General features: G+C 47.3%; 2 long non-coding RNA genes across 4 annotated transcripts; both read right to left on the bottom strand.

Annotated features, from left to right (window-relative positions):
• Positions 1-3,574: 3,574 nt before the first annotated feature.
• LOC115458382 lies at positions 3,575-70,831 on the bottom strand. 3 transcript variants are annotated; one of them, XR_003940048.1, is made up of 5 exons: positions 70,687-70,831; positions 67,827-67,869; positions 26,726-26,768; positions 9,138-9,212; positions 3,575-3,885 (listed from the first exon to the last, which is right to left on the bottom strand). It is a non-coding gene; the product is annotated as an uncharacterized LOC115458382 (long non-coding RNA). The 3 variants fall into 3 exon arrangements; XR_003940046.1 differs by lacking the exon at positions 9,138-9,212; XR_003940047.1 differs by lacking the exons at positions 3,575-3,885; positions 9,138-9,212 and adding an exon at positions 14,336-14,346.
• Positions 70,832-77,413: 6,582 nt separating this feature from the next.
• On the bottom strand, positions 77,414-91,536 carry LOC115458383. The gene is made up of 3 exons (XR_003940049.1): positions 91,387-91,536; positions 87,864-87,869; positions 77,414-77,425 (listed from the first exon to the last, which is right to left on the bottom strand). It is a non-coding gene; the product is annotated as an uncharacterized LOC115458383 (long non-coding RNA).
• Positions 91,537-144,179: the final 52,643 nt, after the last annotated feature.

A 144,179-nucleotide genomic window follows, 5' to 3' on the forward strand; every position in this document is an offset into this window, starting at 1 on the left:
GGCAAGGGCTCTTCAGCTTGGAGAAAAGATAGCTGAGGGGAGATATGATAGAGGTCTATAAAATAATGAGTGAAATGGAACAGTTAGATGTGACTTGCTTGTCTACTGTTTCCAAAAATACTAGGACTAGGGACCATGCAATGAAGCTATTAAGTAGTAAATTTGAAAACGAATCAGAGAAAATATTTCTTCACTCAGCATGTAATTAAACTCTGGAATATAGCAGGGTTTGAAAAAGTTTTGGATAATTTCCTGAAATAAAAGTCCATAAGCCATTATTAAGATAGACTTGGGAAAATCCATTATCTTGCCCGTGAACTGGATTGGCCATTATTGGAATCAGGATACTGGGCTTGATGGACCTTTGGTGTACCCTGATATGATAATGCTTATATTCTTATTTTCTAACCTCAATGATTTATTGTACTTATGCTTCCTGTAAAACCTGCTTTCTTTTTTTTTTGTTTTTTTTTCATTAAAGATTCATTGAAAGAGCCACTCCTTTACCAAATAAAGATCAGTTACAGAAAGCAATGAAAGTTCGGGGCTTTCCAGCTTACACAATTGCTGGTTGGGTTACCCAAAAACAACAATATTGTTTTCATTTAGTATACAATGCAGTATGGTGTCCTGAAATTATTTCTGGGACACATTATGATGATCACACAAAAGGAGTCAAGGCATTTTTAGTTGGTGTTTTCCCAGAAGTGGTAGACCTAATACAGCATATGTTTTGTTTGTGAAGAATTGTTGATATAGATAGAATAAAAGCAGACATTGTAATTTTGATTGATGCATAAAAATTAATTGACATCATTACATGGTAAAACATTGTTTCCTCCATTAAGAACAATAATCATTTTGTTTTTGTTTGATACATTTTTTCTACAACCAGTTTTTGTTTTTTTATTCTTCACACACATGCAGCTTGGCAGTTCTGTAATGTAATACCCAGGGTGCTTTGCAGCAAACAATCCATGATGGCTTGGTTCTGGTATCACATACTGTAGGTTGGTCAGGCAGTAGCCCTATAGGAGAAAATATGAAACATTTTCAAAATAATTCATTTACTCAGATACATGACTTTTGAAAATTGAGGGTAGATATAGAAGCCTGAATAAAGGGGTGCCTAAATTTACACTGATTATTTTCAAGGATTGGAGCACATTCTTTTTAGTTTCAAATCTTTTTGTTAAACTTGGAAAAGGTTCCTTCAAAAATGCTTATTTACGTCAAAGGACTGCCAACTTCCACCCTTAAACTAAACAAGAAGCATGTTAATCCATGTGACTATATATTCTCAAACAACAAAGGACCTGGACACTGAAGACCCTCTGTATCCACTGTATAAAATTCCATATCCACTGTTCCCTCCTTACCCTCCCCCCCACCCCCCAAGTCAAGCAGCATGTGACAAAGGCTCAATCAGCTCATCCTTATAAGCCAAGGTTATTTACAATCAAACTACAGGCCCATTCTGAGAGATAATGTATATAAGGGCCTCAAACTAATATGACTTTTTTCCTGTGCTTAAAAGTTAATATAGAATCTTGCAACTCCCACAAGAGAAGAGAATAGAGGTTATTAAGCCAGTGCCAAAAAGAGGGCAGTATTGCTATGGACTAATATTGCAAGATAGTTTTAAGTCCTACTTTACTAATCTTCTGAAAAACTCAATACTCAGCCCTTCTCACCCCCATTCTACTAGGTTCCCCCACAGCCAATCCTAATGGAAAAAACACTATATTATACCCCTGGAGTGCCTCCGCATATTGGGCTATACAGTTCTCATACTGTTTAATTTTATCTCAATTCCATAATGAGTGTATAAAAGTGTTGTTCTCCACACTTCACATTCCCAGAAAAGTGGGCTTGGACTTGAGTAAAGTAGTCTCATAACAAGATCGGAAAGTGACAGTCCTGCAAGTAAGCACTATTCACTGTTTGGGAAATGGTCTGGTCAAACTGAATAAAGTGTCTTTTACAAAGCATTGTTACCGAATCCTAAATTGAGACTACTGCCGGCCCAACGCAGCCGCCGGTGGTAGTTCCACCCCGAGTGTGCACCCTTTCTGGGGGAAAAAGAAACTCCTGGAAATGGGTGGCGGTAAGGGCTTCCCGCTGCATGGCCACATGGTAAGAGTTCTGTTACCGCATGGCCATGTTTGTCTGGGGGCTTTTTACCCCCTGCAGTAAAAAGGGCCCTCGCATGCGAGAAAAACAGCTCCCGCAGCTAGCGCAGGACCCTTTTTTCCCACAGCTTGATAAAAGGACCCCATAATAAGTCAAACAATTCCAAATAGTTGTTTAGTCACCAGGCCCTCTATTATTTTGACAGAGTTCAATCTAGCAATCCTCATTCTCACTGCTGGGCAGTTCAGTTTTGGAGACTCATAGCTATGTGCTGTGAGTGGATACCAGCAGCTGAGCTAGCCTGTGCAGTGGTTAAATTGAAGTGGTGGGAGGGGGTGTTTAAGTTTAGGATAGAATCAGGTAAGGGAGAGTGGGGATAGGTGATGTATTTAACTTTCAGGTTCCTGATTGGATGTTAGGGTTGCTAAGGAAAAGGGATTAGAATGTTGGGGGATTTTGGCAGGCAGTAAATGTTTTGTGTGGGAGGAAGGTGGTGCATGAGAGCGGTTGGGAGTTTTGAGGCGGTCAGTTCGACTGTTAATCTGGTCGTGAGCCCTTGAGCCCAGGCCGAGGCCTAGTATAGGGTTTTGGCCAAGGCCTAGGGTAGACTAAACAGGTCCTACGCACTACCCCACCTAAGTCCAAAATTCTAGATTTATATGACAAAAATTCTTTCCTCCTTTTTTGCGTGCTCCTTGCAATGTCAGGAAAAACCTGAATCTTACCCCCTAGAAAAGGATCGTTCAAGTGACGAAAATAAGATCGAAATATGTTATTTTTATTTGGTTCTAGAGCAAAGGTAACTATCGACGTTGTTCTTTCAGTTATGAGCTTGAGAGAGTTCTCCAGGAATTCTGTTAAATTTTAAGATTAGGCTTATCTTGAGTTTGACCTTTGGAACACTTTATCCCTGATAAATATTGGGCCCTCGTTATGGGCGGAAAGTCCTCCACTGGGATCTCCAATATTTCTCTGAAATATTTCTTAAGCATGTCCACTGCTAGCCCCTTTTACTTCACCTTTATCTGCCTTCATCTTTCTCTGTTTCTTTGTTTTCTATGTTAATATGAATGATATACGTGTTTATCCAGGAAAAGGGTCTGATTATTCCTCCTCCAGTGTGGATACAAGTATATAGGCTGGTCACAATGAGCACATTTTTATTTTTATTAAGTCAACAGACCACCTTTTGTTAGAAACACTAAGAAAAAGAAGGCAGAAACATGTAATGCGGAGGAGAGAAAATATGCACAAAAATTTCACTTTCAAATCTCTGTGAATACTTTCAGTCAGTCATGTTCTTTGTAGTAACTGTCATGCAGGTGCAAAATACACAGGTAATTTTGTACCTGGGAACACTAACCCAGTAATCAATAAGTACACAATTTCCCTTTCATGTGGATGCAACAAAAAAGGTATGAAGACAGAAAATATAACTCTGGAGAATGCAATATTTTTTATTCATGTGCCAGGTACAATGGCATTAAGTAACACTACAACAGTTCAGTTTTTTGTTTACTAACTCTGGTTCCTTGTTTTTCAGGGAGTCATACAAAGCATGGTATGTGTTATTGCTCTTGCGACGTAGAATATCAAAAAATCGAGCATTTTGATCGGTGCCTTTTCTGCTCATGATGTCTATCTTCTCACTTTCTGTCAGATGGCCTTTGGTGTACAGGTGTTCTACATGGTCCTGAGTTCTGCGCATCTGTCTTTCCAGGTTGTTTATTTTCTGTTCGATTAAGTTTTTTGCTAAAAAAAAAAATGGAAGTAAGAAGACAAATTTAGTACAGATTCTTCCATGGTGTTTAATCGATGTTTTAGGAATGGACCTAGCAGAATGCAGGTCTTTTGCCCCCCTCCCCCCCCCCAAAAAAAAAAAAATCCCCTCTTTTATACTGTAGAATGACTTCTATAAGTTGGTAACTCTATCTCTTATATGCGTGAGCTCTCTTTATTGCTAAAATATAGTACCAGATTGAGTTTAATTGTCAGAATTAAAATATGTAGCAGAATTATTGATTGTGCTGGATCAGATACAAATATATACCAATATAAAAAAAATGCAGCTTATTGAGACAGAAGCAGAGAAACTAGATAGTGCTGGGGAGGAGTCGACTGTCTTGGTACATGTGGGTACCAATGACGTAGGAAAATGCGGGAGAGAGGTTCTGGAAGCCAAATTTAGGCTCTTAGGTAGAAAGCTCAAATCCAGATCCTCTAGGGTAGCATTTTCTGAACTGCTACCTTTTCCACGTGCAGGGCCCAAGAGACAGGCAGAGCTCCAGAATCTCAATGCGTGGATGAGACAATGGTGCAGGGAGGAGGGTTTTAGATTTGTTAGGAACTGGGCAACATTTTGGGGAAGGGGGAGCCTATTCCGAAAGGATGGGCTCCACCTTAACCAGGGTGGGACCAGGCTGCTGGCGTCGGCTTTTAAAAAGGAGATAGAGCAGCTTTTAAACTAGAAATGGGAGAAAGGCATTGGTTCGAGATAAGGTGTCTTGCAAAGATACCTCACAAACAGGGAAGATAGGGTTTCTGGATAGTGAGGTTGCGCAACAGACTGTGGTAGGCCAGGTGCCCTTAAATACAACTAAAGATCAGACAAAAGATGGCAAATCAGTAGTGTCCAGTACTAAGTATCATGCAAATAGGAACAACAAACATACTTTGAAATGTCTATATGTAAATGCTAGGAGTCTAAGAAATAAGAAGGGAGAGTTTTATATTGCACTAAATGAAAAATTGGATATAATAGGCATTACTGAGACCTGGTGGAAGGAGAAGGGATACTGTCATACCGGGGTACAAAATATATCTTAGTGATAGGGTGGACCGGACTGGTGGAGGGGTAGCATTGTATATGAACGAGAGCCTTGACTCAGATAGATTACAAATTCAGCAGGACACAAATCACACCCTTGAATCATTGTGGTTTGAAATTCCATGTATAAAAGGGAAAAGGACGGTGATAGGAGTGTACTACCATCCACCTCGCCAGGATGAGCGGGTAGACGCAGAAATGATAAAAGAAATCAGAGACGCGAACAAAATGGGCAATATGATAATAATGGGTGACTTCAATTATCCAAATATAGACTGGGTAAATGTAACATCGGGACACGCTAGAGAGGTGTACAATTCCTTGATGAAATCAATGACAGCTTTATGGAGCAACTGGTGCAGGAACGCATGATCTGGTGAGGGGCGTTATGGTACTAGGGCCGCTTGATAACAGTGATGATAATATGATCAGTTTAGATATCAACCTTGAAGTACCGTATTTTTCGGACTATAAGACGCACCGGACCATAAGGCGCACCTAGGTTTTAGAGGAGGGAAATAGGAAAAAAAATTTTTCCTTTTTCCCTCCTCTAAAACCTAGGTGCTCCGGTGCGTCTTGTCCGAATCCCTCCCTCCGAGTTTGGGATCGCCGTCAGGGTTACCTCCTCCCCCCCCCCCCCCCCCCCCGGCCCTGTCACCACTTCTCCCCTTACTCACGCGATCTTCCCTGGTGGTCTAGTGACGTCGGGGCAGGAAAGAGCTCCCTCTTTCCTGCCCAGCACGCTGCTCTACATCCTCCTGTATGCATTGCTGCTTGACGGTCTCGGCGAGATTCAAAATGGCCGCCGAGAATTGAAGTCTCGGCGGCCATTTTGAATCTCGCCGAGACCATCAGGCTGCATACAGGAGGATGGAGAGCAGCGCGCTGGGCAGGAAAGAGGGGGCTCTTTCCTGCCCCGACATCACTAGACCACCAGGGAAGATCGCGTGAGTAGGGAGAAGTGGTGACAGGGCCGGGGGGAGGAGGTAACCCTGTCGGTGATCCCGAACTCAGAGGGCGGGCGGCCTGCCAGCCAGCCAGCCAAATCTACCTTCGGACTATAACACGCACCCCCCATTTTCCTCCCAAATTTGGGGGGAAAAAAGTGCGTCGTATAGTCCGAAAAATACGGTAACTATACACAGGAAGTCAAATACATTAGCGTTTAACTTTAAAAAAGGAGACTATGATAAAATGAGAAGAACAGTGGAAAAAAAACTTAGGGGGGCAACTGAGAGGGTAAAAACTGTACAACAGGCATGGATGCTGTTCAAAGATACCATCCTGGTGGCTCAGGCCAAACATATTCCACAAATTAGAAAAGAAAGACGGAACTCCAAAAGACAGCCGGCCTGGTTGAAAAGTGAGGTGAAGGAAGCTATTAGGGCTAAAAGAAATGCCTTCAGAAAATGGAAGAAGGAACCGTCTGAAAATAACAAGAAGCAGCATAAGGAGTGTCAGAGCAAATGCAAGGCACAGATAAAGAAGGCCAAGAGGGATTACGAAAAAAGATAGCATTAGAGGCAAAAAAGCATAGTAAAAGATTTTTTCGGTATATTAAAAGCAGGAAGCCGGCAAAAGAATCGGTTGGGCCGCTGGATGACCGAGGGGTAAAAGGGGCGATCAAGGAAGACGAAGTAGCGGAGAGATTGAATGAATTCTTTGGTTCGGTCTTCACCAAGGAAGATTTGGGTGGGATACGGGTGTCGGAAATGATATTTCAAGCGGACAAGTCGGAGGAACTTACTTCACGGTAAACCTGGAGGATGTAATGGGGCAGTTCAGCAAACTGAAGAGTAGCAAATCTCCTGGACCGAATGGTATTCATCCTAGAGTACTGATAGAACTGAAAAATGAGCTTGCGGAGCTACTGCTAGAGATATGCAATTTATCCTTAAAATCGAGCGTGTTACCGGTAGATTGGAGGGTGGCCAATGTAATGCCCATTTTTAAAAAAGGTTCCAGGGGACATCCGGGAAATTATAGACTGGTAGCACGGCTTGTGTGTGGGGAAATCTTGCCTGACCAATTTACTTCAGTTCTTTGAAGGAGTAAACAAACATGTGGACAAAGGGCAGCTGGTTGATATTGTGTATCTGGATTTTCAAAAGGCGTTTGACAAGGTACCTCATGAAAGGCTACAGAGGAAATTGGAGGGTCATGGGATAGGAGGAAAAGTCCTATTGTGGATTAAAAACTGGTTGAAGGATAGGAAACAGAGAGTGGGGTTAAATGGGCAGTATTCACAATGGAGAAGGGTAGTTAGTGTCTTGTCTTGGAAAGGAGGTGAACCCTTAGGTCCCGTAAGGCCCCGAAGGACCTCAAAGGACAGCAGTGCAACCCCAAGTCTTCACCCGCGGCAGCCGCCGTTCACCAAGGGTTGAGCCCCCAGCTGCAGGCGGCCAACGGGACTTCTGGAACCGCGGGGTTGACGGGCTGACTCAGCACTGGAATCGGGAGCAGAGGGAGCAGGACAGAGGAATCCAGAAACAGGCAGTAGGTCAAAATAGGCGGCTAACAGAGAAGTCCAAAACAGGCAGCAGGTCAGGGCAGGCAGCAATCAGGGTAGTCCGGAAACAGTCCAAAGGTCAAACCAGGAAAACAAGGGAACGCTCAGAGAACTGAAGCACAAGAAGACTGGCCTCGGGAACAGAACCTGAAGCAATGTTCTGTCTCAGGCCCGCTCCTAAAATACTGTTGGTATTCAACCGCCCAGCCCCAACCAACATGGCCGGCCAATCAGAACCCGGTTGCTGACGAAATCCTTCTGGTTGGTCCCACCCGACCTCCCAGGTGGGACTACAGCGCCAGCCTCCCAACTCCTCTGAGGCGGAGCTTCGGGTTCCCACGCCCGAAAGTGGAGGAGACGCCGGCCATCGCATCTCGGCGCCATTCTCCCCGTTGGCGCAAGTACAGACCTCATAGCCGGCGATCGAGGCCCCGGAAGCCGCAATTGCCAGCCTACGGCCTCGGCGGCCATCGCCGCGGCGAGCCCCGGCTCTCCGCCGCGACCTCAAGAAGGCCGGCCTTCGCCGCAATGGGTACCGGCTACCGCCTCCCGCAGAGGGGCAGCCGGAGGGAGCGACGGATGTGACAGTTAGTGGGGTTCCTCAGGGGTCTGTGCTAGGACTGCTGCTTTTTAATATATTTATAAATGATTGGCAGATGACGTTTAATGTGAGCAAGTGCAAGGTGATGCATGTTGGGAAAAAGAACCCGAATTATAGCTACGTCGTGCAAGGTTCCACGTTAGGAGTTACGGACCAAGAAAGGGATCTGGGTGTCCTCGTCGATAATACACTGAAACCTTCTGCTCAGTATGCTGCTGCTGCTCAGAAAGCGAATAGAATGTTGGGTATTAGGAAAGGTATGGAAAACAGGTGTGAGGATGTTATAATGCCGTTATATCGCTCCATGGTGCGACCGCACCTTGAGTACTTTGTTCAATTCTGGTCGCCGCATCTCAAGAAAGATATAGTGGAATTGGAAAAGGTGCAGCGAAGGACGACTAAAATGATAGCGGGGATGGGACGACTACCCTATGAAGAAAGACTAAGGAGGCTAGGGCTTTTCAGCTAGGAGAAGAGACGGCTGAGGGGAGACATGATAGAGGTATATAAAATAACGAGTGGAGTGGAACAGGTGGATATGAAGCGTCTGTTCATGCTTTCCAAAAATACTAGGACTAGGGGGCATGCGATGAAACTACAGTGTTTACTAGTCCTAAAACAAATCGGAGAAAATGTTTCTTCACCAAACGCGTAATTAAACTCTGGCATTCGTTGCCAGAAAACGTGGTGAAGGCGGTTAGCTTGGCAGAGTTTAAAAAGGGGTTAGACGGTTTCCTAAATGACAAGTCCATAAACCGCTACTGAATGGACTTGGGAAAAATCCACAATTCCAGGAATAACATGTATAGAATGTTTGTACGTTTGGGAAGCTTACCAGGTGCCCTTGGCCTAGATTGGCCGTTGTGGACAGGATACTGGGCTCGATGGACCCTTGGTCTTTTCCCAGTGTGGCATTACTTATGTAACTAATCTGAATTCCAAGTCCCTCTTTCCCCCCTCCCCCTGGGAAACTTCTGATAACAAAAGACTATTCAGAACTGCTTCAGAGAAACTTCCTCTCCCTCCCACCTAAGACACTGATAACAAAAGCTTGGCTGGGTGGGTACCTGAAGGCTCATCAAGACATCTCCGAAGAATAAAAGTTCAAAAACACCAACAGACAGGAGAGGTGTGACCTACACCTATTAAAGACAAAAGGAAGCATAAACAGAAGGCCAGGCCATTTGCTGGCTACCTCAGACAACAAGACGCCAGCAGAATGTGCAGAAAGAAGGCTTTTTAGCATATGATGTAATCATGTTCCTCTATGAGCTACTTTACCCAAGACTCAATGTAAGACCATGAGCCTTTGCAAATTACCCACAACTCAGTGGACCCTAAGACAATAATGCTTTGCAATTACCCAGGACCCAGTGCAACCAGGAAGCAACTGACCAGGACATGCGATCATGTTTCCCTGTAAACTAAGAGTATAAAAAGCCAGGAGCATGCTCCTTTTGGACAGACTTTCTTCTCTTCTGCTGCTCTTCTCTTCTCTTCCCTCCTCCCCCACCAATGGATGCTGTAAGAATTCCTGCACTCCTGTGATCTTCTGTAACAGAGACTTGTAAGTTGTTCTTATGATTTAAACCTGCTATCTTGTTTAAGCTTATTTCTCCTATAAGGATTCTAAAGCTATTACCCCTTGCTTGTAACTATTACATTACCTGTATTATAAATAAACCCCTTTTGAAGCTAAAATCTGTTCTGAGCACATGTTTTTAAATCTCGCAGTGCAGGTTAATGTAATTCAATAGAGATAATATTTAATTCCCTTTATTCTTGCAATTGTAAATCTTATTACCTTATAGGTAATTGGTGGAGAATAAAAATCAAAAAATATATATATCTTAAAACTTATAAATAAAGCGCATGTTCTTAAAAACTAGAAATATTACCACATGCTCTGAATAATTCCCCCTGTTCTTAAATATCATATTAAGAACTGTGAACAATTCTTGTAACAGTTTAATTTTCGAAAGTGATCGCCGGCAATCTTCCGACACAAATTGGGAGATCACCGGCCAAATCGGTATTATCGAAAGCCGATTTTGGCCGGCCCCAACTGCTTTTTCGTCATGGTGCCGGCCAACCTTCAAGGGGGCATGTTGGTAGGGTAGTGAAGGCGGGGCAGGGGCAGGGGTACGAGATGGCCGTCTTCGCCTTATAATGGAAAAAAAGTGGCCGGTTCGAACGAGCATTTCGCCGGCTGGACTTGGTCCATCTATTTTTAGGACCAAATCTCAAAAAAGTGCCCAATTGACCAGATGACCACCAGAGGGAAGCGGGGATCACCTCCCCTTACTCCCCCAGTGGTCACCAACCCCAAAATATAATAAAACATTTTTTTGCCAGCCTGAAATGTCATACCCAGCTCCATGACAGCAGTATGCAGGTCCCTGGAGCAGTATTTAGTGTGTGCAGTGCGGGTCACATGATGACGCGCTGAAGAACAGATGCGTTCGATGAGAGCTCCTAGGCCCCTACAGCCTTAAAAGCAGCTGCAAACATCAATTCTGAACGTTATACGATATAGGAAAATCGACGAGGGAACATAGTAAAGGAGCTGCGAGCAATTCTAACCTCGATGGCAGCCAAATCAGCACGGAGGCAAGGAGACAAACTAAAGGTGTCGGAAACATCTAAAATGGCGGACTCAGAGAACGGAGGCCCCAGTTCAGTGAGTTCCGCATGGGTGGCAGAGATTGTCACTGAAGTCATTCAGGCCTTGAACCAGATTCTGGATCAAAAGTTCCAGGGGATTACTGCTGAAACGCTCGATGGAAAAATGGAGGCTATTATACAGTGTCATGTCAGCATATCTCAGATCTGGAGGACCGGGTACAACAGATGACTGCTGGCAAAAGTCACTGACCTGGAAAACAAGCTAGATGATATCAAGAACAGATCGCGCAGGGGAAACCATCGCTTGGTGGGATTACTGTAAAACATCTCGGACAGTGAACTGCGGACCTTTTTAGAGGAATGGCTTACCACCACGTTACAATTACAATCGTTGGCGTGCCCTCTCCGAATTGAACGGGCGCATAGAATGGGACCGAGGCGCCAAGGTGAAGCCAGACCGCGGGTAGTCATTTAAACTATTAAATTATGCCCATAAAATGGAGATATTAAGAGCGATCCGGGCAAAAGGTCCCTTAAAATATGAAGCTAAAACAATTCTCTGCTTTCAAGATTTCTCCTCCAGAGTCTCCTCACTCAGAAGAGCCTACTCACAAATATGTTCCACCTTGCATCAAAAACAGGTGCAGTTCGCGTTATTATACCCAGCGCGTCTCAAGATTTTCTCAGGCGGGAAATCATCCTTGTTTGATACACCAGAGGCAGCTCGGGACTTTTTAAATTTATAAATGCCACTATAATAAAATCCTATGCAGCGTGAGGATAGCGAGGCTGAAGAAACTGGAACTTAGAATCCTGAACTTTGGATTACCCCCTTTGTGTGAACAGAGCGGGCCACTCACTCCGGACTTAATAATCATTCAACGACACGAGACAAGGATTTGGGAAAGACTTGATAATTGAGTTAAATCTGTGGAGGCCGGCTGGACTCTCTGAGACCCTCGGAGGATAGCGGGAGATGACTAAGAGATCTATCCCCCACCTTAAATCACCCTAAGTTATACTCTGAAGAGGTGAATCCGAAGACTTGATTTTATTAGACAGCATAACAAGCATGGCTGCTTAACTCTTTGACATCTCGACCGTATATATGGCTGCAGGTTTGCCTAAAGACTTAATATGAGAGAATGTTATGTACATAAGGGATGAATAATCATACTGCAATAATGGGTGGGGGAAAGCAACGCGGAAGAACTAACAGATAGTCATAAGGGCTAAATGCATATGTGGATTTAATATGCTGTAAAACGGGGTTCTTAGAGTGAACAATAAGGTTTAGGCACATGTCTCCTGAGAAGTATGTCCTGATGGGGGGGAGGGGGAGTGATGTTAACATGGATGATGTGGAAGTAAGTATTAAGTGGGGCAGGAAGGTATAAGATAAGACACTTAGGGTTTAAAGGTGGATAGATTTTGATTAACATGTTCGCAGAAAGATTCTATAATCCAACGCACATGAGAGGGATAGGAAGAGAAAAATAATATAACGGAATGTAACAGGATGGTTGTTTAGGGGGAAGGGAGAGGAGACTCTCCTCGGGGGACCTAGTAGGAATGGCTGGCATGAATAATTCATGGTTAGGCAAACCTCGTGAGAGGTTATATAGAAATATAGGGGATATGGAAGAAAGAGGGGGGAAGAGGGCAGAGGGGACATGGGAAGGTGGGAGGGAAGGGGAGCAAGAAGGGAAGGGTTAGGGAAGATTCGGCTCTGTGCGGTCTGGAGGGGGGAGGCGCTGTGGTGGCTCTCGTGGAAGTGGCTGCAAAAACTTTGGAAACCACTCATGTTGAGGCTCGAGAAAATGGGGAGGAGTTGGAGGCTGGGCTGGCTCTTCCTATTCAAAGGAAATTTAAATCCTTGATTGAGAAAGACCCTAAGGGGGAGGGATGAGGCCATTGAGATACATCTCTTGGAATGTGTGTGTCGGGGGGGGGGTAACCTCCCTGATTAAGCGCCAAAAAATCATGCAGCTTTTAAATCGGCAAGCAGCGGATGTAGTATTTTTACAGGAGACACACTTGTCTTCGACAGAACACGCTAAATTCAAAAAATGGTGGGTAGGACACCTATTAGAAGCACCAGCACAGAATCGAAAGGCTGGAGTGATGATACTTTTTAGGAAGACAGTGGAAATACAGATCCAGGGTTGTTGGCGGGCAGAGGATGGTAGGTTTATTCTAGCCAAAGTAGTGATAAATAAACAGGAGTTCTTGCTAGCAAACATATCTGCCCCTAATGTTTATGATCAGGCCTTCTTTAGATCGCTGGTTCACAATATTGCCCAACATGAAGGTGCCCAAGTCATTATGGGAGGAGACTTCAATGGGGTTCATAATCCTAGCTTAGATACATCGAGAGGACAGAGGGCCGAGAAAAGATCGGGCTTAAAGGAAATCCCAATGCTTTGTGAGACCCTAGATCTAATTGACGTGTGGAGGATGCACTCGAATGAAAAGGAATATACACACATTTCCAGAGCACACACTTCCCAATCACGAATTGATTACTGGCTTTTATCTAAGAGCCTCTTTTCCAGGGTGCAGGATGCAGGAATAGGACCATATGGGGTCTCGGACCATGCCTATATATGGTGGACCTTGAAGGTCCCAGCAGGAGAGGGTAAAAGGCTTAACTGGCAATTCCCCCTGGCCCTGGTCCATGATAATTGCTTTCGAGAACATATAGCGCGTCAATGGGCACAGTTCCAGCTACATAACGCTGTTTACCAAGAGGATCCGATTTTGTTTTGGGAAATAGCAAAAGCGGTTTTACAGGGGGTGATTATAGCTTACTCAAGTCACAAGCAGAAGATGAGAGACAAGGAAATCCTACGCTTGGGTCAACAAATCTACTACTATTTAACATTTCTAAAGCGCTACCAGGGTTAGGTAGCGCTGTACAATTTAACAAAGAAGGACAGTCCCTGCTCAAAGGAGCTTACAATCTAAAGGAAAATCGGAAAAGCTCGTAGGCAGTGGGGTAATAAGCAGACTCTGCAAAATAAAGAACATCTATTAGTGCTCCAGGCTTCCCTTAACACCCTATTACATGAACGAGCAGTAAAATCTATACAATATTATAAATATCAACTCTACTTACATGGTAATAAACAGGGGAGGATGCTGGTTAACTTGGTGAACCGGAAAATGGGGAAGCAGAAAATACTACAGATCAGGACTACGGGGGAGGGGGGGGGAACCTAGTTAGATCAGATGAGGAAATAGTAGAAACTTTCCGACAATATTATGGAGCATTATATGCTATGTCACCGGAGGGTGAACTAGATAGTCATATGTATTTGGAGGAGAGGAACCTTCCAAGTTTAACCGATTCACAACGATCTAGATTAAACTATCAGATTACGGAAGAACAGGTATCCAGAGTCATAAAACAAGGGGCCTCACTTAAAGCACCAGGCCCTGATGGGTTTCGCTATAAATTTTATAAAATTTTGGAACAACCGGTGGTGCCGGCCCTGACAGCTTTATTCAATAAATTTGAAGAGACCGAGAACCTGTCAGATTCCTTAAAAGAGGTCCGGGTAGTGGTACTGTTGAAGCCGGGCCGAGATCCGGAAAAGACATCGTCCTACAGACCAATATCATTGCTGAATGTAGAGGCTAAGTTGTTTGCTAAGTTGTTGGCTAACAGACTGGTGGTGATCCTGCCTTCCCTTATTGAAGAAAGCCGAGCTGGCTTTGTTAGGGGACGAACAATTGCTAAAAACGTGCGGAAAATCTTAGCCTCGATGGATTGGGTGTAGAGACATGAAACTCCTTCCCTGCTCATCAGTTTCGATGCGGAGAAGGCGTTCGATAGAGTGAACTGGGACTTCATGTTTGCACCTCTAGAGAAATATGGCTTTGGGGGATTATGGATTACAGTGGTACGAGCATTGTATGCGGCGCCACGGGCAAAAATCTGGGTGACCGGGGTCCTGTCAGAATCTATAAATATTCAGAGGGGGACGCGACAGGGGTGTCCGCTCTCACCCTTACTATTTGTCTTAAGTATAGACCCCTTGATATGGAAAATTCTCTCAACTCCAGATATTGGAGGAGTGGAAATGGGGGAACATGGCTTTAAAGTCTCGGCCTTCGCGGACGATCTCTTGGTACACCTGACTAACCCCCAGGAATCCCTTCCAAACTTTTTTTTTTGTTACATTTGTACCCCGCACTTTCCCACTCTTGGCAGGCTCAATGCGGCTTACATATTATATACAGGTACTTATTTGTACCTGGGGCAATGGAGGGTTAAGTGACTTGCCCAGAGTCACAAGGAGCCGCCTGTGCCTAAAGTGGGAATCAAACTCAGTTCCTCAGTTCCCCAGGACCAGAGTCCACCACCCTAACCACTAGGCCACTCCTCCACTCCTGGACAGCATTGCAGAATTTGGAGATTTTTCAGGGTTCAAACTAAACTTAGATAAATTGCTAGCGTTGCCGACCAGCCCGATGGTGCGTAGACATTGGGAGGGACAGTTCCCCTTGCGGTGGGCGACACGTCAATTTCGATATTTAGGTGATATTTAGGTGTTAAACTCCCATACAAAACGTTCCTGATACGAGAACTAAATGTGGCCCACTTGTTGGACCAGACGGGACAGACGCTATCACAGTGGGCATTCCTACCCGTATCATTACTTGGCCGAATACAATTATTTAATATGATTTTATTTCCCAAATGGCTATATATATTACAAACCTTGCCGATTCAGCTTCTTAAGAAAGAAATTAAAGCCTTATATAGTTTTATTATCCAAGTTTTGTTGGCAAGGGAAGAAACCAAGAACCCAATTAAAAAACTTATTAGGCTCATGGAGCCAAGGGGGGACTAGGGGTGCCGGACATGCAAGGCTACAATTGGGCATGCTTATTAAGGCATCTGGGGGATTGGGTCCTGGATAAACAAAGATACACTCCTCGGAAATTAGAGCAGGCAACATATGGTAAATGGAATGTTTTTTTCGTTAATACACTGCCCTATGGGTAAAATTCCTGAGGAAATATGCGATAACCATCTCTTGAAGTCGATTCGGGCATCGTGGAACTTTTTGATCCCATTGCTAGGAGGGAATCTGCGGCAATCGGATCATATATCACTAGTGGGGAGCCCGGAGTTTGCCCCGGGTAATGATAATAGTAGTTTCCGATGATGGGAGAGTAAGGGGATCTGTTATATCCAAGATCTGTTAGACACAGAAGGGAGGATGTGGTCATGGGAGACAATGTTGGCATCTGGGAAGGTAGAGACACGGGACCTATTCACCTATTGGCAAATACAACACTATATCCAAAGCTTGAATATAGTGGACCGACGGTTCCCCCTCAGACAGAAAATACTCGAGTTTTTTTAGCCTATTCAGGATAGGGGGATATTGATATCAACATTAAAACTAGCATTAGATAAAATACAGAGGAAACCAGGGAAAGAGATACTACAACTGCAGTGGAGCCGAGATTTGGGACTACTGGCCGCCTCCATAGGTTTGGTTAAACTAATAGGGCGTATACCATCAGGGTTGGTTAGCGCAGAACTTCAGGAATGTAATTTTAAAGTACTACATAGAGCATATTTCTCACAGGAATGCCTCTTTAAGGTAGGAGGGATTAGCTCTCCAATCTGCACGAAATGTAAGAGGGAGATAAACTCATTCATGCATGCGTTTTGGGAATGTGTGCAAATCCAAGCATTTTGGAAAAAAGTGGCCCTCTATTTGGAACATCTGGGGGGGCGACCGGTGAGGCTATCCCCAACAGGATTTCTATTAGACTGATTTGAGGACTTTGGGCTACAAGATAAACATTTTAAATTGCTGATTCAGAAAGCAGGGATGTTGGGCAAGAGAGTAGTGTTGGGGGTGTGGACCAGCGATCAAGCTCCCATCATATTGGCAATGGAGGAATAGATTTCATAAGCTGATGCTATTGGAACTCCAGTATGCCCGCTCGACGTTCAAGTGGAAAAAATTATTTCTTTTAACCTGGGATAAGTATATTCAATCCTTGTCCCATAGAGCCCGCAGTCTGGTATTGAACTCGACATCTTGAAGAGAACTATAGAGAGCAGCAAAGAAAAAAAGGAGCTGGAAAAAGTAGAGACTGGGGTGGTTGGGCACCTCGCGGCCTTGGATGGCACAGAGTCGAATCTTGGGGGGGAGAACGACGAAGGAATAGGAGAGGAAGGGAGGGTAGAAGATAAACGGAGCAATGGGGAAGAACAACAGGTTACTAAAAACTGGGCACGCAGAGCATTACTACTTACACTCAGTTGGGTGGATTACAATCCTGGGGGGGGGGGGGGGGAATAGGGTATGATGGGGAATAAAATGTTCAAAGGTTGATGTTCAGCTGGTTTCCGTGCTCATGTTTGACAATCAAGATTTGTACTAAACGCATGACAAAAAATCTGTTGTGTACTTATCTACAATTTCATCAATAAAAATGTAGAAACATAAAGGTATACAGTGGTGGAAATAAGTATTTGATCCCTTGCTGATTTTGTAAGTTTGCCCACTGACAAAGACATGAGCAGCCCATAATTGAAGGGTAGGTTATTGGTAACAGTGAGAGATAGCACATCACAAATTAAATCCGGAAAATCACATTGTGGAAAGTATATGAATTTATTTGCATTCTGCAGAGGGAAATAAGTATTTAATCCCTCTGGCAAACAAGACCTAATACTTGGTGGCAAAACCCTTGTTGGCAAGCACAGCGGTCAGACGTCTTCTGTAGTTGATGATGAGGTTTGCACACGTCAGGAGGAATTTTGGTCCACTCCTCTTTGCAGATCATCTCTAAATCATTAAGAGTTCTGGGCTGTCGCTTGGCAACTCGCAGCTTCAGCTCCCTCCATAAGTTTTCAATGGGATTAAGGTCTGGTGACTGGCTAGGCCACTCCATGACCCTAATGTGCTTCTTCCTGAGCCACTCCTTTGTTGCCTTGGCTGTATGTTTTGGGTCATTGTCGTGCTGGAAGACCCAGCCACGACCCATTTTTAAGGCCCTGGCGGAGGGAAGGAGGTTGTCACTCAGAATTGTACGGTACATGGCCCCATCCATTCTCCCATTGATGCGGTGAAGTAGTCCTGTGCCCTTAGCAGAGAAACACCCCCAAAACATAACATTTCCACCTCCATGCTTGACAGTGGGGACGGTGTTCTTTGGGTCATAGGCAGCATTTCTCTTCCTCCAAACACGGCGAGTTGAGTTCATGCCAAAGAGCTCAATTTTTGTCTCATCTGACCACAGCACCTTCTCCCAATCACTCTCGGCATCATCCAGGTGTTCACTGGCAAACTTCAGACGGGCCGTCACATGTGCCTTCCGGAGCAGGGGGACCTTGCGGGCACTGCAGGATTGCAATCCGTTATGTCTTAATGTGTTACCAATGGTTTTCGTGGTGACAGTGGTCCCAGCTGCCTTGAGATCATTGACAAGTTCCCCCCTTGTAGTTGTAGGCTGATTTCTAACCTTCCTCATGATCAAGGATACCCCACGAGGTGAGATTTTGCGTGGAGCCCCAGATCTTTGTCGATTGACAGTCATTTTGTACTTCTTCCATTTTCTTACTATGGCACCAACAGTTGTCTCCTTCTCGCCCAGCGTCTTACTGATGGTTTTGTAGCCCATTCCAGCCTTGTGCAGGTGTATGATCTTGTCCCTGACATCCTTAGACAGCTCCTTGCTCTTGGCCATTTTGTAGAGGTTAGAGTCTGACTGATTCACTGAGTCTGTGGACAGGTGTCTTTCATACAGGTGACCATTGCCGACAGCTGTCTGTCATGCAGGTAACGAGTTGATTTGGAGCATCTACCTGGTCTGTAGGGGCCAGATCTCTTACTGGTTGGTGGGGGATCAAATACTTATTTCCCTCTGCAGAATGCAAATAAATTCATATACTTTCCACAATGTGATTTTCCGGATTTAATTTGTGATGTGCTATCTCTCACTGTTACCAATAACCTACCCTTCAATTATGGGCTGCTCATGTCTTTGTCAGTGGGCAAACTTACAAAATCAGCAAGGGATCAAATACTTATTTCCACCACTGTAGAGGTGGGAGGGAGAAAATGTAAACTCTTGATGACACAGCAGAAGACTTGTATCGAGGTGTATACAACTGAGAAATTACTCAAATGTTGCTAACAGAAATGTTAAGTCTTTGTTTATTCTGTTGATCATCAATAAAAATTGTTGAAACATAGTGGGTGCAGTGCACTTCAGGCAGGTGGACCCAGGCCCATCCCCCCTACCTGTTACAGTTGTGGTGATAAATATTGAGCCCTCCAAAAAACCCCAAAACCCACTGTGCCCACATCTAGGTGCCCCCCTTCACCACTTAGGGCTATGGTAATGATGTAGAGTTGTGGCAAGTGGGTTTTGGGGGGGGAATTGGGGGGGCTCAGCGCACAAGGTGAAGGAGCTATACTCGTGGCATCTATTTTTGGTGTTTTTTTAAATATTTAGAAATGCCCCTTAGGGTGCCCGGTTGGTGTCCTGGCATGTCAGGGGGACCAGTGCACTAGAAATGCTGGCTTCTCCCATGACCAAATGGCTTGCATTTTGCCAGGTTTGAGATGACCGGGCCCGGTTTCCATTATGGCTGGAAAACGAAGCTGGCCATCTCATGTAAACCCGGCGATCGATTTAGCCGGCCCCAACTGTATTTTGAAAATACGGTTTGCTCCGCCCCTTTGCGGAGCCAACCCCGAAGATGGCCAGCCGTTGATTTGGCCAGCGCCATTCGATTATGCCCCTCTATGCCACCTTTAATAGCAAATATATCAAGGCAGTTTACCTTTCCTCCTTCTGTAACTTTCATTGTGTGGCTTGTAAAAAGTCTCATGACTACATTCTCAAACATAAACTGTGACTTCTATGGAACAGGAAACTGGTAAACAAGCAGATCATCTTGTGCAACATATTATGTAGTAAAAATAAATACTATCCGCCTTATAATTGAAAGTGATGGGCGCCCATATTTCGACCCAAATCGGGAGATGGGCGTCTTTCTCCCGTGGGCGCCCAAATCGGTATAATGGAAAGCCGATTTTGGGTGTCTTCAACTCCACTCCACTCCCCTTTACACATGGAATTTTCAATCTATAGAGATTCCAAGATGTGTTTTGTTTTCTGCAGAATTTTCAATCTATTTAATTCAAGGCCCTCCTTAACATACAATGCTACCTCTCCACCAATTCAATCCACCCTATCACTACAATATAATTTGTTTGTTGTTCCTATTTACATCTTGCTCAGTAGTTGAAAGTGTTAATTTGCAATCTTTTGTCTGATTTTTATTTAAGGACACCTGATCTACTATGGTCTCTTTTGCAACCTCGCTATTAAGATACCCTTTCTTCCCTGTTTTGGTGATATCTTTGAAAGATACCTTCTGAATCATGTGTTTTCGAATGACTGTCGGCCTTCCCCCAGGTTCTGGTCTAAAATTTGCTCTATCTCCTTTTTAAATGCCGATGCCAGAAGCCTGGTCCCACCCTTGTTAAGGTGGAGCCCATCATTCCAGAATAGGCTGCCCCTTCCACAGAATGTTGCCCAGTTCCTTACAAATCTAAAACCATCGCCTCATCCTCACATTGAGACTCAAGCTCTGCCTGTCTCTTGGGCCCTGCGCTTGGAACAGGTAGCACTTCGGAAAATGCTACCCTAGAGGTTTTAGATTTGAACTTTCTACCTAGGAGCCTACATTTGGCTTCCAGAACCTGTCTCCCACATTTTCCTATTTCATTGATACCCACATGTACCGAGACAGCGGCTCCTCCCCAGCACTATCTAAAATCCTATCTAGATAAGGCATGAGATCCACCACCTTCACACCAGGCAGGCAAGTGACCAGGTGATCCTCACGTCTACCAGTCACCCAGCTATCTACATGCCTAATAATCAAATTGCCAACTACAACAGCCGTCCTAACTCTTCCCTTCTGGGCAGTGGCTCTTGGAGACACTTCCTCGGTGCGAGAGGATATTGCATCCCCTGGTGTGCTGGTCCTGTCTCCAGGATTACTTCTATCTGCACCAGGGCGATACTGTCCTTTTAGAAGGCCTTCTTCCTCCAAGGCAGCACAGGGGCTGCCAGATTGGAGGTGGGACTTCTCTACAATGTCCCTGTAGGCCTCCTCTATGTAGTTCTCCCTCAGCTCCTCCAAGTCTGCTACTCTAGCCTCAAGAGAACGGACTCGTTCTCTGACAGCTAGGAGCTCTTTGCATCGAGCACACATATGACCTCTCACCAACTGGGAGATAATCATACATGTGACTCTCAGTGCAAAAGACTGGATAGCACCCCTCTTGCTCCTGGACTACTGTCTGCATCTTAGTATTATAGAGCTGTTTATTTAAAACTTCTTAAGGTACTAGGGATATCAGCTGAATATAAAGAGCCTTAAGATTTGTGTAATTTGTATTTTATTTAGTGTTTGCTTCTCAGAAACTAGTTAAATGTAATTAAAACTTGAATGAAAATGCCCTTTTGTCCTAATTAGAATATAACTGAAGAGCTGAGCTAGGGGTGGGTGGGAGTCGAGAATAGTGGGTGAGAATGACGCCTGAACTAGGCCCTACTGTGCCTTCTATAGGCTATCTGTTACTTCTGTGGCAGAAAATTCAAGTTTTAAAACTATGCTGAAAAAGGTATGGGGACTAGCTAATAAACTCAGCTTTTTTTTTAAATTCTATGTTTATCATTATCCTACAGTTCCTCTTTTAAACCCAATCTTTAAGTTACCAAGCACAGAATAAAATAATGTCATTTACCTGTAGAAAAATCTGATGCCGTGGTAAACAAACCTTGTTGTTTCAGTTTGACATATCTGCAGCTTTCGATGCCATTGATCACTACCAAATGTTATGTAAACTTAGCACTTTGGGCATGGGAGATAATGTGCTGAAATGGTTTTCAGAATTTTTGAAGAAAAGGACATAATGAGGCATATTTTCAAAGCACTTAGCCTCCCAAAGTTCCATAGAAACCTATGGAACTTAGCCTCCCAAAGTGCTTTGAAAATATGCCTCATTGTGTTACGGGTCAAATATCAGTTTCACCAACATGAAGGCTTGTTGTGGAGTTCCACTGGGTTCTTCTCTTTCGCCTTTGCTATTTTTCACGCCATCTCTGAGCCTTTCCTCTGACACAACTTCCAAGGTCCTGTCAACAGGAAGTTGTATCAGAGGGAAGGCTCAGGCTGATGCAAGCAGGTGAAATGTGCTGCCGGCAAAGAACTAAAGGATTTAAAGCTACCAGGGGGGTCAGGGGGTTAGAGTTAAATGACCCCCTCGATCTCCTGGTGGGAGAGATGCTGTGTGTCTTTAGCTGGCGAGGCTTGGGGATCCTTGCCAGCCACATCACTGCTGTGCTGCTGCTGGGTAGGTCTGTGCCCACCTGGGCCCACCCACAGCTACACTACTGGGATATACAGTGGGGGAAATAAGTATTTGATCCCTTGCTGATTTTGTAAGTGTGCCCACTGACAAAGACATGAGCAGCCCATAATTGAAGGGTAGGTTATTGGTAACAGTGAGAGATAGCACATCACAAATTAAATCCGGAAAATCACATTGTGGAAAGTATATGAATTTATTTGCATTCTGCAGAGGGAAATAAGTATTTGATCCCCCACCAACCAGTAAGAGATCTGGCCCCTACAGACCAGGTAGATGCTCCAAATCAACTCGTTACCTGCATGACAGACAGCTGTCGGCAATGGTCACCTATATGAAAGACACCTGTCCACAGACTCAGTGAATCAGTCAGACTCTAACCTCTACAAAATGGCCAAGAGCAAGGAGCTGTCTAAGGATGTCAGGGACAAGATCATACACCTGCACAAGGCTGGAATGGGCTACAAAACCATCAGTAAGACGCTGGGCGAGAAGGAGACAACTGTTGGTGCCATAGTAAGAAAATGGAAGAAGTACAAAATGACTGTCAATCGACAAAGATCTGGGGCTCCACGCAAAATCTCACCTCGTGGGGTATCCTTGATCATGAGGAAAGTTAGAAATCAGCCTACAACTAAAAGGGGGGAACTTGTCAATGATCTCAAGGCAGCTGGGACCACTGTCACCACGAAAACCATTGGTAACACATTACGACATAACGGATTGCAATCCTGCAGTGCCCACAAGGTCCCCCTGCTCCGGAAGGCACATGTGACGGCCCGTCTGAAGTTTGCCAGTGAATACCTGGATGATGCCGAGAGTGATTGGGAGAAGGTGCTGTGGTCAGATGAGACAAAAATTGAGCTCTTTGGCATGAACTCAACTCGCCGTGTTTGGAGGAAGAGAAATGCTGCCTATGACCCAAAGAACACCGTCCCCACTGTCAAGCATGGAGGTGGAAATGTTATGTTTTGGGGGTGTTTCTCTGCTAAGGGCACAGGACTACTTCACCGCATCAATGGGAGAATGGATGGGGCCATGTACCGTACAATTCTGAGTGACAACCTCCTTCCCTCCGCCAGGGCCTTAAAAATGGGTCGTGGCTGGGTCTTCCAGCACGACAATGACCCAAAACATACAGCCAAGGCAACAAAGGAGTGGCTCAGGAAGAAGCACATTAGGGTCATGGAGTGGCCTAGCCAGTCACCAGACCTTAATCCCATTGAAAACTTATGGAGGGAGCTGAAGCTGCGAGTTGCCAAGCGACAGCCCAGAACTCTTAATGATCTAGAGATGATCTGCAAAGAGGAGTGGACCAAAATTCCTCCTGACATGTGTGCAAACCTCATCATCAACTACAGAAGACATCTGACCGCTGTGCTTGCCAACAAGGGTTTTGCCACCAAGTATTAGGTCTTGTTTGCCAGAGGGATCAAATACTTATTTCCCTCTGCAGAATGCAAATAAATTCATATACTTTCCACAATGTGATTTTCCGGATTTAATTTGTGATGTGCTATCTCTCACTGTTACCAATAACCTACCCTTCAATTATGGGCTGCTCATGTCTTTGTCAGTGGGCACACTTACAAAATCAGCAAGGGATCAAATACTTATTTCCCCCACTGTATACAACTTACAGTATTCTGTAAGTTATGTGTGTAAGCGGGAGCCCTACCTTTGTTATACTCATGCTTTGCCCATATGTACACCCATTACAGAATAGCACTTAGATGCCCTGCTTTCACTCTTGAGTAAGTGTACACACACATGTAAGTGCTAGTGTTCTAGGGGAAAGACAAAGAAGAGGAAACTGCAGTCTGCAAATAATGCCAAGTAGTCCACAAGAAGCAGAATACATGTCCTATATTGATGGAGAACTTTATTCCCCAGTTACCTCGCAGCCACAAATCGACAACTTCTCTCAGAGGCTTCCCATAATGACTGTGGATTCATCTCCCGCTGCAGTGTCTGGAGGTGGAGATCGAGTGCTGCTTGGGAGTGAGGTATCTCCTAGCCCATTTGGAATCCTCTCTCCCCAAGAGGGGCTGCCCCCATTTGGAGTGGACTCCAATGGGTGCAATGGCAGAATTGTCTTCCAGAGGAGGCTCTTTGGAGAGCCAGAATGTTCCAGCTGCTACCAAGGTCCTTGTGGATACATCAGCAAGAAGCCTTGTGTTGGTCGACCCCCAGCAACAACAATAGGCTACCTTGAGTAGAATGGTGTCTGCAGCTCCAGGAGCCTCAGGGAGTGTGATTGGAACTTCAGAGACAGTGGCCGTAATAACTGGTTCTATGCCTTTACAAGGTATTTGGTCTATGCTTTTGATAATGGACATTTTGATTTATAAATGTTCAATGGATTTAAGTTCTTTGGTAACTACGGTATCAGAATTGGCAAATAAGCAAGGAACTATTGAGAGAGATCACCTGCAGAGAATTGAGACTTTAGAGAGCGACACTAAAGAAGTGAAGTCATTATAAATGGTCTTGTTCCATGTGGAAACTCAAAAGAGTAAAACCTTTCTTCCCAAGGGCCATTTTTCGAAACCTGGTACAGTCAATGGTACTAAGCCAACTGGATTACTGCATCACACTTTACGCTGGCTTTAAAGAACAAATTATCAAGAAACTTCAAACTGCCCAAAATACCGCAGCCAGACTTATATTTGGAAGGACAAAATATGAAAGCGCAAAACCCCTAAGAGAGAAATTATACTGGCTCCCACTTAAAGAACGGATTGCATTAAAAATCTGCACGATTATGCATAAAATCATTCACGGAGAAGCCCCGTCTTACATGCTTGACCTCGTGGACCTCCCACCCAGAAATGCCAAAAGATCCGCCCAAACTTTCCTCAATCTACATTTCCCCAGCTGCAAAGGATTAAAATACAAAATAACACATGCGTCCAGCTTTTCCTACACGAGCATGCAGATGTGGAATGCTCTTCCAAATCACTTGAAAACAATTAATGAAATAACAAACTTTTGCAAATCGTTGAAAACCTATCTCTTCACCAAAGCCTATCACGAGAATCCATAACTAACTACAACACATCTCCACTCCTCCCTTACTAAGATTGTCTTTTTTCGGTAATTGCTTGATTAGATTGAATTGTTAGCCATGTTATTATTGATATCTTTGTAACATCAAATGTATCTCTGTACCATGAAATGGTGATGCCATGACAGGTTTTGTAAGCCACATTGAACCTGCAAACAGGTGGGAAAATGTGGGATACAAGTGCAATAAATAAATAAGATTATTTTACATATAAAGCTGGAACAGATGTAAAATTATTCCAGGCGTTTGAACATGAGGGTGTTAAACTTTCCTAACTCTTTAGGTCAATCTCCCTTGGAAACATGGAAGAAATACCTTCCAGAGGTTTTAAATATACCTATATCTAATGTGCCACCTTTTATTAAGGTATGTGGTCTCCCAAAAAGATGTAATCCAGAACTTCAAAGTAATGAGGCTTTGGACATGTCAGCAATTTTAGAATCATCAAATGAAGAGGTCCAAGCGAGATCAACATTATTGGTCTGTAGTGTGTTTGAGCAAGACTTGATTTTGCTTATTCACCTTTACTTTTAAAAATCCAATACTCTTTATGCGACAGAGAATATGGATTTACCCTGATGTTTCCTGGATGACACAAGAATGGCAAAAATGATTTTGTTCAATGAGACAAGAGACTTTGGCCTTAGAGGCCAAGTTTTTTTCATAGGTACCCAAGCAAATGTTTAAATTATTACATAGAGATTAAGAGCTCTGTTTACTAAGGTGCACTAGCATTTTTAGCGCATGCACAAAATTAGCGCATGCTAACTGTTTAGGTGCCCATAGGAATATTGTGAGCACCTACACAGTGCGCTTTAATGGTTAACGCACGCTAAAAGCACTAATGCGCCTCTAACATGGCTTAGTAAACGGGGCCCTAAGTATCTTTTCTTTGTCCCAGACCAATTACAGTCTTTTCTTGATTTTAAAAAAGTGTCTGTATCATCTGTCACAACTGTACTGACTTTCTATTCTGTAACATAGTAATAGGGAAGGATTCTGCATTATGCTAGTACTTAGTTCCTTTTCTTTGTCCCCTCTTTGACTAACTCCACTGTTCTAGTCTCTGCCCCTTATTTTTTTGTGGTCTAATTTGAGGAACTAATTATTTTATTACTTCTATGTTAATGTTTTTCCCTATATGTTTATTTTTGGTCATCCCCTTTATCAAAATTTTTTGTAACAAGTGGATACTTGCAATTACTTCAAAATTTCAATAAATATTTTTAAGAAATCTAAACCAGGATGAAACGCCATTCAGGATGAAAATTTCACCAAGAGAAAAACGTTGTCCATAGTATCAAATGGAACTGTCAAGATCAACAGGGATAGAATGGTTTTACCCCATTGTTGTAGTTCTCATTTCTCTAAGCAGAACAGAATTACAAGCCCCATAGATGCCACAGAGTAAAATGAAGACTGGACCAGGCTCACTAATATACAGTTATTAAATCAATCCTCCTTTTGTGACTCTGTAAACAGATATAAGAGATTAGCAATGGGAAAGCATTGACCCACAAGCCTCACAGTGCAGTACCTTCTTCAGGAGACATCTTTCCTCTCAGACTTGAGAAAAAACCCTGCAAATAGCAAGAAGAGTGAGTTGTGCATTATTGTATTTAACTTTTATCCACTAATTCATATTAGAATAGCAATCAAACAGTTTTATACTAAAACTAGTAAAAAAGGCCCGTTTCTGACACAAATGAAACGGGCGCTAGCAAGGTTTTCCTCGGAGTGTGTATGTTTGGGAGAGTGTATGTGAGAGTGACTGTTTGAGAGTCAGAGTGAAAGTGTGAGTGTGTGAGAGAGAGAGTGAGTCTCTCCCTGAGCCCTGCCCTCCCAATCCATGGCCATCCATGTTTCTCTGTCACCTGGCCCCTCCATTCATCACTATCCAGCAATTGCCCTCTCTCCCTTAGGCCTGCCCTGCAATCCATATCCATCCATGCCCATCTGTCCCCTCTATTCATCCCTATCCAGCAATTTCCCTCTCTCCCTGAGTCCTGCCCTCCCAATCCATGCCCATCCATGCTCCTCTGTCCCCTGCCCCCTCCATTCATCCATTTCCAGCAATTCCCCTCTCTCCATGGGCACTGCCCCCTCCATTCATCCCTATCCAGCATTTCCCCTCTCTGCCTGAGGCCTGCCCTGCAATCCATATCCATCCATGCCCATCTGTCCCCTCCATTCATCCCTATCCAGCAAGTCCCCTCTCCCTGAGTCCTGCCCTTCCAATCCATGCCCATCCATGCTCCTCTGTCACCTGGCCCCTCCATTCATCCCTATCCAGCAATTGCCCTCTCTGCCTGAGGCCTGCCCTGCAATCCATATCCATCCATGCCCATCTGTCCCCTCTATTCATCCCTATCCAGCAATTTCCCTCTCTCCCTGAGTCCTGCCCTGCAATCCATATCCATCCATGCCCATCTGTCCCCTCTATTCATCCCTATCCAGCAATTTCCCTCTCTCCCTGAGTCCTGCCCTCCCAATCCATGCCCATCCATGCTCCTCTGTCCCTTGCCCCCTCCATTCATCCCTTTTCAGCAATTTCCCTCTTTCCCTGAGCCCTGCCCTCCCAATCCATGCCCATCCATGCTCCTCTGTCCCCTGCCGCCTCCATTCATCCTTTTCCAGCAAGTCCCCTCTCTCCCTTCCATGGCCCCCCCTCGCATCCATGCTCCTCTCTCTCCCATGTCCCAGCCTGGCCCGCCCTCTCCCCCCCCCTTCGCATCCATGCCCCCCCCCATTCGCATCCATGCATCCCTTTTTTGTTTTTTTTATTCTTTTTAACTTTACCTCCGTGGCGTTTCCGGCAGCGAAGCGTCAGGGAAGAAGGCGGCGCTCCCGACGTCTAGCTTTCCCTTTGCTGTGTTCCGCCTTTTTTTGAAGGCGGAACACAGCGAAGGGAAGGCTAGACGTCGGGAGCGCCGCCTCCTTCCCTGACGCTTCGTTTCCTGATTTGTTTGTTTAGACGCGAGGGCGGGGCAGAGACGGCTGGGTGGCTTCACACCACGAACGCCACGAACCCTACAGCCAGGGACTCAGGGAGTGACGTCAGATGGCTTCAGAACGTTGTCCTCATTAGAACGTTCACGGTGCGTTTTATTATATTAGATGTTCTGCCCTTCAACTCAGACAAATTGGGAGCCAGTGTGTCATTAAAAGCTTGTTCACAAAAGTATTTTTGCTATGGTTATTTAAATCATAGCAAAAATAAGTCGTTTGCACAGCCAAGCTTTGTACAAGAAGGTGGGGGAATTGTTAGTAGTTCGGCTTCTTGAGATGCTAATGTCTGATAAACACTATCCCCCGGATTCTATGTAGTGTGACTAGAGATTAGCGCCGAAATCCAAGCATATTCTATAACAATGTGCACAACTTAATTGGCTTAAGCTAATCTGCATTGATGAAAGCTCTTAAGAAGCAATAATGAGCACTAATTGGCAATAATTACAATTTATGTGCACAACTCGCTAACCATATTCTGTAACGCAGTGCACCTAACTTGTAACGCGTGCAGGCAAAAAGGGGCATAGTTATGGGCGGGGAAATGAGCATTTCATGGGTGTTCTGAAATTTACTCACATAATTATAGAATTATGTGCATCTAAATCTACGTGCTGGCATTTACACCAAGTTTTCATTAGTGTAAATGGAGGTGCATAATTTTAGGTGCTGGGATATCAACTAAGTGTATTCTATATACCGCGCCTAAATCCAGGCACTGCTTATAGAATACACTTAGTCGGAAGTGTTTTCTGCGTGGATTTTTTTAGGTGCCATGTATAGAATCTCCCCCTCTGCTAGGAAATAAGCCAAAAGTATACCACTAACTAGGGGTGTAGCCATGGACGGGCCCAGGCCCACTCACTTTCCCCCCAGGCCCGGCCAGCCAACATGCTTGTACCAAGGGCGGGGCGGTCCGCACTAGCTCCTTCTCCAGCACCCAGCCTTAAAAACAAAATCGGCGAATCGCCTCGCGTCTGCTCTGCACTGCTGTACAGCAAGCAAATTGCCTAGTTGCATCGGCCTTTCCTTCACTGTGTCCCTCCCTCTGATGCAACTTCCTATTTCCGCGAGGGCGGGACACAGTGAAGGAAAGGCAGACGTGACGAGGCAATTTGCTTGCTATACAGCAGAGCAGACGCGAGGCGCTTTCTCCAAATTTTTTTTTTTTTTTTAAATGGCTGGGTGCTAGAGAAGAGGGTCATCTGACAGTTGAAGGAGCTGGTATGCAGGTGGGGACTGGGTCGGGGAGGGGGGCTCAGATGGGAGAAGGGGACTGGGTGTGGGTGGGGTGGGCTCAGATGGGAGAAGGGGCCTGGAGCTGGAACTGGGGTCTGAGAAGGGGGCAGAATGGGGCCATGCCTGGGGCAGGTGGGAGAATGGGTCTGGGGCTGAAAAGGGGGGCCTAATGCAAGGCATGTGGATGAAGGGAACCCCATGAAAAGGAGGGTAGGTGGGATAAGGGGGCTAGTACTAGAATTGGGGGCTGAAAAGGGGCAGGGGCTGAAACTGTGCGGACTGGGGGCTGAGAAGTGGATGGGGCTGAAGCTCGGGACTGGTGGGAGAAAAGTACTGGGGTTGAAACTGGGGACTGGGGGCTGAAAAGGGGACAGGGAGAAGTGGCTGGGGGCTGACGCTCCCACCCGGACTGGTGGGAGAAAAGGGCTGGGGCTGAAACTGGGGACTGGTGGGATAGTGGGGCTGAAACTGGGGACTGAAAAGGAGAGGCAGATGGGAGATGTGGGCTAGGGCTGGAATTAGGGGCAGGTGGGATAATGGGGCTGGAACTGGGAGCTGAAAAGAAGGGGCAGCGAGAGGGAGGGCAGACCCTGGATAGATGGGAGAGAGAGGGCAAAAGGTGGATTGAAGGGGCAGAGAGAAAGGGCAGACACTGGATGGCAGAGAGCGAGCGAAGACAGATGCTGGATGGAAGGAAGACGGTGAAAAGAAGATGAGGAAAGCAGAAACCAGAAACAACAAACTGTAAATAAAATATATATTTTTATTTTTTTGCTTTAGGATAAAGTAGTATTGTTAATAAATATTTATAAATGAACTTGTAAATAAGGTAATCTTTTTATTGGACTAATTTTAATAAATTTTGACTAACTTTCGGAGAACAAAACCCCCTTCCTCAGGTCAGGATATGATACTGTTTGCTTCTTGTACACTTTCCTAAGCTTTTCACTTTGTAATTTTTATTTAATTCTCTGTAAGCTACATTGCGCCTGCATGAGTGGGAAAATGTGGGGTACAAGTAACCCATAAATAAATAAATACTGTAACAGCACTATACTGTATTGACCTGAGGACGGAGGTTTTGGCCTATGAAAGCTAAATGTATTAGTCCAATAAAATGGTATTTTATTTTCTATATTTGTTTTATTTCTATTTGTTAACTTGTAAAGTGGTGATTGGTATTTGTTAGTTTTTTTCAAATTTACATCTGCTGTCTTTATATTTTGCACAGTACTAGGAGACATTTTCTGTTTCTGTGGCGTTGCATTGTATGCAGAGTCTGGCATCTTGGGGGTTCAGTTTAATTTTTGTCTAAATAGAAAGTTTATGATTGCTTATTCTATAGTGGATTAGGGTGTGTCTGTGTTTGTGAAAAAGACATGGCTTTCAGTTGGCATTGACTGTGCAGGATCGATGATCTGTACTATTCTGTCTGGTTTCGTTTTAGAATAGGTGAATTGATGTTCTAGTGCTCACTGTAGTGTTTAAGATGCTTTCCTTTTCCTTGAGTGACTTGTAGAAATGACTGCTTATGGTATGCTAAAATTGCTCTATAGGTCCTGAGTGTTTTGTATTCTCAGTATGCCTGGTACTGGATTTTGGAGGGGGGTGTTAAAAAATGGCCGGGCCGGGTGTCAACTACCATGGGTAAGCCACTGCTTTGATTGCTGTCGCTGCCTATTCTTCCGCGGCTGATGCCAAACTATGGGGGAGGGGGAAGGGCAGGGTTGATGCCAGTCTACAGTTCTAGGCTAGAGATTTTGGGACAGTCCTGCATTTCTGACCACCCCATTGTTATGGGACTTGCAGCACTGATTTCCATGGGCAGAATCAGGCACTGCAAATCCCACACTGATTTGGGTTATAAAGTTTAAATCAGGACTGCACAAAATCTCAAGCCTGGAACTGGGTAATTTGCCATCTCTGTGATTTCTAATTTTTTGTATTTTATTCTGCAGTTTGTAAGGGGTGGTCTGTTCTGCATGTGACCGACGTAAAAGATTCTGTGTGCATGTAGTTCGTGTGGGGATCTATATGAGTCTGACTTTTCTGGCTTTTTAAATGGGAATGTCAGTTTCAGAATTTACCTGTTTTATGAATACAGCTTAATCAGGCATTTGTTACAAAGCAAAGTTTGAAGGATATGTACCATTGACATGTTTGCCTTATAGCAGTCATATTTGGTCAAGTTTAAGATATGGGATAAAATCACTATATTTAAAAATGTCGGTGTTCTAACCAGATATGTGGTTTATGTTAATGCAGGAGAGCTGTTGCACAGACTGTTTACTTAGAAATCCATCATCAAATGCACTCTAAGGCATTATTAAGGAGTATCCCAAGCAACACTACTCACACCTAGTGCCCACCCATATCAGCTCTGGGCCCACCCAAAATGTCAGGTCTGGCTACACCACTGCCACTAACATTTCCACCATCTTGCTATGCAAGAACTGATCATACAAAAGACTCAGTCTGCTTTATAGTTGCCCTTCTTTTGTGGAATACATTATCCAAGTATTTATGATTAGAAACAACTTTTCAAAGGTACAAAGCTGGATGTGCTACCCACATTTATGTTTAATCATTTTTATTGTCAACAAATGCTGCATAGTACATCACAGGCGTGAAATAAAACTTACAACTTAGATCAGCCATGTTGAATTTTCCATTAACAAATAGCTTTGCAACCCCAATCCCTGAACTGAGTAACTCCCCCCCCCCCCCCACTTGTGAGTCATTCAAATGTTCAATATATAACTTCTCGCTCGTGAGGGCATAGTCAGCCACAAAGGTTCCCACAGTTTGCGGAACTCCTCTCCTTCAGTGCTGTCCAGTACCCGCACCCTACATCTATCAAGCTTCATTTGCTGTATCATCAGAGCACGCCAGCATGACAGAGGAGGTCTCAACTCCGACTGCCAGGTTTTCAGAATTGTGAAAATCCCAAATAGTATCGCCCACTGCACATATCTCTTAAACCCTGGTGGTGGCATCTCTGTAAATTTATAGGTATAAAATAGAATCAGAGGGTCGCACACTAGAGAGCACCCCCATTGTGTGTGTAAGGAGTGAAGGACATCCCCCCAGAATTGCTGTACCAGTGGGCACAGCCAGAACATATGTCCCAGCGTGGCTGATCCACTCCCACACCTGGTACAGGTCCCATCACAAGATTCAGTTATATGAGCTACTCTCTTTGGTGCCAAATATGTCCTCATGAAGAATCTATATAGCTTCTCACACTGCGGGACTGACAGGTGATGCAGATACATTTTCCTTATGAATTTCTTACAATTATCCGGTGTAAGTGTGCAACCCAAGTCCTCTGACCAACTTCTAGCCAACCGCATATAATCTATTTCTTGGGTAGTGTCTTTAAGCTGTTGGAGATGAAACCGCAGGGGGACAGTTACCTGTGCCCCAAGAGAATAATTCTCAGTGAGTATATCTACTACATCTTCTGTGAGGTCAGACCACAAGAGGGAGGACACACAATGTTTTAATTGTGTGTATGCAAAGTAGTGTGTGCCAGGGATGCCAAACTCTGCTGTTAGAGCAGCAAGTGTTTTAAGCTGCCCCTCTTCATTAACTACTTGGGACAAATAAACGACACCTCTGTTCCTCCACTGGCCAAAGGCACTAGCACCCAGCCCTGGAGGAAACTCTGGATTATTGCAAATAGAAAGCAGAGGTGTAACTTTGGCGTTGAAATTATGTCTCCTACACACCCACCTCCAGGTAGCTCTAAGCGAGTGCAATAAGGGATGTCGGTGATATGCTAAGGGTGGTAAGCGGTAACCTGTGTGCAGGAGATAACTAAAGTGTGTCCCGGGGAAAATTGACGTCTCAGCCACAGTATTGGAAAACTTCGCTGTTCCCCGAAACCAATCGTTGACGTGCCGCATTGCGCATGCTATCGAGAGGTTCCTTAAACTCAAGAGCCCCATCCCGCCCTGTTCTTTTGGCGTGAGGATCACTGACAAAGGTAGTCTGGGACGTTTACCCCGCCAGAAAAAATTTTGTGTTAGCCTATTTAAAACCCGTTCCTCTTTCCCTTTCAGAAACAGTGGAAGCTGTTGAAAAAGGTAAAGCCACCTCGGGGCCATAAGCATGTTAAAGAGTGCGATCCGCCCCCATAGAGAGAGTGGAAGGGCCTGCCACAGCGTCAATTTGAGTTTCATGCTTTCCATCATTGGGCCGATATTGAGTTTATATAGTGTCGACAGTTCCTGTGGAATTAATATTCCCAGATATTTTAGTTTTGTATCTGCCCAACATAGCGGAAAGCTCCCCTGCCAAGTATGTTGCAACCCAGCGTCTAAGGCAAGTGCGCATGACTTCTGAAGGTTCAGCGAAAACCCCGAACGAGCCCCGTATCGCCCCACAACTTCCAGGACGTGTCGCAAAGACACCTGGGGCTCTCTCAGGACCAGCAGAATGTCATCCGCATAAGCCAACATTTTCACCTCTTCACCAGCAATGTTCACCCCCTTAATTTCTCCTGCACCATTCAGAGACCGTATCAAGGGCTCCAAGGAAAGATCAAATAAGAGGGGCGACAGGGGACACCCCTGTCTTGTTCCCCTACGAACCGGAAACCAATCAGATCTCCCCCCATTTGCTACTATTTGTGCTCCTAGCCCTTCATATAGTGCTCTTATAGGACGAATAAATCCCTCTGGAAACTCCATCCACTCTAACACTCTGAACAGATAACTCCAATCCACATGGTCAAATGCCTTCGCTGCATCTAGGCTAACTAACATACCAGGTTCTTTTTGACCAGTGCATTGGGCCATGGCTAAGAGAATTCTCTGCACGTGTAAAACAGAATGACGCTTGGGGATGAACCCCACCTGTGCTGGACTTATGAGGTCCGAGATATTCGCTGCTAATCTATTAGCCAGGATCTTTGCTAAAAGTTTGACGTCTACATTGATAAGAGAGATGGGGCGGTAGGAGTCGGGGTCCTCCGACGGTTTGCCCTGTTTAAGTAATAGTGTGATCAGAGCTGTGTTTTCGTGCTGTGGGAGCGTCCCATCATCTATCACCGCCTGGTAGTAATCCATTAAAGGTGAGACAATGGACAACTGTAGTGTTTTGTAAAATTCCCCAGAGAATCCATCTATCCCCGGGGCCGATCCCAACTTGAGGCTGCGAATAGCGTTTTGGAGCTGTTTTAGCTGTAGGGGCAGTTCCAAGGCATCACGGGTTCCCTCGTCTAACCGTGGCATCCCCAAAGTGGACAGGAACCTGTCCACCTCCTCCACGGAGGGCGGGCCGGCTGATGTATACAAGTTTCTAAAGTGTTTCTGTAATAGACTCAGTAACTCATTGGTTCTATTGTGCATATTCCCTCGCGGGTCCTTCAGTGCAGTGATAGTACGATTTCCAGACAGGGGACTAACCATCTTGGCCAACAGACCTCCCTGCCTGCTCCCATATTTATGTAATCTAAATTTCTGGTGTGTGATGTTCTTTTGTGTTTGTTCTTGTATTAAAGAATTTATGGTAGCTTGCAGCGCTTTGTAGTTATCTCTATGTGTCTGTGAGGGGGAGGTTATAAGCTTGCACTTGGCATTGCTCAATTGCGCTGTCAGATTAATGATACTCGCGGCCACTTTTTTCTTTCTGGCCGCCATGTAAGAGATAACCTCTCCCCTCATAACTGCCTTTGCAGTACACCAATATAAGACTGGGTCCATTCTGTGTTGCTGATTGTGGGAAGAGAACTCCTCCCATTTTTTCTGTAGGAAACTGGTAAAATCTATGTCTTTCGCTAAATATCCAGGAAATCTCCAATGTTTTGTTGTGTGGTTCCCCCCACCTATTTCTAGAGTAATCTTCATCGGAGAATGGTCTGAGATTATAATTTGTTCTATGGAGGCTTCTATGGCACATGGGAATAAAGATGCCGATAGACAAATGTACTCTAAGCGTGCCCAAGTCCCATGTGCACAGGATCTATGTGTAAAATCTTTGCTCTCCGGGTGTAGAGCTCTCCATGTGTCTATTAACCCAAGCGAGGTCGTGAAAGAAGACAGTATATCCTGCCCCTTTCTGTTATCTGCCCTCATGTTCCTCCTCCCTGTACAATCCACCTCGTTGTCCATAATTGCATTCATATCTCCTGCAAGAATTATCTCCTTATCTTGAAACGGGAGGAGGGCCCGCATCAATTCAGGAAAAAAGTCTGGTGTTTGGGGAGTGGGAGCGTACACTGTGACAGCAAGTACAGTTCTTTTCCCTGAATATTCAGCCTGACCATCAAATAGCGCCCCTCATCATCTTTTAACAAAATTTCTGATGAATACACTAAATGTTTACGATATAAGATTGCAACCCCCCCTCTTCTTCGACCTGAGGATACATAATCTACCTGACCCACCCACATTTTCTTAAGCTTTTCGTGCTCTTCAGCAGACAATCTGGTCTCTTGAAGACAAGCTATGTCTGCATTAAGTCGCTTTAAATGTGTTAGGACCGAGAGTCACGTGACGCTATGAGGAAGGGTGGTCGCAAGTGAGCGACGCTCTGGCCCTTATCCTAAACCTCCGAGAATCGCACTGAATTTCGGCCCCGAAAAAAGTGTGTAACGAGCCTGGAGCAAAGGCAGCACGCAGGGGTAATAGCCTCAACAAAAGAAAACGGCTCCGATGGCGACAAAATCGACACAGAAGGAAAAACTCAGAGGCAAATCGGCGGAATCCAAGATGGCGGCATCCCCGGACCCCGCAGGATCAGTCTCATTGGCCTAGGTGGCAGAGATCACCGCAGAAATGTTGACGGTTCTGGAAGAGATGCTGGAGAGGCGATTAACACCTATAAGTACCAAGCTGGAACAGCTGCAAACGCGGATGGAAGATCTGACACGCGAGTGTGTGGCCTTCTAAACGAGGATGAGCGAGGTGGAAGACAGAATGACGGACGTGGAAGAGACACAAAAGACGATGCAAAAGAAAATGGAGTTGGTGGAACAAAAACTGGAGGACCTAGAGAACAGGTCCAGACGGAACAACCTGAGGCTGGTGTGGGGTTCCCTGAAAGCGTGAGAGACCAGGACTTAACTGTGGAGGTTGAACGCTAGCTTGCAAAAGCTGTTGCATTTCCGGCGGAGATCGGAACAGTAAGGGTGGAAAGAGCCCATAGAATAGGACCCCGCAAGACTCATATGGACAAACCCCGAGTGGTTATCATGCGGATTCTCAACTTTGTCCACAAGCAATTCATATTGAAGCACTCCCGTGTGGACAAGCAACTGTCATATGACAACAAGTGTATCCTGTGCTTCCAGGACTATTCAGCTGGAGTGGCGGGGCGCAGACGGGCTTTCTCGCCAATATGTACAAAACTCTTTGAGTGGAAAATCAGATTTGCTTTAATATATCCTGCTACCTTAAAGATCACTCATAAGGGAACAGACTACTCTTTTGAAGCAGTGGCGGAGGCGCGGAGGTTTGTCTCACAGTTGGAGGAAGAGCAGGCAACCGGCTCGGGCTGAGAGGAGACACTTGGAGAGGGCGATTGAAGCCCGGAATCTCTATTTTGGCTGCAAAAGGCAGCAACCAGAGAATATTAGAGACAAGTAATCACGGGGACTTTGTATGGGCCTTAGGGGTTGGAGAGATGGAGGTTGGGACATGGACATAATTTACCTCCCTCTATCCCCCACTACTCAGGGGGAGGGGTGGGAATTGTGTAGAAAGTTTAAAGTTTTTAGGATATAGTTTGAATGGGTTCTGTTAATAAAAGTTGGAAGTTCTGTTAAATTCAAAAGAGAAGGGGTTGGTGAGTGGGGACGGGGCTTGTTAAGCTGGATGTAGGAGGGGGAGGATGAGGGGGCGTCCAGGCGTGACAGTTTCCATACTGGGAACAGAGGTCAAGGGGAGGCAGGGTTGGGAAGGGGGGGAGGGGAAGGGGAGGGGCAGGTAATAGGAACGGTATGTGTGACGGTATGTTATAACAGATAAGGGTGACCAGATCTTATTTGAAAGACAAAGAAATGTAAATGCAGAATTAAAACCAGAGAGGTGCTGGCTGGGAGGCCTCTCTGGAGGTGGAGTTTACGGAAACAAAACTGTTGTTATCTTGGATGGGTGGAGCTCATGGTAAAGCTGGTATCTTGGAATGTCGGGGGCATTAGTTCCCCGATAAAAAGATCTAAAATATTACAACAGCTGCAGAGATATAAAGTTGATGTGGCGCTGCTGCAAGAGACGCATCTTTCACAAGCAGAACACGCGAAACTTAAAACATGGTGGGTAGGAGATTGCATAGCGGCAGCGGCTATAGGAAAGAAAGGAGGGGTGGCAGCCGCCATTCATCCAATATTCATAGACCCGGGAGGTAGGTTTGTGTTAATTGAATTGGAACTGCAGGGCCAAAAAATTATACTGTGTAATATCTATGCACCCAATCAATACGACAAAAAGTTTTATACTAGTGTGATTAACCAACTACTAAATTGCACAGGGGCCCATTTGGTTGTGGGGGGTGATTTTAATACGGTTTGGGATCCACAACTAGATAGTTCACAGGGGATGCGTAGAGATATGGGGGCATCTGACAGGGGATTGCGCCGTATGGGGAGCTTGCTAGACCTGGTTGACGTATGGCGAGTTCTCCATCCTACAGAGAGAGATTATACACACTTATCAAGAGCCCACTCCACACAAGCGAGGATTGACTATGTGCTGGTGTCTACAGGATTGTTTAGCAAGGTTCTTAAAGCAGAGATAGGGACCTATACAATATCGGATCATGCTTGGGTACTCAAGGAATGGTCCACGAGCTCTCAGGTGGGGGGCAGAGGCTGTTGGAGGTTCCCGATGGAGCTATATAGAGACATACGCTTTAAAGAGAAAATTGTGGGTTGTTGGCGGGATTATGCAAATTTAAATGGGGGGCATGTAAGTGACCCAATTCTGTATTGGGACGCTGCGAAGGCGGTACTTAGGGGAGAAGTCATCAGTTATTCACATTTTGTAAGGGTGGCTCGTAATAGAGAAATTTTGAGACTGTGTGCGCAAATTTGCAAAGCCCGTAAACAGTTTGGTCAGACACATAGTATGGCTCATAGAACGCGTTTAATGGAATTGTAAGTGGCATTAAACGAGCATTTGCACCAGAGGGCAGCTAAATCCCAAGCCTACTATAAATACCAATTATATTTACATGGTAACAAGATGGGCCGCTTGTTGGCTCGATTGGCAAAGCACAGAGGGGGAGGAGGAAGGGTGCTCCAGTTGAAGGATAGTCAGGGGAATGTAGTGCGGAAAGATGAGGATATATGTAGGGTCTTTCAAAGGTTCTATAGCCGGCTATATGATAAACTACAGGAACAAGGGCTGCCGGGACATCTTTATTTAGAAAATCTTAACCTGCCAACTTTGAGGCAGATTGACCTGGAAAAGTTGAATAGGCCAATACAGGAAGAAGAGGTGGCATTGGTGATAGCAAGGGGTCCACTTGGTAAAGCCCCGGGACCGGATGGGCTTAGAATGGAATTTTATAAGACACTAGGAGAGGAGATCATACCAACGCTGACCAGGTATCTAAATAGAGTGGTGGAAGTGGAGAAATTGCCGCATACTTTATCCTCGGCACAAATTGTAGTCCTACCAAAGCCGGGCAAGGATCCATCTAAGCCAGAGTCCTACCGCCCCATTTCTCTACTAAATGTGGAAGCAAAAATATTGGCAAAGATAATGGCTAATCAGGTAGCAGGAATGTTACCTAGATTGCTACATGAGGCGCAGGTGGGTTTGTGGAGGGGAGAACAGTAGCAAAAAACTTAAAGGAGAATACTGATGGCACTAGAGACCCGAAAGAGGAGTAAGATCCCGTCAATGCTTATCAGTTTCGATGCTGAAAAAGCATTTGACAGGGTACGCTGGGACTTTATGTTTACTACTCTAAGGGCATATGGGTTTGGGGGGCGCTTTATGTCGGTAGTTAAAGCCTTATATCAAGCCACAGTTCTGGTAAATGGTTTAGAATCAGAATGTTTTCCTATACTTCAAGGAACAAGGCAGGGATGCCCACTATCGCCCTTGCTATTCGTCTTAACCCTGGATCCTTTTATTAGAGACGTGGCAGATAATGTTTCAGTGAGAGGCGTGCGGGTGGGAGATAGGGATTTTAAAATTGCAGCGTTCGCAGATGATTTGCTGGTATTGTGGACTGATCCGAGGGAATCATTTATAGCCTTAATGGAAATCATACGGGAATATGGCGACTTTGCGGGCTTACGTATAAATTTAGCTAAGTCAGAGGCGTTGGCCTCCTCAGAGGAGGTGAGACAGATATGGGGGGGAACATTTCCGCTAGTTTGGGCAGACGGTTCATTTAGATATCTGGGCATCAGATTGACATTGGAATTGGAGCAGTTATATGACCTTAATATTAAGGGTTTGATAAGAGAAACCAAGAATCATTTGGAAAAATGGGGAAATCTTCCATTATCATTGAGAGGACGGATAAATTTAGTGCAGATGATGATATTTCCCAAGTGGCTCTATGTACTGCGGACATTGCCGCTTTGTCTGACCCGGAAAGATTTGAAGAGGCTATATGGAATTTTCAGCAAAAAAGCCAAAGATAAGGTTTTCCTACCTGCTAGGGAATTGGAATCAGGGGGGCCTGGGAATCCCCGACCTATATGTGTATAACCAAGCTTGTTTGCTACGTCATCTGGGGGACTGGGTTTGTAAGACCAACATATATACTCCGACTGATATGGAAAGGGAATATTTTGCCCCATATGATTTCCTCTCTTTGTTGCATATGACCCAGAAACAACTTCCGCGACAATTTAGTGGCTGTGTGATACTCACATCAATGAGGGAGGTATGGAAAGGGTTGGCGAGAAAGTTGGGGGGGAGCTATACGGTGTCTGACCAACTGGCAATAAGGGGGAATCCGACCTTCCAGTCAGGTACAGATAATCCAGTATTTATAAAATGGGAAAGAGAGGGTATTAGGAAACTGGAACACCTCCTGGGGAGAGATGGAGAACTAATAGGTTATGAAGAATTGCAGAGACGAGTAGGAGTTTCTTGGGGGAATAAGTTCGCGTATGTCCAAATTAAACACTATGTATCTGCTTTAGATCAACCTATGCTGAGACAGGGTTTAGGGCAAAGAGTGAAGGATTTTTTTCAAGAAACAGAAGCAACAGGCCTGTCAGTGTCGGCACTTCATAAAGCATTGATCCGTCGGGGACCTCTGGCAAAGAATTATGAGGTTATAAAAGGTAGATGGGAACAAGAGGCAGGGAGACCCCTGGTGGGTTGGGAAGGGGGAACCATGCTGAAGGGAATAGCAACCCTTACGTCAGATGAAAGGCTATGCGAGTGTGGTTATCGGACAATCATGCGGGCATATATATCAGGGCAACAGTTGTCACATACAGTGGTGGAAATAAGTATTTGATCCCTTGCTGATTTTGTAAGTTTGCCCACTGACAAAGACATGAGCAGCCCATAATTGAAGGGTAGGTTATTGGTAACAGTGAGAGATAGCACATCACAAATTAAATCCGGAAAATCACATTGTGGAAAGTATATGAATTTATTTGCATTCTGCAGAGGGAAATAAGTATTTGATCCCCCACCAACCAGTAAGAGATCTGGCCCCTACAGACCAGGTAGATGCTCCAAATCAACTCGTTACCTGCATGACAGACAGCTGTCGGCAATGGTCACCTGTATGAAAGACACCTGTCCACAGACTCAGTGAATCAGTCAGACTCTAACCTCTACAAAATGGCCAAGAGCAAGGAGCTGTCTAAGGATGTCAGGGACAAGATCATACACCTGCACAAGGCTGGAATGGGCTACAAAACCATCAGTAAGACGCTGGGCGAGAAGGAGACAACTGTTGGTGCCATAGTAAGAAAATGGAAGAAGTACAAAATGACTGTCAATCGACAAAGATCTGGGGCTCCACGCAAAATCTCACCTCGTGGGGTATCCTTGATCATGAGGAAGGTTAGAAATCAGCCTACAACTACAAGGGGGGAACTTGTCAATGATCTCAAGGCAGCTGGGACCACTGTCACCACGAAAACCATTGGTAACACATTACGACATAACGGATTGCAATCCTGCAGTGCCCGCAAGGTCCCCCTGCTCCGGAAGGCACATGTGACGGCCCGTCTGAAGTTTGCCAGTGAACACCTGGATGATGCCGAGAGTGATTGGGAGAAGGTGCTGTGGTCAGATGTGACAAAAATTGAGCTCTTTGGCATGAACTCAACTCGCCGTGTTTGGAGGAAGAGAAATGCTGCCTATGACCCAAAGAACACCGTCCCCACTGTCAAGCATGGAGGTGGAAATGTTATGTTTTGGGGGTGTTTCTCTGCTAAGGGCACAGGACTACTTCACCGCATCAATGGGAGAATGGATGGGGCCATGTACCGTACAATTCTGAGTGACAACCTCCTTCCCTCCGCCAGGACCTTAAAAATGGGTCGTGGCTGGGTCTTCCAGCACGACAATGACCCAAAACATACAGCCAAGGCAACAAAGGAGTGGCTCAGGAAGAAGCACATTAGGGTCATGGAGTGGCCTAGCCAGTCACCAGACCTTAATCCCATTGAAAACTTATGGAGGGAGCTGAAGCTGCGAGTTGCCAAGCGACAGCCCAGAACTCTTAATGATTTAGAGATGATCTGCAAAGAGGAGTGGACCAAAATTCCTCCTGACATGTGTGCAAACCTCATCATCAACTACAGAAGACGTCTGACCGCTGTGCTTGCCAACAAGGGTTTTGCCACCAAGTATTAGGTCTTGTTTGCCAGAGGGATTAAATACTTATTTCCCTCTGCAGAATGCAAATAAATTCATATACTTTCCACAATGTGATTTTCCGGATTTAATTTGTGATGTGCTATCTCTCACTGTTACCAATAACCTACCCTTCAATTATGGGCTGCTCATGTCTTTGTCAGTGGGCAAACTTAAAAAATCAGCAAGGGATCAAATACTTATTTCCACCACTGTATACTACTACTACTATTTAGCATTTCTATAGCGCTACAAAGCATACGCAGCGCTGCACAAACATAGAAGAAAGACAGTCCCTGCTCAAAGAGCTTACAATCTAATAGACAAAAAATAAAGTAAGCAAATCAAATCAATTAATGTGTACAGGAAGGAGGAGAGGAGGGTAGGTGGAGGCGAGTGGATACAAGTGGTTACAAGTCAAAAGCAATATTAAAGAGGTGGGCTTTCAGTCTAGATTTAAAGGTGGCCAAGGATGGGGCAAGACGTAGGGGCTCAGGAAGTTTATTCCAGGCGTAGGGTGCAGCGAGACAGAAGGCGCGAAGTCTGGAGTTGGCAGTAGTGGAGAAGGGAACAGATAAGAAGGATTTATCCATGGAGCGGAGTGCACGGAAAGGGGTGTAGGGATGGACGAGTGTGGAGAGATACTGGGGAGCAGCAGAGTGAGTACATTTATAGGTTAGTAGAAGAAGTTTGAACAGGATGCGAGGAGCGAGTTGCATTAAATGCAGTCAAACCCCACATACATTGTTCCATGCATTTTGGGCATGTCCAGGGGTAAGGGCTTTCTGGACACAGGTTGAGAGATTCCTATCCCGGATACTAGGATCATCAGTAACGGGAACTTGGGATCACTTTGTATTGGACACGAAAAGGGCCTTCAGGACACACTCAGCGGGGGCACGCACCTTATGCCTTAAGCTTAGCTTGGTGGCGCGGAAGACTGTTCTGCAGTATTGGACGGCTCCGGAGTCGCCGGCTTACTGGCACTGGAGAAATCAGGTACACCTTTTAGCAACATGGGAAGCACGGGAGGCTAGGGGCTCCCCGAAGAGATATGCACATTTTAAACAGATATGGGGCCCTAGAGGACGTAGTTTACTACTTAATTGGCATAATGCGACACCCTGAAGGTTAAAGATAATCCTGATCACACACAAATTTTGTAGTTAAAAGACAGCGGGGGGGGGGGGGGGGGGGGGGGGGGAGGGAAGGGGGAAGGGATCTCTCCGGGCTATCAGAATACAAGCCAGGAGGGAGATCGAGGAGAGAGGGGTGAAGGGGTAAACAATCGGATGGTATCATTGGAAAGAAGAGGGAAGGAGGGGTGGGGGGGAGGAGGTTAAAAAAGGGGGGGGGGGGAAATAATGTTGGATTATGATAATGATCACAGACGACAATTGCCTTTGTAGATTCATGTGTGCAAATTTTATTTCTGTATTGGTTGGTCAATAAAAATGTTGAAACATAAATGTGTTAGGACCTTCTTTCGTTTTATTGGGGAGGAAATCCCCCCCACATTCCACGTTATAAGTTTATAAGAGGCAGTCCCTTATGAATATACTAGTAAAAAAGGCCCGTTTCCGTAACAAATGAAACGGGCGCTAGCATGTGGTTTGGGGTTTTTTTTTTTTTTTTTTTCCTGTTTGATATTAAGGGATATAAGTGTTTTCAAAAAAGAGCTTTACTATAAAAACATGTTTGTCGGGTTTAGGTAAAAATCCTTACCAGTCACATAGTTTCAAACAACCTTTGGAGAGTGTGTGTTGAGATGGTCTGTGTGAGAGAGACTGAATGTGCGTTTGTCTGTGTGTCACACAGAGAGACAGAGACTGGTTGCCAGCATGTGTGAGAATGAGAGTATGTGGCAGGGTGCCCCCTTCCTCCCTCCCAGTTCCCTGGTCTTTATGTCAGTTGCAGGGATTTCCCCCTCCCCCCTCCCCAGGCTTGCAAAGTGTCATGGAGCAGAGTGTGGCTTTGAGGGTGTTTATGGCTGCAGAGATGATATAGAGTGATTCAGATAGCAATTGAGTATGCATGTATTTTTGTTTACATTCTGTGGTTTTTTTGGGGGAGGGGTGTTTCTGTTAATGTATGTGTTTGTGGTGCATTGTCTGTGCATGTGTGACAGAGCATGTGTGACAGAGTTAGTTTGTGTGTGTGTGCAGGTTGTTGGTGGGGTTTTTTTTTTTAACTTTTGTTTTTGGGGAGCGGGGTTGGGGGATGTGCTGTGCTTGCAAGCTGTTTCTTTGTCTGTGGGGTTTGTGTAGGTAGATCTTTGTTTTGGTGAAATGTAAGGGTGTTTGTAGGGGGGGGGGGTCAGTGTTTGCAGAGTGCTGGATAGATGTTTCTCTTTTTTTTAAGCTTCTTTGGTGTTGTGCTGAGGCAGCAGTGTTTGTTTACGTGGGCGGAAGGGAGGTTATTTTTGCAATCGTTTTTTTTTTTGGCCTTTTAGGGCTCCTGTAGGTTTCCTTTGAAAAGAAAAGCAGTGCGTGAAGTAGAGCTGTGTTTTTCCAAGTTGAATGAGGTCGGCGAAAGGTTAGCAGTTGCCTTATGCAGGGGATGTTTTTTTGTTGTTTGCTGGGAGAGGAGCAGCGTGTGCAAGCGTCGTTTTTGTTAGGGGGGAACAGTTGAAGAGGAAAGCGCTGTGGGAAGCAGTCTTGTTCTGGGTACGGTGGTTTGTGGAAGGGAGAGTAGGCTGCTGTTTCAGTCCGTTAGAGGCCGGCTGTGTGGATGAAGGGTTTGTTGTGGCGGGGGTTGTTTTTGGACGTCCTGGGTTGACTCCTGAGAAGGTGTGGGGGGGGGGGGCGGTTTGGAGTTTCGTGCATCTTTGTACTTCTCCCCCTGCCTGGGTTTGTCTATGGTGCTGGCTGTTTGGGGTTTAATTTTTCCAGTCTCCAGCGATTCGTAGGCAAGGGAGGAGTAGGGAAACACGTGTGCTGTGCTCTGTGCTGCTCAGAGAATGCGGCGTTCTGAATGCTCCTCCTTTCTTGTTCTGTTTTTTGTTCTGATAGGTCCTTTCTGTGTCGCATTTCGTTGCCTGGTAACATTTCTCCTTTGGTGCTGTGTTCTGATAGGTCCGTGTTTTGTGGCTTTGCTGCTTGGTAACGTTTCTGCTTTTTCCTGTTTTTCGGGCGGGCGGGGCAGGGAGGCATTCTCAGTGGGGTGGCTTCACCACCACGAACTTACGAACCCTTATCGTTCTGCTGTGACTTTATTACCTTTGTCCTCAGAACGTTCAGGGTGCGTTTTATTATAGTAGATGATCTTTCCACAACATCCTGTAATCAGGTTCTATGGATATGGGAGCCCAGCCCCTCCCCCATACCCAGTTACCATCTTTATCTCTGCTCACAATAGACAGGACCCGTTGCTTACCCTGCCCTCTGGAAATGTTATTATATGGCTCACAAGGTTCCCCTATAACCATTCTATACCCAACCCCCTCAACCAATCCCTCCCTGCCCCCCTGCCCCACACATCCCATAGAACTTGGCGATGATTTTGCGTTCATCGCAAGGATTCACCTTAATGCAAAGGGTCCCCTCTCCCTTTAAGGTACCTACACATCCGAACATGTACTCATACATATGCCCCTAAAACAAAACAACATAGAAAATGTGTAAACCAGTAAGTTCCCCTCACGTTCACTGTCCCAAGTCAGTCCGGCATAATCACTCTTGTGCGTTACCGCCTCGTTGTCCTCATTTGCGGCTGATTCACTCAGGTCTCACTATTGAGGTCAGTCTGTTGTTTGTTGATATATTTCATCGCTGCCTTATCTGAGTCGAAGTTGGTCCACTTGCCACCAAAGTGAATCTTTAAGGTTGCAGGATAGGCCAATGTGAAGCGGATCTTTTTCTCCACCAACTTCGAGCACACCGGGTGGAAGCGTCGTCTTTTTTCCTGAACGCCCGCTGGATAATCAGGAAAGATCAAGATTGGTGTGCCGTTGTATCTTAAGGAGTCTCTCTTAGATCTGTATCCTTGCATAATTTCTTCCTTGTGTATGTAATTGTGAATTTTCACGATTACAACTCTTGGTTTCAAGTTCTCTTTTTGAAATCTGCCCAGGCAGTGCGCCCGTTCAATACAGAAGGCCCCGCGGCTATCCGAGAGCGCGAACTCCTGTTGCAGCCATGTTTCAAGGAGGGCCCCCAGGTTCCTTTCTGGAGCCGATTCAGGTATCCCAACTATTCTTATGTTTGAACGGCGGGCCCTGCTCTCCAGATCTTCGAGCTTTTCGCCTTGCGTTCTTACTTTCTCTTCCAGTTCTTTGAGCGCCGGCGTGCTTTTATTCCATGCATCTTCCGCCTCCAACATGCGTTTCTCGAGTTCTGTTGTCCGCCTCACCGTCTCCAATATACACGCCTCCATCTGTCCCAGCTGACCCGCAAGAGACTCAAATCTTGGTTCCAGGGCCACCGCGACCGCTTTTGTTATTTGAGCAAGCTGCTTTTCGGAAAACTCTGGTTGCGCCTCGCTCACCGGATCCTCCATCTTGGATTCGGCTGTGGCCGGTGGCGATTTGCCTTTATCGCCTTTTACACTTCTTTTTGCGGCTCCGGGAGGCATCGGCACCAAATAAGCTTCCATACACTTTTCCGGCACCCGGTCACTGTCTCAGGTTGGCACAGGAGGGGAATTGAGAACAATCTGCACTGCAATTACGGAGAGGGGACCCCGGAGCACAGCCTAAGCACTGCTGTTGCTCTCAGTGCATCACGTGATCTCCTGCTACCCACATTTAAATGGTAGCAGATTATACTGTCCATGTATTTGAAGCACAGCTATGTTATGAACTACAAGTCCCTGTAGTTCTCTAGTTCTCTGTGATTGTCCCTTTCTATGCACATGTTCCCTGTGACCAGTGACTCCTGGGCTTTCCTTATTGGCTTGCTTTGTGCTCCAAGCATGTGTCTAATTTCTCCTTCCCTTGACCCCTTGTTGACTGTACCACATGGGAGAGTAAACATCTCAAGTTCATCCAAAAGGTTCTTTACAGTTTCCCTCCAATCCCATGGGGGTCTGTTCTGGGAAGGCCTCAGAAGCTGCAGTTCAAACCTGATTCCCATGACCACTGCTTTCTGGCTTTCTGGATCTAGATATATTCTGGGCCATTTATGTTCCCACATATATCCCTGAACTGGGTGTATCCTGGGCCATTTGTGTTCCCACATATATATATCAGATAATAAGGAGAGGGTATATATTTTATAGTATGTAGGAATAAAGACACAGATAGTTTTCAGGAATAGAATCTTATTTATTCTTACCAAGAGAAAGTCTTCAGGTCAATACATACATCTGGGTTCAAATGCACAGAGCTCTGCTGTCGGTCAAGTGTCCAGGAAACTTCTAATCTTTTCTGTCTGAATGTTTGCTCTTTTATAGGCATAGATCTCAATAGATGCTTATGGCAGGACCTATTTCTTCATCTTATTGGCCAATATTTCCGGCAGATGTACATTTGTACTTTTTTGCAAACATCTTGTACCAACTCTTCTTTCCTGTTCTAGTTATTTTGAAACATTTTGAAACATCTCTCTTCCGCCCCAGGTGTCCAACTGTCTTTTCCCGGTAAACATCTCTTGCTTTTGCTATTTCAAAACTTCATATCATATCATATCCGTCACCCTGAACATCTTGACTTTATCTGTTATAGAAACATCCAGTTTTACAATCTATTTTTATATAATCTTATGACCTGTGTGCCATGTTATAGGAATACAAGCTAGATTTTACAAACCATTTTTTTATATTATTCTATCATCATATATGCTATATTCAATTTGTAATTTGTTTCAGGTTTTATTAAGACTTCATCATATAGTCCTGCATTTGCAGGTTCTCAACTGTTATGCCATTACTGGGCTATCAGGCCTAGTCAAGGCTTCTCTGCTGACCAAAGTCCTGTAACCTGGCTTACCACCATTCCAGTGGACACTCAAATTCCAATCCATATTAACATTCCCCTCTTCACCCTATCCCATAGGGTGACACCAGGGTTAACGTACCATGGTACCATCCATTCCAGAAGGTATCCTTATAAAACTGTTGTTCTGCAGAGTCTATTCTAAAACCTGATATGGTCAAATTACTGAGATTCAGATCATAACATAGGCACTACTTCAGTCATTTCTTTTACACCAATACTTTCTCCAACCCCTTAGTATACAGGTTCTAACTTATTCTTACCTAAGTGAGTATATATTGTTATTAATCATAAAATCTTTGGTTATATACTGATTATATCTTGAGTATACATTTGCATTGATTTGCATAGGTTAAGTAGACATTTTTCTCATGTATCATATCATCTTATAAAGCTTTGTATGGTTATATGGTATCCCTATGTGCTATTACCTGATTATACAGTTGCAGACATCTCTCTAGTGTCTCTAGCACTTGCATAGCGATTGGTCCTTCTCAGAGGGAGATAGTCCAAAGTGTTATCTCCTGTGGTGTTGGGAAGGAGATTTTCGTACAGAACATATTGTCCTGCGGTCGTCTTTTTCATTATTGCAGTTTCAATTAAGCGTTCTACTAAGCCTCTAGCACAAGGGATTATGCAACATCCTACTAATACAAAAATTGCTACCACTATAATTATAGTAGTGGCTGCTGAAATGATAAATGTCTTCCATTTACCAAAAGCTTTATCCAACCAACCAGTCCAGGATGTGTCAACACCAGAGTTCTCTGCCAATTCTTGTGACAGTGAGGTTAAGCCTTCCAAAGCTCTGGTGATTGATCCATCTGGAGCAGTATTGTTGGGGATAAAGGTGCAACACTGTGTACCTATTTTCCGGCACACTCCGCCCTCTGCTGCCAGAAGTTGGTCAAGCACTAATCTGTTTTCCAACGTCATCCGGCTAGTGGCGTCCAATTGCGCTGCAATTCCTTGAATTGCATCCCTGGTATAATTGACAAATCTCTGCTGGTTGTAATATATGTAATTGATCCAGTCTAAGTTCTTATTTATCGTAGCCCACCAAAAGAAAACTGATTCAAATCCTGCAGCTATTTGGTTTCTGGCTTTGAACTCATCAGGAACCCCTCTTGGAACTCCAATTGCATCTATATAGACCCGATCATCAAAAGATCCAGGCATTGCACTTCTCTTCACTCGTGAGGAAGAGCTGCTATGAGGAGGGAGCAAGGATGCTATAATGATTGGAATTACCAATTTGACTAAGGCACATCTGCCTGTCCAACTTCTGTGAAGTGTGTGGTGGATAGTACGAGTTCCACAATACCACCATACATCTGCTCTCGCCTGTGAAAAGTCTGTGAGGTTCAAATTTCGCAGAGTCCCTTTTTCTAGGGTTGTGTTACAATTAGTCAAATTTCCCAGAAACCGTGTATTTTTCACCCCATATCGTTCCAGACATGTATGATATCTGGTAGCAGGATCTGGAATCCTGAATACGGGTGGAACCCTCAGCCGAGGGGGTAAGTAGGGGTGGTGCTCGTCAAGATGTTGACAAGACTTATTCACTTCAGTTGTTACCTGAAGCAACTCTAACATACACCAAAAACCATCTGGATCATTGCGGAGATCTAAAGGGAAAGGAACTACTGTTGGTTCTGCTCTTGCATGGGAACAAAAGTAACAATTAGAGATATTCAAACTCTTTGTAGTATAATGCGCCCATTCAAGCCATAGGTTTGTCTCTCCAAATCCTGTTTCTAGTGCCACTAAATCTTTGGAATTATTAATTGGCACGATCTGGTAAGGGATCCTTACTTCTGGGATCTTTGTTGGCATCAAAGGATTCGTTTCTGGTTGGGCCGGGGGTGGAATAATCTTGAATTTTCCAATGGGATCTCTACCTGTGGCATCAATTCCTAAGGAATAAGTTCTGTATGTAGTAGCCGTTACACCTCTGAAAGTGATAGCCACTTGATTACATTTGGTCATTGGACAAAGGCCAGTGACTCGCAATTTCATGATGGAAATGCTCTTTTTTAGATCCGGAATCTCACTACCTGAGTAGGGAACCCATGAACCTGTATACCACCATACTTGTGCCCAACTTCCGCAATTGGAGAAGGGACACAGGTATACCTCAAAAGCTGACAAATACTGCTGCACAGGATGTTCCCCACACATTGTATAAGAACATACATCAAGGGTTATTGTGGTTGTGTCCTTGGTAGTGGGTAAAGTTATTTCATAAGTGGTCGTGAATTGTTGCAGAAAATTTACTATATGCTGTGTTCCTTGTATCATGGGCATGGTGAGCACACACAACAGGAGGGTTAAGCACTTCATGTTGGTGGTTTTCATGATCAAGCACTGTATCAAGATTGTACGAAGGGTAAATGACGGCTAATGATTAAGGTGAGCAACAAAACTATCCCTAGGGTCCTAGCAAGAGCTGCTATCACAACAATCAGTATTCCAAAATATATCAAGGCTTGATATATCATTAAGTATGACCTGGGTATGGGGGGTAAATTCTAATAGCCCCTCTTTCAATGGGGTCGGGTACTTCAAAGAGACTATATATTTCCAAAGGTCCCAATCCAATCTCTCTGACAAACAGAAAAGGTATCCAATCAGTGTCAATTACGGCGTATGTGAACAACCAAAAATCTACTACGTCACCAGTTTCTGGTCTTATTAGAAGATCGTCGGTCTGTTCAACTTGTAGACACAAACTTCCTCCAAACAATACCAGAGTGTGAGTAACTGTTCTACTGGGGCCGAGTGTCCAATTCTCAAGTAAAGGTTCACACAGGGTCTGATATCGAGTAAGGGGATCCCAGTTGGGATTGTCTTCTGGAGCGGGGTCCCAATGGGGAAATAATAATTCACGAGGATCCAGAAGGTATTCTGGAGGTATAGGGATTAGCTGTTCACCTAAATTGAAAGGCGACAATGGTGGAGAGTCTCTTCCACGGGACATATATTGATAGTTACTTGGGGTGTGGAGCTATCTGGGAGGACGAGTAGCTGGGACTCTGGTACCTGGAGTGGCTAAGGTAGTATTCGTGGGAGGAGGAACGTCAGTATCAGGAACCAAAGGATAAGGAGGAGGGGTGGGTTGCAATTCAGGCAAGGTAATATTATCCTCAAAATAATGCTGACTAAGGAGCTTGTTCCCTCTCTCATTGTGTCTGTGTCAAAACAATGTGTATGAGAGAAACAGCATGTCTGAGAGAAATAAGAATGTGCTTCACACTGTAACAGTATTACTGCTACTAGTGCTTTCAAGCCCCTTGTAATACATGATGTTTTTACCACACAGTAGTATTTACAACATTACCAGCCAGCTTTGTAGCCAAATCCCCAGCCTCTCTTGCATAAGAGGGCTGGTTACAAAATAGACTTTTAATCAGTAGTGGCAGAAACTTCTATTCCAGCACATTTCAATAGTAAGAAGCCGATATTCAAGGCGATTTAAGCAGGCAGAAAATTGCTTCCTGCCACCTAACCGTGGATATTCAGCAGCACTTAACTGGACAGTGCTGCTGAATATCCCCTGAAACCGCACAAACAAAAAGTGGGTAGGTCAGGGGCGGCATTGGGGTGGAGGCTCACTACTAACCTTCCCCTCGCTCGGAATATTTGTGAGTGACATTGCCGAAGGGTTAGAAGGTAAAGTTTGCCTATTTGCGGATGACACTAAGATCTGTAACAGTGGACACCCGGGAGGGAGTGGAAAACATGAAAAAGGATCTGAGGAAGCTAGAAGCATGGTCTAAGGTTTGGCAATTAAAATTCAATGCGAAGAAATGCAAAGTGATGCACTTAGGGAATAGAAATCCTCGGGAGACGTATGTGTTAGGCGGGGAGAATCTGATAGGTACAGACGGGGAGAGGGATCTTGGGATGATAGTATCTGAGGATCTGAAGGTGTCGAAACAGTGTGACAAGGCGGTGGCCGTAGCTAGAAGTTTGTTAGGCTGTATAGAGAGAGGTGTGACAGAATTCAAACACGTGTGGGACAAACATAAAGGAATCCTGTTCAGAAGGAATGGATCCTAAGGAGCTTAGCCGAGATTGGGTGGCAGAGCCGATAGCAGGAGGCGGGGATAGTGCTGGGCAGACTTATACGGTCTGTGCCAGAGCCGGTGGTGGGAGGAGGGGCTGGTGGTTGGGAGGCGGGGATAGTGCTGGGCAGACTTATACAGTCTGTGCCAGAGCCGGTGGTGGGAGGAGGGGCTGGTGGTTGGGAGGCGGGGATAGTGCTGGGCAGACTTATACAGTCTGTGCCAGAGCCGGTGGTGGGAGGAGGGGCTGGTGGTTGGGAGGCGGGGATAGTACTGGGCAGACTTAAACGGTCTGTGCCCTGAAAAGGACAGGTACAAATCAAGGTAAGGTATACACAAAAAGTAGCACATATGAGTTTATCTTGTTGGGCAGACTGGATGGACCATGCAGGTCTTTTTCTGCTGTCATCTACTATGTTACTATGTTATGTGGGTGCCGGCACCCACATAGGTAAGCGGCTTAATTTAGGACAGTTCAAGAGCCATCCTAAAAAGGCCACTTAGCTGTGCGGGTTCCGGCTCGAAATATCGGGCCGGCACCTGCATAACCTATTTTTTGTTAAAAAAAAAAAAAAAAAAAAGCAGCTCCCAAACCTCGTCTTCTCTCCCCTCCCCCCCCCCCCCCCAACCAATGCCAGTGAGGGAAGGAGGGGACATTGGCACGGGGGGATGAGACGGGGCTCAGGGGCTGTTTGGTGTTTTGTTTTTTTTATACAAAACAAGATTATATGGGTCCTGGCTCAATATATTGGCTGGACCTGCATAAGCTCCAGGTGGCGAGGCTGCCCAAAATTATCCCTGATATTCAGTGCCGGTACCTGGCCAGGGCCCAGCACTGAATATAGGGGGGAAATGTAGCCGGTGACGACCAGCTTTTTAAAAAAACATTCACCTCCGCCGGCTGAATATCGGGGGTGGGGGGTAAATGTTGTTTTCAATTTGTCTTTGAGTAAAGAATAATTGGATCAAGAGTTTGAGTCTTCACTTGTGATGTTAAATATTGGGAAGATAAGACGTGGAGCAGAGTTCTGAACGGACTGAAGGGGGGATAGGTGGCAAAGTGGGAGGCCAGTGAGGAGTAGGTTGCAGTAGTCAAGGCAAGAGGTAATGAGAGAATGGATGAGAGTTCGGGTGGTGTGCTCAGAGAGGAAAGAGCGAATTTTGCTAATGTTGTAGAGGAAGAAGCGACAGGTCTTGTCTATCTGCTGGATATGCGCAGAGAAGGAGAGGGAGGAGTCGAAGATGACTCCAAGGTTGCGGGCAGATGAGACGGGGACGATGAGGGTGTCGTCAACTGAGATAGAGAGCGGAGGGAGAGGAGAAGTGGGTTTGGGTGGGAAGACAATAAGCTCGGTCTTGGCCATGTTCAGCTTCAGGTGGCGGTTGGACATCCAGGCAGCAATGTCGGACAAGCAGGCCAATACTTTGGCCTGGGTTTCCGCAATGATGTCTAGTGTGGAGAGATAAAGCTGGGTGTCATCAGCATAAAGATGATACTGGAAACCATGAGATGAGATCAGGGAGCCCAGGGAAGAGGTGTAGATTGAAAAAAGAAGGGGTCCAAGGACAGATCCTTGAGGAACTCCAACAGAGAGCGGGATGGGGGTGGAGGAAGAGCCATAAGAATGTGCTCTGAAGGTACGGTGGGAGAGATAAGAGAAGAACTAGGAGAGGACAGAGCCCTGAAACCCAAATGAGGACAGTGTGGCAAGAAGTAAATTGTGATTGACAGTGTCAAAAGCAGCAGATAGGTCGAGGAGGATGGAGTAGTGACCTTTGGATTTGGCAAGGAACAGGTCATTGCAGACATTGCAGGCTCTGTTGTTTGAGGCTCCTATCCCGTTTCCTCGGGTGTGTTGAGCCTTCGTTGGGGTTGAGGTGCAGGAGCACATTTTGGGATACACCTGGTGGTGCCAGGTCCCTACCCTTCTCCCCATGTCAGCTGGCAGATAATTCTTCTCAGGAGTATAGCTATTTTCCTCTCCTGCCTCTTAAAAAAAAAAAAGAGCTGACAAATTTTGACGGAACAGTTTCTCTCCAGCCATAGTGGGATTGAATATCTCTTGAAAGAGTTTCTCCGTTTAACTTAAGGAGCATGAACAGGGCTGTGTGGAGAAAAGGTAGGATTTTACAGAAGCTGTTAAGCGCTGTGGGGCAAGAAGGTCTGCGTCGGGAGCCTGCGAGGCTTGTTCCGCGACGGGGAAAACGGGTTCGGAGCAAGCAGACCGTGGGTTGAGCGGCGAACCGCGTGAGGGTAGCGATTCTCGGTCGGCGGGAAATTCTCTCTCTGGGGCAGTGCGTGTCACATCTCTGGCCGTGACCACTCTCAGACCTACCTTGTTTCTGGGGGTCAGCTTTCTAGCTGGCTCCTGCTTCTTCTGTCTGTCCTTTCTGAGCTAGCTCTGGCTCTTTGTGCTGGCTGCATCCAGCAGCATGACACTAATTGCCTCACTATACTGCACCTGTGGGTGTTGCCTGGGTTATCTCTCTCTCTCTCTCTCTCTCTCTCTCTCTCTCTCTCTCTCTGTGTGCTGGCTGCTGCCAGCAGGACTCTAATTGCTTCACTACACTACACCTGGGTGTGGGAAGCCTCTGTGTTTTACTGTGCTTTCTGCCTGCTCTGTGGCTTGTGCCTAATCAGCCTCCGTAGTTTCTGGAGATTGCTGCAGCTGTGCCTCTGGTGTGGAAGGGCTTTATTAAGCACTTAGAGATTGCAGTCTTGGCCTTTGTGTCGTATAAGGTCCCTGGTATGCTAGAGTGCTCTGTGCACTGCTACATTGTCCAGTTCTGTGTGATTGCCTAGTGTTTGACTAGTTAGCTTGGGCACAGCCTTGCTTGGTAGCCTGTGTACAGCTTTACTAGTTCTTCTGTGTTTGCTCTGTGTGAGTTCCTAGTGTTTGCCTAGTTAGCTTGGGCACTGCTCTGCTTGTTAGCTTGTGTACAGCTTCTAGGTCTCCTGAGTTTAGCCTCTGGTTTTCCCCGGTGGGGTTTCCTTGGTTTCTGGAGCTTCAGCCCTAGTTTTGTCCTTTGCCAGTTCTCCTTGTTACTGGAGCTGCAGCCCTAGTCTTGCTATTGGTTCTGACCCTTGCCTGTACCTATCTACTGCTCTGCTAGCCGCCTGCCCAGAGACTCCTGCTTTGAATCTGACCATGCCTGATGCCTATACTCAGATATTCTCTGCCAGCCACCTGTCTCTGCCTATTGCCTGTACTCAGATCTTCTCTGCCAGCCACCTGTCTCGGACTATTGCCTGAACCCGGACATTCCCTGCCTGCCTGTCTCACATTAGCCTAGGTACCTGGGAGCACTGCTGGATCCTGACTCCGGTTGTTCCTGTTGCTGGTTCCAGTTCTGGTTTTCCTGTAAGCTCTACCGGCTGCTCGAACCTGAGGGCTCAACCCTCGGGGAAAGGCAGCTAAGCGTAGGTGAAGCCTACTCCAGTGTGTTCCGGTCCGGTGTGTTCCAGTCCCGAGTGTTCCAGTGCAGGACTCCAGTCCGGGGTTCCAGTCCAGCCTTTTCTCTGCTCCGAAGGTGATCTTGCCTGCCACTGCCGCTCCTCGGCCGTGGTCCAAGGACTCACGTACCCAGGGTTCCCGGGGAAGAAGCATGACAGAATGCCAAGGTCCTCGAGAACACGACAGTGCGTGCATCTGCCGGCGCCATTTTTGACTTACCGCCGATTACACAGGAGTGTGTAGCGGTAGAATCAGCTGGCGTTGCGGCTTTACGGGATGTTTCAGCGTCTTCTCTTTCGGAGAAAACAAGTATGGGGGGATTTTCTCCAGAATTTGTGCTTTTAATGCACAAAGCTTTTTTGCTGCGATCCGAGGGAGAGCTTCATTCGGCGGCCATTTTGGGGAGCTCTGTTCCCTCATGCTCTGACTTTTATCAGAAGCCGGCTAAGATGTCCCACTTTCATTTAGAGGATTCCAGGCCTGTTGATTCCGAACATTCAGATTCAGATGGGGCCCCTGACTCCGGGGAATCTTTGCCAGAGTTATTAGAAGAGGGGGAGTTGCCCACTGGTGAAGGGGATGATCCCACCGCGGCACGTCTATTCAGAAGGGAAGAGCTCATTCCTTTAATTGTTCAGGCATTACAAGTTCTGAATTTGTCTCCCCCGGAATCCGCAATCTCTCCCGCGGTGAGCTCTTCCATCATGTCTGGCACTAGAGCACCCTCTAAAGCCTTTTATATTCATGAGGCTATGCAGGTGCTCATTCAGACTCAGTGGGATTCCCCAGAGGCTAGTCTACAAGTGGCACAGGCGATGGCTAAGCTTTGCCCTTTGAGACAGGAGGATTTAGATTCTTTGCGTCTCCCGGTGGTGGATTCGTTGATTTCTGCAGTGGCAAAGAAGACTGCTTTACCTGTTGAAGGAGGCGCAAATCTTAGAGACCCGCAGGAGAAGAAGCTTGAAACTGCTGTTAAAGCATCGTTTGAAGTTGCGGCCTTGTCGTTACAGGCCTCGGTCTGCGGCTCTTATGTTGCCAGAGCATGTCTGTCTTGGGTACAGAAGGCAGCTTCGCCGGAGGAGTTGGTTGATGTTCTTCCAGTTTTGGAGTCCGGGTTGGCTTATTTGGTGGATCTCTTGTATGATATCCTTCGAGCTTCCGCTAAAGGAGTTTCATTAGTGGTTTCAGCTCGACGCTGGATCTGATTAAAACATTGGGCTGCTGATCTGCCCTCGAAGTCCAGACTGGCCTGATTACATTTCAAAGGGAAACTCCTGTTTGGTCAGGAGTTGGCTCAGATTGTTAAGGACCTTGGAGACTCTAAAGGTCGCTTGCTGGAGGATAAATCTAAATCCCAGGCAAAACCATTTCATCCGCGCTTCAAGGACACAAAGCGATATAGACCCGGTAGGGTCGGAGGTTTTCAAAAGCCACGGGTTACTCAGAAGCAGCAGCAGTCCTTTTGTTCCGAGCGCAGACTTCCGTCCTCTGTTCCGTAAAATCAACAAGGAGCCAGAGGTACACAATGATGGGGCCCTGGTCCAGTCCTCTCCGCCGATAGGGGGGCGGCTGTCCCAATTCGGGGAGGAATGGGCCAGGGTGACTACAGACGAATGGGTTCTAGACATTATTCGAGACGGTTACAAACTGGATTTTGCTCGTCCTTTAGCGGACAGTTTTCTCGAATCTCCGTGCAAATCTCTGGTAAAGAGAGCAGCGGTACGAGAAACTTTGGCAGAATTGCTGTGTCTACAGGATAGTGGTTCCCGTGCCTGCGAACGAAGTAGGTCAAGGTCGCTATTCCATTTACTTTGTAGTGGAAAAGAAAGGAGGCACCTTTCGGCCTGTGTTAGATCTCAAGGCGGTCAACAAAGCCTTGAAAGTGCGGCACTTCCGGATGGAAACGCTTCGATCGGTGCTGGCAGCGGTTCAGCCAGGAGAATTTTTGGCCTCTCTTGATTTAAAAGAGGCCTACTTGCACATTCCTATCTGGCTCCTTCACCAAAGGTTTCTTCGTTTTGCAGTGTTAGGCCAGCATTTCCAGTTCAGGGCCATGCCCTTTGGTCTGGCCACGGCGCCATGCACGTTTTCCAAGGTGATGGTGGTGGTGGCAGCCTTTCTGCGGGCCAGAGGATGGCAAGTTCATCCTTATCTCGACGATTGGCTGAATCGCGCTCAGTCTCGCGTACAATGCGTGCAGGCGACTCAGGCTGTCATAGATCTCTTACAGTCTTTGGGTTGGGTGATAAATGTTCAAAAGAGTCATCTCGTCCCAACTCAAACTGGAATACCTGGGAGTGCGATTTGATACCAGTCAGGGTCGAGTTTTCCTTCCGGATCAGCGACGGTTGAAGTTGCTGAAACAAATTTCTTTAATTCTGCAGAGGCCGGCCCCGTCAGCATGAGATTATGTTCAAGTCCAGGGGTCAATGGCGGCTACGATAGACGTCGTACCTTGGGCCTGGAGTCACATGCGTCCTCTGCAATGGCATCTGCTCAGTCAGTGGTCTCCACTTTCCGAGGATTACACGATTCGGCTCCCCTGGACACCTCGAGCTCGGTTTGCTCTTCATTGGTGGTTCAGAATGGAGCATTTAATGCGAGGCATGCCTCTGGCAACTCCAGATTGGCGTGTAGTAACGACGGATGTGAGTCTGTCGGGTTGGGGAGCTCTTTGTCTCGGTCATTCAGCTCAGGGCACTTGGTCTCCTTCGGAGTCCAAATTGCAGATCAATCTTCTGGAACTTCGAGCGATCCGCTTGGCTCTTTTAGCCTTCAAGGATCTCTTGACAGGTCAGCCAGTTCGAGTTCTCTCTGACAATGCCACAGCGGTGGCGTACGTCAATCGACAAGGGGGAACTCGCAGTGCTCTGCTGGCGGAAGAAGCGTCCATTCTTTGTCATTGGGCAGCGACACGTCTAGTCCTCTTATCAGCCGCTCACATAGCAGGAGTGCTAAATGTTCAGGCCGACTTCCTCAGTCGGAATCTCTTGGATGCCGGGGAGTGGGAGCTCTCTCAACAGGCGTTTCGTCTGATCTCAGATCGTTGGGGAATTCCGGTGTTGGACCTGATGGCTCACTTCTCCAATGCCAAGGTGCCTCACTTCTTCAGCAGAGGCAGAGAGGTCGGGTCCGAAGGCATAGACGCTCTTCTTCAGCCGTGGCCCTTAGATCTTCTGTATGTCTTTCCTCCTTGGCCGATGGTCGGTCGAATAGTAATAGCCCAGTGATTCTCATTGCGCCGAATTGGCCCAGGCGTCCTTGGTATGCGGACTTGGTTCGCCTGCTCATCAACGATCCATTTCACCTGTCTCCTTTGGAAGACCTTCTCCATCAGGGTCCGGTAATCATCACCGATCATGCCCCCTTTGGGCTTACGGCCTGGCTATTGAAAGGTCGCACCTGAGGCGTAAAGGTTATCCGGAGGCTGAGATTGCGACAATGTTGCAGGCTCGCAAACGTTCTACTTCGACGGCGTATGCTAGAGTTTGGAGGACTTTTGTTGCTTGGTGTTCTTTGGCAGGCATTTCTCCTCTGGGATCCATTTTGGCATTCTTACAGGAAGGACTGGATAAGGCGCTATCGTTAAATACGTTAAAGGTCCAGGTGGCGGCCTTAGCGTACTTTAGGGGTCATTTGGGTAGACATTCTTTAGCTTCACATCCAGATGTAGTGAGATTTCTTCGAGGTGTGGGACATCTTCGGCCTCCTCAACTTCAGGTGATGCCGGAGTGGAATCTGAACCTTGTGCTGAGGGCCTTCCAACGGCCTCCTTTTGAACCTTTAAAAAAAGCTTCATTAAAGGACATTACGTTGAAGACGCTATTCTTGGTGGCAATGGCTTCAGCCAGACGGGTGTCGGAGCTTCAGGCACTTTTGTTCAAAGATCCATTTCTCCGTTTTTCGGAGGCAGGTGTGTCAGTGAGGACGGTACCGTCATTTCTTCCTAAGGTAGTCTCGCGTTTTCATATTAACCAAGAAGTGGTTTTTCCATCTTTTAAAAAAGAAGATTATCCTCACAACTTTCAAGCTTTACGCTGTCTTGATGTTAAGAGAGCGGTGCCCTGTTATTTAGAAGCAACTAATTCCTTTCGGAAATCAGATCATTTGTTTGTCCTTTTTGCAGGACAGAAGAAAGGGAACATGGCATCTAAGGCTACAGTCGCTTGATGGCTTAAGGAGGCGATTGCATCTGCTTACCTGTTGATGGGAAAGTCTTCCCCTCTTCATGTTCGAGCGCATTCAACTAGTTCTCAGGCTGCTTCCTTTGCGGAGTGTAGTTGGGTTCAGGTGGAGGACATTTGTATGGCGGCGACTTGGTTGTCGTTGCACACTTTTGCGAAGCATTACCGTATTGATGTAGCGGCGCATCGTGACGCGACTTTCGGGGCTTCGGTTTTATCTGCTGGGATTCTCAGGTCCCACCCTTGATGAGGATTGCTTTGGTACATCTCACAAGTCTCTGGATTGATCTGGGGACGCTATGGAAGGTAAAATTATGTCTTACCTGATAATTTTCTTTCCATTAGTTCCTCAGATCAATCCAGAGGCCCTCCTTGGGTTTCGGCAGTTCTGCTCGGATTCATTATAATTCATTTTGATTCACTCGGTTCTGTTCATGTTCCTTTGTTAGAATGGTTATACAGTTCATATGGGTTATATTTTCAATATATTTTCATTATATCTTTACAGCAGCTTGGAACTTTTCTTCCAAGTTTCCGCTGCTTTTGCAGAGGCAGGAGAGTGTTATATAGTTCAACTGAAGTTTCTTACTGCTTTGGTATCGTTATACTAAAGTTAGATTGGCTGCACATGCCCTCTTGTGGCAAACTTCGGTGTTCTCTCTATCTAACCTGCTAGAGGAGAGGCATAACCCACAAGTCTCTGGATTGATCTGAGGGACTAATGGAAAGAAAATTATCAGGTAAGACATAATTTTACCTTTTTGGCTGAAAATGGATATGCGGCAAGATTAAAATTGGTGCACATCCATTTTGGGCCTCAGACCTTACCACCACCCATTGACTTAGTGGTAAGGTCTCATGTGTTAACCGGGCGGTAATTGTCAGTGCATACTGCCCAATTAGAGCCACATGGTAGAAAATAAAAAAATATTTTCGGACGCGCGTATCGGACTATTAAAGGCCTGATTGCTTATGCGGGTCCCAGACAATATTCAGCCAGGCATTGCATGAGACATTTATATGGAACCCAGCTGAATATTGGCTAGGATCCGCATGAATAAAAAAAAAATTAAAAAGAAAACAAGTTAGGTGCCCCTTCCCCCTAAGGAAACATAGGGCTGCTCCAGCTCCTACTCACCTCCGTAGACCCCCTGGGCCTCTCTGGAGAATTCCCTGGTGATCTAGGGGGAAATCTGAAGTCAAAATGGCTGGTGTGACTTCATGAATTAGTGTGAGCCTGCTGCTAGAGCAAAGGTTTTCAACCCAGTCCTTGAAGCACACCAAGCCATTAAATTCAATGGGGATATCCTGAAAACCCTGACTGGTTGGGTGTGTCCCGAGGACTAGATTAAAAACCCCTGTTCTAGCAGCAGATCTGTGGTACTTCAGAAGGTGCATGGGGGCTGGACCAGCCCTTTATTTCCTTGGAAGGGGGGTGATTACAAGTGGGGCTCACCTGTTGATATTTGAGTTTAATCGGCCAATATTCAGATGGGTGCATAAAGTTAGGACAGCTTCTTTTCTGTCCTAACTTTATACACTTAGCTAGCCAGTTACCGGTCTGAATATCGCCATTATCCAGCTAGGGCCATGCTCTGCCTACTCTCTGTCTCTGGTCCCCCCCTAACCTCACTGGTTAGGGGTTAACCATTTAATTCAGTGGCACTATCCGGTTCTCCGAGGACAAGCAGGCTGCTTGTTCTCACTGATGGGGTGACGTCCACGGCAGCCCCTCCAATCGGAACACTTTCTAGCAAAGTCCTTTGCTAGTCCTCGCGCGCCGATGCGCACCGCGCATGCGCGGCCGTCTTCCCGGCCGAAACCGGCTCTGCCGGCCAGTCTTCTTTTGTCCGCGCTCGGTACGGTTGTGTTTCGCCGTTCGCGCCCCGAAAGTTGACCTCGCGCGTCGTTTTTCGACTTCGCTTAAAAAAAAAAATAAATAAAGAGTGTCGGAAGGAGACCTTTTCGGTCTGCTCCCTTCCTGTATTTCTAGTTTTGCCCCGGTAAGTTTTCTTTCGTCGTCGGGGTAGGCCCTATTTAAGCCTCGGTTCGAAGTTTTCTTCCCCCTCTTTTTGTGGTGCCATTTTCGCCATTTCGAGTTTTGATCTTGCCGGCGCGATTTTTCTGCCCATGACATTGAAGTCTTCCAGCGGCTTCAAGAAGTGCACCCAGTGCGCCCGGGTAATCTCGCTCACTGACAGGCACGCGTCGTGTCTTCAGTGTCTGGGGGCTGGGCACCGCCCACAGGCCTGTAGTCTGTGTTCTCTTTTGCAAAAGCGGACTCAGGTAGCGAGATTAGCCCAGTGGAACGTTTTGTTCTCGGGCTCTTCGTCGGCATCGGCACCGGGAGTATGGACTGCTTCGACGTCGTCGGCGCCCGGACCTTCATCTTCGCCCCCGATTGCATCGAGTGCATCGAGTTATCGGCCCTCTGCATCGGGGCGACATCGGAGGGCTGCATCGGCGTCGGTGGTATCGAGACCTCCTCGTCTGCTGATGTCGTCGGACGGTGGTGCTTCGTCTGGAGTGCAGGTGAGGGCTCCCCCTACCCTGAGGGCTCCTGCGGTACAGCCCCCCCGAGACCGACCTCCTTCGGCCTCGGCCCCGAGGAAGAGACGGCTGGATTCTACGTCCTCTTCGTCGGTGCCGGGAAGCTCCGGTGACATGCTTCGTCCCAAAAAGTCGAAGAAGCATCGTCACCGGTCCCCTTCCCGTGTCGGCACCGAGAGCTCTGGGTCGCCGAGGGAGTCGGCACCCAGTAGGCATCGGCACCGAGAGGACCGCTCGCCCTCTGTTCAAGAGGTGTCGGTGCGCTCCCCTTTGGACAGCCCGGAACAGCCTCCACGCCCGGAACAGGTTCTGACATCGACTCCTGCATCGGCTTCCATGTCTTTTTCCACAGCCGCTCTGCACGAGAGCCTCCGGGCCGTTCTCCCAGAGATCCTGGGAGAGCTGTTGCGCCCTACCCCTCCGGTACCGGGGGTGCTTGCGCCACCGGTACCGTCGAGCGAGGCGCCGGCTGGCCCATTGCCCGGGGTGAGGTCTCCGACATCGGTGCCGCTTGCGGTACCGACTGCGGTAGCCTCCCAGGAAGGCTCCCCGACTACGTCGGCGGAGGGAACTTCGCCGGTGCGGGTGAGGGAGTCTACCTCTCGACGCTCCCACCGTGGCCGTGGTTCCACGAAGTCGAGCCGGGCACGGCTGCAGACACAGGTCCGTGAACTTGTGTCTGACACCGATGGTGAGGCCTCGTGGGAAGAGGAAGAGGACATCAGATATTTCTCTGACGAGGAGTCTGAGGGTCTTCCTTCTGATCCCACTCCCTCTCCTGAAAGACAGCTTTCTCCTCCTGAGAGCCTGTCTTTCGCTTCCTTTGTCCGGGAGATGTCTACGGCCATCCCCTTCCCGGTGGTTGTGGAGGACGAGCCCAGGGCTGAAATGTTTGAGCTCCTGGACTATCCTTCTCCACCTAAGGAAGCGTCCACAGTACCCATGCATCATGTCCTCAAAAAGACATTGCTGGCAAACTGGACCAAGCCTCTAACTAATCCCCACATTCCCAAGAAGATCGAGTCCCAGTACCGGATCCATGGGGACCCAGAACTGATGCGCACTGAGTTGCCTCACGACTCTGGAGTTGTGGATTTGGCCCTAAAGAAGGCCAAGAGTTCTAGGGAGCATGCTTCGGCGCCCCCGGGCAAGGACTCTAGAACCTTGGACTCCTTTGGGAGGAAGGCCTACCATTCTTCTATGCTCTTGGCCAAAATTCAGTCCTACCAGCTCTACACGAGCATACACATGTGGAACAATGTGCGGCAGTTGGCGGGCTTGGTGGACAAGCTCCCCCCTGAGCAAGCCAAGCCATTTCAGGAGGTGGTCAGGCAGCTGAAGGCGTGCAGAAAATTCCTGGCCAGAGGGGTGTATGACACCTTTGATGTTGCGTCCAGGGCCGCTGCTCAAGGTGTGGTGATGCGCAGACTCTCATGGCTGCGTGCCTCCGACCTGGAGAATAGAATCCAGCAGCGGATTGCGGACTCGCCTTGCCGTGCGGATAATATTTTTGGAGAGAAAGTGGAGCAGGTGGTAGAGCAGCTCCACCAGCGGGACACTGCTTTCGACAAGTTCTCCCGCTGGCAGCCTTCAACCTCTACAGGTAGAAGATTTTTTGGGGGAAGGAAGACTATTCCCTACTCTTCTGGTAAGCATAGGTACAATTCTCCTTCTCGACAGCCTGCGGCCCAGGCTAAGCCCCAGCGCGCTCGCTCTCATCAGCAGCGTGCGACTCAGCAAGGCCCCTCGGCTCCCCAGCAAAAGCAAGGGACGAGCTTTTGACTGGCTCCAGCAGAGCATAGCCGACATCCAAGTGTCAGTGCCGGGCGACCTGCCAGTCGGAGGGAGGTTGAAAGCTTTTCACCTAAGGTGGCCTCTCATAACCTCCGATCAGTGGGTTCTCCAAATAGTCCGGCAAAGATACACCCTCAATTTGGCCTCAAAACCTCCAAATTGTCCACCGGGAGCTCAGTCTTACAGCTTCCAACACAAGCAGGTACTTGCAGAGGAACTCTCCGCCCTTCTCAGCGCCAATACGGTCAAGCCCGTCCCATCCGGGCAAGAAGGGCTGGGATTCTATTCCAGGTACTTCCTTGTGGAAAAGAAAACAGGGGGGATGCGTCCCATCCTAGACCTAAGGGCCCTGAACAAATATCTGGTCAAAGAGAAGTTCAGGATGCTTTCCCTGGGCACCCTTCTCCCCATGATTCAGGAAAACGATTGGCTATGCTCTCTGGACTTGAAGGACGCCTACACGCACATCCCGATACTGCCAGCTCACAGACAGTATCTGCGATTTCAGCTGGGCACACGTCACTTCCAGTACTGTGTGCTACCCTTTGGGCTCGCCTCTGCGCCCAGAGTGTTCACGAAGTGCTTGGCTGTAGTAGCAGCGGCACTTCGCAGACTTGGGGGTACACGTGTTCCCATATCTCGACGATTGGCTGGTGAAGAACACATCCGAGGCAGGAGCCCTGTAGTCCATGCAGATGACTATTCGCCTCCTGGAGCTACTGGGGTTTGTGATAAATTATCCAAAGTCCCATCTTCTCCCAGTGCAGAAACTCGAATTCATAGGAGCTCTGCTGGATTCTCGGACGGCTCGCGCCTATCTTCCAGAGACGAGAGCCAACAACTTGTTGTCCCTCGTCTCGCGGGTGCGAGCGTCCCAGCAGATCACAGCTCGGCAGATGTTGAGATTGCTGGGCCATATTGCCTCCACAGTTCATGTGACTCCCATGGCCCGCCTTCACATGAGATCTGCCCAATGGACCCTAGCTTCCCAGTGGTTTCAGGCTGCTGGGGATCTAGAAGACGTGATCCACCTGTCCACGAGTTTTCTCAAATCCCTGTATTGGTGGATGATTTGGTCCAATTTGACTCTGGGACGTCCTTTCCAAATTCCTCAGCCACAAAAAGTGCTGACTACGGATGCGTCTCTCCTGGGGTGGGGAGCTCATGTCGATGGGCTGCACACCCAAGGAAGCTGGTCCCTCCAGGAACGCGATCTGCAGATCAATCTTCTGGAGTTACGAGCGGTCTGGAACGCTCTGAAGGCTTTCAGAGATCGGCTGTCCCACCAAATTATCCAAATTCAGACAGACAACCAGGTTGCCATGTATTACATCAACAAGCAGGGGGGCACCGGATCTCGCCCCCTGTGTCAGGAAGCCGTCAGCATGTGGCTCTGGGCTCGCCGTCACGGCATGGTGCTCCAAGCCACATATCTGGCAGGCGTAAACAACAGTCTGGCCGACAGGTTGAGCAGGATTATGCAACCTCACGAGTGGTCGCTCAATTCCCGTGTAGTGCGACAGATCTTCCAGCTGTGGGGCACCCCCTTGGTAGATCTCGAGCCAACCACAAAGTCCCTCAGTTCTGTTCCAGGCTTCAGGCCCACGGCAGACTGGCATCGGATTACCTTCCTCCTGGACTGGGGGGAGGGTCTGCTGTATGCTTATCCTCCCATACCTCTTGTGGGGAAGACTTTGTTGAAACTCAAGCAAGACCGAGGCACCATGATTCTGATTGCTCCTTTTTGGCCGCGTCAGATCTGGTTCCCTCTTCTTCTGGAGTTGTCCTCCGAAGAACCGTGGAGATTGGAGTGTTTTCCGACCCTCATCACACAGGACGAAGGGGCGCTTCTGCATCCCAACCTCCGGTCCCTGGCTCTCACGGTCTGGATGTTGAGAGCGTAGACTTTGCCTCTTTGGGTCTGTCTGAGGGTGTCTCCCGCATCTTGCTTGCTTCCAGGAAAGATTCCACTTAGAGGAGTAACTTCTTTCTATGGAGGAGGTTTGCCGTCTGGTGTGACAGCAAGGCCCTAGATCCTCGCTCTTGTCCTACACAGACCCTGCTTGAATACCTTCTGCACTTGTCTGAGTCTGGTCTCAAGACCAACTCTGTAAGAGTTCACCTTAGTGTGATCAGTGCATACCATTACCATGTGGAAGGTAAGCCGATCTCAGGACAGCCTTTAGTTGTTCGCTTCATGAGAGGTTTGCTTTTGTCAAAGCCCCCTGTCAAGCCTCCTACAGTGTCATGGGATCTCAATGTCGTTCTCACCCAGCTGATGAAACCTCCTTTTGAGCCACTGAATTCCTGCCATCTGAGGTACTTGACCTGGAAGGTCATTTTCTTGGTGGCAGTTACTTCAGCTCTTAGAGTCAGTGAGCTTCAGGCCCTGGTAGCCCAGGCCCCTTACACCAAATTTCATCATAACAGAGTAGTCCTCCGCACTCACCCTAAGTTCTTGCCAAAGGTTGTGTCAGAGTTCCATCTGAACCAGTCAATTGTCTTGCCAACATTCTTTCCCCGTCCTCATTCCTGCCCTGCTGAACGTCAGCTGCACACATTGGACTGCAAGAGAGCATTGGCCTTCTATCTGGAGCGGACACAGCCCAACAGACAGTCCGCCCAATTGTTTGTTTCTTTTGATCCCAACAGGAGGGGAGTGGCTGTGGGGAAACGCACCATATCCAATTGGCTAGCAGATTGCATTTCCTTCACTTACGCCCAGGCTGGGCTGGCTCTTGAGGGTCATGTCACGGCTCATAATGTTAGAGCCATGGCAGCGTCGGTAGCCCACTTGAAGTCAGCCACTATTGAAGAGATTTGCAAAGCTGCGACGTGGTCATCTGTCCACACATTCACATCTCATTACTGCCTGCAGCAGGATACCCGATGCGACAGTCGGTTCGGGCAGTCAGTGCTTCAGAATCTGTTCGGGGTTTAGAATCCAACTCCACCCCCCTAGGCCCATGTTTGTTCTGTTCCAGGCTGCACTCTTAGTTAGTTGGTAATTTTTTTTAGGTCAATCTCAGTTATGTCCTCGCCGTTGCGAGGCCCAATTGACCATGGTTGTTGTTTTGAGTGAGCCTGGGGGCTAGGGATACCCCATCAGTGAGAACAAGCAGCCTGCTTGTCCTCGGAGAAAGCAAATGCTACATACCTGTAGAAGGTATTCTCCGAGGACAGCAGGCTGATTGTTCTCACAAACCCGCCCGCCTCCCCTTTGGAGTTGTGTCTTCCCTTCTCTTTGTCTTGCTACATATGAGACTGGCTGGCACGAGCCGGTTTCGGGCGGGAAGACGGCCGCGCATGCGCGGTGCGCATCGGCGCGCTAGGACTAGGAAAGGACTTTGCTAGAAAGTGTTCCGATTGGAGGGGCTGCCGTGGACGTCACCCCATCAGTGAGAACAATCAGCCTGCTGTCCTCGGAGAATACCTTCTACAGGTATGTAGCATTCGCTTTATGTGCCACTGAATATTGCCAGTTAGCCTCAATGGCAATTTAAGTGGCCTGGGGCCTTTCCCGGCTGTTTAAATTGTTTTGAATATTAGGCCCAGTAAAAATAAAAAAAATCAATATAACCATAATGAAAGAAAAAAAAAATATATATATATATTACCGTATACCAATCCAGAAACTGAGTTGAATCAAGTCTTCAACCACTAAACAAAAACAAAATGCATAGCACATAGTCATATTAGGAAACAAAAGTCACCCAGAAAAAGATTTCATATAAAATTATATCATCAGAGAATTTAAGTAGGGAGCAAAGGAGGAATCTGGCAGAACCACTTTAGCACTCTGGAGCAGTATTAACTGGCCATTAAAAAAAAACTTTGGAAACATTAGATTTGCATGGAAACTTTAAGAAGAGTAAAGCCCCAAACTGAAGCACCCTTAGTCTAATCAGGCAGAAATAATCTGTTTTCATAGATAGTCTGTCAGTCTGCAACATGCCACTTTATGATTCCTTAAAAATCTTATTTAATAACCAATCTCTATCTGAACATCAGAATAGCCATACTGGGTCAGGCCCATGGTCCATCTAGCCCAGTATCCTGTTTCCATCAGAGGCCAATCCAGGTCACAAGTACCTGACAGAAACCGAAAGAGTAGCAAAATTCCATGCTACCAATCCTAGGGCAAGCTTTGTCTTCCCCATGTCTATCTCAATAGCAGAATATGGACTTTTCCTCCAGGAATTCCAAAGCTAGAGAGAGAAAAAGAATTGAAGGGAACTGCCAGTTTAGCAGACATTTCCAAGAAGGTATTCAAATTTAAATTATCCCCCAAAACTAGGGAAAGTTTTGCAGTTTCTCCCATGTTTGCATATACCAGTGCTTCACAGCTGGCATCCAGCTCTAGATCATCTATTCCTCCTCCTCTTCCATCTCCTTTAATCTTTCTGACCATTCTCTTATATGGCCTTTGAATATTAGGGCCCATACTTTATTTATTAAGGGGTCCTTTTATGAAACTGCAGCAAAAGGAGGTCTGCATGTGTTTTTTGATGCGTGCCAAGGCCCCCTTTTACCACAGTGGGTAAAAGGCAGATCTTTGTTTTTTTTTTTTTTTTTCAAGAAATGCCTGTGCGGCAAATGCTGTACCCTCCAGCCTTTACACAGACGCTTGAATAAAACAATATTCTCTTTCAAACAGAAAAGTAAAAATTGGAACTTACTCTATAACACTGGGCTGTCTACACAGAATACTTGGGACTGAGAAAAATATTTAAAACTAAAAAAAGAGTTGTATATGCTGCTCATCAAAGCTTTTTGAGTAAAGGAAAGCAATTTTAGTTTTCTTAATTGCTAGTTCCTATAAGACATGCCTTAAAAATAGGAAAATTTCTCAATTAATATAAAGGCAAGTGGTTGGTTGGTTTGTTAGCTAGTTCAAATGTTTTCAACCCAGTCCTCAGGGCACCACCCAGCCAGTTGGGGTTTTCAGGATTCAGTGGGAATATCCTGAAAACCCCGTCTGACTGGGTGTGCCCTGAGGACTGGGTTGAAAGCCTCTGGTCTAGTTGGATATAGAAAAGTAAAATTTCAACACATGAGTTGTGTACCTTTTATTGGACTAACAGTGCTTATGTGACAAGTTTTTAAGAGCCCTGGTCCCTTTATCAAAAGTTAATACTGCACAAATCTATCTATCTATCTGTGTGTATTTAGAAAAGAGATTTTCTAAATAGCTACATTTTCTGCAGTATACCTAAGTGCAGAGTTACAGTATATGCTTATTTTCACACACACACAAAACAAACTTGGGACCTCTTTCGTTAAGACACGCTAGCGGTTCCCGGTGCGGCAATGCCAACAAAGCCCATTCACTTTGAATGGGCTCCATCAGCATTGCCTTGCGGGAACCATTAGTGCAGCTTGATAAAAGAGGACCTAAAGTTTCAAACACAAGTTATATAGAGATGTTGACATGTTTAATTTTAACAGTAAACTTATCAAACAATATAAAAAAATTAATCATTTGCTCTTAGCATTGTGTAAATGGAAAGTTGAGGGGAACTTACTGAAATTTAAAGAAGCAAAAAGCCTCAACTACCCCAAGGAGAGTCCTAGACTTTTTAACAAACCTCTTATGGGGTTTCTATCACTGACTTAAGTCCAGGTGAAAAAACAACGGCGGGGAAACAACTCTGCCACAGAGTGAAAAAAAACACTGTTGAAAAAACCAGCTCAGGATTTACTTAATCCCCATAATAACATCTAAACTTTCCATTAAACATAATGTTAAGTATGAAAAAGTACAATTTCCCACAAAAATGTATGAAAAAAGAAGCTTGCTTAACACAGAAGACAGTACTTAGCTAGTGTTCTGATGTCTATGCATTCTCCGCATCTTGTCCTTAAATGTTGGCAAAAATGTAATAGCAGCAAACACAAAAGCATAATCCAGTGGTGTCTTCCAAAGCTTCTTCAAACCCCTTAGCTGTTGTCTTCCGAAGTTTTGAAGAAGCTTTGGAAGACACCGTTGGATTATGCTTTTGTGTTTGCTGGTGCACAGCAAGATAGCCACCATCGATAGCGCATGGCCCCTTTTACTGCAACTTAGTAAAATGGCCCCAAAGGCAGTTAATAAATCTCACTAAATAAATAAATACATGTGAATAAGCTGACTAAACCATTAAAAATGTATCTCCTAAGATATAATTCTACTTTAAAATTGTATGTTTTTCTGTTTGTTTCACTTTGTTGGCACTTTTAACCATTTCTGTTGGTATTATAGTTAACCCTCCTGGTTGAATATTGTTTTTATAAAAGTAATTCTTTTACAGAATTTGTTCCCAACATAATATTCCTCTGCAACAAACTCTGTGGTTATAACACACAAGGTTGTTGGACCACAGCCTGTGCCACACATAGATACACTACTCTCTAAAACTCAGTGTAGCAACCAGGTGTTCACTACTGGCTCAGAACTTACGATTCAAAGCTATTTTGACAAATTACGAAAAAACTTACATTTCCCACACGCTGGGCTAAAGGTGTTTTTCTGAAAATGACAAAATGTCTTCTCCAGCAAGTATCTTCAGAAAAGTCATATAGTAGCTGCAAACAGATAGAATGGTTAGATCCTTCTCTTCTGTCTCCAAATGTCCTCACTCTTGGCTTCAGCTATGGTTTTAAAACCAAAATGTCAATGGGAGGAGTTGGATTCCATTTAATAAATTAACCCTGTGAGGTCTGTTTTTAGTTTAGAAATGACAGATGTTTATCCAACTATTGAGCACACAGCTTACGTTTGAAACTCTAAATGAATCAGCTCATATGAAAGGATAAAAATAAAACAGAAGAAAGTAAATCAGAATTACGATAAACCATCGTGTATTTTCCAGTTGCAAGTAAGGAAAATAAACCCAGATGAGATATTTCCACAGCAGTAACAAGGTCAGTATTTTACATTTTCTTGTCTAGACTATATTGAGAGATGTAGACACTTTCAACTACTTTATATATATCAAGGCTAATTTTTAAAAAATTCAGGCAATCTTTTCTTCTCAGCATCAAATATTAAAAATATATAAAAGTGCCCAAATACTTCATTTTAAATAGTCAAATTTTATCGAAGCTCAGCAGTACCACTTAAAGGTGTAGAATTTTTATACCTTCAAGATTTATGCACCCACTTTGTCATCAGCCCAATAACCTTCTAGATTTTTTAAAGAAAATATTAATATATCAAAAACTTCAATTATTCAAAACATTTTTATATGAAAAATATATACTCATCTGAGATGGGGGGGGTTTTCAAGTCGGTCTGCAGACCAGTTCCGACATGGCTCATATTTCACCCTCAGGCTGTGTCAAGGAGTGTCCCCTTTACTTAACCAAACTTGCCTCTTTGATTGCAACAAGTCCAACCTGTGATCTCCTGTTGGAAACAATTAAAACAAAACAAAACCAAAAAAGTGGAAAAAGCCAACTAAAATTTCCAGGAGGACCAAAGTTTATCTTCAAAAAAATGCTGATAAAACAACCCAACATGGGCCGTGTTTCAACAAACACAGTCTTCGTCAGGGGAATCTTTCAAATCAGCAAACAGTATGTAGTCATATTGGAAATGCCAATACAGCAGTTTTATAAAGGCACAACAAATTCAAGGTAAGGTATACACTTATAGGTTTTTCGTTGGGCAGACTGGATGGACCATGCAGGTCTTTTTCTGCCGTCATCTACTATGTTACTATGTTAACATAGCCGAGTGCTCCGCCAAAACTCATTTTTTCACAACGAGTTTCAGTGAAGCACTCAGCTATGCTGCACCTTAATAAGACTGCTGTATTGATATTTCCAATATGATTACATACTGTTTGCTGATTTGATATATTCCCCTGACAAGGACTGTGTTTGTCGAAACACGGCCCGTGTTGGGTTGTTTTACCAGCATGTTTTTGAAGAATAAACTTTGGTCATCCTGGACATTTTGGTTAGCTTTTTCTACTTTTTTGGTTTTGATTTGTGTGTTTGTGTGGAACTCATCAGTGCCTTTTGGTGTCTTGCAAACAAATAAAACCCACCTTTGACATTTAAGTTTGGCAGTCAAATGAGAACGTTACAATGCCTTTGTATCACTCTATGGTGCGACTGCACCTCAAATATTGTGTTCAATTCTTCTCACCGCATCTCAAAAAAGATATGGCGAAATTAGAAAAGGTACAGAGAAGGGCGACGAAAATGATAAAGGGGATGGGACGACTTCCTTATGAGGAAAAGCTAAAGCGGCTAGGGCTCTTCAGCTTGGAGAAAAGGCAGCTGAGGGGGAGATATGATAGAGGTCTATAAAATAATGAGTGGAGTGGAACTGGAACAGGTAGATATGAATCGCTTGTTTACTCTTTCCAAAAATACTAGGACTAAGGGGCACGCAATGAAGCTTCAAAGTAGTAAATTTAAAACAAATCGGAGAAAATATTTCTTCACTCAACATGTAATTAAACTCTGGAATTCATTGCCAGAGAATGTGGTAAATCAGTTAGCTTAGCAGGGCTTTAAAAAGGTTTGGATGGCTTCCTAAAGGAAAAGTTCATAGACCATTATTAAAATGGACTTGGGGAAAATCTACTGCTTATTTCTAGAATAAGCAGCATAAAATGTATTGTACTATTTTGGGATCTTGCCAGGTACTTGTGACCTAGATTGGCCACTGTTAGAAACAGGATGCTGGGCTTGACGGACCTTCGGTTTGTCCCAGTATGGCAATTCTTATGTACTTATGAGTTCAGTTAAGTAAAGAGGACACTCCTTGACACACCCTGTCTGGAACTGGCCCCTGACTGACTTGGATAAAACATTTCTCAGATGAGTATGTATTTTTAATATAAAAGAGTTTTGAAGAATTGTAGTTTTTGATATATTAATATTTTCTAAAAAAAAAAAAATATATAGAAGGTTATTGGGCCGATGATGAAGTGGGTGTATAAATCTACAATGTCAGGAAGTATTTTTTCACAGAGAGAGTAGTGGATGCTTGGAATGCCCTCCCGCGGGAGGTGGTGGAAATGAAAACGGTAACAGAATTCAAGCACGCGTGGGATAAACATAAAGGAATCCTGTTCAGAAGGAATGGATCCTAAGGAGCTTATCCGAGATTGGGTGGCAGAGCTGGTGGCGGGAGGCGGGGATAGTGCTGGGCAGACTTATACGGTCTGTGCCAGAGCTGGTGGTGGGAGGCGGGGATAGTGCTGGGCAGACTTACACGGTCTGTGCCCTGAAAAGGACAGGTACAAATCAAGGTAAGGTATACACAAAAAGTAGCACATATGAGTTTATCTTGTTGGGCAGACTGGATGGACCATGCAGGTCTTTTTCTGCCATCATCTACTATGTTACAAGGTATAAACAACAGAAGAGGAAAAGAGAGATAAGGACCAGCCCAATTGAAATTGAAAAACATAAAATGATTAGAGAAATGTTTTTAGAAAATGCAAAAATGCCAGTTCTGAAAATGTGCATTACTTGTACTTTCTCAGTGCAGTAAGAAACACCTGTCTGTTTCTATTTATTCAGGGTTCCAAGCTTCACTGATGCTGGTTTCTTGGGCCTTTCATCTCATTTTTTTGTCTGCATATTTGTTTCTAGTTTGCTTTTTGGTTTTTAGTAGGTGATGATCTGTATTTCCTGTTGTAACTAAGGTGAAGGATTCTGTTAACTATCAGATTCGCTGAAGGAATCTGTTTAGCTTCTTCTCTTTTCCCAACAGGAGAACTTACAAAAGAACATGACTATTGCCATGCTGGGTCAGCCCAAAATGGTTTGGCTGTTTCAGAGGCACTTTTAGGTGCCTGCTGTGCTGGGCAGACTTATACGGTCTGTGCCCTGAAAATGACAGATACAAATGAAGGGGCTGGTGGTTGGGAGGCGGGGCTAGTGCTGAGCAGACTTATACGGTCTGTGCCCTGAAAAAGACAAATACAAATCAAGGTAAGGTATACACAAAAAGTAGCACATATGAGTTATCTTGTTGGGCAAACTGGATGGACCGTGCAGGTCTTTTTCTGCCGTCATCTACTATGTTACTATGCTTCACAGTTTTTTTTTTACAATTGCACAGTAATTCCACCTAAGGTGACCACCTAGACTACGTCTATGATTACCCTTAAGGCATTCTCAGACCCCAGATGCAACTTAAAACAGGTTCCCAGAAGGTAAACAGTGATATTTACAGCTGAAAAGGTGTTGGATGTATGGACATTTTAATTAGCTTTACAGTTTACATTTTTATCTATTGTTGCTTTTAATAAAATTGAGGCTTAAGTCAATGGATGGAGAAGTGGCCTAGTGGTTAGGGTGGTGGACTTTGGTCCTGGGGAACTGAGGAACTGAGTTCGATTCCCGGCACAGGCAGCTCCTTGTGACTCTGGACAAGTCACTTAAACCTCCATTCCATATCATCATGCTGATCAATCCATAGACTGGTGGGTTGTGTCCATCTACCAGCAGGTGAAGATAGAGAGCAATCCTTTTGCCTCCCTATATGTGGTCATACTCGTCAGTATGTTCTCTATCTCAGCAGGTGGTGGTCACATACAGCAGCAGCTCTGGCTAGGTCTCCAAGCCTAATTTTTAGGTTTTGTTGAGTACCTGGGGTTGAGGGCTCTTCTTGAGCAAGTGCAAACCTGGTGGTGCTAGGTCCCTCCTTTTCTCCCCCCTCCCGCTGGCTCCGTTAAAAAAAAAAAAAAAAAATTTGGACATCCTTAAGGGCGTTTATTTCAACGTTTATTGCAGCTGCTCACTGGGATACCAGTTCGTTACAGCTCGGAGCGAGAAGCAGGTAATTTTACCTTTTTATAGCGGGCAGGGGGTTCCCCGTTCGGTCTCCACGTGGCTTATGGCGTTGGAGGGCGAGGGCGCGAGGATTCGCTCCCCGGACCGCGTGGGTGCGTCTAGCGGGGATGCGAGGATTTCAAAACCTGAATCGCCTTTGTTAGGCATCAGTTTGGAGGCCGGTCAGTGTCCCGGTTCTTCCTCCGGTGCGGCGGTTTTTCCCACCATAAGCGCCCATCCCCCGCTGCTCGCCCACTCCATGTTGGCCGGCCACTCTGCTCGGACGGCTTCTTCTTGGGCCGCCCTCGAGCTGGGAGACGTTAATACTATGGTCGCCCTTGATTCGGGCGACGGTAAGAAAGCGGCCAAAGTTAAGCGCCGTTCTTCCCGCGCGGCTCCTCGGAGTTTTGTGCCGGACGCCATTTTGGATGCGCAGCACGTTTCTCCCCCGCTCTTGAGAGCGCCGGTTGAGGGTGCGGCTAGGGCCGTGGCCCAAGCTGCAGAAGTGCACTGTTCGGGGGGTTTCTCCCCTGAGTTCATTTTGCTGCTGCATCAGGCTTTTCTTATGCAATACGCTGCCCCTGCCCCCCTGTCTGATGAAGGGGTTGAGGCCTCCGGAAGCAAACACCCTCGGGTGGATTTCCAGGCCCTAGAGGACTGTCTCCTCTGATGTAGATGAGGGCAGCGTATCTGAGTTCTCCCAACGGTCCTTTGGGGATTCCTTGGAGGAGACGGATTCCCGCTAGGATGGAGCGGATGACCCCTCTGCAGCGCGGATCTTTCGCTCAGAGGATTTGCCCAACCTGTTAGTGCAGGCCATGAGCATTTTGAAGATTTCCTCTCCGGAGGACGTCTCTCCCTCAGCCTCTGTTGGCTCTGCCATTATGCTGGGGACGAAGAGCCCGCCTAGAACCTTCCACGTGCATGAGGCCATGCGCACCTTGATTTCGGCTCAATGAGATGTCCCAGAAGCGAGCCTCAAAGTGGCTAGGGCTATGTCCCGCCTCTATCCTCTGCCTGAAGGTGAATGGGAGGCCTTTCTTTGGCCTACCGTGGATTCTTTAATCACTGCGGTGACTAAGAAAATGGCGTTGCCGGTGGAAGGTGGCACGGCCCTAAAGGACGCCCAAGACAGAAGATTGGAGGCGGCCTTAAGGTCGTCCTTCGAGGCGGCTGCTTTAAGTTTGCAGGCCTCAGTTTGTGGCTCCTATGTGCCCAGGGCGTGCCTGACGATTGTGCAGCGGGCTTCCTTCCTTGAGGGCTGATTGGCCGGCACTGGAATCGGGCTTGGCTTATTTGGCAGACTTGCTGTATGATGTCTTGAGAGCCTCAGCTAAAGGTATGGCTCAGACAGTCTCTGCGCGGCGGTGGCTTTGGCTGAAGCATTGGTCTGCGGACCACGCCTCTAAGTCTCGCCTGGCTAAGTTGCCTTTTAAAGGCAAGCTGCTTTTTGGGGTCGAGCTGGACAAAATTGTGACCGATTTCGGCACGTCTAAGGGCAAGAGGTTACCAGAGGTCAGGGCTCGGGCCAATGCTCGCCCCGGTAACTCCAAACGACGGTTTCAGGAAGCCTGTCGGTATCGCCCGGGCAAGTCGGGCTCCTCTGCCCCCTCTTCCTTCAAGAGGAACTTCTCCCCCAAGCAGCATTCCTTTCGCAGAGACCACCGTCCCGGAGGTGCTTCCTCCGGTCCTCCCCCAGGGTCTCGTACCCAGTGACGGGGCCCTGGTCCATGGCCCAGTGCAGATTGGAGGACGCCTGTCCTCGTTTCTGGGCGAGTGGACCAGGGTAACTTCAGACGCTTGGGTGCTGGAAGTCATCAGAGACGGCTACAAGCTAGAGTTCTGCCGACCCTTAAAAGACGGGTTTGTACACTCTCCCTGCAAGTCTCCGGTCAAAGCTGTGGCAGTGCAGCAGACCTTGGACAATCTGATCCGCCTGGGTGCGGTCGTTCCGGTGCCAGAAGATCAGCTTGGCAAGGGACGTTACTCCATTTACTTTGTGGTACCAAAGAAAGGAGGTTCTGTACGGCCTATCCTCGACCTCAAAGGGGTCAATCCGGCCTTGAAAGTTCGGCACTTCCGAATGGAGACTCTCCGCTCTGTTATAGCGGCAGTGAAGGCAGGGGAGTTCCTGGCATCCTTAAGTACATAAGTACATAAGTACATAAGTACATAAGTAGTGCCATACTGGGAAAGACCAAAGGTCCATCTAGCCCAGCATCCTGTCACCGACAGTGGCCAATCCAGGTCAAGGGCACCTGGCACGCTCCCCAAACGTAAAAACATTCCAGACAAGTTATACCTAAAAATGCGGAATTTTTCCAAGTCCATTTAATAGCGGTCTATGGACTTGTCCTTTAGGAATCTATCTAACCCCTTTTTAAACTCCGTCAAGCTAACCGCCCGTACCACGTTCTCCGGCAACGAATTCCAGAGTCTAATTACACGTTGGGTGAAGAAAAATTTTCTCCGATTCGTTTTAAATTTACCACACTGTAGCTTCAACTCATGCCCTCTAGTCCTAGTATTTTTGGATAGCGTGAACAGTCGCTTCACATCCACCCGATCCATTCCACTCATTATTTTATACACTTACCTGCATATTCCCATCTGGCCTACTCATCAATGCTTTCTGCGTTTTGCAGTCCTTGGCCGACACTTCCAGTTCAGAGCCCTCCCGTTCGGGTTGGCTACTGCTCCGCGGAACTTCTCCAAAGTAATGGTGGTCATCGCGGCCTTCCTACGAAAGGAAGGAGTACAAGTCCATCCTTATCTGGACGACTGGTTGATCCGAGCCCCCTCTTATGCAGAGTGCGGCAAAGCTGTAGACTGGGTGATTGCTCTTCTGAGCTCCCTGGGGTGGATCATCAACTGGGAGAAAAGCCAGCTGCGCCCGACTCAGTCCCTGGAATATCTGGGAGTTCGTTTCGACACCCAAGTGGGCAGAGTGTTCCTGCCGGACAATCGAATTGTCAAGCTTCAGGCTCAGGTGGACCAGTTCCTAGTAGCCTCTCCTCTTCGGGCTTGGGGCTATGTGCAGCTGTTGGGCTCTATGACGGCCACAATGGAAGTAGTGCCCTGGGCCAGGGCTCATATGAGACCACTACAACTCTCTCTGCTGCAGCGCTGGACTCCAGTGTCGGAGGATTACGCTGTGCGCCTTCCCTTGGACCTAGTGGTGCGCAAGGCGCTGAGCTGGTGGCTGAGGACAGACAAGTTGTCCGCAGGGATGCCTCTTTTGACCCCGGAGTGGGTTGTCGTCACGACGGACGCCTCTTTGACGGGCTGGGGAGCCCATTGCTTGGGAAGGACAGCGCAGGGGCTCTGGTCTCCTGCAGAGGCAAAGTGGTCTATCAACCTCCTGGAACTCAGAGCCATTCGGTTGGCGCTTTTGCAGTTTCTCCCGGTACTGGCGTTGAAGCCAGTACGGGTCCTGTCGGACAATGCCACGGCTGTGGCCTATGTCAATCGCCAGGGGGGTACCAAGAGCGCCCCTCTAGCCAAGGAGGCCATGAATCTATGCCAGTGGGCGGAAGCGAACCTGGAACAGCTGTCGGCGGCCCACATTGCTGGAGTCATGAATGTCAAGTCGGACTTTCTCTGTCGCCATACCTTGGATCCCGGAGAGTGGCAGCTATTGGCTCAGGCGTTCTTGGACACCACGAAGCGCTGGGGCCAGCCGAGTCTAGACCTGATGGCGTCATCGACCAATTGCCAAGTGCCGCGCTTTTTCAGCAGAGGACGGGACCCTCGATCTCTGGGAGTAGATGCTCTTCTCCAACAGTGGCCAACACAGGAGCTTCACTATGTGTTCCCGCCCTGGCCCATGTTGGGCAGGGTACTAGACCGGGTGGCAAAGCATCCGGGCCGGGTAATCCTGGTGGGTCCGGACTGGCCCAGACGTCCCTGGTATGTGGACTTGATCAGGCTCTCAGTGGACGGACCTCTGCGACTGCCAGCGGAGCAGGGCCTGTTGCATCAGGGTCCTGTGGTGATGGAGGATCCCTCCCCCTTTGGTCTTGCGGCCCGGCTATTGAGCGGCAGCGTCTGAGGAAGAAAGGCTTCTCAGACAAGGTCATCGCCACTATGCTGAGAGCGAGGAAGCGCTCTACTTCTACTGCTTATGCCAGGGTTTGGCGTACCTTTGCATCGTGGTGTGAGACAGGCTCCCTTTCTCCCTTCACTGCTCCAATTTCTTCAGTGTTGGTGTTCCTGCAAGAAGGTCTGGAGAAAGGCCTGTCGCTCAGTTCCCTTAAAGTCCAGGTAGCGGCTCTGGCTTGCTTCAGGGGCTGCCTGAAGGGTGCTTCCCTGGCTTCGCAGCCAGATGTGGTGCGCTTTCTCAAGGGAGTTAATCACCTGCGCCCTCCTCTGCACTCAGTGGTACCTGCGTGGAATCTCAATCTAGTGCTAAGAGCCTTGCAGAAGCCGCCTTTTGAACCCTTGTCGAGGGCATCTCTGAAAGACCTGACGTTGAAAGCAGTCTTTTTGGTGGCAAGACTATGGCTGGAGCTTCAGTATCAAGGAGTACTGGCAACAGACTGAACAAGGGCTGAAGCTCCAGAAGCAAAAGAAAACACACACGGGAAAACCAGCAGGCTAAACACAAGAAGACTAGGAAACTGAACACAAGCTAACAAGAAAGTGATGCCCAAGCTAACCAGTCATACACTAGAAACATACACTAAGCAAACCCAGGAGATCTGGTAAAGCTGTACACAGGCTAACAAGCAAAGCTGTGCCCAAGCTAACAAGTCATACACTAGGAACATACACTCAGCAAACACAGGAGATCAAGCAAAGCTGTACACAGGCTAACAAGCAAAGCTGTGCCCAAGCTAACAAGTCAAACATAGAAACTCACACAGAGCAAACAATGTAGCAGTGTACAGAGCACTCTACATACCAGGGCCCTTAGACGAAATGCAAAGGCAAGGGCTGCAGTCTCAAAGTGATTAATAAAGCCCTTCAACACCAGAGGCACAGCTGCAGCAATCTTCTTGCCTCCAAACAGAGGATTGACACACAGAGAAGTCAGCCCACAGGAAGGAACAGCGGGAGCCATCTTGGATACTAGCATAGAGGAGTCGGCAGCCATCTTGGAAGAGGCATAGCCCACCCAGGTGAGGTCCAGTAAGGCAATCAGCACAGAGAGCCAGAGAGAAACTAAGACAGACACAGAGACAAGCAGAAGCCAGCACAGCCACTGACTCCCAGAAACAGGGTAAGAATGAGGGTGGTCACGGCCACAGACGTGACAGTACCCCCTCCTCAAGACCCCCATCTCGGCCCCCCTGAGGAGTTTGGGTGCCCAGGAGTAACTATGGTGAAATCTCCTGATGGGTCTCAAAAGCCAGACATAGATCACTGGACTGGAAGTCACAAAGAAGTTCAAAACTGGTGGACAAAAGTAGTACTTGTGACCAGGAGGCTCCTTCGAATCACCACGGGGCAACCTCAGGAACGTGGATGCATCAAGAGGAACAAAAATTCAAAAAGAACCCTTCCTTGAGGGAACCCCACAATGTCCTGGACCTCTTGGCAAATCCATGTAATGACAGGAACCAGGCTGGAGCCCCTACCCCAGCTGACATCAGAAGCTGGGCTGCGGCCCGAAGTGGCATCCCCGTCTTGACAGGAACTAGAAGTCTGAATAGAAGCCGATCTGGAACTGGAACCTGGGTTGGCATCCAAAATGGAGCCGGGATTGGGACCCGGACTGGAATCAACCCCTTGACTGTAACTGGAACTGGATTCAGGAACTTGACTGGGACTCAGCAAGAGGTCAGCTTCCTGACGGACACTGGAACTTAGGGCGACCTCAACATCTTGGTCGGACCTGGAACTGGAAACGGACTCAGCCTCCTGGCTGATCCTGGAACTCAGAAGAGGTTTAGCCTCTTGGCTAACACTGGATCTCAGAGCAAACTCAATATCTTGGCTGGAACTGAAACTTGGAACCGACTCAGCCTCTTGGCTGATCCTGGAATTTGGAGCGGACTCAGCATCTTGGCTAGCGCTGGAACTCAGAGCGGACTCAGCATCTTGACTGGAACTGGTGCTGGAAACGGACTCAGCCTCTTGGCTGATACTGGAACTCGGAAGAGATTCAGCTGCAAGGCTGGACGCACCCCTCTGGCCGGACTGGGATGTCTCTCTAGCGTTAGCTTCGGGGATATTCTCCAAGGCTGAATCAGAACAAAGTCTATCATAGTCCTCTTGGAACGTCATCTCATCCTCAAGAGCAGTAATTGAAACAAAACTTATGGGCTAGACGCCCACGCTGGAATCAGGAACGGAACCGGGACTAGGACCCGGGCTGGCATCCAAGTCTGAAGTGGAACTGGAACTCTGAACAGGAGCGGGACTGGGACCCGGACCAGAATCAGAGTCTTGGCTGGAACAGGAACTCGAGGCGCCCTCTGCCTCCTGGCAGGGACAGAACTTTAACTGAGGCTTGGCAGAAAACACCCCTTGGACAGGGATCGGAGGCTCGATCTGAAGCGCCGCTCGAACTGGCCTTCGGAGCTTGATAGGAGGTGCCCTCTGGACCAAAAGCGGAGGCTCCACCTGAACCACCCTGTGGATTGGCACCGGAAGCTTGGTTAGAAGCCCCCCTCGAACTGGACCTAGTGGCCTGACTGGACGGGTCACTTGGACAAGAACTGGAGACTTGACCCGGAGTGCCACTCGCATAGGCCTTGGAGACTCCGTCAGAAGCACCCCTCAGACTGGACTCAGAGGTCTCAAAGGGCATGCCATTTGAACGAGGACTGGAGGCTCGGCCCGAAGCGCCATTTGAGCAGGAATCAGAGGCTCAATCGAAAGTTTCCCTCGGACTGGACTCGGAGACTTAAGTGGAATCGTTACTTGAACTGGAAGCGGGGACTCGGTATGAAGCACCCCCTGGACTGGACTCAGACGCCTAGGTGGCGGCACTACTGGGACTGGAATCAGAGGCTTGGTCCGACGCCTCACTCGGCCTGACCTCCGAGACATGGTCAGGACCATCCCTCGAGCTGACCTCAGAAGCTTAGCTGGAGGCTTCACCCGAACAGGCTTCAAAGGCTCCGCTTGAAACTCTCCTCGGACTGGACTTGGCGCTGGTGGACTGGAATCCCGAACAGGAGCTAACCCACCATGGTACCGCCGGCTCCTCGGCTGAGGCGGCTGAAGCGGCTGAAGAGACCAGAGCGGAGGAAGTCCCCGGTGTCTTCTTTCGGCCTCAGCTTCTGGAGTATCCCGCAGAGCTGGCTCTTCCAGAAGTCTGAGGCGGTACTCACAGAGCGAGATAGCAGGATTCATATCAGAAACTGAGCTATGGCGGACCAGACGCCACCAGAGACGCTTTCTTTCAGCTGCTGCTTCAGGAGCATCCTTCAAGGCTGGATCCGACAGAAGTTCCTCTCGGTACTCCCGAAGCCTCATAAAAGGGTCCAAAAAAGAAACTGGGCTGGCATGGAGATCAACGGCAAAATCAGAAACTGCACCCGAATTGTCCGTAGGGAACAAAGTTATGGGCAGGCAGCCCACCGGGAGCGCTGCTCTTGCTGGATCAAAGTCAAAATCAGAAGTTACACCCGGATTGTCCATAGGGAACGAAGTTATGGGCAGGAAGCCCACCTGGACCGATGGTCTTGCTGGACTCATGGCCTTTGCATCCTGTCATGTTCTCGAGGACCTTGGCATACTGTCAGGCTTCTTCCCCGGGAGCACTGGGTTCGTGAGTCCTTGGGCCACTACCGTGGAGCGGCAGTGGCAGGCAAGATCACCTTCACGGTAGAGACAAGACTGGACCGGAACCCCGGACTGGAGTTCTACACAGGAATACACGAGACTGGACGGGTGTGTACTGGACTGGGGCCTGCTGGACTGGAACACACTGGAGTGGACCCACTGGACTGGAACATACAGGAGTGAAGCCCGCTGGACTGGAACACACTGGAGCGGAACCCACTGGACTGGAACCCGCTGGACAGGTACACACAGGACCTAGGTTTCACCTACGCTTAGCCACCTTTCCCCGAGGGTTGAGCCCTCAGGTTCGGGCAGCCGGCAGGGCTTACAGGAAAAACCGGAACTGGAACTTGCAAGCAGGAACAGCAGGAATCCGGATACAGAAGTGCCCCCCAGGCACCTAGGCGAAAGCAAGGCAGACAGGCAGGGAATGTCCGGGTTCCGGCAGAAGGCAGGTTCAAAGCAATGGTCAGGAGCAAGACTATGGCTGGAGCTTCAGTATCAAGGAGTACTGGCAACAGACTGAACAAGGGCTGAAGCTCCAGAAGCAAAAGAAAACACACACGGGAAAACCAGCAGGCTAAACACAAGAAGACTAGGAAACTGAACACAAGCTAACAAGAAAGCTATGCCCAAGCTAATCAGTCATACACTAGAAACATACACTAAGCAAACCCAGGAGATCTGGTAAAGCTGTACACAGGCTAACAAGCAAAGCTGTGCCCAAGCTAACAAGTCATACACTAGGAACATACACTCAGCAAACACAGGAGATCAAGCAAAGCTGTACACAGGCTAACAAGCAAAGCTGTGCCCAAGCTAACAAGTCAAACATAGAAACTCACACAGAGCAAACAATGTAGCAGTGTACAGAGCACTCTACATACCAGGGCCCTTAGACGAAATGCAAAGGCAAGGGCTGCAGTCTCAAAGTGATTAATAAAGCCCTTCAACACCAGAGGCACAGCTGCAGCAATCTCCTTGCCTCCAAACAGAGGCTTGACACACAGAGAAGTCAGCCCACAGGAAGGAACAGCGGGAGCCATCTTGGATACTGGCATAGAGGAGTCGGCAGCCATCTTGGAAGAGGCATAGCCCACCCAGGTGAGGTCCAGTAAGGCAATCAGCACACAGAGCCAGAGATAAACTAAGACAGAGACAGACACAGAGACAAGCAGAAGCCAGCACAGCCACTGACTCCCAGAAACAGGGTAAGAATGAGGGTGGTCACGGCTACATACGTGACAAACAGATACAATCCAATTCCTCTTGGAATGGGACGACAGATGCAGATCCATATTAGACAATATTGCTCCAACCCAAACCAGAACCTCACACAGAAAGAATTCAATACCATGGTTTAATGAAGAGCTGAAAAAACTTAAAGCACAAGTTAGAAGGTTAGAACGTGCATGGAATAAAAAGAAAGACGACCCCACATTTAACGCCTGAAAACAACTCCAAAGAAAATATAAATGTGCCATAAGACAAACTAAAAGATTATATTACAAAACTGTAATTGGACCAAACTACAAGGACACACATAAACTCTTCCAACTCATGAATAAACTACTAGATATTACACCAGTCACAACCAACAGCAAAGACGCACCAGGAGCAGACAATCTCGCGAAATACTTCAATGAGAAAATCATACAACTGCGACCTAAGATACCTGTCAGTACTATCGACTGTGCTGAACTCCTTGACTGTCTAGACCTAGACCCTGGCATTTACCCAGCAGACAGAACCTGGACCAACTTCGAGACAATATCAGAGGATATCTCCTCCCAAACGCTCAAAAGATTTGCCAAATCTCATTGCAAACTGGACATATGTCCAAACAACCTTATGACATCTGCTCCTCAACAATTTATAACAGACATAACGAAACACTTGAATTATATGTTACAAAATGGACTCTTCCCGAAGGAGAAAGGAAACATTCTACTCACCCCCATACCCAAAGACACAAAGAAAAGTGCCAGTGAACTAACCAACTACAGGCCAATAGCATCCATTCCCTTAATAACCAAACTAACGGAAGGGTTGGTGACCAAACAACTCACAAACTATTTAAATAAATTCTCAATACTCCACGACTCCCAGTCAGGATTTCGGTCTAACCACAGTACTGAAACAGTACTAGTTATTCTCATGTCCAAATTCAAACAAATGATTGCAACTGGAAAGAACATATTACTTCTACAATTTGACATGTCAAGCGCTTTCGACATGGTTGATCGTGGAATACTACTAAATATCATTGAGTACTTCGGAATCGGAGGAAACGTTCTCAATTGGTTCAAGGGATTCCTAACCACACGATCATACCAAGTGACATCTAACTCGATTACTTCAGCCACATGGATACCTGAATGCGGAGTCCCACAGGGATCCCCCCTCTCGCCGACAGTATTCAACTTAATGATAATACCCTTGGCCAAACTATTTTCAAACCAAAACCTCAACCCATACATATATGCAGACGACGTAACGATCTACATCCCATTCAAACAAGATCTAAAGGAAATTTCTAATGACATCAATCAAAGTCTCCATATGCATTCATGGGCAGATGCATTTCGGCTGAAACTCAATGCAGAAAAAACCCAATGCCTAATACTCACCTCTCAACATAACAAGAACAAATTCACCGCCATCAATACACCAAATCTGAACCTTCCGATTTCGGACACCCTAAAAATTCTTGGAGTTACCATCGATCGACACCTAACACTCGAGAGCCACGCAAAAAACACAACCAAGAAGATGTTCCACTCCATGTGGAAATTAAAAAGAGTAAGACCTTTCTACCCAAGGACTGTTTTCCGTAACCTGGTACAATCAATGGTGCTCAGTCATCTAGACTACTGCAATGCACTCTATGCCAGCTGTAAAGAGCAAATAATCAAGAAACTTCAGACAGCCCCGAACACTGCAGCTAGACTCATATTCGGTAAAATAAAATATGAAAGTGCTAAACCCCTACGAAAAAAACTACACTGGCTCCCACTTAAAGAACGCATCACGTTCAAATATGCTCCCTAGTTCACAAAATCATTCACGGAGATGCACCAGCCTACATGTCAGACCTGATTGACTTACCACCCAGGAATGCCAAAAGATCATCCCGCACATTCATTAATCTGCACTTCCCTAACTGCAAAGGTCTGAAATACAAACTAACACACGCGTCAAACTTTACCTACTTGAGCACACAGTTATGGAATGCATTGACGTGCAACTTAAAAACGATTTACGAATTAATGAATTTCCGCAAACTACTGAAGACCCATCTCTTTAACAAGGCATACCACAAAGATCAACCAATGTGAATATACACAACTCCTCCACATATATTCAGAGCTGTCTTACAATATATGCTTGTTATACTACTAACATGTTTTATCATTATCATGTTGCCCAAGATCCTTCTGTAACACTAAATGTCTATTTTCTAACATATTTCCACTATTCATGATTATTGTAAGCCACATTGAGCCTGCAAAGAGGTGGGAAAATGTGGGATACAAATGCAATAAATAAATAAAATAAATTCTCCGAGGACAAGCAGGCTGCTTGTTCTCACTGATGGGTGACGTCCACGGCAGCCCCTCCAATCGGAACACTTTCTAGCAAAGTCCTTTGCTAGTCCTCGCGCGCCGATGCGCACCGCGCATGCGCGGCCGTCTTCCCGCCCGAACTGGCTCGTGCCGGCCAGTCTTCTTTTGTCCGCGCTCGGTACGGTCGTGTTTCGCCGTTCACGCCCCAAAGTTGACCTCGCACGTCGTTTATCGACTTCGTTCTTTAAAAAAAAAAAAAAAAAGGTGTCGGAAGGAGGCCTTTATGGTTTTCTCCCTTCCCGTACTTCGAGCTTTTGCCCCGGTAAGTTTTCTTTCGTCGTCGGGGTAGGCCCTATTTAGGCCTCGGTCGAAGTTTTTCTTCCCCCTACTTTTGTGGTGCCATTTCGAGTTTTGATCTCGCCGGCGCGATTTTTCCGCCCATGACATCGAAGTCTTCCAGCGGCTTCAAGAAGTGCACCCAGTGCGCCCGGGTAATCTCGCTCACTGACAGGCACGCGTCGTGTCTTCAGTGTCTGGGGGCTGGGCACCGCCCTCAGGCCTGTAGTCTGTGTTCCCTTTTGCAAAAGCGGACTCAGGTAGCGAGATTAGCCCAGCGGAACATTTTGTTCTCGGGCTCTTCGTCGGCATCGGCACCGGGAGTATCGACTGCTTCGACGTCGTCGGCGCCCGGACCTTCATCCTCGCCCCCGATTGCATCGAGTGCATCGAGGCATCGGCCCTCTGCATCGGGGCGACATCGGAGGGTTGCGTCGGCGTCGGTGGTATCGAGACCTCCTCGTCTGCTGATGTCGTCGGACGGTGGTGCTTCGTCTGGAGTGCAGGTGAGGGCTGTCCATTCCCCTGCTGGTGGCGGTGAGCCTTCGGGTGGGTCTCCCCCTACCCTGAGGGCTCCTGCGGTACAGCCCCCCCGAGACCGACCCTCTTCGGCCTCGGCCCCGAGGAAGAGACGGCTGGATTCTACGTCCTCCTCGTCGGTGCCGGGAAGCTCCAGTGACGTGCTTCGTTCCAAAAAATCGAAGAAGCATCGTCACCGGTCCCCTTCCCGTGCCGGCACCGAGAGCTCTGGGTCGCCGAGGGAGTCAGCACCCAGTAAGCATCGGCACCGAGAGGACCGCTCGCCCTCTGTTCAAGAGGTGTCGATGCGCTCCCCTTTGGACAGCCCGGAACAGCCTCCACGCCCGGAACAGGTTCTGACATCGACTCCTGCATCGGCTTCCATGTCTTTTTCCACAGCCGCTCTGCACGAGAGCCTCCGGGCCGTTCTCCCAGAGATCCTGGGAGAGCTGTTGCGCCCTACCCCTCCGGTACCGGGGGTGCTTGCGCCACCGGTACCGTCGAGCGAGGCGCCGGCTGGCCCATTGCCCGGGGTGAGGTCTCCGACATCGGTGCCGCTTGCGGTACCGAGTGCGGTAGTCTCCCAGGAGGGCTCCCCGACTACGTCGGCGGAGGGAGCTTCGCCGGTGCGGGTGAGGGAGTCTACCTCTCGACGCTCCCACCGTGGCCGTGGTTCCACGGAGTCGAGCCGGGCACGGTTGCAGACACAGGTCCGTGAACTTGTGTCTGACACCGATGGTGAGGCCTCGTGGGAAGAGGAAGAAGACATCAGCTATTTCTCTGACGAGGAGTCTGAGGGTCTTCCTTCCGATCCCACTCCCTCTCCTGAAAGACAGCTTTCTCCTCCTGAGAGCCTGTCTTTCGCTTCCTTTGTCCGGGAGATGTCTACGGCCATCCCCTTCCCGGTGGTTGTGGAGGACGAGCCCAGGGCTGAAATGTTTGAGCTCCTGGACTATCCTTCTCCACCTAAGGAAGCGTCCACAGTACCCATGCATCATGTCCTCAAAAAGACATTGCTGGCGAACTGGACCAAGCCTCTAAGTAATCCCCACATTCCCAAGAAGATCGAGTCCCAGTACCGGATCCATGGGGACCCAGAGCTGATGCGCACTCAGTTGCCTCACGACTCTGCAGTTGTGGATTTGGCCCTAAAGAAGGCCAAGAGTTCTAGAGAGCAAGCTTCGGCGCCCCCGGGCAAGGACTCTAGAACCTTGGACTCCTTTGGGAGGAAGGCCTACCATTCTTCTATGCTCGTGGCCAAGATTCAGTCCTACCAGCTCTACACGAGCATACACATGCGGAACAATGTGCAGCAGTTGGCGGGCTCTCATGGCTGCGTGCCTTCGACCTGGAGAATAGAATCCAACAGCGGATTGCGGACTCGCCTTGCCGTGCGGATAATATTTTTGGAGAAAAAGTCGAGCAGGTGGTAGAGCAGCTCCACCAGCGGGACACCGCATTCGACAAGTTCTCCCGCCGGCAGCCTTCAGCCTCTACCTCTACAGGTAGACGATTTTTGGGGGGAAGGAAGACTGTTCCCTACTCTTCTGGCAAGCGTAGGTACAATCCTCCTTCTCGACAGCCTGCGGCCCAGGCTAAGCCCCAGCGCGCTCGCTCTCATCAGCAGCGTGCGACTCAGCAAGGCCCCTCGGCTCCCCAGCAAAAGCAAGGGACGAGCTTTTGACTGGCTCCAGCAGAGCATAGCCGACATCCAAGTGTCAGTGCCGGGCGACCTGCCAGTCGGAGGGAGGTTGAAAGCTTTTCACCAAAGGTAGCCTCTCATAACCTCCGATCAGTGGGTTCTCCAAATAGTCCGGCAAGGATACACCCTCAATTTGGCCTCAAAACCTCCAAATTGTCCACCGGGAGCTCAGTCTTACAGCTTCCAACACAAGCAGGTACTTGCAGAGGAACTCTCCGCCCTTCTCAGCGCCAATGCGGTCGAGCCCGTCCCATCCGGGCAAGAAGGGCTGGGATTCTATTCCAGGTACTTCCTTGTGGAAAAGAAAACAGGGGGGATGCGTCCCATCCTAGACCTAAGGGCCCTGAACAAATATCTGGTAAAAGAAAAGTTCAGGATGCTTTCCCTGGGCACCCTTCTCCCCATGATTCAGGAAAATGATTGGCTATGCTCTCTGGACTTGAAGGACGCCTACACGCACATCCCGATACTGCCAGCTCACAGACAGTATCTGCGATTTCAGTTGGGCACACGTCACTTCCAGTACTGTGTGCTACCCTTTGGGCTCGCCTCTGCGCCCAGAGTGTTCACAAAGTGCTTGGCTGTAGTAGCAGCGGCACTTCGCAGACTGGGGGTACACGTGTTCCCATATCTCGACGATTGGCTGGTGAAGAACACATCCGAGGCAGGAGCCCTGCAGTCCATGCAGATGACTATTCGCCTCCTGGAGCTACTGGGGTTTGTGATAAATTATCCAAAGTCCCATCTTCTCCCAGTGCAGAAACTCGAATTCATAGGAGCTCTGCTGGATTCTCAGACGGCTCGTTCCTATCTCCCAGAGACGACAGCCAACAACTTGTTGTCCCTCGTCTCGCGGGTGCGAGCGTCCCAGCAGGTCACAGCTCGGCAGATGTTGAGATTGCTGGGCCACATGGCCTCCACAGTTCATGTGACTCCCATGGCCCACGTTCACATGAGATCTGCTCAATGGACCCTAGCTTCCCAGTGGTTTCAGGCTGCTGGGGATCTAGAAGACGTGATCCACCTGTCCATGAGTTTTCTCAAATCCCTGTATTGGTGGACGATTTGGTCCAATTTGACTCTGGGACGTCCTTTCCAAATTCCTCAGCCACAAAAAGTGCTGACCACGGATGCGTCTCTCCTCGGGTGGGGAGCTCATGTTGATGGGCTTCACACCCAAGGAAGCTGGTCCCTCCAGGAACGCGATCTGCAGATCAATCTTCTGGAGTTACGAGCGATCTGGAACGCTCTGAAGGCTTTCAGAGATCGGCTGTCCCACCAAATTATTCAAATTCAGACAGACAACCAGGTTGCCATGTATTACGTCAACAAGCAGGGGGGCACCGGATCTCGCCCCCTGTGTCAGGAAGCCGTCAGCATGTGGCTCTGGGCTCGCCGTCACGGCATGGTGCTCCAAGCCACATATCTGGCAGGCGTAAACAACAGTCTGGCCGACAGGTTGAGCAGGATTATGCAACCTCACGAGTGGTCGCTCAATTCCCGTGTAGTGCGACAGATCTTCCAGGTGTGGGGCACCCCCTTGGTAGATCTCTTCGCATCTCGAGCCAACCACAAAGTACCTCAGTTTTGTTCCAGGCTTCAGGCCCACGGCAAACTGGCATCGGATGCCTTCCTCCTGGACTGGGGGGAGGGTCTGCTGTATGCTTATCCTCCCATACCTCTGGTGGGGAAGACATCCGATGCTAGCCTGTCGTGGGCCTGAAGTCTGGAACAGAATTGAGGGACCTTGTGATTGGTCTGAGCAGCAAAGAGATCAACCAAGGGGGTGCCCCAAACTTGAAAGATCTGGCGTACCACTCTCAAGAGACCACTCGTGAGGTTGCATTATCCTGCTCAGCCTGTCGGCCAGACTGTTGTTTATGGCCGCCAGATACATGGCTTGGAGAAACATGCCGTGACAGTGAGCCCAAAGCCACATCTGGACGGCTTCCTGACATAGGGGCGAGATCCGGTGTCCCCCTGCTTGTTGATGTAATACATGGCAACCTGATTGTCTGAATTTGAATAATTTGTTTGGACAGCCGATCTCTGAAAGACCGCTCTCAACTCCAGGAGATTGATTTGAAAACCGGTTTCCTGGAGGGACCAACGTCCTTGAGTGTGAAGCCCATCGACATGGGCTCCCCACCCGAAGAGAGACGCATCCGCTGTCAGCACTTTTTGTGGCTGAGGAATTTGAAAAGGACATCCCAAGGTCAAATTGGATTGAATTGTCCACCAATGAATGGATTGGAGAAAACCCATGGACAGCTGGATCGCATCCTCTAGATCCCCAGCAGCCTGAGACCACTGGGAAACTAGGGTCCATTGAGCTGATCTCATGTGAAGACGGGCCATGGGAGTCACATGAACTGTGGAGGCCATGTGGCTGAGGAATCTCAACATCTGCCAAGCAGTGACCTGCTGAGACGCTCGAACCCAGGAAGCAAGAGACAGAAGGTTGTCTGCCCTCGCCTCGGGGAGGTAGGCATGAGCAGTCTGGGAGTCCAGCAGAGCTCATATGAATTCTAGTCTTTGAACTGGAAGAAGGTGGGACTTTGGGTAATTTATTACAAAACCTAGAAGCTCCAGGAGTTGGATAGTCATGTGCATGGACTATAGAGCTCCCGCCTGCGAGGTGTTACTCACCAGCCAATCGTTGAGATAAGGGAACACATGCACTCCCAGCCTGCGTAGTGACGCTGCAACTATCGCCAGGCATTTTGTAAACACTCTGGGCACAGAGGCGAGACCAAAGGGTAGCCCACAATACTGAAAATGCTGTGTTCCCAGACGGAATCGAAGATACTGCCGGTGAGCTGGTAGTATCGGGATGTGACTGTAAGCATCCTTTAAGTCCAGAGAGCATAGCCAATCGTTTTCCTGAATCATGGGAAGAAAGGTGCCCAGGGAAAGCATCCTGAACTTTTCTCGAACCAGATATTTGTTCAGGGCCCTGAGGTCTAGGATGGGACGCATCCCCCCTGTTTTCTTTTCCACAAGAAAGTACCTAGAATAGAATCCCAGCCCTTCCTGCCCCGGTGGCACGGGCTCGACTGCATTGGCGCTGAGAAGGGCAGAGAGTTCCTCTGTAAGTACCTGCCTGTGCTGGAAGCTGAAGGATTGAGCTCCCAGGGGGCAATTTGGAGGTGTTGAGATCAAATTCAGGGCGTATCCCAGCCGGACTATTTGAAGAACCCACCGATCGGAGGTTACGAGAGGCCACCTTTGGTGAAAAAATTTTTACCTCCCCCCGACCGGTTGATCGTCCGGCACGGACACTTAGATAGCAGCTATGCTCGCCTGGAGCCAGTCAAAAGCCAGTCCCTTGCTTTTGCTGGGGAGCTGCAGGGGCCTGTTGAGGCACACGCTGTTGACGTGAACGAGCACGCTGGGGCTTAGCCTGAGCAGGCTGGCGAGAAGGTGGATTGTACCTATGCCTCTTAGAAGCATAGGGTACATTCCTCCTTCCCCCATAAAAACGTCTACCTGATGAGGTAGATGCTGAAGGCGCCCGGTGGGAGAGTTTGTCGAAGGCGGTGTCCCGCTGGTGGAGCTGTTTGACCACTTGTTCGACCTTCTCACCGAAAATGTTATCCCCCCAGCAAGGAGCATCCGCAATCCGCTGCTGGACTCGATTCTCCAGGTCAGAGGCACGCAGCCATGAGAGTCTGTGCATCACTATCCCTTGAGCAGCGGCCTTGGACGCAACATCAAAAGTGTCGTAGGCACCCCTGGACAGGAATTTCCTTCACGCCTTCAGCTGCCTGACCACCTCCTGAAAAGGCTTGGCCTGCTCCGACGGGAGCTTATCAACCAAGTCCGCCAGCTGCCGCACATTGTTCCGCAAGTGGATGCTCGTGTAGAGCTGGTATGACTGAATCTTGGACACGAGTATAGCAGAATGATAGGCCTTCCTCCCAAAAGAGTCCAAAGTTCTCGACTCCCGCCCCTGGGGCACCGAGGCATAATCCCGAGAACTCCTGGCTCTCTTGAGAACAGAATCCACAACGCCAGAGTCATGAAGCAACTGGGTCTTCATCAACTCCAGGTCCCCCTGAATCCTATACTGGGACTCACTCTTTTTGGGAATGGAGGGGTTAGATAATGGTTTCGCCCAGTTCATCAGCAATGTCTGTTTCAGGACATTATGCAGAGGAACAGTGGACGATTCCTTAGGTGGCGAAGGATAGTCGAACATCTCAGTAACCACCGGGAAGGGAATGGCCGTAGACATTTCCCGGACAAGAGGAGAAGGTCAAGCTCTCAGGAGGAGAAAGCTTCCTCTCTGGTGAAGGAGTGGGATCAGAGGGAAGACCACAAGACTCCTCGTCAGAGAAATATCTGGGGTCCTCCTCTGCTTCCCACGAGTCCTCCCCCTCGGTATCGGACACCAGCTCCTTGACTGCAGTCCGAATCCGAGCCCGTCTCGACGCCGAGGCACTACGTCCTCGATGGCGGGGTCGAGAAGAAGTCCCCGCACCGGCGGCGATGAAGCTCCCTCCATCGACGACGCCGGGGAGTCAACTCGGGTGGCCGCCGAAGCAGACGCCGCACCGGCACCAAAACAGTCGAAGCCGATACCGCAAGCGGCACCGGCGTCAGAGACCTCACCATGAGTGGAGAGCTAGCCGCCACATCCACCATCTGTACCGGCGACGCAAGCATCCCCGGTACCGAAGCTGACGATCGCAGCAGCCCCTGGGGGGGGGGGGGGGAGGCAGTACCTGGCTGTCCGGAGAGAAGCGCATCGACAGCTCATGGATTGAGGGGGAGCGGTCCTCCCGGCGTCGACGCTTAGCGGGTGCCAAATCTTTCGGCGCCCCGGAGCTCTTGGTACCGTGGCAGGAAGGCGACCGATGGCAGTGCTTCTTCACCTTCGCTCGAAGCACGGCACTGGAAGCCCCCAGTACCGACGAGGAGGACGTAGAATCCATATGGCTTCTCGGGGTCGGGTCTGAAAGAGAACGGTCCCGATGGCTCTGTACCGCAGGAGCCCTCGAGGCAGGTGGAGACCCACTCGATGCCTCACTGCTACCAGCATGGGGGGGCCCTATGGACAGCCATCACCTGCACTCCCGACGTCGATGCATTCTCCGATGCCGACATCGACACTGCCGTCGATGACCTCGGTACCGATGCTGACGTCGCCCTCGAAGAACCGGACGGGACTCCGAACAGCAGGTTCCACTGAGCCAATCTCGATGCCTGGGTCCTCTTCTTGAGGTGAAGACACAAAGTACACTGAAGACACGAAATGTGGATCAGTGAGCGAGATCATCCGGTTGCACCGTGTGCACTTCTTGAAGCCTCTGGCAGGCTTTGATGACATGAGCGGAAAAATTGCGGCACCGAAATCAAAACTTGCGATGATGCTGAAAAACAAGGCACCAAAACAAGGGAAACCCCCGGAACGGGTGGCCAAAAAAGCCGCGCACGAAAACGAAAGTAAACTTAAGAGGCAGGACACTAAGAAATAAAGGAAAACTATAAAAGTCCTTTTTTTTTTGTTTTGTTTTAAAACAAGAAAGAGAGAGAAAACTCGACGAAGGAAACCCGAAGAGCAAACGGAGCAAACAAACAGCAAAAGCGAAGATGTGAGGGCTTTTTCTGGAGTGCAGAGCAGCGAAAAAACAGCAACCCTGACCGCGGAAAAAAAGAGACTGAGGCACGTTCGCGTTGCGAGCGGGAAGACAGTCGCACATGCGCGGGGTGCGCACGTGCGCGAAGGCTCTGCAAACTTTGTTGCTAGGAAGATTCCATTCCTGGGGCTGCCATCGGACATCACCCATATGTGAGAACAAGCAGCCTGCTTGTCCTCTGAGAATTCCAGATCCAACCAAGTATCTGCACATCAGATGCTCTGCCTATTCAGCCACATGGCTTCAATAGTCCATGTAACACCATTGGCTCAGCTCCACTTCTGAATACCTCAGTGAACACTCTCCTCTCAGTGGTTTCAAGCCACAGGGCTGCTCTAAGCCCATATTCAAGTTACTCCACAACTGTGCCACTCTCTATAGTTCTGCAGAATCTCACCAGGGACCTTCTGTTTCAACCCCTTCCATATCACAAAGTTCTCAGCACTGACACTTCAGTGATAGGTTGGGGTGCTCACTTCGATGGTCTCCATACACAGGATTCTTGGCCCCCACAGGAGAAACATCATATTAATCTCCTAGTGTTACGAGCAGTCTGGAATGCCCTCAAAACTTTCTAGGACCACCTCAATCAGATAGGTCTTGTTTGTATGGACAGCAAAGTTGCCATATATTACCTGAACAAACTAGGAAACAGGTTCTTATCTCCTCTTATTCAGACTATGCTCCCAATCGTGTAGCCCCAGATGCCTTCATTGGGGAAGGGGCCTTCTAAACACCTTTCTCTCACTCCCTCGAGACCAAGGGACCATGATTCTAATTGCTCCCTACTGGCCACATCAGATTATTGGTAAAACTCTCCTAGAGTTATCGTCCAAGGAACCATTGAGGTTGGAACCCAAAGTTACTTACCTGTAGCAGGCATATATTCTCACATGTGGGTAATATCATCCCTCGGACCAGCAATATAATATTAAAGCTAAAAAGACAACTCCAAGGGGAAGTGGGAGGAATGTGAGAATATATGCCTGCTGTCTTTGGAGAACACCTGCTACAGGTAAGTAACTTTGTTCTCTCCGAGGACTAGCAGGCATAAGGTTCATGTGAGACTCACTAGCTACCAGGCTCACAATGTTAAAATTGAATGTATTACGTGAAGTGAAAAGTGAGCCTGATTGGAAAAAAGGGGCAGAGACTGGAGTTGGCATTCCAATTGTAAAAAAAAAAATGCATGACTTCTTGTCACCTGGAATTCTGCTCCAGACATTAGTGAGCAGTGAAGGTATGGATAGCAGACCACTTTAATGGAGGCAGAGCGGGCTACTGAAGCAGCTATGGCTCTTACATTGTGTGCGGTGACATGGCCATGAAGGGTCAGCCCAGCCTGAGCATACGTGTAGGAGATGTGGAGGGGCATAATCGAAAGGTCGGGCAAGTCTGAATTTGGACGCCCTTACAATAATCGAATGTGTAAGGGCGATCATACTATTTTTCGATTATACCTACCGAGGAGTGGCCTAGTGGTTAGGGTGGTGGACTTTGGTCCTGGGGAACTGAGGAACTGAGTTCGATTCCCGGCACAGGCAGCTCCTTGTGACTCTGGGCAAGTCACTTAACCCTCCATTGCCTGCCGCATTGAGCCTGCCATGAGTGGGAAAGTGCAGGGTACAAATGTAATTAAAAAAAAAAAAAAGGCGCCAAAAATAAGGTAGGTATAATCGAAAAATAGTATGATCGCCCTTACACATTCGATTATTGCAGTTCAAAACGGCCAAATCTGGGCCGCACAAAGGTGAATAAAAAGGGCGCCATTAGACATTCGATTATCGCATTTCAAAACGCCAAATCTGTGCCACACAAAGTATAGTAAAAAGAATGTACCTAGTTGTTCCGCAAGTACAGTGCATGTAGTTCCGGACATCCAGGTACGGGAAATATGAGGAACGTTCATAAGCGTAAAATACAGGAGGATTATGCAGGCCCGCTTTACTCCCCCATTTAAACAGTTTGAATCTCTGAAAATATATATCTCTTTCAGCCCTACTTGTTAGCAACTGATCAAGCCTCCGCCTTAACGCCATCATAGCATCCTTAGAAGACTTATCCAATCGATGCATGTGCTGCCTATGCATAGATTGATACTCTGCAGACAGCTGTATCAGTTCCGCCTCTAACTTTTTCTTTTTGGCCAATGTATAAGCCAGTATATGGCCCTGTAACACAGCCTTAGAGGCCTCCCAAAAAGATTACAGAACTCACTTCTGGGGTCTTGTTATTCACCTGATATTCCCCCCATTTCTCTCGCAAAAAAAGTACAAAATTCATTGTCTGTATATAAAGAGGGCATTAGTTTCCACACCTTCTCTGCCTGGTCTGCTGTGTATGTAAGAGCGACAGCTACCGCTGAATGATCTGGTACTGTATTATCAATGATCCGAACGTCCCTGGCCTCTGAAATTAACATGTGAGAGATGAGAAGATAATCCAATCTGGAATATGTGTTATGGGGGTGTGAATAAAATGAGGATGCACCAACCACCATATATCCACCCACGCCCAACTGATTAACTAAAAAATTTACTCCCCTATTATCAGCTGCCTTCCCCCTTGGTCTGATGGGTTTGCAGTAAACAGTCGAATCAGCACACACATTTAAATCCCCCTCCACAATCATTTGATACTCTGTGTGGAAGCTCAGTTTGGCTACTATATCAGAAAAAAACTGGTGATTATAAATATTTGGTCCATATATGTTACACAAGCCTAACTTACAACCCCATAGCTCACATAGTATAATAACATATCTCCCATTTCTGTCGTAAATTATTTTATGTATATTAATTGGTAATTGTTTGTGTATTAGTATTGCCACCCCCCTCTGTCTGCCATTGAAAGATGAACTAATCACTTTCCCGCACCCATCCCTCTCTTTAACTTTGCATGTTCACCACCGGAAAAGTGTCTCTCCTGGAGAAAGGCGATGTCAGTTTTTTCATCCTTCAGCCAGGACAATATTTTAGTGCATTTTACAGGTGAATGGATTCCATCCACATTCAAGGAAATAAATTTTAAATTAACCATAATCTCGCATCTCTTCTCTAATACACAGAACTAGTTTCCATTCTGTCCCGCAGGCCTCCCAGCACAACCTGTGGAACCATAACATCTCTAACAGAGCATCAGTCTCCTGTGTCTCATAACCTTCATTCATGCTTTTTACCTCCCCCCTCCCCTCTTTAACTCCCCCTTGCCCCGATCCCTCCCCCAACACCCTCACTCTCATTCACACCTGCAACCACACATACACTCCCCTGCTTACCACCTCCCTCCCTCCTCCCCGTCCCTGCCCCCTCTTATAGCCCCTCCCCTGCCCCCCCTAAAGATCTGCCATCCTTCTCCTACCTCTCGCCTGACCAGAGACCTCTCCCCGAAGTCCTTCCTGTCCCCCAACAAATATATAATGAGATTTGTCAGTAAAGAACCCAACAGGTATACATTTACCCCAACCGCAAAGCATGCCTTGATTTAACATTCTACAAAACCCCAGTTTAAACCGGCCTGTAGTTCCTAAACATACTGTAAACTCCTTTAATTGCCTTGACATACTCCCCTCCAGGCCTCACTAACCCCCCATCAACAGTTTTAAAACCCCCAAGTCCTCAAACTAGCATAAAGGTCCAGTGTCTCCACCGCTGGTGTAATCTTCTGCTACTATCTTGTGAGATCTTCTCCTGCCCCTCCGCATTGCGGTCTCTCATAGCTGCAAACATTTGTCCTTCCGATTTTCTCTCTACCCAGTTGTGTTGATTTTATCCAAGAAAACCTTTGCTTCTGCTGCGTCTTGAAAAAACAACACCCGATCTTCATACCATACTCTCAGCTTGGCTGGGTAGAGTAGAACGGAAGGGAAATGGGACTTGATATACCGCCTTTCTGAGGTTTTTGCAACTACATTCAAAGCGGTTTACATATATTCAGGTACTTATTTTGTACCAGGGGCAATGGAGGGTTAAGTGACTTGCCCAGAGTCACAAGGAGCTACAGTGGGAATTGAACTCAGTTCCCCAGGATCAAAATCCACTGCACTAACCACTAGGCTACTCCTCCGCAAACTTGATTCTCTTTTTATACAGAGCCATGCACGTGGGTGCCATGGCCTTGTGAAGTGCTGGTACTCTCGCTGAATAGTCGTTGAATAATAGCACCCAATGCCCTTCATATTCCAGCGGGGCCTTCGATCGGTAAGCTTTGAGAATGAGTTCCTTCATGTACCAATTGGTATAATGGGCTATCGCCGTTCTCGGCTTAGCGCTCTGCTCTCATCTGGCTCCAATCCTGTGAGCCCAATCGCAGCACACTCCAAGCTGGCCCCCTTCTATATTCAGGTGCTCAGGCAGCCAAGAATCAAAGAAGGAATACAAGTTCTTATCCGCCACAGCCTTGGGTAATCCAATAACGCGAAGGTTGTTTCTTCTTGCCCAATTTTCTTGTTCCTCTAACCGATCCCTCAATTCTCCCGGTTCTTTCTGCAACAGTGCCACTTGTGCCGCCATTTTCTGCGCCGCCTCCTCGCCTCCAGAATTCTAATGGCTTGCAGATCAAACTTGCCATTTATTTCGTCCACCGCCGACTGCAACTTTACCAGCCGGTCCTCCAGCACTTCGGAAACGGAGCGGGAGATCTCCGCTGCCCAATCAGTGGTTCCTCCCGGAATCGCATTCCGCGTTGGTGGGTGCTGTGACTCCGCCATCTTGTTGGGTCCCGCTTTCTGCAGCTTCTTCGTGCCCCGTTGCGTTTTTCTGGGCATTCCACAGCTACCTCCTCTGAATCGCCACCCAGTTCAGGAGCGCAGCAGTTTCACCGATTGTATCCTTCTCTCTGGAACACTCAAAACCTGATAAAAACTCGATATTAAGCAGATATTTGTAAGGCCTCCGAGGAGCTGCTCACTAGGTAGCTGGCATCACGTGACCCCCTACAAAGCAAGGATTTGTTATGGATTCTGATTGAGGCAATTTCAAGTTGGGATGTTATGGACTCGGCAGTGGTTTCAATGGTGAATTGTGATCGGTAGATAAGTGCTATGCCTCCGCCTCTTTTTCCCAATCTGGTCCAGTGAGTGATTTTATATCCTGGAGGTCAAGGATTATGGGATCCTTTTGATCGTGGATCCAGGTTTCGCTGATGAAGATTAGATCGAGGTTTTCCAACATGATCCAATCTGATATTGTTGTTGTTTTATTAACTACGGACCTGCCATTTATATATCCCAATTGAATATTTTGGTATGGGGATTCTGAGTTTGGTGATATGTGGATTTTTTTTAGTTGTCATTCCTTGGGTTGTATATGTTTATTGTGACCTTTCTTTCCATTTTGTTGATATCGCCCACATGTAGTTATATTTCCTTTAATTTGGTGGTTGTCAGTTTGGTGAGGTGTGGCGTGTCTAATCAGTCTATGGTGATTTTGTAGGATGGTATGATATTGTATTCTTCGAGTGGGATGGATAGTGTTAAATGAATTAATGAAAGGGAGTATATTGTTAGGAGTATTTTGACTGTATTCATTTTGGAGGAGTGGCCTAGTGGTTAGGGTGGTGGACTTTGGTCCTGGGGAACTGAGGAACTGAGTTCAGTTCCCACTTCAGGCACAGGCAGCTCCTTGTGACTCTGGGCAAGTCACTTAACCCTCCATTGCCCCTGGTACAAATAAGTACCTGTATACAATATGTAAGCCACATTGAGCCTGCCATGAGTGGGAAAGCGCAGGGTACAAATGTAACAAAAAAAAATGGATAGATTACTCACAGTCAGATGCACAGGGGTGACATCCTGGGGCGCAGAGACTCTGTAATTCTGGGCGCTGTACTGCTAGGTGGAGGTAAGAACTAAGGAACTCTGGAGTCTTCCTTTGGTGAGTGGGGATAGGTAGGTTATACATGGTCAATTTTTCAAGAGAGAAGTCTAGTGCAGAGAGGCGTTATGCTAATGGTAGGGCATTGTGTTGATGGTAGGGATAAAATATAGAGGTGGCAGTGGACGCTCCGGAGGAGACAGCTGATGATTGGGGTAAAATTTAGGAGAGGCAGTGGCAGTGAACGCTCCGGTGGAGACAACTCGACTGGGAGGCTGGAGGGTGCAGCATCTCATTAGGTGGATGCAAAGCAGAGTGGTTCCAGATGATCGGCAGTAACAGGTTCAGATCTGCGCTTGTAGGTGATAGTCGAGAGGCGGTTCGCAGATCAGGGTCCTCACAGCTGAATATACCAGGACAAGGTGCGTTCATTTGTCAGTGGGGCTCGTCTTTAGCACTGGAACGTGGGCCTGATTCTGAGCACCACTGTCTGTTCGATTTCGTGTCTCCGGTCTGCAACGTCTGCTGCCACGTGGTTTCGATGCTGGGGAACTGGTAGTCGCTTGTTGCAGCAATTTGCATCGTCAACAGTTGATACTTGCCATGGATCTCACTCCGGTTCGGTGGTGGGACCTCACAAGCGGTTCGGCGGGTGCAACAGAAGATGGAAGTGCCGTACATTGCCCCGACAAATTTCACCACGAATCTGAGCCGCTAAGATCCTCTTGGACCAGATGTACTCTGTGCAGGCCAGTTCGGCTACAGAGCATGAGGCTCCTCAGATGTAATCAATCGGGCCGGTCTGACCATCGCTTCGTACGCGCTCCACAGATATGTTCACTCGGGTCAGGGCCGATCGTTAATTTGTCTGTGGCCAACCCAGGGCTCAAGCGGAGGGTATTTGTCACGGTGGTGACTGTTTCCTTGTCTGTGCTTACCTCGCCCTCTGGTGGCCTGAACCGGTGGCTGATATGAACTGTCACACGTTCCAGATTTCAGCCCAGTCCGGTCCGGATCTTCCAGGCTGCCAGACTTGCTTTTCTGGTTTGTGCCTGAACAGCACCCGTAGCTGCCTTGTGATTCCTGCAGCTGAACTTCAGCTGCTGATGGTCTTTATGAACCACCTGGAAACTTCTGTATTTGCCTTTGCATCGTCTAAGGTCCCTGGTTTGTTGGTGCTTTGTTGCACTTCTGCCTAGTCTGCTTTCTTGTCTGAGTTTCTTGTCCGGTTCTAGTTAGTCTGTGTGTAGTATAGCTTAGGTTCTTGCTTATTCCCTAGTCTTGTTTCTGGTCTGTGTTCCTTGTCTAGTTCCTGTCTGTCTATATTTCTCTCTTAGTGGCTGCGTGGCAGCTTTCAGTCCTGACTCGTCTGTCAGTGTTTTTCTGTGGCTGCTTGGCAGCTTTCAGTTCCTGTCCTTCAGCTTGTCCATTTCCTGCCTTGTGTAGTATTGTCTGTCTGTGTCCTAGCCCAGTTGCCTGCCTTGCTGCCCAAGTATATTCCTTTCCCCTTTGACTCTGTTCCTGTTCAGCCTAGTTGGTATCCAGTTCCTGCCTTGTCCTGCCGGCCGCCTGCACCCAGGGGCTCAACTCCTGGGGAACGGTGGTCAAGTGCAGGTGAAGTCTACCTGTTCCTGCTCTGCCTGTTCCAGCTCGTTTGCCTCTGCTGCAACTCCAGTCTGGGGTTCCAGTCCTGTTCTGCCTTGTCTCTAGTTTGGGGGTGGTTTTGCCTGCCACTGCCGCTCCACCGCAGTGGTCCAAGGGCTCACAAACCCAGTGTTTCGTGAGAAGCCTAACAGTATTTCAAGTGGGGCCTTTTCCCGCTCTGCTTGGACTCGTTATATAGCTAGTACTTCTGAAGGTAGGTGCGGGCGTTATGTCCGGTGCTCCGGTTGAGCTGGATACCGAGGGTCGCCAAAGGTCACGATGGTAAGGAGCTCCTGCTGATTCATCTGGTCTAGTCAAGCGCCATCTTATTATGGTTTGTCCCCCACTTATCTACCTAATTATGTCCAACTATATCAGCCAAAAGAAGTCTCTTAGATCTCTGAGTTACATTAAGATGGTAAGTGCTGCGTGCTTGGTATACTGACTGAAAAAGACATTTAATAGAACTATCCTTAGTAGAGGAGCAGAACTCCTTACCGTTGGGAATTAGATTGGCAATGGCCTATATGAAGCTTCAATGTTTAGTGAAAACCAGACTTTTCAAAAAATATTTTGACTGATGATCTTTGCTTTACTTTGAGTTTTATATTGATATATGCTGAATTGATTGTTATTGGATTGTAGAGATTTTAAAGTGTTTACTTGACTGTATTTTTTTAGTTTGGATTGTTCTCTGCCTAGAACTTGATGGTGAAGTGGATTAAATTAAGTTAAATTAAATATGTGGTTATAACCAAGATTCCATCATGTTTAGCTGCCTATATGGTTGGCATGGTGAAGATGATAATTAGAATTTAAGCATGGGTGACTGGGGCCTACACAGAATGGTGGGTGCAGGTCTGGCTACCTTGTTGGCCAGACTGGATGGACCATGTAGTCATAGGCGGTCGGTGGCCCAACGTTTGGGGAGGCTAAAGGGGGCGGGGTTATGGGTGGTGCCAGGGGGTGGGGCTTATATCAATAATTATCTGACAACACACAGGAAAAATAAATAAAAGTAAAATAGTCACAATTAATACCTTTAACAATTCAACATCAGATCCTCCAAAATATTATAAAACCATGTCTGATGTTCTGACAAACTAAAATTAATTTAAAGTGTTGATGTCACCTTAGTACAGCCAACACACAATCTCTCCACTGCAAAACGCTATACACAAACTTGTGCAAAAACACACTCAGAAACTTACCAAACCGAAAGGCAGCACTGTAATTACACCAGGCTCTAAAACACCAATACACTACCTAGTGAAAAAAACAAAACCAAAAGGGCTACAAATAGTACACGCTAGCAGAATACTGCACCTTGATCACACATGAAAAACACATGACAACAGATATGACAAAAGGAACTAGAAATCAAAAGATATGAAGGCAAAATATTGAACTGAAAAATTATCTCAAGAAGTCAGACTCGGCATGCAGCAATACTAGAGAAATTGAAACTTACCTGCAAAATATCAGAAATGTACATTTCCAAAACCTGACATATTGCAATTAATAAATTCTGAATAAAATACTTTTTCTATCTTTGTTTTCTGAACATTTAGTTTTTCTATTCGCTTTGGTCCCAGTGTCTTCTGTTTTATGGTGTCTTCTTTCCATTTGAAATTCTTTCACTCACCATGGCCACCATCCTCCTGTGTCCTTATGTGTTCTGTCTACCATCTGTGGCACCCTGTCCATATCCTTCCTCCAGTTACAGCATCTGCCCTCAAAGCGTTCCGATCCAGTCCTTAAATTCAGCAGTTTCCCCTCCATCCATAGTCAGCATTTCTCCTCACTCCCCTCCCCTCCATTCATCTATCCGTGTCCAGCAACTCTCCTCCCTTCCCTGCCCTCCATCCATATCTAGCAAATCTCTCTCCCCTGGTCCTTCCATCCATCTAGCAAATCTCCTCTCTCCCCTGACCCCTCCATCCTTCCATATCTAGCAATTTTCCTCTCTCCCCTGCTCTCCCCTACATGTCCAGTGATTTCTCTTTTCTCCCCTGTCCCGTCTGCCCCCCTCTCCTCATCCTTCCATCCGTTTTCCCTCTTTATCTCCCCATCCTTCTGTCTTCCTCTTCCCTTTCTCTCCATATCCTTCCATTCGTCTACCCCCTCTCCCGATCCTGCCATCCAACGTCTACCCCCCATCTCTCCCAATCCTTCCATCCAGTGTCTCTCTCTCTACCCTTTTCCATTCATCATGCCCCCCTCTCTCTCCCATTCCTTCAATGTTTCTCCACCTGTTAGTTTCTCTCCCTACCCCTTCCTTCCAGCGTCTTCCCTCTTTCACCCCCCTTTCTCCTCATTTTCAGCAGCTTCTCCCTTTCTCCAGGACTCCAGCCCTTCCCCATGTCCCCTCCTTCTCTCCCCATCTTTCCACTCTCTCCATTATACCTGCCTAGTGCCTCCCGCTCCCCCTTCCACCCAGTATTAATTTGTTGGCCACTGCTGCTTCTCATCAACACCTCAAAGTGCGACCAGAGGCAAACCCAAAGAAGCAGACACTCAACAGTTCACACACAAGTTACTCCATCCCTCCCCCGTCTGGTATCGCTTTATCTTTCTCAACAGTCCAAGCCCCCAATCCCAGCCCAGCGATTCTCCCCCTCATTCTGAAACTTCCACCTTCCCACTTGTTTCTGAGATCAGATCACTGCCACAACAAATCCTACACCTTTCCTTCATAGGCAGTTCCCTCTTTTTGGCATGGTGGCGTGAGAAGATGCATCAGAGCAGAGGGGGCGGGACGCCAGAGAAGGAAATCGGCGGGGCCGGTGGCGGGTGATTTAAGGCATCAGTTTGAAAGTAGGGTTGGGGGGAGTTTGAGAATAAAGGAGAGGTGCTGGATCGCGAACAGGGAGGCGAGATCGAGATGGCAGGGCCACGGGGAGACAATGGAACCTCGAGCTCCGAACGCGTGCGACTTGGTATCACCAGGCTTGACCTGTTGGCTGTTTAGAAAACTGGCCAACTAACTTCCTGCTTCTCCAGGGACAGAGAGAGGAGCGGCTGCACCACAGACAGCCCATGCTTGAAGGCTGCCATGGCCCCACTGTTGTTTACATTTTTTTTAACTTTTTTTTTTGTTGTCGCGCTGAAGAGGAGACTTTCCCGCTTTGGTGGGAGTGCGGGAGATGATCCGCCAAAGTGGGAGTCTCCCGACTTGGCAGGTCTGGGTCTGTGTTGGGTGAGCGGGCCTCGTGCATGGAGGGAAAGTGGCTGCTCCCATGGCTACGTTTGGGGGGGGCAATGCTCATGGGCGGGGAAGGTCACAACTGGGCTGAAGCCTCTTATACGGGGCGCCTATGCATGTGGTTCTTTAACTGCTGTTATTTACTGTGACTTTCAGGCTTATTTTCGAAAGAAAAGGGCGCCCATCTTCTGACACAAATCGGGAGATGGGCGTCCTTCTCTCAGGGTCAACCAAATCAGCATAATCGAAAGCCAATTTTAGGCGTCCTCAACTGCTTTCCATCGCAGGGACAACCAAAGTTCAAGGGGGCATGTGCGGAGGCAGGACTGGGGTGTGCTTAAGAGATGGGTGTCCTCAGCCAATAATGGAAAAAAAGAAGGGTGTCCCTGACGAGCACTTGGCTGACTTTTTAAATATATTTTTCATTTTGCTCACACCTTTTTCAGTAGTAGCTCAAGGTGAGTTACATTCAGGTACACTGGATATTTATCTGTCCCAGGAGGGTTCACAATCTAAGTTTGTACCTGAGGCAATGGAGGGTTAAGTGACTTGCCCAAGATCACAAGGAGCAGCAGTGGGATTTGAACCAGCCACCTCTGGATTGCAAGACCGGTGCTCTAACCACTAGGCCACTCAACTCCATGACCAAGCCTCAAAAGTGCCCGAACTGATCAGATGACCACCGGAGGGAATTGGGGATGAGCTCCCCTGACTCCCCCAGTGGTCACTAACCCCCTCCCACCAAAATAAAAGAACTTTAAAAACTTTTTTTTCCAGCCTCTATGCCAGCCTCAAATGTCATACCCAGCTCCATGACAGAAGAATGCAGGTCCCTGGAGCAGTTTTAGTGGATGCAGGCAGGCGGACCCAGGCCCCCCCCCCCACCCCCCCCCCCCCCCCCCCCCACCTGTTACACGTGGTGGTAAATGTGAGCCCTCCAAAACCCACCCGAAACACACTGTACCCACATGTAGGTGCCCCGCTTCACCCCTTAGGGCTATGGTAGTGGTGTACAGTTGTGGGTAGTTGGTTTTGGGGGGCTCAGCACCCAAGGTAAGGGAGCTATGCACCTGGGAGCAATTTATAAAGTCCACTGCAGTGCCCCCTAGGGTGCCTGGTTGGTGTCCTGGCCTGTCAGGGGGACCAGTGCACTACAAATTCTGGCTCCTCCCAAGGGCTTGGATTTGGTTGTTTTCAAGATGGGCATCCTCTGTTTCCATTATGGCTGAAAACTGGGGACGACCATCTCAACATTTAGGTCGACCATCTAGGTCGACCTAAATGTTGAGATTTGGGCGTCCCCAACCATATTATCAAAACGAAAGATGGACGCCCATCTTGTTTCGATAATATGGGTTTCCCCGCCCCTTTGCGGGGACGCCCTCATGAAAACTTGGGCACCCCGTTCAATTATGCCCCGCCACTTGTTAAGGGCCTGATATTCAAAGCAAATTAAGTGGCAAGAGAGGCTCCTGCCTGCTTAAATCATGTTCAGTGGCCAGCCACCAATATTAAGTGGCACTTAACATGGCAGTACCGCTAAATATTGGCACTAACCGGCCATTGAAAAAACCAGGCAGGAGAGGGGCGTGCTGGAGGTGGGGTTGGAGTGAAGCTGGGTGTTATCCATTCCTCTCCTGCTGTTGTAATAAATAACTTGCTATACATCGCTTTGAGCACATTATGAATGTGCAATTTATAAAGGTGCCTAAATCAGTCAGCTACTAAGTAGTAAATTTAAAACAAATCAGAGAAAATATTTCTTCACTCAATGTGTAATTAAACTCTGGAATTCATTGGTAAAAGCAGTTAGCTTAACAGGGTTTAAAATTTTTTGGGATAATTTCCTAAAAGAAAAGTTGGTAAGCTATTATGGGAAAATTCACTGCTTATTTCTAGGATGAGCAGCATAAAATCTGTTTTGGGATCTGTCCAGGTACTTGTGATCTGGATTGGCCACTGTTGGAAACAGGATACTGGGCTTGATGGATCTTTGATCTGTCCCAGTATGGCAACTCTTATGATCTAAGTGTTGGTAATATACAGGTCATATGTTCTATCAACAGGCACTCATTATGTCAGCCACTAAATTATTGAATTAGCCCAGAAATTGTGCGCTATATCTGAATTTGCTTACATATCAGTATGAAAGTTGCCTATTTCCAAAGTTTACCTTTCTTAAGGCAGACACCTGTAGAGAGATAATGCCATGCAATTACAATTAGAGGGACATTTTCGATATAACGTCTAAGTCCAACTTTGGACGTTTTGCAAAAAACGTCCAAAATCTGAATAGAAAAGAAGGTAATTTTCAAAAAATAAAAACGTCTTTTTTTTTTTTTTTTTTTTTTCAAAATACTGTTTAGGACAAGGTTTTGTGATTTGGATGTTTTGTTTTTTTGGTCAATTAAAAAAAAATGTCCAAGTGTAAAACGTACAAAATCAAGCCATTAGGATGTAGGAGGAGCTAGCATTTTTAGTAGACTGGTCCTCTAGACATCCCAGAAAATCAATAGGGCACCCTAGGAGACACTGCAGTGGACTTCATAAAATGCTGCCAGGTACACATCTCACCATTGCTCCCTTGTCTGCTGAGCCCCCCAACCCCACCCAAACCCCAGTACCCTCAACTGTACACCACTACCATAATCCTTACTGGTGAAGGGTGCACCTATTTGTGGGTACAGTGGGTTCGGTTAAGTTTTGGAGGGCTCACAGTTTCCTCCTGTTATGACTTGGAGAAGTGAGCCCTTGTGCCCCGACTGAGCATGGCATAGATGGAGTGAAACCGCACTCAGGCAGCCAGACAACCCCTAGCTTCACCTGGGCAGTGACCGCCGTTCCCCGGGAGTTGAGCCCCCAGGTGCAGGCGGCCACCAGGACTTCCAGAACCGGCAGGGTTGAGCAGCCACTGACCAGACAGGCGGGAGAGCAGGCACAGTCCAGGCTAGAGAAGCAGCAATACAGCGGATAGTCAGGATTCAGTCCAGGGTCTAGGCAAGCAGCACACAGCGGTTAGTCAGGATTCAATCCAGAAGTCAGGGCTGGCGGCAAAGCAGAGAAAGTCAGGTCCAAACCAGAAGTCAAAGCCAAGCAGGGGAAAGACAGCAAACTGCTCAGAGCACGCACCAGACCTCTACTACGATAGAAGCCGAAGCAAACTGATGACCGTGTTCAGTTCTTAAATAGGCCTCTCATCAGGGGCTCCCTGCCACAGCTGACGGGCAAGGAACCTCATTGGTCACGCCCATAGGAATAAGCCTCTCAAGATGGCTGCCCCTCAGGAACCAATGTAGATGCTCTACTTAAGATGGCCGTGCTCAGGAACTGATCAAATGCACCTCTCAAGATGGCCGCCCCTCAACTGAACCTTCCAAGATGGCTGCCGCCAGGAGCAGCCAGGTAGGAGTGTAACAGAGTGTAACACCTCCACAAGTGTAACAGGTCTTGGGTCCACCTGTCTGCAGTGCATTGCACCAACCACTACACTACACCAGGGAACTGCATGCCACTGTAATGGACCTGTGTATTACATTTGAGGCTGGTAAGTAATGTTTTAAATCACATTTTGGGGGGGAGGGGGAAGGGGGTTAGTGACCACTGGGGGAGTAAGGAGAGGTCATCCCTGATTCCCTTCAGTGGTCATCTGGTTATTCATGGCAACATTTTGTGCCTTTCGTTATAAAAACAGGTATAGCTCAAAACATCTTAGTTTTAGTCCTGGACGGTTTTGTTTTGTTCCATTATGGCTGAAAAACGTCCGTCTTAGGAATGCTTAGATCCAACCCGTAATACACCCCTGACATGCCCCCTTGTGATTTGAATGCACTTTTGACAGGTTTTGAAAATATCAATTTGGACTTTTTTTGTGAGAAAAACATCCAAATGCAGATTTATGCTACTTTTTGGATTTTTTTTCTCATTTGAAAATGAGCTCCATAGTCTCCTTAGGTCTTTAATCCTGATAACTTACTGGGTTGATTGCTCCTGGCTGCTCTGACTACTGAGTAGATGGTTTATGCACGTATGCAGTGGTGTAGCAAGGGCGGGGCGGTGGGGGCGTGTCCGCCCCGGATGTCAATGGGTGGGGGGGTGCTCCGCTGGCATGTCCCTACCAGCTCCGTCCACTGCCCCCCCCTGACACAGACCCCACCTGCCTACCAGCTCCGTCCACCCAGCACTGTGCAGCATGGCGCCTCGCATCTGCAGCGATACAGACGTTCAAATACTACAAAAAAATATTTTCCGGAGATGGGAAGGCGGTAGAATGAGAGGACATGAAATGAGATTGAAGGGGGGCAGACTCAAAAAAGATGTCAGGAAGTATTTTTTCACAGAGAAGGTGGTGGATGCTTGGAGATGAAAACGGTAACGGAATTCAAACATGCGTGGGATGTGCATAAAGGAATCCTGTGCAGTAGGAATGGATCCTCAGAAGCTTAGCCAAAATTGGGTGGGGGAATAGAGGTTGGTGGTTGGGAGGCGAGGATAGTGGAGGGCAGACTTATACGGTCTGTGCCAGAGCCGGTGATGGGAGGCGGGACTGGTGGTTGGGAGGCGGGAAATACTGCTGGGCAGACTTGTACGGTCTGTGCCCTGAAAAAGGCATGTACAAATCAAGGTAAGGTATACACATATGAGTTTATCTTGTTGGGCAGACTGGATGGACCATGCGGGTCTTTTTCTGCCGTCATCTACTATGTTACTATGCAGCGTTGCTGTAAAAGAAGAAAATCGCTTTGTCATCGGCCCTTCCCTCACTGTGTCCCGCTGGAAGGGCCGACGACGAGGCGATTTTCTTCTTTTACAGCAGCGCTGCAGATGCGAGGCGCCACGCTGCACAGTGCCAGGTGGACGGAGCTGGTAGGCAGATGGGGACTGTGTCGGGTGGGGGGTGCGCCGGGGGGGTGCGGTGCTGCCCTGCACCTGGGGGGGGGGGGATGCACAGCAGCGATCCGCCCTGGGTGTCAGCCAACCATGGAACGCCACTGCTTGTATGCATACTCTGTGTGAGCTGGTCCCCCTTCCAAGACCCGGTCAGGGCTGACCCTGCTTAGCTTTCTACACACACTGTCACCGTTGGCTCCATAGCTCCCTGGAATTCACCACGACTCTGCCTCCCCCACAGGGTGTCCTCTGCCTTCCTGTCTCAACACAACCAGGCTGCTTATGACCAAAGGTTTTATTAGTTTCCATTTAACATAATCTTCATTGCTTATTTCATTTCTTCTTTAAGTTAAGCATAACCAAATATTTACGCAGTGTCTTTTAGTTAAACCTCTTCAGACCCCGAGCAGTTCCTCCAGCTTTCACCATTGAAACAGCAAAACAAAAGCATTTACTTTTACTTCTCAGATGCTAGTGCAGCTGTCACCTTTCCAGCAGAGCCCTTACCCAGTGTTTCCATTTCCCCCTTCCAGCTTTCCACCATTGCTTTAATAAAGCTGCCTGAAACCCTCTCACACCTGGTTCCACTTCCCAATCAACTCCCAGCTTCTCACTCTGTTGCCCAGAATCCTTCCCCTTACTCTGATTCCCCTGCTGTTGCACTGCATTCTGGGCTTTGTAGTTTCCTGCCCCCTCACATCTGTCATTGGCTCTCATTCCTGTGGTCCAAGCACACACTTATAGAGGTCTGGCCCTTCCCTCTTTGTTTTCCATATGAATCTCATATCATACTACCCCTAAACACTTGTTCTTCTGTCTTCACATCATGCCTAGCACAAGTGATATGATAGCTAACCAACTTATCAACATTCAGCAGAAGGAGATTCTGAATCTTAGTTCCAACTATTCTTTAATATGAGTAAACAAACAGTCACACAATTGGATGTTATTAAACCTGCCAAGCAGGCTGAGTCTTCCTGACCTTATTCAGCTCCACTCCTCAGACCAGGGGAAGTGTGAACTCAGCTGCTGAATATTGGGAAATGTGTGTAAATAAATCTGTATGCCTGGATGAATTATCTATCTATATGAATATATATAGGGTTACCATATTTGCCTTCACAAAAAAGAGGGCACCAATAGCCATGCCCCCTCCCCCACATGCCCCTCCCCACTCCACCACACCCTCTGCAATGCCCCCCACCCCCATGCAACACAGTCACCTTGATCCTCCCTCACCCCCTACCCCCTACCCACATTCCATCCATGATCCACCTCCCCTCGTGGTCTAGCGGCCTCTTTTGGGCAGGAAAGGACCTCACAAGATTTCTGTAGCAGTCTCACGAGGCCACCACTTGAAATCTTGGCAGCCATTTTGAAGCGACACCGGCAGCGAGTGGGAGCGGCATCGCAGGGCATGAAAGAGTGGGATCCTTTCCCACCCCAAAGAGGCCACTAGACCACCAGGGCACGATAGGGTAGGGGAGACACCCTAAGGCCCACCAGTGACAGCCAGCTTGCCCACTTGCACACAAACCTGGAGAAACGGGCAGGCTGGAAAAACATGCCCAGATGTCCTGCAGTATCTTCCAAAACCGGACATATAGAGGGGCATTTTCGAAAAGGATGTTCAAGTTTCGATTTGGACGTCCTTGTAAAACATCCAAATCCAGGGGCAGGGAAACCTATATTTTCAAAACAAGATGGACATCCATCTTTCGTTTCGAAAATACCGTCGGGGCATCCAAATCCTTAAATTTTGCCATCCCTAGATTTGGACGTCCCTAGACATGGACGTTTCTCACTTTCAACAATTTTCGAAACCAAAAATGTTCATGTCAGAAACAACCAAATGCAAGCCATTTGGTCATGGGAGGAGCCACCATTTGTAGTGCACTGGTCCCCCTGACATGCCAGGACACCAACCGGGCACACTAGGGGGCACTGCAGTGGGCTTCATAAATTGCTCCCAGGAACATAGCTCCCTTACCTTGTGAGTGGAGCCCCCCAAAACCTACTACCCCCCAACTGTACACCACTACAATAGGCCTTACGGGTGAAGGGGGGCACCTAGATGTGGGTACAGTGGGTTTGTGGTGGGTTTTGGAGGGCTCACGGTTTCCTCCACAAACGTGGGGGTGGGGCTGAAGTGCACTGCACCCACTAAAACTGCTCTAGGGACCTGCATACTGCTAGAATGGACCTGAGTATGACATCTGAGGCTGGCACAAAATATTTTTAAAGATGTTTTTTGAGGGTGGGAGGGGTTTAGTGACCACTGGGGGAGTAACGGGAGGTCATCCACGATTCTCTCCAGTGGACATCTGGTCATTTCAGGCACCTTTTTGTGCCTTATCCTATATAATAATTCTCACCTCCAACATTGTAATGTGCCTGGTACTGTGGCTCCCTCGGAGGTGGTCTGCTAGGCAGTTTAGAATGCACTGACGTCAGTGATGTCACTGACAGCTGATTCCAAGGCAAGGGGAGGAGTATTCCCTACTTCTCCCCCTGCCTGGGAAACAGCTGTCAGTGCCCCCCCTCGGCGCAACACCCAAGCCCCTGCCCTGCAAAACCACGAGCCAGGCAGGGGGAGGAGTAGTTTCCCTACTCCTCCCCCTGCCTACCAATCAGCTCTCAGTGCCCCCCCTCAGCGCAACACCCAAGCCCCTCCGCCCCAGCGCAGCACCCAAGCCCCTACCCCCCCTCGACGCATCACCAAAGCCCCTACCCCCTTCTCTCGGGCATATCAACTCCCTCGCCACCCGCAGCTGCCAATACTAACGCTGTGCGGCTGCTGCTGCTTCTCCTGTGGTGGAGCAGCAGCGGCCTGTACAAAACGAAAAAAGCCAAAAAAAGATTTTTAACCTGAAACGTGGCTCCGTAGACAGCCATCTGGCATTGGCTGTCGTCACTGCAGCCGCTCCTCCTCTCCCCTCCACATCACTGCCCCTGCAGGAAGACCCCGGAGGAACGCAGCAACATCAGAGGGGAGAGGAGGAGCAGCTGCAGAGATGACAGCCAATGCCAGATGGCTGTCTATGGAGCCGTGTTTCAGGTTTAAAATCTTTTTTTTGGCTTTTTTCTTTTTGTACCGGCCGCTGCTGCTCAACAGGAGACGCAGCAGCGGCCGGACAGCGTTAGTATTGGCGGCTGCGGGTGGCAAGGGGGTTGATGTGCCCGAGGGGGGAGGGGAGGGTCGCTGGACATGGGTGACTGGAGGGGAGGAGGGGAGGGTCACGACATGGGTGGCTGCAGGGGGAGAGGAGGGTCGCTGGACATGGATGGCTGCAGGGGGGGCAGGGAAGAGGGAGGTGGGGAGGGGGTCCTGAGACCAGATGGGTGGCTGCAGGGGAGACAGAAGGGATGCTGCAGGGGGGGCAGGGGGAGAGGAGGGTCACTGGACATGGGTGGCTGCAGGGGAGAGAGGAGGGTCACTGGACATGGGTAGCTGCAGGGGGAGAGGAGAGTCGCTGGACATGGGTGGCTGCAGGGGAGAGAGGAGGGCCGCTGCACATGCGTCGCTGCAGGGGCAGAGGAGGGTTGGTGGGGAGGGGGTCCTGAGACCAGATGGGTGGCTGCAGGGGAGACAGGAAGGACGCTGCGGGGAGGGGGGGATTACCTTGCTAGCGCCCGTTTAATTGCCTACCGAAACGGGCCTTTTATACTAGTTCGTAATAAAAACACGTCCGGGTGAAAACGTCCTTGTGTTCGTCAGGGACGTCCTTGCTTTTTTCGATTATGGATCAAGGACGTCCAAGTGTTAGGCACGCCCAATTCCCACCTTCGCTACGCCTCTGACACGCCCCCTTGAACTTTGGACGTCCTTGCGACGGACTGCAGTTGGAGACGTCCTAAATCAAGTTTCGATTATACAGATTTGGACGTTTCTGAGAGGACGTCCATCTTCCAATTTATGTCGAAAGATGGGTGTCCTTCTCTTTCAAAAATGAGCCCAATAGTAACCATAGATATAGATATATTTTTTTAAATAGTGATATATATGGTGAAAAACAATGCTGTCTCTGGGAAGAGAGGAGGGGGAAAACAAATTTGCTTACAGGACTAAGGTTAAAAGGTGCGTTTTCTTTTCTCACAGCAAACCAAGGGTGCCAGGAGCAGGCATACCCAATGGCAAAGGGGCAGAGGCTGGAACCAATAAGAAAAAGGCACATGTGACAGAGACCTGAAGAAGATCAATAGAATAATGCATGTTACTAAGGGAAGAATGTCACACTGAAGCCAACTCAAGCAAGTCCAGCCTCACCAGTTTGAGCGAAATTGTTTTGACCACACTTATATTATTGTGTATCATCCCAATCATTGCTTTTAAAAAGCTAATCTATCAGAGCACAGATAGATGGGACTCTTGTGACTGGAAGGAAAGGGTTACGTGTAGGAAGCTGACCTATCACAGTGCAGGTTACAGGACCAAGCAAGAAGTATTTTACATAACCACATACTGTAAATACAATATATAGAAATGTAAATATGAAAAACGGCAGTGGGAGCAGAACACTTGTTCTCTGTGTCTCCTTGCTACGAGGAAAAAACAGTCTGAACTGGTAAGGTATCTATAACCGTTTTGCCTATGGATGTCACTGATCTGCATTCTGCAGTAAGGGCAAATCCCAAGTGAAATCAAGGGATAAAAATAAAAATTTGAGCAAAAACAGGTTCAACATTTATTTCTTTTTGCCACAAAAATTGATCTTATTTACTGAAACTTCAGATCAGTCATTTATATTTGCTTATTCATTTACTTAAGACTTAGTATCTTGCTTCCCTGTTTACACTAACAACAAATTACAATATAATGAGGAACAAGAAATTTAAAAAAAAGTGTTACAATTAAAATATATATAGGTATACAGAGCATAATAATGAATTTTGTTTAATTTTTCAAGTGTTTATTAGATAAACTATTCCCAGATACTTTTTATATAAATCAATTGCTGTCTTGAATCTTAAATAGCTAGTACAAACCATTCTGGATAAAAGTATTCACCGCTTGATTAATCCATAACTAGTGTTGGGCAAGATGCTTTGTACAAATAATATATTAAAGTTACTAGCTACTACATGGAAAAAGTAATATATTACAGTTACTAGTTACTTGTTTAATGAAAGTAATATGTTAAGTTACTATCCAGCTCATTTTTGAAAGAGAAAGGCGCCCATATTCCGACCCAAATCGGGAGATAGGCACCTTTGTCTCGTGTGCGCCCAAATCGGTATAATCGAAAGATGATTTTGGGCGCCCCCAACTGCATTCCATCGCAGAGACGAACAAAGTTTCCGGGGTCGTGTTGGAAGAGTAGCGAAGGCGGGACAGGGGCGTGCCGGGGCGTGCTTAAAAGATGGGCGCCATCGGCCAATAATGGAAAAAAGAAGGGCGTTTTTAGCGAGAATTTAGGTCACTTTTTTTTTACCCTTTTTTTTTCACAACCAAGTCCCAAAAAAGTGCCCTAAATGACCAGATGACCACCCCTGACTCCCCCAGTGGTCACTAACCCCCTCCCACCAAAATAAAAAACTTTAAAAACTTTTTTTTCCAGCCTCTATGCCAGCTTCAAATGTCATACCCAGCTCCATCACAGCAGTATGCAGGTCCCTGGAGCAATTTTTAGTGGGTGCAGTGCACTTCAGGCAGGTGGACCCAGGCCCATACCCTCCCTACCTGTTACACTTGTGGTGGTAAATGGGAGCCCTCTAACCCCCCCCCCAAACCCACTGTACCCACATGTAGGTGCCTCCCTTCACCCATAAGTGCTATGGTAATGGTGTAGAGTTGTGGGGAGTGGATTTTGGGGAGGTTTTGGGGGTCTCAGCACCCAAGGTAAGGGAGCTATGGACCTGGGAGGTAATTAAATGTTTTTTTTTTTAATTTTTTAGAAGTGCCCCTAGGGTGCCCGGTTGGTGTCCTGGCATGTGAGGGGGACCAGTGCACTACGAATCCTGGCTCCTCCCACGACTCAATGCCTTGGATTTGTTCGTTTTTGAGAGGGGCGCCTTCAGTTTCCATTATCGCAGAAAACTGAGGGTGCCCATCTCAAATCCGCCCAAATCCTAGGCATTTGGACGGTTTCAACCGTATTTTCAAAAGAAAAGATGGTCGGCCATCTTTTTCAAAAATACGGTTCGGACCGCCCCTTCTCGTAGACGTTCCCGGAGATGGGCGGCCCGTTTCGATTATGCCCTTCCACGGGGTCCTTTTACTAAGCTGCGGTAAAATGTGGCCTGCGGTAGTGTGGGCGTGTGGTTTGGGCAAGCACTAAGCCATTTTTTTTTACTGCAGCTGGGAAAAAGGGCTTTTTTAATGGGCTGGGAAATGGGCATGCACTGAAATTTAAACTAGCATGTGCCTATTTACAGCCTGAGCCCTTACCACCACCCATTGACCGAGTGGTAAGGGCTCAAATGCTATCCATGTGGTAACCATGCAGCAGGGGCGTAGCTGCTATGGGGGCCAGGGCCCCCGTAGATTTGGCCCTGGACCCCCCTACCAACGACCCTCTCAACCCCCCCCCTCCCGCGCCAACCCACTGTCAACCTGGCGTCGCCGTCTGCTACCTTTGCTGGCGGGGGACCCCAACCCCTGCCAGCCAAAGTCTTCTGCAGGGCTTTGTTCTGTTTCTGCGAGTCTGACGTTCTGCACGTTGTACGTGTAGGACATCAGACAGACTCAGAAACCAAACGAAGCAAGAAGACTTCGGCTGGCGGGGGGTCGACGGGTGTTCTGGCGGCGCCGGGGGATGTCGGCAATGGCGCCGGGGGGGGGGGGGGGCAGTGGTGGCACCGGGGGGAGGGCTAAAATGTTCCCCCTCACCTCGGCTCTGGACCCCCCTAACAGCGAAGTCCAGATACTCCCCTGCCGTGCAGCACATCCCAATTGCTGATTACTGCCGGGAACACCTCCCATGGTACATAAGTACATAAGTAGTGCCATACTGGGAAAGACCAAAGGTCCATCTAGCCCAGCATCCTGTCACCGACAGTGGCCAATCCAGGTCAAGGGCACCTGGCACGCTCCCCAAACGTAAAAACATTCCAGACAAGTTATACCTAAAAATGCGGAATTTTTCCAAGTCCATTTAATAGCGGTCTATGGACTTGTCCTTTAGGAATCTATCTAACCCCTTTCCACCTTTCCACCTTGGGATTTGGCGTGCGCCAAACTCAGAATTACGCACTAGCCCGACGGTAGTGCTGATTTGGCATGTGCTACCAACGCATTAGACATCCTGCACCTTAGTAAAAGGGCCCCTATGAAAGTAATATGTTACTTTTAGTTACTTTCGCCCCTGTTTACAAAGCTGCACTAGTGGCTGTCACGTGGCAATACGGCTTTGTAAACAGGGTTTTTTTTAGTTCTTGAATATAAACAGTTGTTTAAACATTACATAAACTTAATTCTAGCAATTGGAAATCCATCCATTATCAAAGAAAGTATCTAAACAAAAAATGCTCAAGTCCTCATATTGTGTTCCAATACAACTAGAGAGAGATTTAAATCAAATATGGGGAAAATACATGAAAATAGCTAGCATATGAGCAGTACAGAAATTGTTATGATCGTGGTCAGAACCCCTCTCAAACTTACCTTTTTCCTGGTGGTCAGCTTCTTAGCTGGCTTCCTTCTGTCTGTCCTTTCTGAGCTAGCTCTCTCTCTCTGTGCTGGCTGCTGCCAGCATGGGGTTAATTGTTTCACTATACTGCAGCTGTGTGTGTGGACTGAGTTGGCTCTACATCTCTCTGGGTGTACTGGCTTCAAGAGCTTCACAGTGCTGCATTGGTGTGGGTTGGGCCTCTCGGGGTTTCAGTGTGCTGTCTGCCTGGGTCTAGGGAGTGTGACATCATCTGGGAGGGCCTTGATAAGGAAGTGGTGTTCTTCCCTTCAGGGCCTTTGCAACGGTTGCGTTTGCTTTTGCTACTCTTGCTTTAGGTCCAGGTTAGTTTAGTGCAGTGTGCATTTGTGACTTGTGTGTTTAGCTTTCCTGCTTTTCCATGATGGTTCCCCTGCTTTTCCCTCTTGGTGCTTTGGAAGCACTGCTGTATGTAAGGGCTTTAGAAGCTCTGTTGTGTTTAGTGCTTTGGAAGCACTGCTGTGTTGGGTGCTTTGGAAGCACTTCTGACTTACGTGTTTAACTTCCCCGTTTCTTCCCTTGTGGCTCCCCTGTTTTCCCTTTTAGTGCTAGGAGCTCTTCAGTTGTTTGGTGCTTAGGAGCACCGTTGTTAGTTTAGGGTTGTAGAGCTCTGCTGTAGCTTGGTGCTCAGAGCACCTGTGTTAGGTCAGTGCTTAGGAGCACTGCTGGTAGTTTGGGGCTTAAGAGCACCTTAGTTAGTTTAGGGTTGTAGAGCTGCTGTGCTTGGTGCTTAGAAGCACCTGGGTTAGTTTATGTATTTAGCTTCCCTGCTTTTCCCCAGTGGCTCCACTGTGTTCCCCTGGTTAGTTTAGTGCTGTGGAGCACTGCTGTAGCCTGGTGCTTAGAAGCACCTGTGTTAGCTTATGTGTGCAGCTTTCCTGCTTTTCCCTTGTGCCCCCCCCTGCTTTCCCTTTTGTAACACTTCTGTTGGTTTGGTGCTTAGGAAGTACCTTTTGTAGTTTAGTGCTGTGAGACACTGCGGTAGTTCAGTGCATAGGTGCACATAGGTGCACTGTGGTTAGGAACACTTTTGTTGGTTTCTGTTAGGAGCACTTCTGTTGATTCACTGTTAGGAGTTCTTCTGTTGGTTAGGGCTTGGAAGCACTTATGTCAGTTTAGGATTTAGGAGCACTACTGTTGCAAGCCTGTTCTAGTATCCTGGTCCCTGTGTCATCCTGTATCCGGTAAGTCCTGCCGGCCACTCAAACCCAAGGGCTCAACCCTTGGGGGGCAGTGGCTAAGTGCAGGTGAAGCTGTACAGACTAGTCCGGTGTGTTCCCATCCAGTGTTCCAGTCCTGTGTCCTCCAGTCCGAGGGATTCCAGTCCATGTGTTCCGGCTCGCTGGGCGGCGCCTGCAGTCCTTGCCAGTGCCGGTGTGCTAGCCCAGTGTTGGTTGGTGGGTTTTTGCCTGCTGCTGTCGCTCCTCGTCAGCAGCCCAAGGGCTCACGTTTGCTCCAGAGCCTGTCCCCGTGGGCTCTGAACCTGAGAACCTGACAGAAATCAATCAAATATTATTTATATTCAGCAGTCCTCAGTGTGGAACCATGCAGAACCTTCTTCTGGCATCAATGCCAGCAAAGAAACAAAAACTTGTTAAATCAGAATGGTTGATCATAAGGTTCCAGTTTTTGAAAAGTCATTTAGAAATAGGTCCAATGATAGTTTCCTCATACCTTTCAACAGGAGCACTTGAAGGTAAATCTGTGTTATACTTCAAACACAGAGTCTTGATATGAAGAAACTGTGACACACTGATTACTTCATGAGAATTGTAATTTAGAAATAGGTCTAATTCAGCAGCAACATTACTGCTGTCACCAGAGGCGTATCCAGGTTCTGATCTCAGGGGGAGCAGACTTTTATAAAATAGGCGCCGGTTGGTGTCCGCTAGACAGCAGTGTCTGTGTTGTTGCTCAGGAGCTATGGCAGGCAATGATTAATACAGGCTATCTGTTGCATCCTGCCTACAAGGAAACAGTAAGTTACATCAGGAGGCAGGATGCAGAAGTGGTCCCTGGACTGGCCAGAGCAAGCAACCTGTCTTCTTAATCACATTAATTGATTTGATTACTTTATTTTTGTCTATTAGACTGTAAGTTCTTTGAGCAGGGACCGTCTTTCTTCTATGTTTGTGCAGCGCTGCGTACGCCTTGTAGCGCTATAAAAATGCTAAATAGTAGTAGTAGTAGTAGTTCTTAACTACAAAGTAAAAATATTCAAGAATAGCACACACGTTCCTTCCACTGCTAGACACCTTGTTTAAATCAGATGGGCTTTTGTTTGTGTGGTGACTGGCAAGGGGGTACTCCAAGACTGCCCTAGAACACAAAACTTACCACACCATAACAGCCCTAACCCCCCTATCAGAAGAGAGTGAGATATATATATATATATATATATATATATATATATATATATATATATATATATTACACTGGACTGGAGCACCAATATACCTACTATTGGAAAACTGAAACAAATTGCACTGTTACACATTCCTACACAGACACTACATGCTAGCAGAATCCTTCACCTCAGTCACACATGCAGAACATGGACAGACCCTCATCTATATAAACATAAGATTAGCCATACTGGGTCAGACCAATGGTCCATCTAGCCCAGTATCCTGTTCCAACAGTGACCAACCCAGGTCACAAGCACCTAGCAGAAACCCAAATTGTGACAACATTCCATTCTACCAATCTAATACAGAATAGGGAGCCACAAAAACCCCCCACCAACAATAGATTTGAAATAGAGACCCCCCCCCCCCCCCCCCCACTCTCTGTCCAAGGAAGCCAGACTCTATAAACAGTGCAATACTAGTAGAAAAGAGACAGAAATGCATTTTCTCCTGTACGTTTTACAAAGCAGGTACATCTCAGTCCTTACAAAGTATTAAATAAAATAAAGTCCATGAATATGGATTACAAATTCTTTTCCAGGCTGGCCTTTCCATTTCTTCTCTCACCTCTTGTCTTCTTCCTTTCCTTCTCTACATCTGTTTGGCACTGATCTTGTATTTTATGACCCCACTATCAAATAGCTGTGTATAGAGCTGCCACCTGATCCAGTTGCAGAAGAGAGATTTTTCAACCAGTCCTAGTGTGAACTCACATCCCAAATTCATATGGGATTTGTAGTCCCTGATTCTACCCATCAAAATCAGTGCTTCAGTACATCCAAAATGACTTTAAAAAATGCAATTGGATCCCTCTATACTGTTTGATCAATTTATTTTCTCATTTGCTTTGGTCCCGCTGTCTCTCTTCTGTTTTTTTCTGTTTCTTCTGCTATTACAGGGTCTTTTGCCCATCTGATTTCTTCTGTCTCCAAGTGCACCAACCTTCTTTCCTCTGCACCACTATTTGTCCTGTCCAGCATCTCCCTTGTCCCTATCCTACCCTCAAGTTCAGCATCTGCCATTTCTGTGTCCCCATCCCCCCCCCCTTTTTTTCAGCACAAACCTACCTGGTCTCATCTCTCCCTTTTCTAGCATCCGCCATCCAGGTGTCCCCATCTCTCCCTTTTTCTAGCATTGCCCTGTGTAACATACATAGTAGATGACGGCAGAAAAAGACCTGCACAGTCCATCCAGTCTGCCCAACAAGACAAACATATGTGTAAACCTTACCTTGATTTGTACCTGCCTTATTCAGGGCACAGAACGTACAAGTCTGCGCAGCAGTACTTCCCGCCTCCCAACCACCAGTCCCGCCTCCCATCACCGGCTCTGGCACAGACCGTATAAGTCTGCCCTCCACTATCCTCGCCTCCCAACCACCAACCCCTCTTCCCCCCACCTGCTCCGCCACCCAATTTCAGCTAAGCTTCTGAGGATCCATTCCTTCTGCACAGGATTCCTTTATGCATATCCCACGCATGTTTGAATTCCGTTACCGTTTTCATCTCCACCACCTCCCGCGGGGAGGGCATTCCAAGCATCCACCACCCTCTCTGTGAAAAAATACTTCCTGACATCTTTCCTGAGGCTACCCCCCTTCAACCTCATTTCATGTCCTCTCGTTCTACCGCCATCCCATCTCCGGAAAAGATTTGTTTGCGGATTAATACCTTTCAAATATTTGAACGTATCATATCACCCCTGTTCCTCCTTTCCTCCAGGGTGTACATGTTCAGGTCAGCAAGTCTCTCCTCATACGTCTTGGAACGCAAATCGCATACCATTCTCGTAGCTTTTCTTTGCACCGCTTCCATTTTTTAAACATCCTTCGCAAGGTATGGCCTCCAAAACTGAACACAATACTCCAGGTGGGGCCTCACCAACGACTTGTACAGGGGCATCAACACCTCCTTTCTTCTGCTGATCACACCTCTCTCTATACAGCCTAGCAACCTTCTTGCTACAGCCACCGCCTTGTCACACTGTATGTATCTCTCCCTTTTTCTAGCATTGCCCTGTGTCCCCATCTTCCCCCTTTTTCCAGCACTACCCTTGTGTTACCATCTTCTCCCTTTTCCAGCATTACCTCTTTGTCTCCATCTCACCCCTTTTCCACAATTATCCCCATATCTCCATTCCTCCTTCCAGTGGTGCCCCTCTGTGTCCCTATCTCCTCCTCCTCTTCTCAGTAGTGCCCCTGTGTATCCCTATCCCCCTCCTTTTCAATAGAGCCCCTATCCCCCCCCCCTGTTCAGTAGTGCCCCTGTGTCCCCCATTTCTTAATTTTCCAGCACTGCCTCTTTGCGTTCCAATGTCCCTCTCCTCTCCCTGTCCAGTATTGACTCTGTGTCCTTTTCCCTCCCTGTCCAGCATTTACCCTTCTCTCTCCCCATGTTAACCTTCTTCCCCGTCTCTTTCAGAGCTCCCCATCCTCCTTGGGGCCACATATCTCTCTGGCCTGCTCCCACGGCCCATCCTCTGGCAGCTCCAAGGAGGCTTAATAGACAGGAGGCCAAGTGACATCAAAATGTTGAAACCAATTAGGCCAATCTCACTTTCCCCTTCCCCACCACCTCTCAAAACAAAGCAAACAAACCTATGAGCTGCTGCATCTACGTTGTCACAAGGAAAGCAAGTTTGGTCCAGTGAAGACTAACTCAAAATAACCTGTTTCTTAGCTGGGCCCTAGTATTACCATATTAAAAATGCAACCATACCATGCCTCTGTAGCTATGTTCCACTAATGTTAAACAGTTAACTGGATTTCTTGAAAGGATTATATAAACGTAGGATGCATGACTAGGGGCACAAACATACACTTATTTATTCAATATCACAATTGCTCATGTAGAGCCACAAAACAACTTTTTAGGGCAGATAGTGTTCCTTTTATTATTGACCAGAGTTTTCAGTTTTGGCATGATATAAGTCATCACAAGAACAAAATATAAGAAAACCAGTGGACTGAATTTTAGGGGCTTATAGCCCATTTATGTTTAAACAAAAGATCTGCATGAAACAAAATATTTATTTTTATTTATAAAACTACTTGCCCCTGAAACACGTTCAAAACAGAATAATCCCTTTGTGTATCTAAAAGGTAAACATCTACAAAAGATGTGATTCCATGTGCCCCAATGAAAGGAGAGTTTAATTCTACTTCCATTTAATTTCAGTATATTCCATCATTACAAGTACAGTTAAAATGAACCCATCAGGAAACAGGATAGCCTCACTGAAATCTGGATATCTATATATAAGAACAGTGAAAAAAATAAGCACAAACTATAGAGTTTATAATTGCAGTTTCTACCAGCTACAATAATTTTTGAAGCTGTTTTACTGATAGTTGTTATTTCTTTTCTAATCCACCTTTTAAGATGGAGCAACATTAAAGAATGACAAGGTGGATGCAGCACCTCATAAGTTTGCTTGCTTGCTTTGTTTTGAGTGGGGGAGGAGGGAGATGGAAAGTGGAAGCAGATTTAAATTGGCTTCCTTACCCCTTGCTTTCAGTGGACTAGATAGGTTCACTTCCACTCTGGTGTTGGGCAGCGTTTTCTCCTTTCTCCATCCCTTCCCGAGTTTTGCATCTTGCGGTGATGAAGATGACTTCTTTTGTTTTCAGAATGTTGATGGCACTGACAGCCAGTAGCGTAGCTAGGTGGTATTTTTTTCTGCTCTCTTCCAAGCGAGGCTCCAATCTTTCTCCCTCTCTTCTGCCCGCTCTCCCCATCCGCATGGGCTGGTCACTTTTACTATCCGAAGCGCTGTTCTCCCTCCAGCACCGGCGGCGATTCCCATAGCTTCTGACAGCGTATGTTGTCGGGGCCTCTCAGATGCATCCCCACCTCTGCGGAAAACAGGAAGTTGCAGAGTAGGCGGGACACGCCTGAGGAGAGGCCCCGACGACGCACGCTGTCAGAAGCTGACTATTGGAATCGCCGCCGGTGCTGGAGGGTGAACGTCGCTTCGGATAGTAAAAGTGACCAGACCACGCGGATGGGGAGAGCGGGCAGAAAAGCCAGTAACGTAGCTAGGTGGTATTTTTTTTTTGACCACAAAAATTTGATTCTGGCTGCGGTGATGAAGATGACTTCTTTTGTTTTCAGAATGTTGATGGCACTGACAGCCAGTAGCGTAGCTAGGTGGTATTTTTTTTCTGCCCTCTCCCAAGCGAGGCTCCAATCTTTCTCCCTCTCTTCCGTGTGGTCTGGTCACTTTTACTATCCGAAGCGCTGTTCTCCCTCCAGCACCGGCGGCGATTCCCATAGCTTCTGACAGCGTATGTTGTCGGGGCCTCTCAGACGCATCCCCACCTCTGCGGAAAACAGGAAGTTGCAGAGTAGGCGGGACACGCCTGAGGAGAGGCCCCGACGACGCACGCTGTCAGAAGCTGACTATTGGAATCGCCGCCGGTGCTGGAGGGTGAACGTTGCTTCGGATAGTAAAAGTGACCAGACCACGCGGATGGGGAGAGCGGGCAGAAAAGGCAGGAAAAGATTGGAGCCTCGCTTGGGAGAGGGCAGAAAAAAAATACCACCTAGCTACGCTACTGGCTGTCAGTGCCATCAACATTCTGAAAACAAAAGAAGTCATCTTCATCACCGCAGCCAGAATCAAATTTTTGTGGTCAAGATAATGACCAAAATGCTCATCGAGCCCACGCTGAAGTGCATCAACCAGAGGTGAGGCACATTTAAGATCTGTACCAACTTTAGTCAGCTTTGTTTTCAACATGACCAAAGTGGGCAGAAAAAGCCCCAGTAACACATAGCTTCACTATCCAGACCCAGTGACACATGAATGAATGCATGGAATTTAAAGAATATATATAGATCCTGTTTTGAAGCAGCCATTTGGCGAAACTAGTTGGCTGGATCTTTATCTTGCACTACATACTGTTCAAAAGGTCACCAGTCAATTGTTTATTGCATTGCATAGAGCCATAATGGTTAACAGGAGGTGGGGTTTTTTTATGCCAGTGAGGTAACTACCCAGTAAATTCTATCTTGCTTGTAAGAAGGTGGGGGCTCTGAGGATTTTCCTCCTGTATTTACATTTTTACCATCTGCCTCTGTGCTTACAAGTTCTGTTAAAAATCGATAGTATATCTTGCCTGTATTTCAGAAAAGTGTTTGAGACTTGAGTATTTTTCTTTTCTGTTCTCTAATTGGTTGACCCCTTCATACGTTGACATGTAAGAGGGAAAAGGGCTAATTTCTCCTCTCCTAATTTCTAGTTGACAGGTAGTGTAGCCATATGATAAGCCCTATTCAGAATGGTTATCTTTTTTATTAGATCTCCACATTTTCATTTTATATAGCTTTTGAAATGACAATATGGCTTCTGTCTCTCATTCCCTAAATAAACATCCCTATTCACAAAAGTGCATTTCTTGGTTGTTGATTGTAAACCACTCTGTTTTATTTAAGGGCAGTATATTAAGCGCTGTTCTAAACATAACAAAAATAAACATACCCAAAGGTGCACTATTTACCACATATCCCAGTATTTGTAATGGGACCTGTTTACTAACTAATTTGTTTGCAGGTTATTGCTTAAAGTACCTTTGTGAATAGGGGTGGTAGTGTGGAACACAGCCATTGGATAGTGTTTCATTGACTCTTATCCCTTATCCTGCAGTGACTGCAATATAGACAGATTTCCCAATATGCTCTACCAAACTCCTTACTACAACTTGGTCTGTTTTTTTGCAGGCCTCGTCCTCTTGACATTTGGATTCATATTATATGCAAAGACAGTGTGCCCTGGGACATTGAAAACTAGGCTGTAGAAGAAGCAAAATAGGCTGTTTGCAGTGGTAAGATATTTGAATGCACTAGACTTGCATCATAAATAGTACAGATTTTGTAACGATGGCATAACTTGCATGAAAAAACATACATACCTTCCCCAAATACAGCAGCAGGAGAGGAGAGAAGAAAGACTTGAGAGAATGAAATCATTTTTAATTAGCCTTCTTTCTAGCACAGTAGAATTAATATTTGTTACAAAGAGCAAAGGTTATTTTAATCTAGTAAATGTGGCTCATAGATTTTCAAGGCCTCACAGAGGCAGAGAATAGCATTATTACGCTTGCGATACACAATGTCGAAAAGGCGACTCTTTGCATCAGTGCCAGTTCTGTCCATGATATCTTTTGTTTCATTTGTGGTGAGCATGTTTTTGTTGTCCAGGTACATCACAATCTCTTTGATGTTACGGATCTCTTTTTCCCGTCTTTTTCTGTTTTCTTGCATGTAATTTGTTACTAGAAAAACAAAGAAACACAACCTAAATTTTTTTTTTCACTTTAAATATTTTTATTAATGAAGCAACTTACAACATTCAAGACAGTACAGATAATGCCAAGTTGACCTAAAATATTGGACATCCATATAATATAACAGAAAAGAACAAAACAAAACAACAACCCAGTCACCCTTATGGTGAAAATTGAACTATCAACTCCCAATCACTATAAACAAGGGTCTACACCCTCAGCTCTGTCCTACCCCCTTAAATTTGTTCAAGCATATAATTGCCTCACTTCCCCCTCTAGCCCTCCTCTTCCGTTCCTCCCTTCCCTACCGCCCCTTCCCTCCTCCTCCCTCCCCAACTATCACCCGTTCCTATCAAAGTTTGTTCCCACCCATTCTTGCAGTTGAGACCATCCTCTCTTGCGCCGTAGCTCCCCATCTCTATGGTATGCCGTTAAGCGTTCCATAGCTATGAGTTGTTCTAATTTTGCTTTCCAATCCCCCAAGGAAGGAGGGCCAGTAACTCGCCACTTCCGAGCTATCAGGCATTTTGCTGCCGCCAGACCCCAACGTAACATTTTGCTCTGTTCCCATGAGTCACTGTCATTATACATCCCCAGCAAGCACACCTGTGGACTGCACACCATGGAATCTCCAAACATTCTTACCAATGCTTTCATCACCGCCTCCCAAAACGGTATCAACCGGGGGGCAGGACCACCAAATGTGCAGAAATGAGCCCTTGTCTTTACCACATCTCCAGCACCGGTCAGAAGCATTAGGGTACATACCCCTAATTCTCTCAGGAGTGTAATACCACCTCGATAGCACCTTGTATGCATTCTCTTGCACTAGAGCACACGTGGAGGCCTTTTGAACCGCCCCACATATCCTCTCCCATTCCTGATCATTGAAGCAGCAATTTAAGTCTGATTCCCATGCTCCCTTGAAGCGAAAGGGGGCAGGGTCACTGCCTCTCATAAATTTGTATAGCACCGAGATGGATCTAGGCACCCTCCGTAATATACCCCATAAATTCTCCAAGCTCTCCTTATCCTGAGGGCTGCCCCCCCTCCATCCCATCGCTCTCATAAAATACTTAATCTGCAAGTAAGAAAAACGATCTCCTTCAGGGAGTCCATATTGTAACCTCAGTTCCTCAAAGCTCTTAATCTGGGCCCCTTGGAGCACATCTCGAAAACTCGAAAGGCCCAAGTGATCCCATCGCACAAAAATCCGATTATCCTTCCCGGTCCCGAACTTCGGCTCCCATCTTATCCCCGCCCTAGTGGAGACCCCCTCTCCCTGTCCCCACTTCCTCCGAAACTCCTCCCATACAGTCAAAATGTGCCTAAGATATGGGTTATTGTCACGTCTGTGGCCGTGACCCCTCTCAGACTCACCTTATTTCCTGTGGTCAGCTTCTGAGCTGGCTTCTGTCTGTTCTTTGTGAGTTAGTTCTGTCTCTGTCTCTGTGTGCTGGCTGTATTAGATTGTTGGTGTGCTGTCTCCCGTTCCAGATTTCAGATCAGTTCAGACCGGATCTTCCAGGCTGCCCGACCCTTAGTTGCCTGGTGATTGTTGCACCTGAGTCTCAGCGGCCTGCTGGACTTATTAGCCATTTGGAATCCTCTCAGCCTTTGCATTGCGTCTAAGGCCCTGGTATGTTGGTGCTTGTTGCACTTCTGCTAGTCCGGTTGTTTGCCTGTGATTCTTGCCTGTTTCTAGTTAGTCTGAGTTTAGTTTAGGTTTTACTTGCTGTCCTTGCCTGGTTTCTTGTTGTAATTCTGTGTTTAGTTTCTGTTTGTCTGTGCTCTGGCTTTGGGGCTGCTTGCAGCTCTTAGTTCTGTGTCTTGTTAGTCAGTGTTTGCTCCCTGTTTAGTGGCTGTTCTGCAGCTTTCTGTTCTGCCCTTTAGCTTTCCCTTCCTTGCCCAGTCTCCTGCCTTGCTGCCCATGTTCCTCCCTTTCCCTTCTGACCCTCAGTCCCTGTGCTGCCTTGCTGTTATCCAGTCCTGCCCTGTCCTGCAAAGTCCTGTCGGCCACCTGAAGCTGGGAGCTCAACTCCTGGTGGAAAGTGGCCAGGTACAGGAAGTGCATCAGAGAGAGCTGGAGGAGTGGACGAGGCAAAGGGGAGCAGGAACGGAGCTGCCTGTGAAAATGAATGGCAGGCAGTGAGGCAGCGCTGACGGGTACGGGTGAAGATAAGAATGCTTTAGGGCGTCAGGGACTGAGGCAGGCAAATTGCGAGGGGATGTTGGGTGGGCCCTGGTGGGGGGTTGGGGTCACCCGCGGGGGGGGGGGGGGGGGAGAGAGCTGCCGGTCAGGGACTTACTCCCCAACGGGGAGAGCAAGAAGGACGGTGGGAGAGCTCCCTGGCTGCTGCGGAAGCCCTGCGTTTGTGAGGGCTGCAGCCAGGGGAACGTCAAGCCTCTTATACGGGGCGCTTATGCCCATGACCTCCAGCCCCTGTGTTTGACAGGTTTGGGATTTTGACAGCCCAGACCTGTCAAACAAGTGCAGGAGGATTGTGCTGAGCGCATGCTCAGGCACAATTCCCCCGCACTTCTACCCCATGATCAGAGATTATTGTGTGCTTAAATTTGCATGCAATTATCTCTGACCATCGATGCGGTAAAGCCCTGCGCTGTTCCAGCGCTATTTTAGAGCGCTGTTTGGAACAGCGCGGGGCTTTTGATCGCCTGCCTGTAAGAGTTGGAACGCACTCCCTAAAGCATTGAGGAGTCTAGATACTTACCTGATCTTTTGTAAATGTCTCATTTCTTCAAAAAGTACTTTCACAAAGCTCCACTGTGAATCATCTGTGAATAGTCATCACTCTTGCTCAGCAACATCCTCTTCATCCCTTGACTGGTCACGACCCCACATTAGCTTCTACTAATAGATCCACCTCCCCACCCTGCCACACTAATTGGAAAATGTGGGATAGAAAAGCTGTAAATAAATAAAATAAATTATAGGTCTGACAAAAATAAAAAGGTTTAAACATAGCCTCAAACTTTTTAAAACTAATTTCTGCACATATCTCCTTCAATATATTATTCTACAAATGTGGTGGTAGGCAAGAGAATGTCCTTTCCCTTGCCTAGCCCCCCACTTACTCCAGAGACGCCAAAGGTGGCCCATCCCAATGCTGGAGATTGAAGGCCAAATGAGTGAGATTTTTTTTGCGGGCCAGAGCCATGTCTAAAACTAGTTCTGGCAGATCATGCACATTCCAAAAACTGACATATTCCAATCAATAAATAGAAAATATAATTCTTTTTTTCTACATTTGTTGTCTGGTCATTTAATTTTCCTCATCATGGTAGTCTCAGTCTCTGGTTTCTGCTTTCGTCTGACTTCTCTTAACTCTTTTGCCAGGGCCTCTTGGTCCATTTGGCATTTCTTCTCTCCACATGTCTACTATCCATCTTCCCTCTGTGTCACTATCACTCTGTTTAGTATTCCTGCTCCTATCAGAGACGCAGCCAAGTTTTGAGGTCGGGGGAGCAGACTTTTGCAAAATAGGCACTTGTTGGTGTCGGCTAAGCAGCAGTGCTGATGTTTTCGCCCAGGTGGTTGTGGCTAGCAATGATGTAACACAGACTGCCTCTGCTGTTTCCCACCTATGAGGAAAACAGGAAGTTACATCAGGAGGCCAGACGCAGCAGAGGTCCCAGGCAAGGGTGTAGCCAGACACCCAATTTTGGGTGGGCCTGGGCCCAAGATGGGTGAGCAGAAGAACTCCGCATTATCCCACAAGTGATGTGGTCTCTCCCTCTCTCGCCTACATGCCAAACATCCCCCCCCCCCCTGCATACCTTTTAAATAGCAGATTTTCACCAGCAGCGAGCAGCAACTAATACACACTACTCAAGTTGGCCCCACAGCCTTCCCTCTGACGCAACTTCCTGTTTCCGCACAGGCGGGAATACATCAGAGGGAAGACTGCGGGGCTGCTGCGAGCAGTATGTATCAGTTGTAGGCAAAGACCTGCTATTTACAAGGTATGCAGAAGGGACAGTTGTTGGGAGTTTTTGACTGGTGGGGCTTGAGGATCCCTGCCAGTCACATCATAGGTGGGTTGCTAGTGGGTGGGCCTGAGGCCAAAGTGGGTGGGCCTGGGCCCACCCGGGCCCACCCTTGGCTACGCCACTGGTCCCAGGACTGGCCGTAGTAAAAATATTCAAATTGTGACCATCACCTTGGGGACAGCACACACACTCTTTCCATTGTTAGACACTTTGTTTAAATCAGATGGGCTTTTGTTTGAATGTTGACTCTACAGGATGTGGAGACCACTAGTCCTGAGCATTTTTATTTTGGGTGACAAGGGCCACCATCTGCAATGCAGGACCCTCTCTCTCCCCCTCCCCCATCTGCCATGCAGGATTCCCCTCTCTCAGCCATCCAGGATCCCCCTCTCTCAGTCAGTGCCCTAGCAAGGGCGGCTGCCACCCGGCGGCGGTTTGCCGCTGCGCCCCCCCCCCCCCCAGAGTGCATTCTTACCAGTAGCATAGGGGTGGGCGGGAGGGCCAGTTCTCCCTGAGTGCATGTCGCTGGGAGCTATGTCTGCTCCACTGGTTCCCTGCTGTCTCTGCCCCAGAACAGGAAGTAACCTGTTCCGGGCCAGAGAGAGCAGGGAACCAGCGGAGCCGACACCCCCCCCACACACCGGCGTGCACCCGGGGCAGACCGCCCCTCCTGCCCCCCCTTCCTAAGCCACTGCTCTCAGCCATCCAGGATCTCTTCTGTCTCTCTCATGCCCCCATCCAACATCACTCCATTTTCTCTTTCACCCCCTTGCCATCCAACATCATTTCCCTCTCTTCCCCATCACTTCGCTATTCTGTCTCATCTCCCAGAATCCAACTTTACTCTATCTTTTTATTCTCCTCCCCTCTATCCAGCTTCGCCTGTCTCTCCCCCAATACTCCTGTCTCTCTTTTTTTCCTGTTCATCATGCAACATCATCCCATCTCTCATCTCCTCACCCCACCATTGACCTCCAGCATGATCCCCATCTAGGACTCTTTCGCTCTCTCTTCCTCCATCTGCCATGAAGGATTCCCCTTCCCCTCTAGTTATCCAACATCACCCCAGTCTCTTTCACCCCCCCCCCAGCCATCCAACATCACCCCACTGTCTCTTTCAGCCTCTCACCATCCAACATCACCACTCTCACTCTCTCTTTCCATTCTCATTGCTCTTTTGTCTCTCATCTCTCAGCATCCAGTTTTACCCTGTCTTTCTCTCCTCATCCCCTTTGCCTGTCCTTTCCCTCAATGCTGTCTCTCTCTTTTTTTCCCTGCTCATCATGCATCATCTCATCTCTGTTCCCCTTACCCCTCCATTGGCCCTATCTCTCTTGCTCTTTCTCTCTCTTTCCATCTCTCCTGGTCACTCACTGACATCTCCTCAAGTCCCCAGAGGCCTGGAACAACCATGAGCTTAGCTTCCCTTCCATGACCTGCCCCTCACTTATTGGTTCGCACTGCTGCATGCCTCCCCGACTTGGCTGCGAAGCAAGTAACAAAAGAAAGCCGCAAGCGGGGTCATAGCTCTATGTGCACCGCTGCCGGTTTCCTTCCTCCACCCTCCCATGATGTAACTTCCTGTTTTGGGGAGGGCAGAGAAGGGAAACTGCCAGCTGCGCACATAGAGTTATGACCCCGTGTGCAGCTTTATTTTGTTACTTACTTCTAGCCAAGTTGGGGAGGCAGGCAGTAGCATGAACCAATAAGTGAAGGGCAAGGTCATGGAAGGGAAGCTAAGCTCACAGTTCATTCAGGGACTGGGGAGACTTAACCTATAGTGCATAGGCACCATTTTCTTTGAAAATATGTTTGGGGGAGTGACCACTCTCCCTGTCCCCCCCCCCCCCCCAGCTACGCCTCTGGCTCCTATACCATATCTGTCTTTCCTCTGTGTCATTATTCACCTTGTCCAGAATTTCCCCTGTGTCCTTGCTCCTATCCTCCCACCATGTTTTCCTCTTCTCTGTTCTGTATTCTTGCCCTATCCAGTATCATCCTTCTGTGTTCCCATCCCCCTTCATATGACATCATTCCTGTGTGTCCCTATCTCCCACCCATCTGTCCAGCATCTCTCCCCCCTTCCTTATGCCTTCCTCCCAAGGAATTCAGGAAAGGTCCCTGTCTTTCCTGCCCCTTACCCCACTTCTCATGGGTTTACTATTTATTTCTCTTCCTCCTTCCCTCATAGAATCCAGCCATATTTCATTTCCTTCTCTCTCTCTTCTACCTCACTTCCTGTATTTCCCTCCCTTTCCCTGTAGGTCCTACATCCTCTAGCTCTCTTTTGTGGTATGGCAGGTCTCACTCCCTTCCCTCCTTCCTGCTCCCTCCCCCCTCCCATTGCCTGGAATCTCTCTTCTTCCCTTCCCGTTTGGTATCGCTATCCTTCCCCCCTCCCAGCGATAATATGGTGGCACTTTCTCCCTTTTCCCCTCCCAATCCACCCTGCATACCCAGAATGTTCCCCAATCTCTTCTCCCCCTGTGCCCAGCATGCCCTCAAACTCCCCTTCCACAATATCCAACACATTCCTCCAATCTCTCCTCCAGTTCCACCTTCCTCATCCAGAATGTCACCTTGATCTCCCTTTTCCAACTTCCTCCTTGCCCAGTGTGTCCCTCTATCTCTCTTCCCACCTTCTTCCATGCCCAGCATGGCCCCAATCTCCCCTCCACCCTCCTCATGCCCAGTGTATCCCTTCGATTTCCCCTTCCCAATTTCTTTGCCGCTGCTTGCTGAGCTGCAATATATTTAGCAGTAGCGATCCCCAACCACTGCTGCCCGTGCTGGCTCCGCTCTACAGTTTAAAATGGCGACTGCGACTTCTTGCGGTAGTCTCGTGAGAGTTCTCAGTCAAGCATTTTAAACTGTGGAACCCGCATGGACAGCAGCGGCCAGGGATCACTGCCAAACACCAAAGTCGCCGCCTCTCAATGCGTGAGAGGAAGGGGCTCTGGCATGTGAGCTGGAGTCAGGAGCTCAATGCGGGTGTCACAGGCAAAATGCGAGTGACTTGGTATGTCTGTTACTATAATTCTTGATGGTATCACCATTCTAAAGTCTTGCATAGATTTAAGAACCCTTCCTGGAAAATATGGAATTACCAAGGAACTCAAATATGATAGTGTTATAGTTCAAAAATATTATTGAAAGTTATAGGATACAACAGCAAGTAGGCTTCATAATGAAGAGCAACAACACTAACAGTAATGGACATCGTGAAAGATCACAATACAGAAAAGAAAACGTTAACTATTAAAAGATGAATATATGAATTTATTCATTCATAATATAAAGATTATAAAAATGAATAATATATGACCATAAGTAGTATAATGTAACAAGTAGGGTTAATTCATAGCCTTATGGGCCAAAATAAGGACCTTAAAATAAACTCTATATTTAATAGGCAACCAATGATAATGAATAACCAGTGAGGTAACATTATTATATTTATGTTTGTTACCCTCTTCCTCCTTCCTCTACAGGTTCCGGCATAATTTCCTTCCACTCTCCTCCCCTTCCCCTCCCTGGGGTCCAGTTTCTCTCCCTCTTCCCCCACAGGCCCTGTATCATTTAGCGCTCTCTCTCTCTCTCTGCTCCCTCCTCCTCCCCCCACCTTTGTGGGTATGGTACCTCTCTCCCTTCTTTTATTTATTTATAGCATTTGTATCCCACATTTTCCCACCAATTTGCAGACTCAATGTGGCTTACATTTGCCGTAATGGTGGTTGCCATTTCTGGGTAACAGAATTACAAATGGTGTTGCGTTAAGGTGTGTACATACATAGTAACATAGATGGAACATAACATACATGGAACAGTTCATGGTCTATATATATACCATGTGCGTACATACATGATAAAGAAGAATACATTATGGTATTGCATGCAGGTTCCTGAGTGATAACTGGATTATAATATACATTAGGTCATCGACTATCCCCTCCCGTGATTATGCATCTCTCATTTGATTTACTTCTCTCTTCCTTCCTCTCCCCCTCTCCCTTGGTTTGGCATCTCTCACTTACTTCACACCTTCCCTGAGGTCATTTTAACTTGCCCTTGATTGCCAGCACAAGCAGCAGCACTGAAAACAGGCTTCCTGTGATCATTCTGTAACGCCCTTCTGGCTTCAGTGCTATCTCAGCTTAGTTTTCAACAACAGAGATGTTATTGGTTACAGTAGTCAAGTGTTGGCTTCCTCTAAACATGTAGACACATGTAGAACAAAAGCTTTACAGCAGTTAAAGTAACCAGTACCTTAGGAAACTGGAAGACTGGGCATGTAAATGGCAGATGAACTTAAATGTGGACAAATGCACATTGTGACGAATAATCCAAATCATAGTTACCTGATGCTAGGGGTCCACCTTGGGGGTCAGCACAGTACGCTGAAACCTTCTGCCCAGTGTGCAGCAGCAGCCAAAAAAGCAAACAGGACGCTAGGAATTCTTAGGAAAGGGATGGTAAATAAGACCAAGACTATCATAATGCCTCTGTATCTCTCCATAGTATGACCTCACCTTGAGTATTATGTTCAGTACTGGTCGTCGTTCTCAAAAAAAGATATAGTAGAATTAGAAAAGGTTCAAAGAAAAATGGCCAAAATGATAAAGGGGATGGAATGTCTCTCATATGAGGAAAGGCTAAAGAGATGAGGGCTCTTCAGCTTAGAAAAGAGACAGCTGAGGGGAGATTTGATTGAGGTCTACAAAATCCTGAGTGGTGTAGAAAGGGTAAAAGTGAATCAATTTTTCTCTGTTTCAAAAAGTAGAAAGACCGGGGACACTCAATTAAGCTGAATGGAAATACTTTTAAAACAAATAGGAGGAAAACATTTTTCACTCAAAGAATAGTTAAGCTCTGGAACTTGTCACTGGAGGATGTGGTAACAGCGGTTAGCATATCTGAGTTTAAAAGAGGTTTGGACAGGTTCCTGGAGGAAAAGTCCAGTCTGTTAGTGAGATAGACATGGGGAAGCCATTGCTTGCCCTGGGATTGGTAGCATGGAATGTTGCTACTATTTGGGCTTCTGCCAGGGCTAGATGGACCATTGATCTGACCCAGTATGGCTATTCTTATGTTCTTACTGATATTAAAAGTGAATATTTTAACTACTGCAGGTACTAACAGAAAGAGATTTTGCAAGTTTCTTTCAAATTAACAAATGTGTTTATTGCAGAAATTGTATTTAAAAACATACATAAACTTAGCTTCCAAGGCCATAAAATGCAGTGTTTTGTTTTGTTAATTCTTGTAAAGACAAGTATACTTCACATTTAAAATCCATAGCTGCAGGTGAATTTCATATACTAAAGTGCTCTTGATAATTAAATTATGTATTTCAGGATTCTGTTCCAAGGCTACCTCTTGCGAAACCTGACGTGTTGCAAACTACTGATTCTCTTAATGAACAATATCAGATTGGTATCATGTAAAAGTTGTTCTCTAAACTAAAGAATAACATGGGGACAAAGTTTGTCCCCATCCCAGTGGGTTCTGTCTCCATCCCCACAGGTTCTGTCTCCATCCCCATCCTGTCCCCGTGGGACCTGTCCCCGTCCCTGCCCCGTCCCCACAGGTTCTGTCCCCGCCCCCACCCCATCTCATCCCCGCGGGCTCTGCTCTCATCTGCAGAAGCCTCAAACACATGATTTTATATTTAAATCTTTTTATTAAAGTATGTTTAAATCCTGTTTATTCAAAAGATCAACCAACAAGATAGAATACAAACATCTGTATATTCTGACATTAGAATACTCAGTGGAACCAACCCCCCCCCACCCTCCCTTGTTCTTCCCCTTCCCTCCCCTTTCTCCCATCCTCTCCCCCTTTCTCTCCTCTCCCCTGCCCCTCCCTCCCTTCCCGCACAGGAATTTCGAGTTATGGGCTTGAACAGTGTCCGTGTCCAGTGACTGCCTAGTTTAAAATCCTGCTCCTGGCTGCGGGTTGCAGTGTGTCCCAAAAGCTCGCCCACGTTTTTTGCAGATGTTCACCCTCCTTGGAGGACATATCCGAGATCCCACGCCTTTCAAGCTTCAGGAGTTCGATCATTTGTATTCTCCAAACTCCCACCGATGGTGCCGTACTCTCTCGCCAATGCAACAATATAGTTCTCTTCCCCATCAGCGTGGCCCTCTGCAGAAATGCTCTAAAGCCAGACTGGGACGGTCTTGCAACTTTGAACTCCCCAAAAAGCATCAATGGTTGTCTCTGGATTGTGCGGCCCCAGTACCACCATGTCTCTCCTAGAACCTGAGCCCAGAAGTGGCTTACATGTTGACACAACCAAAACATATGTCCTAGTGTAGCTGGGGCATGGCTGCACCACAGGCAGGCGGCCGAGGTACCAAAGCCCGCTTTGAAGGCTCGTGCTGGTGAGATGTACAGTCTAAGAGCAAATTTATATTGCCTCTCCCAGTAGCGAGTGAAGACAGACGTTCTTTGTGTTGAGGTCAGAATCTGCACAGGACCTCCCCCGTTACCTCTGGCGCTAAATCTGTGGCCCAGCGTTGTGCCCTAGTGATAAAGCCTATGTCCTCTGTCGAGTCTTGTAAAAATCTATGATGATACTTGAGAGGTATTGAGTTCTGTGCCCCAAGAGTCAGAGCCATGTTTATAGTATCCTGGACGTCTTCGCTCAGATTGACCCAGCCCAAAGCTGAGATGTAATGGCGCACCTGAAGATATGCAAAACAGTCCACCTCTGTGAGTCCAAACTCTTGTTGCAGCTCCGCAAAGGGCCACATCTTGCCTTCATCTGACACCAGCTGAAAAACATACTGTATCCCAAGTGTTCTCCAGCGATGAAAGGCCACCGAGGAGGAGCCTTCGGGGAAGTCTGGGTTGTGGAACAGTGGTAAGAAAGGGGTCGCTTTCCAGTCAAATCTATGCCTTTTGCAAAGCCAATTCCAAGCAGCCCTCGCTGATGCAATTAATGGGTTCTTGTCTTTCCCTGTTCCCAGCCCCCTCCTGGTGCATGCAGCCTCCATCCTAGGTGTACCGTGGGGACTAGGGCCTCTCTAAATCTATCACTGAAAAATTGGCTGCCCCCACCAACCAGTCCCTGATGTGTCACATGGAGCATGCTATTGTGAGGTGACGTATGTTCAGCAGCCCCATCCCACCCTGAGATCTTGGCTTCTGTAAAATGGTAATTGGGATCCTAGGTCTCTTCCCGTTCCACAAAATGTTCTGGGTTATGCGATGGAGAGTCCGCTCCTCCCCCCTCCTCAGGGGCTATCATCATGTTGAACAAACCTATGCGACCCGAGAGGGAAAGAGGACAAGCTCCCCACAACTCTAACAATCGTCTAGTAGTGGCCAATAGGGGTTGCACGTTTACCTCATACAATGTCTCCAGGGCCATTGGGATAGCTACCCCTAAATATCGGATCTGGCCATCTACCCACTGCAAAGGAAATTGACCTCTCCATTCTTGTCTCATTGAGTCATCTAGGGCCAGTACCAACGATTTTGACTGATTGAGCGTATATCCCGAAAGCTTGCCATATTCAGTGATGATGTGGAGAAGGCGTACCAAAGAAGTCTGTGGCTCACTCAGAAGCACCATCACATCATCAGCATAGGCTAGCACTTTTAGCTCTCTCCCACCTATCCTGATCCCTTTTATACTGTCTTGTGAACGAATCTCCGTTAACAGAGGTTCCAGTGTCAGTAGAAAGAGTAGCGGAGATAAGGGGCAACCCTGACGTGTGCCTCTACCAATGTCATATCCTGCTGTTTTGACTCCGTTAACCCAAATCATGGCTTGGGGATGTGTATAAAGCATTTCTATGGCTCTGATGAACCATCCAGTTAATCCTATGTCTCTCAACGTTTCAAACATAAATGGCCACTCCACCTGGTCGAATGCGCGTTCCACATCCAAGCGCACTGCCAATCTTTGAACCTCAGGGTGTGGGCCAGACAACATTGCCAGGATCAGCTTATGCACATTCAATACGGACTGGCGGCCCCGTACGAAGCCCACTTACTCTTTAATGAGATGTGGTATCAGGGGTGCCAATCTCTCAGCTAAGATGCGAGACAGGAGTTTGATTTCGACGTTGATCAATGATATGGGTCTATAAGAGCTGGGCTGCAGCGGATCTCTGTCCTTTTTGGGGATCAAGCTTATCAAAGCCATGTTGGCATGTAATGGGAGGTGTCCAGCCTCCACCACAGTGTTAAGGTACTCAATCAATGGCCCTGCGATCTGTACGTTAAGCATTTTATAAAATTCTCCGGAGAGGCCATCGGGCCCAGGCGCTGAGTAAAGCCTCAGCACTCTAATAGCTTTTTGTAGCTCTTTGGCCATCACCGGAGTATTGAGTGGAGCTAACTGAGCTGCAGTTAATTTCTCTAATCCTACAGCTTTTAGGTATTCCTGTATGGCTTTTCGGGTTCCTGTGTTCTCTTGGCCCCTTCTGTATAAGGTGGTGAAGTAGTGTTGGAAGGCCTGTGCGATCTCGTGGGTGTCAGTTGTTATTCCCCCTGTGGGCTTTCGGATCACTGTAATAAAATGCGTCTTTCGTGTGCCTTTTGCGAGCCTGACTACCATCCCCCCACTTTGTCACCATATTTGTGCAGCTTATATTTCCTGTACAGGAGGGATCTTGTCACTCTTTCATGTAGTAAACTATTGAGCGCTACTCTGGTGGATATAAGGGTTTCATAATGTGCCTGAGTCGGAGCTCCGGCATATGCTCTCCTCGCCGCCTTGAGCTTCCTTTCCAGATCCATTACCCCTTGAGCAATTTACCGATTCCGTTTGCTAACATAGGCAATAGTCTCGCCTCGGAGCACGGCCTTGGCTGCGGACGAGAACAAGACTATATCCTCTAGGAGCTCCTGGTTGTGCATAGCAAACTCCTCCCATTTCTGTTGTAGGAAAGCTATAAAATCTTTAGAGGGAAATAGGTAGGCAGGAAACCTCCACCCTGGTGGCTGCTGAAAGAATGGTGCTGGCTCAAGGTCCACCTAAATTAAAGAGTGATCTGAGATTTCCTCAGGACCAATAGAGGCCGCCGCAACCCCAGGGAATAGAGCCTGCGATGCAAAGATGTAATCTATTCTAGACTGTGCCTGATGGGCCCTGGATGTGTGGGTATAGTCTATCTCTTCCCCATGTAGAAGTCTCCATGGGTCCACCAGTCCCAGCTCTTGACAAAATGTATCTAAGACTGAGGGGCCAAGTGGCCATCCCGGTTGTAAGTGGTTAGAGCGGTCAAGGTCTACATCCAGCACTTGGTTCATATCCCCTGCTAAGATCAGTGGGGGCGATAGATATTTCTGGCAATGGGCCAACAGCCGGGCATAAAAGCCTGAGGCTGATGCATTGGGGCCGTAAGCTGACCCAGGAGCATCTCTTTCCCTTGCAGATTAAGCCGTATCCCTACCAACCTCCCCTCTCCATCTGTGAACTCTATTTTTGCCTTACACCTGAGCCATTTATGGATTAGTATAGCTACCCCCCCTCGCCGACCTGTCGCTGGTGAATAAAACACCTCCCCCACCCAAGAACGTTTCAACTTTTCATGTTCTTCCTGGGAAAGTCTTGTCTCCTGGAGGCAGGCCATCTCCACCCCATGTCGTTTTAAAGCTGTTAAGATCTTAGTTCTCTTAATTGGGGAGGAGATGCCACCCACGTTCGAGGAGATCAGGCGCACTTTATTTGATGCAGAACTGTACCCTTAAATGCGTGTACCCCAAGACAGACTGATATACAAGGTCTCCTGGGCACCCAGCCTTACCCTGGAGACACGCAGCGGCCACTGCCCTCCTCGCCACAAGCAAACCCTCAAATGTGTCTGTCATGTTCCTGATCAAATTGGGCCCATCCCTACCATGTGTTCCTGTTCGTGTGTCAAATTCCTGTGCTCTCCCCTTCCCCCCCCCCCCCCCCCCATTTATCTGAACTAAGTCCCATCCCTTATACATCAGGTACTAAACAAATAATGAGGAGCCCCTTCCATGCCCGAGGCCTCCCCGCCCTCGTGATTTACAGTAACATCAAACCTCTCTTCTTACTTGACTAGAGTGCATCAGAAGGTTCAAGGTTAAGCACAGTCACTCTCCATCAGCTGTCTGTTCGGGTCTGCCGGCTGTTGTTCTAGCTGTGTGATGTACTCTTTCGCGGCAGCTTCCATTTCAAAAGACTTCCAACAGCTCTCATGGCGGATTTTCAACACTGCAGGGTAGACAAGCATAAATCTAGCATGCGGGTCTTGCAGCCGGCGGCACAGCGGGGTAAATTTCTTTCGATGTTCCTGAAGTGAAACTGAGAAGTTCTGAAATATTATGATGAGGTGTCCATCGTACTTAGTATCGTCCCATTTCATGCGATAACCCCGTAAAATCTCCTGCTTGTGAAGGTAGTTGTGGACTTTCAGGATAACAGCGCGCGGAGCCTGGCGGCCATCTTGGACAAGACCGATGCGGTGCACCCTTTCCAAACACAAGGCCCCCGCGTGGTCTGACAAGGCAAACTCAGTCTTCAGCCAGTTTTCCACCACTGTCGCAAGTGCGGAGTCGCTGATCGATTCAGGTAAACCGATCAGGCGCAGGTTGCTGTGCCTGGCTCTGTTCTCCAGCTCATCAACCTTAGCTGACAGCGTTGTCACCATGGTCTGAAGCTGGCGGATTTGTTGTTGTGTCGGGGAGCGTTTGTCTTCCAGCTCTGAGACCCTGTGCTCTAGTTCTCCGGCCCGCCGCGAGGCTTCTCCCAGCCTGGTGTCAAAGTTGTCAAGCTGGGTCGAGATGCGCTCCAATCTTGGTTCCAGAGCTTGGGCTACCGCTGCAGTCAGCTGCGATAACTGTTCCTCCGAAAAGGGCGGCCCGCTCCTCTGCGCCTGCTGTTCCGCACCGGAGTCTGCCACTCGCGGTTTTTCTTTTTCTTTCTTCACGCTGCGAGCTGGCATCGTTTTTGAAGGTGTGTTGAGGAATTTGTCCATCCGTAGTGTAGCTGACTAGCGATGGTCACTTGCTGTCTGGAGGAGAGGTTTAGACGCAGATTTTTGTAGTTTTCGGGCATTGGGCCTCGGAGAGCAGGGACACACGTCCTACTCTCTCAGCGCATCACGTGACTCCCCTTTATTAAAGTATAAAAAGGAACAATATGCTGTGCAACTGTTTTTTATAAATCACAAATAGAAAACAATAATAACAACGAGTAACTATAATAACTCCACCACCACCACCCTCTGCTCTTCCAGCCCCAACAATAGTTGACTTCTGCTACCTCAAGGAATCTTAATCCATTCTGTTAAAATGTCCAGGGGTACAAAATACAACCCGCTCTGTATGCCCTAGCAGGGGAGAAGCATGTCCTATAAAGCACTGTTATGTTTTTTTAATCTGTGGATGAATATGTCATGAACAATCTCAGGATTCAGTCTAGCTCTCCTGTCTTCCACAGTTCTTCCTGAAATAGAAGATGTCTTCTGAGAAAATGTGCTGGTAGCAGGAATGTACAGAATCTTCCATGTAACTTTTGCCAGTTGTGGCCAGCATGTTTGCTTGTTTGTCCAAAAAATCAAAATATCGTTGTCTGCATCACTCAAACATAACGGTCATTCATTAACAGGATTAAAAGCAGAGAATAACACAGGGACAAAGTTCATTCCCATCACCATGGGCTCTGTCCCCATCCGTGCCCCATCCCTGTTGGATCTGTCCCTGTCCCCGCAGGCTCTGTTCCTGTCTCCGTGGTTACTGTGGGTCCCCGTCTCTGTGTCATTCTCTACTCTAGACTTCAATTTTCACTTTACCCCAGAGATGTGTTACTTTGTGGTAAGATCTCTTGTCTCTGTGTTCTCTGATCTCTCTTTAATTTAGTTGCTTCAAAAAGCAGAGTTTGAGCAAGACTACACCCAGATAAACCAAGTATGGTTATGGTTTATTAGACCTGATAAACCATTTTTACATGCCATGGCACAACAAAGCAGTGTACAATACAAAACTCAATCTACAGGAATAAGAAAAGATTTTTAATAGACCCATTTTTAATAGGTCAGAGAAAATATGAACCCGAAGACTGCAATGTGCAGATAATTTTCTCATCCTTCCTTCTATCCTTCAATCTCAAAAGGTCCCTTCTGTTCCTAGTCTGTGCTCTTCTATACATTTCCTTGGATATCCTCTTTCCAAGAATCTCTGTTTCAGATCCTTGGCTGTTTCTTCATAAATTGGCATTTCTGTACATAATCTCTTTATTCTCAGAAATTGGCTATATGGCAAATTCTTCTTAAGTGGCCTACTGTGACGGCAACTGTATTCTTTTTTTTAAACTTTATTGATTTTAAAGCAACATAATATTTATAAAAACATATAACAGCATATAATATGGAACAGTGAACCCCCCCCCCCCCAAAAAAAAAACCATACAGGTCAGTGAGCTGATAAAAATAAAACAGGACAGTATGCACAACACACTTTAGAGAGCTAATTCCCTTCATAAGTCACATAGTTGTCTAGCAGCGACCATGCTCTATGGAAAGAGGAGATGCAACCAAATCGTATGACAGCCAGTTCCTCATATTGCCTATAAGAACACAGGAGATTCCACCATTCGTGATATGAAACAAGCTGATTATTCTTCCAGTGCAATGCAATCAGATGAAGAGCAAGAGAAATCATTAAGTTAAACAGTTTGGCATATTTAGGAGGAAGTGACAAGTCAGGAGTCGAAGCCTTGAGGATTAGTATTTTAAAAGATACAGCATCTTGGATCGTAAATATTTTCTGGGTGGTGCCCCAAACCGACCTCCAGTACGACTGAAGATTACAACAAGAGAAAAGCAAATGTTCTAGGGAACCCACCACAGACTGACATGACCAACATAGATTTGATGCTTGAAATGTAAATACCACTCTCACTGGCAATTTATTACCTCCTTTACTTGTGGGACCTCTAGACCAAAACCTTCATATATCGTAACTGGTTCCCACTCACGGATACTTGTACCCACACAGTACATTCATATAATCATTTTGCTGCTTTTCTAATATTTTCTTATATATATATATCTTCGTAACCTCAGTTGTGCACATTGCCCAATAAATATTATGGCAATGGATTTTGCACACAAATCTTCATCGGTTCACTGTATTGTCAAAATTTTTTTTTATTACCTCACTATTTACTTATTGTTATTAAGTACTCATCTTATTTAGATGTATCGGACCCAGGGGTTGATGTTAACGTCCAACATGCATGTTTCGCCAACATAGATTTGAAACACTTGGGTGTACTTTGGCAAGTTTTACAGGCGTCCAGTAGGATTTATGAACAATGTAATAGGTAGACTGTAGAAGGGCAGCTGAAAGGAACGCATAGTTTTTGTCCAAAAAAGATCCCACTGCTTACTGGACAGCGAGACATGCAGTTCACTTTCCCAAGCGGAGGTAAGATCAGAACATACGTTAGGCTTTGATATTTGCATGAGTTTACTGTATACAGTTTAGAAGCAGATTTCGGACCCATAAGGGATTGACATAAACTGCTAAAATTGAGATTGTGGATTGACGGTCCGATGCAGTAGGATAGCAACGTTCAGTAATCTGAGTTGGATTTTTCCAAAAAGTGCTATGCGATTGGGGAATGTTATAATGAGTACAAAAATCCTGAAAAGGAGTAATAGTGACACCTGACAACAAATGACTTGGCGACCAAACATTGGCTAAATGCCATATTTTGCAAAGATTGAGTGGAGCTTTAAGAGGAAAAGTAGAATTATACCAAATAGACATATCAACAGAGCTTGACCATTTGAAGTGTAAGAGA

Source organism: Microcaecilia unicolor, chromosome 14 (genome assembly GCF_901765095.1).
Source record: "Microcaecilia unicolor chromosome 14, aMicUni1.1, whole genome shotgun sequence".
In the NCBI taxonomy this organism is placed as follows: Eukaryota; Metazoa; Chordata; class Amphibia; order Gymnophiona; family Siphonopidae; genus Microcaecilia; species Microcaecilia unicolor.